Source organism: Lagenorhynchus albirostris, chromosome 20 (genome assembly GCF_949774975.1).
Source record: "Lagenorhynchus albirostris chromosome 20, mLagAlb1.1, whole genome shotgun sequence".
Classification (NCBI taxonomy): Eukaryota; Metazoa; Chordata; class Mammalia; order Artiodactyla; family Delphinidae; genus Lagenorhynchus; species Lagenorhynchus albirostris.
The window spans coordinates 17,570,772-17,704,825 of record NC_083114.1 but is presented as its reverse complement, the minus strand read 5'-3'; the positions used below and the strand labels follow the sequence as shown (position 1 = coordinate 17,704,825).

Here is a 134,054-nt window from a genome sequence, read left to right as displayed (position 1 = left end):
TCCATGCCGGATCATCGAGTCTCTAACTTCACAGAAAGGGGCCTGCCTGGGGGTTGGTCGGGTCGCTTCTGGTCTGAGGGGCTCTCAGGGCGAGGATCTGTTCCCCGGTCCCCTCGCCACCACGTGCCTCAAGCCACCCTTGGCCGAATCCCACCCAGCGAGCCCTAGAGAGGACTGGGGGCAGCCAACGGGTTGCGGCTGCTGCTCTCGGACGCCGCTGGGCTCCACTAAAGGGAGCGATTTCTAGGGAGCAGGAATGTCCTATCAAATGAGGAAAAGGATTTTCTGTAGGTGCGGTGAGGCATCAGGATCGTTACTGAGAGCGGTTGTGGCTTCTCAACGTGTTGGAAGCAAAACTTAGGTTTTTGATTCCCGGACACCACAGGAGTGGCCAGAGGGACAAACTGGATGATTTCTTAGAAGTACCTACACCCATCTTGAGAACCTGCCCATTTTGCGCTCAAAAACTGGAGAGGGCATCCGGTGTTTTAGCCGGTCTCGCTTAAAAAGAGAGATGCATAGGCCCGGACGGGTTTGGAGTTGAGCTAATACTCTTCAAGATTTGAATTTCAGGTCGGACAAGATGATCTCTAAAGATGTTCTTCCAAATCAAATCCTGTAATCTTGTGTTACATTAAAATGAAACATTATCTTCAAAAATTCCAATCTGTAAACACAGAGCCGTTTCATACTTTCAATAATATTTTTTAAATGCCTGCTTTGAGCCCTTTATAGTTCACTTCAAAACGCTGTTTACAAAGCAAGCATCTTTGGAATGGTTATTTAAATAACCAAAGTGCTGATTTTACAATGCATTTGCTACATAAGAAAGTGAGCTCTACAAATGATGCCTTGTAGTATAAAATTTGGCATTTCAGGAACACATCTGAAATTAAGTATACCTGTTGCTGATTTTTAAGTACAGTCTATATTTTTAGTCAGACAAAAAGTTCAGAATGCTCTCTTGTTTGTTATACTGTTCTGTACTCAATATTTTAAAAAACATTCCCCCCTACCAAGAAAAAAAAAAAGAGGTTTTGTTTTGTTCTTTAGATTTGTCAAATAAGTCTTCTCTGATTAGTGCCACCCCTAGAGGCTTGTGGGGTGTTAGATCTTGCTAAACTGCTCATCTTTAGCTTTACAGGGTTAGAAAATGAAGTTTCATCAATTCAGTCAAGGTCTGGAGAACTAAAGCGCACTAAGCAAATCACAAGATATCAAATTATAAACCAGAATGCTAATTTATTAATTAATAGTAAATGTAACTGGCAGAATTACCAGTCTTCGTCATTTATACAGGGTTCTTCTTTGGCGTGAAGGGAGGGTGGAGATACAGGTACAGTCAAAGAAAAAGACCGAGTCACAGGTTATCATAAATCTTTGATGAACAGAAAAATGGAGCCAAAGGAGTCGGGATGTTCTTAAAGGGTATTTCCTTTAGGAATGCCATGGTAGCGTTCTAGGCTTCAGCATGGACATGGTTTTAACGTACAGTCGCTTACCAGTACTGGTCATGAGAATCAAACCCATCCATTCTATGGGAGGGGCATAGTAACAAATTCTCCCTTTTTGTATTCTCCTTTGTGGAGAATGTATGTAGAACACTAAAAAAAATCCTTATACCCTAGGACAAATTAGAATTAATTGAGGGGTTTTCTTGGTTACATTACAGTATTCTTAATCAGACTCTGTCCTATAGGTAAAATGTCTGTATATCACCTCAGTATTGGTCACTTCTGTGGCCAGCTTATTTATTTTGTGTTGTTATTTTTAAGTTTGGTGTGGTAACAGTTTTTGAGACTTTCAATGCCAATTCACTGTCAAAGACAGGTGTATGTTTAGTCCCCTAACTCACACTGAATTTGAATTGCTTTCCAGGGTTTTGTTTGTTTCTGCCTTCACGCATATTTGGAATTGGTAAACTCCTAAAAAGCAAAGGCCACTGTTCATTTCTTTTATATTTCCTAGCACAGGACTAAATATACGTGCAAGGAAAGAAGAAGAGCAATCGTTTTGACCTTTATAGTTGTGAGTATGCTTTTATGTATATTACCTCACTTTGTCATAATGATCCTATGAAATTGGCACTATTTTCATTTTACAGAAGACAACATAGTCTCAGAGAGGTTAATTGATTTGCTCATTTAGTGGCAGAGCTGTGAGTTGGACCCAGGTTTTTGTTTTTGGTTTTGGTTTTGGCTGCACCATGCAGCATATGGGATCTTAGTTCCCTGACCAGGGATCGAATCCGTGCCCCCTGCATTGGGAGCACGGAGTCTTAACCACTTCCCTGGACCACCAGGGAAGTCTCTGGACCAGGTTTTTAAAATTCAATTTCTATGCACTTTTGCAATCAGAATAAAGTTATCTTTAGTACCTCAAGTTGACTGTTAAGTATGTTTTAAAAACTGAGGACTACTTAGCTTCTCTTACCAAAAAAAAATCATTTTTTACTCCTTCCTATTGTGCCCTTTTTCATCAATGTCCCCACCTGGCCTTACACAGACTTCTCTGCTGGGATTTTTAACCTTTCTTGTGCCATGGACCCCTTTGGCAGTCTGATGAAGCCTATGAAATGTTTGTTTTGTAAATGCACAAATATAAAATGTATTGGATTATAAGGGAAACCAAAAAAGGTGTGATGTGTTAATATAGGTGCTTCTTTTTAAATTTACTAAATAAGATCTAGCAGCAGGTCAGTCTTATGACTATCATAATTTCAAAGCAGTGATGAGGGCAAATAATATTTTGAGGTAACTGCAAGAAGTGTAATGTGATATGAAAATATCTGTAACTTCTCTTGGCAACAAAGCCGCAGGCATTGCTAACACTACTGTGATTTGTTACCTATATTAGTAGTTGAAGGAAATGCTAAATTTCAGTTAGAGGTTAATGTACATAAAGATGTAATTTATTTTCTCCTCTGAATTCGGAGACTCCCTGAATTTGATACAGATTTAGAACTTGGTGTCACAGCATCAAGTCTTTTTCTTTCTACTTGGCTGTAAGCTCATGGGGGCAAGGATGATGGGTGATTTGTTTTAGCAACTGAGGTGTCTGTCACTGTGCCTGGCATAGAATAGGGGCTCATCCAATGAGTTTTGATAAATAGGAATGGACACCAGTGCATAAATATAAATACTGATAATAATAATTAAATACTTACTATGGGCCAGGCAGTATTTTAAGCTTTTAACAATTCCAACTCATTCAGACCTCCCACCGACCCTCTGATGTTGGTAACTATTATTTTTCCCATTTTATAGATGAAGAAACAAAGGCAAACCTTGTTAAGTAACTTGCACAAGATAAGTAATGGAGCTGGTATTCTAACCCAAACAATCTGCTTCCAGAACCCTCACTCTTGACCATCATGCCATGAAACTGGAGAGCTTTAGAGATATAAAATATTGCACGTGCCATTTCTAGGTCAAGAAAGATTAGTAAATATTGCCTCTGATGCACTGGAATGAATGATCATCAGTATTGAATGCATTTGCTGAAAAATAACCTAGGTGTCAGTTTTCCTTTTTACTTGTATAGTGTCTTTCTATCCTCCATCCACTCCCATCACCTTAAGATTAAGTACTGAGTCTAAGCCAACAAAAGCTATATCAGAAAAAAATATATGTTTAAGTCTTGCTTTGAGGGAACTGAAGTTATATTTGCTGATAAATTATTGGAGAGATATAATCAAATTTGATTTTTCAAAAGGAACAGCCTCCAAAGTAAAAATACTAATAACCTACTAATAAAAGTTAGTGTGAAAGAACAATTTTAAGAGTTCTATTTGAAATTTAAAATCAAAAGCTTGCACATTTTTGTTTCCTTTGTCTAGAAAAGAAAAACAGGAGAACCATGGAACGTTCACTGTGTATTATGGGGTTTTCATAATAAACCCCTGATTTTTGTGTGTGTGTTTATCTAGGTTTAACTAGATATAATAAGGGTGCTAGGAAGGCATAGTTAGAACCCCTGAAACAAAAAGAAACTTGACACTAATAACTTGAGGGAGGAAAAACCACCTGAGACAAATTGGAAATATCTAAACCTGAATTTTGGGAGGCCTACATCTGGAGATAGCTACTATGCCCATTTTTAAAACTATAGGACAGGTGGTTTTATCTTTAATTTTAAACAAAGGCAGGAGTGAATTGATATTTATTGAGCATTCTATCCATACAACAATCATAAACAGTTATGTTATTTACTATTGTTAGCCTCTCACACACGAGTAACTGAATCTCAGAGAGATTCAGTGACTCTCTCCCCATCTCACAGCTTTTAAGTGGATGAGCTGAGATTTGAACCCAGTTACAGGGGACTCAAAACCCCATGTGTTTTCCAGTATAACAAAGGTATCTAGGAAGCATATTGGAAGCCCCAGAGTTTCAAAAAGCTACCTCAAGGGAAACAGTGTGGACTCTGCTTCCCCTTTCGTTCATCTTCAGTCAGAGCTGTTCTGCTTTTATGTGTTGTATAATTTGTTTGAAGATAATGGATCTACTTGCTGAAAAAATATTTTTTGAAAACCATCGCATTACACTCAGCTACCTTCCCAAACCTGATAATGAGAAACAATGAGCTAAAATGACACTAAAAATGTATTCTGGGCTATACTCACCTCAAAATTTGACACCATTAAAAACAAGAGTATGCTAAGAGTAATGAAGATTACTTTAATAGTAATGAAATATAGATGAAAAAAATCTGTGTATATCTCATGCATGCCCTGCCCAGAAAAAAAAAATTCAGCCTTGCTGTTGTTATCTCTTATCTTTGTGTGAACTGATTGTTTCCAAACTAAATGTTTCCTTCATTTTCTGAGGAAAAAGAGCATTACTATGTCACCATTCTTCATAAATAATATCAACAAAACTAGGTATTATACCACTTCCATAATAATGGTATAGTCTGGATTTCCATTTAAAGTTTATAAGTTAACCTTCATTTTACAATTGCTGATTACTACTTTTAATCAGAACAAATTAAGAGATACAGGTCTTTATTTTTAGCTAGTTGTTGTTTTACAAATATTGTTCTTCTTTCCATGATATGGTTTTTGTTTGAAGGATACATTTAGCAATTACTGTTTATAAATTAATTTATTATATGAAAACAAATTTTATAGCTAGAGGAAACTTAGATAGTATCTAGCTTAAGCCTCTTTTTATTTATTTATTTATTTATTTAACATCTTTATTGGAGTATAATTGCTTTACAATGGTGTGTTAGTTTCTGGTTTACAACAAAATTAATCAGTTATATATATACATACGTTCCCATATCTCTTCCCTCTTGCGTCTCCCTCCCTCCCACCCTCCCTATCCCACCCCTCCAGGCGATCACAAAGTTAAGCCTCTTTTCATACACCTGAGGAAACTGAGTTCCACAGTTTAATTTGCCAAGATCACACAGGAGGTTTAAGTATATGCTGAGAGAGAATCTATAGGGCTAAATATTTGTGGAAAAGCTGCCTCTTAGCTTATACATTCAGTATTCTTTAGGATGTGTTTTATGTACTTTATAAAAAAAAAGTCCTCATCCATCTTACTCTACTCAGAATTTTATTTCTGCTTGCACACTATTCAGTGGAACTAGACCCTGGGGAAACATTGCTATTATTCCTGGTTGAACTACTTTTTTCTTCATACTCATGGCTTCCTACAATAACTTATTCACGTGACTAATTTGAGAAAGTTGCCACCCTCATGATTGAGCTGAATAAGAGAGGTGTACTGAAGAGACCACAGAGTGCTTTAGCAGCTGTTTTTGATAGAACGACACAGACCTTACATGTTGCCACTGGGATAGTACTCTCCGTGCCTGGAAAAAATTCCTTGAGATCATAAAAGCATTTGACAATAGATTTCAGAATTCTGTAACCATTTTCTATCACAGAGGCATTGTAAGTGACGAGAGGGAGCGATTGGGGGAGTAGGACTTCAACTTCATATCAAGATAAATTGTTTCTGTACTTTTAGTGTATCAGGGTCAAAATTAACACGCAGAGGCGAATTTTAATTTGGTTGGGCTTTCTTCAGAGAGTATTCTTCTAAGAGAGTTTTCTTAATAGGAGAGAAATGCTTCTGGCTCTATTTCTATTTTTGAAATCTATGTTTTTCCTCAAGTTCCACTTTGCAATAAACTTAGGAGAAAGAACATTATACTTATCAATCAAGACTTGACTTGGTCATTATTTCACAGTGTGAGTTTGAGAAAGTTATTTAAGTTCTCTGGTCTTTCTTTTCTCAAATATAAAATTAAGGATTGATTTAGACCAGTGATTTTTGTCCATAACAGAATCCCTGGAAGTTGAACGTAGATCAGGTGTAATGTGGAAAATCATGTTCAACATTATAATTTTATTTTTGGAAAGCAAAAACAAAGCTATCTGCAGTTTTTACCCTATAATCAGTGAAAGTAAAGTTCTTTATCAGTGGGTACATGAAGAGGTAGACAGTTTTCCATACATCAGTGTTCTTAAGGCACATCTCCCTAGAAAGATAGACATGGATTACAGGGGTGGGGGAATAGGAATTTAAAAAAAAATCAAATTAGATATTGAGGAAAAAAAATCAAGAAACACTGATATAGGTTATTGTTAAAGTTATCCCCGTTCTTTAATTCCAAGAAAATCACAGAAATCACCTTCTAGTGTGCTATACCAAAGTTAAATTCAAAAAAAAAAAGTTAAATTCATCCTAATGTTCCTTTTCTGTAAAAATCATAAAACTTGGGTTCTATTTTTGGTTCCTGAATGATGAATAAACAAAAGGCAAATAGTGTTATCTTTTCTCCAATGGAGCAAAAAAGGGTTACAAATTCAGCTCAAAACATGTCAAATGATGTAGAAGAGTGCCCGGTAAGAAGGTGAACTGCACAATATTTAGAATGGGAAATGAAAAAGGAAAGTTTATATTGTACTTATCATGCAAGAATATAAAAATCCTCTTTCACAGAGTAAGACAAAAATATCTGAAAAAATGCTGAGGATACAGAAGGATCTGAGCAGTCTGAATTCCCCACAGACAGGAATGTTAAAAAATAAGTTGTTAGGCGTTTTAAAAAATATTCAATAATTTATTCAACCAATCTTCTATCAATTCTGTGTTACACTATGGTAAGAAGAAAAAAAAGGCCTGTATAAATTGCTTTTGGGAATTTGTTAAATCTTTTTGTTTTTAATTACCTTTACTTCTTTTTATTTTTAAATTAATTAATTAATTAATTTTTTGGTTGTGTTAGGTCTGTGTTGCTGCGCACAAGCTTTCTCTAGCTGTGGTGAGCGGGGGCTACTCTTCGTTGCGGTGCTCAGGCTTCTCATTGCAGTGGCTTCTCTTGTTGCAGAGCACGGGCTCCAGGCGCAGAGGCTTCGGTAGTTGCAGCACGCAGGGCTCAGTAGTTGCAGCACACGAGCTCAGTAGTTGTGGCACGTGGGCTCTAGGGCATGCGGGCTTAGTTGCCCCATGATGGCATGTGCGATCTTCCCAGACCAGGGATGGAACACATGTCCTCTGCATTGGCAGGCAAATTCTTTTTTTTTTTTTTTTTGCAGTATGTGGGCCTCTCACTGTTGTGGTCTCTCCCGTTGCGGAGCACAGGCTCTGGATGCGCCGGCTCAACGGCCATGGCTCACGGGCCCAGCCGCTCCGCGGCATGTGGGATCTTCCTGGACCGGGGCACGAACCTGTGTCCCCTGCATCGGCAGGCGGACTCTCAGCCACTGCGCCACCAGGGAAGCCCTGGCAGGCAAATTCTTAACCACTGTGCCACCAGGGAAGTCCCCAGTCTTTTTTTCAGGGCCCCAAACGGTCAATTATTTGTAATGTTCAATGGATGTTTCAATAATATGGATATTTTCTGTTGTGTCCAAAGTTAATCATCTAGGGAATTCCCTGGCTGTCCAGTGGTTAGGACTCAATGCTTTCACTGCAGGGGCCTGGGTTCAATCCCTGGTCGGGGAACTAAGATCCCCGGAAGCCACTTGTGGCAAAAAAAAAGAGAAAGAAAAGAAAGAAAGAAAAAGAAAACACACACACACACACACACACACACACACACACACAAAGTTAATCATCTGTGTCTGTCTACCTATCAATCCATCTATCATCATCCAAGATACCACATTACTTTTGGTCCTCATGCTCCTTAGTCTCCTCTGGTCTGTGGCCTGTGACAGCTCTCAGACTTCCCTTGTTTTTGATGACCTTGACAGTTTTAAAGAGTACTTGTATTTTGTATAATGTTCCTCAGTTTGGACTTGTCTGATGTTTTTCTAATAGAGTGGGGTTATGGGTCTTGGGGAGGAAGATCCCAGAGATGAAGTGCCATTTTCTTCACTTCATATCCAGGGTACCTGCTATCAACATGATTGTCATTGATGATGATGTTAACCTTAGCCACCAGAACAACTAAGTATTTCACAGTCTTCTCCATTCTACTCTTTGGAAGCAAGTCCCCACGTGATGCCCACACTCAGGTGTGGTGATAGAGGTTGTGGTGGTGAATTAAGCTCCACTTCCTTGATGGGGGAGTAGCTTTGTAAGTTATTTACAATTCCTCTGTATAGAAGACTTTTCTCCCTCATTTTTGTATTTATTCAATCATTTATTTATGGATATTTACTTGGATACTTTGGGCTATATCCAGTACTACATCATTTAATTTGTTGTTCAGATCATTGCTGCTTTGGCCATTGGGGAGATCTGCCCCTTTGACATAGCACCATCATTTGTGTTTTGCTTTTAGCAATTGCTTTTAGCCAGCCTCATCTTGTATATCCCCTGCCCCAGTCCTAGAGCAGCCATTTCTCCAAGCAGCTCTGGTTCCTTTCATTATGATAAAATGATGGAGAAACCAAGATGTGGGTGCTGGGTGTGCTCATAGCTTCTGAGGTGTCATTTCTTCTAGGCCCTCTCAGTGGATAGGATATATGTGTATGTATTCTAGCACGTGCATACACACAAATCTGTAATTATTTCTGCCTGTCATCTCTATTACATTAAGCTAAACTTGAGTTTGTACTGATGTCTCTGACTCTATTTCTTTTATTTTAATATTTGCTTTTCAATAGTAGTAGTCACGTTCTTTTCAATCTCTCTCCCTTTCCTGAGCACTTACCCCAAGAAGCCCCAGATGGTGCTGTTAATATAATTACTTATGTGTTTAACAGGTGTTACCACCTTTTTTCTTCTGCAACATGCAGGTTTTAATTTATTTTTTAATTGAGATATAACTGACATATAACATTATATTCTTTTGTTTGTTTGTTTGTTTTGCGGTACGGGGGCCTCTCACTGCTGTGGCCTCTCCCATTGTGGAGCACAGCCTCCGGACGCACAGGCTCAGCGGCCATGGCTCACAGGCCCAGCCACTCCGCAGCATGTGGGATCCTCCCGGACCGGGGCACGAACCCGTGTCCCCTGCATCGGCAGGCGGACTCTCAACCACTGCGCCACCAGGGACGCTATTCATTTTTTAAATAAATCTTTATTGGAGTATAATTGTTTCACAATACTGTGTTAGTTTCTGTTGCACAACAAAGCAAATCAGCCATATGCTGGAGAAAGAACTAATTTCATTTTCCCAGGAAACTTGAAATGTTACAGAGGAGAGAGATGACAACCAAATCCCCCAGTAAAAGGAAGGGTGGCACGGCTCATTGCCCTTCCCAGCAAACACTGAGAGAAAGAGGCAGTGGGGACAGCAAACTAGTTGAAGGTCTACTTCTCAGTTATCCTTCCTCTTTCCTGGCAGAGCTCACTCTCCAGACTGGGGGCTTTCTCTTTACTTTAACGTGAGTCCCCATCATAAGGGGCATGTTTCAGGTTTCTCACGTTAAGGGCTCCTGGAAAATTGTAGTATCAGTTATATCTTTCTGATTCTAATTATGTTTCTTATATACTCAATTATATACTCAAGAGTTCCTTTTTTTTCTTATTAGAAGCTTGTTTTCATTTCTTGGAAATCTTAAAATTTTACTGAAGTGTCTGAGCAGCAGAAGGGAGAACAGAATATGTCTTGAACAGAGGGAACTTCACCATGAAACCCCAAACAGAGTTGGGGAACTTATTTTATTCTGGGATAAATGTTTCCTGACACTGTGAATTCAAGAGTATCTCAGCGAGGAGTATGGTATATAGCAAGTAGTCTGGAAGGCCATGAGTCTTGAAGACTTTTTCAAGTGCCTAAGCTACTGAATCCTGCTTCAAACAACACTATGATAGAGCCTTTTGCAAAGTTAATAAATATCCCTAATTTCTCAGGAAAATGGCTTGCAAAATCAGAGTCCTTCTGAGACAGGCTGAGACCTGGAACCCTTTGCTGCAGTGCTGCAGTGCTTGCACATGGACACACCTCTCCTCGAGCAATAAAATACAAAGAAACTATATGGGACTGCATGCAGGCACAGCTGGGGCAAATTCTGGATCCAAAAGATACAAAGAGACCAAAAAACCCAACTACCACTTTTGAAGAGCCTGGAGCAAAAACAGGTTTGGGAGCAAAGCCAGGTACTGTGCATGCCCTCTGCACACAACACCACTTAAGGGGTGAGCAAAACACCTAAGCCACCCCTGTGGCCCGACTCCTGGACACACGCCTACCCTCACCCTGTATAAGGAACAAGCTTGCCCCCCTTCAGGGAGCCAGCAAGCAAGCTAACCTGTTACTTGTTTTCACTCCCCCCTGGTGCAGCAGGGACCCCAATAAAGCCTTGCCTGCATTTCCTGTCTGGCCTCTGGTCAATTTCTGTTGATTGGGGTAGGCCAAGAATCCTGGTCTATAACACTTCCTACTTTGGAATTTCATCTCTTTCTATTCCTGGCTATACTGCCTGCTCTCCAGTCCTACTAGTTTCAGCATTATTCCATGAGCACTTCTATACTTTCTTTACTATGCTTGGAATGCCTTCCCCCCTTCCCTCATCAAAGTTCTGCACATTTATCATTTTCACTTAGATGTCATCTCTGACATGAAAATACTGCCTAATCTTGCCAGATAGAATAAATTACCCATAGTGTATGTGCTTGTCTACCCTATTAGCTAACATCTAATTCATCTGTATATCTTTAAAGCCTATTGCTGAAAAGGCATTCAATAAATGTTTGTTGAACTAATTAACAAAAAATGAATATATCTACATAAAGTTGCTTCAGTGCTGCTTGGTGGACATCAGAGCTTGCCCCTAGGTAAATATTGAAAGTATTTAAAGGGAAAGATACACTGAAGTGGGAGCCAAGTCACCTAGCTTCTCTGATCCTAGCTCAACCAACATCTACATAGCCTTAGAAAAGTTGCTTCAACTTTCTGGGCCTATTTCTTTACACAATTAGAAGATTCCGCTGGATCAGTTATTCTCAGTCTGGAATGAGATCATAGCCTCAAATATTTTGGGTCAGAAAAATCTTTGTGATCCTCTGCTAAGAAGATTGCTAGTCCTATGAAATTCTACCTGTATGATTTCTGGAAAGCTTCTTATAGCTCAGTTACAACTTTTAAGTGTATTTCATCCACTGCCTTATATTCTATTACTTCCATTTATGTTTTACATGATTTCTATGACATTTCTTCTATTCATACATGTAAATATGGTCCAGAAACTTAGCATCGTATACTTTAATATTCCTATCTTTCCCATACATAGATAGCTTTAAGAAATCCTCTATTAGTTCAGTCTAAAATTTGCGCACTTAACTGAATTAACCAGCAGTTTATTCTGAGGACATCTCTTGTAGCTAAAAAAAAAAAATACACTAGCACTTTTCAAAATGAAAACTCCACTTTACCTTTAGGGCTTGTGATGAGAAAAGTATATAATGCTGAATAAAATTTAAAAACCTGACCCACTTGCAGACAAGGAAAAACACGCTGAGTTTTTTCTTGGTAGATCCCCCAGGCTGAATTAGTCATTTGCTAGACATTCCTATAGTACATTGTACATACCTTTTTTTTTTTTTTTTTTTGCGGTACGCGGGCCTCTCACTGTTGTGGTCTCTCCCGTTGCAGAGCACAGGCTCCGGACACGCAGGCTCAGCGGCCATGGCTCACGGGCCCAGCCGCTCCGCGGCATGTGGGATCCTCCTGGACTGGGGCACGAACCTGCGTCCCCTGCATCGGCAGGCAGACTCTCAACCACTGTGCCACCAGGGAAGCCCTAAAAATTAATTTTTATTGGAGTATACTGGCTTTACAATGTTGTGTTAGTTTCTGCTGTACAGCAAAGTGAATCAGTTATACGTATACTTATATCCACTCTTTTTCAGATTTCCTTCCCATTTAGGTGACCACAGAACATTGAGTAGAGTTCCCTGTGCTATACAGTAGGTTCTCATTAATTATCTATGTTATATATAGTAGTGTTATATTATTCATCCTTGGATCCTCAGCCTCTTTTGATTTAGAACTTAGCAGATACCTGATCAATATTTGTTTGATGAACAAATAAGAAAGGTAGAGTGTGAATTGAGCCTTGACTTGAGGGTGTCAGAAGGCAGAGAAGCAAAAAAGAGTTTCACTCAGGGGAGTGATGTGATCAGAACTGCACATGGAGGATTACTCTGATTTAATTTTATTACATTAGAGACCATGGTTTTTTATTTTATTTAATTAATTTATTTTATATTTTATTTTATTTATTTATTTTTTTGCAGTACGCAGGCCTCTCACTGTTGTGGCCTCTCCCGTTGCGGAGCACAGGCTCCAGACGCGCAGGCTCAGCGGCCATGGCTCACGGGCCCAGCCGCTCCGTGGCATGTGGGATCTTCCCGTACCGGGGCACGAACCCATGTCCCCTGCATCGGCAGGCGGACTCTCAACCACTGCGCCACCAGGGGAGCCCTTTATTTTGAAACAAATTTGCAGGAGCTGGCTCATACCAGCTTGCAAGAGCCAGCTGGTGGATCTTGAGGAATTTTGTAAGCCATTTGTTAAACACAGTTGTTATTTAAAATTAGGTTATATACGGTTAAAATTAAAGATATTAAAAATAAAAGTAATACTCAAAACCCATCACTTCCAAATTATTTTATTATTGATATTTTATTATCACCTATGCTCTTGAGATTGTCTCTTGTATCTATATTATAGAAATACTAGTATAATGATATACTATTGCACTTCTCTTCGCAATTCTGCATTCAATGGTATAATGTTGGTAGCTTAAAATCAGCCGCTGTGCAAATATTTACACTTTGAAAATGGGCAAGCATTACCAATCAAGGCTCCACCCCCCCACACACACACCCCGCCTTTGGAGAGTTGGTTGTTAGTCATTTAATAGCACACCATTGTTTAGAAGGCAAAATTGACCAAGGGGTAATGAAAAGTTTGGAAAATAGAGTTGAAGAAATCTGCAGACAGTAGGAAAAAAAAAAAGACATGAGAAGTGGAAGAGAAAAGATGAGAGAATTAGAATTATTTGGAGATTCTGATGTACAGATAACAGAAATTTGAGAAAGTAAGAACAGAGAAGACATGTGGATGGAGTGGAGCAGAGTATGTGTGTGTGGAGGGGAGCGATCTAATGAGTAATGCAAGGAAAAAAAAAAAGTTAAGTGAGAAATTTTCCAGAACTAAAGGGCAAGAATTTCTAAATTGAAAGGGCCCTTGAGTGTTTAACACAATGAATGAAAAGATGTATATCAAGATATATCATTGGGCATTTTCAGAACACCAAAGATAGAAGATAATCAAAGCTTCCAGAAATAAAATACAGTAATACACAAAGGACTATGGGTCATGTACAAAAGTAAGAATTTCGTTAGACTTCTCAACAATAACTGTTGAGATAACTGGAAGCTAGAAGACTGTTTATAGTTGTAAGGAAAAATGAATTCCAACCTAGAATTATATACCCAGACAAATCATCACTTCAATCAAGTGAGGAGGTCAAATAAAGATATTTTCAGACATGCAAGATCTCAAAAAAAGATTACCTCCTTTACACTCCTTCTCAGGAAGCTAGCAGAAGATGTGCTGCACCAAAACGAGGGAGAAAAACAAGACATGGGATCCAGGACACAGGGGACTCACACAAAAAGGTAAGGAAAATTCCCAGGATGACGATGAAGGGAAAGCCCAGAACAACAGCTGTGCAGTTGGCTTAGTGAGCAACAGTTAAGATTGGAATGGGGGGAAGATTCCCGAGAAAAAACAAAATAGATGTATTTTACCTGATGAATGAATGGGGATTTACAGTTTGGGGAAAAATGAGTGAGATACGGCATGTAGAATGCTTAACAAAGAACTGAGACAGTGATTAACTCCAGGGACTAGACAGGAGATACAATCATAGTATATTACTCAGACCCACTGTGAGAAGTATTTTCAATGCATAATAATGTAAATTAAAAATTGATTTAACCCACGGTGTGGAGAGGATGAGTGTGTGTGGAGAAAAGGGGAGAGAGTTGGTGAGAGACTGGTAAGAGGATACCACATTGAACGGGAAACAGACTGCCCCCTCCATAAACAGAGGACATTTCCCTCAGAAACTGCTCAAGTCTTGGACCCCCTTAGTCTGAGAAAGGACATACAAACGGGGCCAGAAGGGAAAACTGGAGGGCTTGGTTGGAGCGGTTCTTTGGAGCAAGTCTGCGGGATTGTGGACCCCCTCGTCCCCCGAGGAAGGGACAGGGGTGCAACCCTCGACCCCAAACTCGGGGGCGGCCTTCGGGCCGAGTGGCCGGGAAACCCGGAGCCCCGGTGCCTGCCCCGCGCCGGCTGCGACCCGGGCCGCCTCCCGCGGGGAATCCGTGGCCTGGGAGGCCAACAGCCTGCGGGCGTCAGGGGAGGGCTGGCGAGTTGGGCCCGGGCTGCGGCGCCGAGTAGCCGCGGGGACCGGACGGGAGCGGAAGGCGGCGCCCTGTCCGCCGGGCTGCGGCCGCGCTATCGACGGCCGGCAGGAGCCCCCCGAGGGCCACCGCGGCCGGGCGGGGAGGCGCCCGCTCCGCTCCGCCTTGCTTCCAGCGCCCGCCTCCGCCGCCGCGCCCGCCGGGCCCTCCATCCCTGACTCTGATCCTTGTCCCCTGACCCCGGCCCTCGTCCCCCCACCCAGACCTTCTTCGCCCGCTGACCTGGATCCTTGTCCCCCGGGCCAGGCACTGGGCCTCCGACCCTGACCCTCTCCTGCGACCCCAGCCCTCGCCCCCGCCCGATCCTCGCTCACAGACACCGACCGCCGCCCGGAGCCCAGTCCGCAGCCCTCGAGGGGTCTGGGGTGAGCCTGGGCCGGGCCAGAGGAGGCTGACAGCTCAGCCCGTACCCCGGTCCGGGTCCGATGGTGGTCCCTTGGCCCTGGCCAGCCTAGTTACCGCAGCGGAGGTGCTGGAGACTAAGTGAGCGGAGAGGGGCCCCGACAGAATTTCCAAGCTGGGCGAGGTGGGTGACCCCGGGAACCAAGAGCGAGCAGAGGGAGTGGACGGCAGAGTGGCGTTTTGGTTATACGGTGGTTAAATCTGTGCAACACACGGGTCATGCGTTTATTTAGAAATCTGGCGGTAAACCAGTAGACAGAGCCGAAAAAGTTGCACGTGGTTGCACAGGCGCGTTAGAATAGGAGAGAGGGGACGTGTGGGGTAGGGGAAGGCTGTTTTCCTTTACATGTTTTAGAGTACTATTTGACTTTTAAAACTAGTTAGTTCAAAAAAAGAAAAAAGATAAAGAACCATTGGTGACCTTTAGTAAGCCTAGATTTCCCAGCAGACTCCCCCACTTACTAGCTGTGTGAACTTGGGCAAGTCACTTCACCTTCTGGAATCTTGGTTTGCTCATCTGTGAAATGAAGCTTCTTCACCCACCCACAGAGTTTCAGTAAGGATTAGTGTGACAGGTAGGCAAAAATGCTTTGTCAGATTCTGTGATGGGCACAAGCTAGTTGTTCAATGACCCTTATGAATGAAGTTATTTTCGAATGAATAAAGGGATTTGTAGCCAAAAGCAGCCTCTCTGCCACAATACCTGTGTGCGGAAGGGCTGGAGTGGATGTGATCCAATTTGAATGTGGGTTTTTGAGCAGACCAAGGCTGCAAAGGAGAGAGCAATAATAGAGCTGCTTGTGTGAACAACTAGAGGTCTTTTTACATGTTAATTTGTACCTGGACAGCTCCCAGGTTGTGGAGGCTTGGGGTGAGAAGGGGAGAAAAGGGAGCTGGATTTATGAAATCCACAGAATATGCCCTCTTTATTTTTTTAATTAATTAATTAATTATTTTTGCGGTACGCGGGCCTCTCACTGTTGTGGCCTCTCCCGTTGCGGGGCCCAGGCTCCGGACGCGCAGGCTCAGCGGCCATGGCTCACGGGCCCAGCTGCTCCGCGGCATGTGGGATCTTCCCGGACCGGGGCACGAACCCACGTCCCCTGCATCGGCAGGCGGACTCTCAACGACTGCGCCACCAGGGAAGCCCCTGCTCTCTTTATTATGAGTACCTTATTAGCAAACAGATAACTTAAGGAGTGAAATTACTCACCTTACAAAAAGTATTCCTCACATGAAGAACGGATCCTAAGTCCCTTAAGGCAGAATCTTCTCTGATGTTTAAAAACAACAATGTGTAAAGTAAAAGTTGAGGTATTTCAAGCAATTGCTGTGAAGTCAATCAGAAGTTAAGATAAAGCACGTTTTCGTTTTAATATCCCAAATAACCCAAAAAAGATGATACAGCTGGAATTTGAACCAGAGTTTGATTTTGAAGCCTCTTCTTTCATTTTTCTTTTCCCTCTATTGAAATGTTTTATTTAAATAAAAATGACAAAAATAATACACCTTTGTTATATTGCTCAACAGTATAGTATGGTAGAAAGTCCCCATTCTACTTCTCAGAGGACCAATGTGTGAATGATTTGATGGGCAATCCTCCTAACTTTTTATTTTGCTCCTAACACGCACGTACACACATTTAAAATGGCTTATGCGATAACTGCTGTTCTGCAACTTGCCTTTTTTAGATTTAACAACGTGTCATAGGCCTATTTCCATCTCATTACATAACACACTCCTCATTCTCTTTCGTAGTTGCATAGTATACCATTGTATGGACGTATTCTAATTCATTTAACCACTTGCCTGATAGACAATGTAGGATCTTTCCAATGTTTTTCTATTACAAACATTGCTTCAGTGACCCTGCTTATATGTATATGTTCGTGCGTTTTCGTTAGTGTTTCTGTAGGATAGATTTGTAGTTGTCAGAGTGGCATCAACGGCTGGGCCTACATGTTTAAAATGTTGGTAGATACTGCCAAAACGTACTCAGAATAGAGCTGGTTGTCTTAACAGTGATGCCCCACTGCCCCTTGAGCAAAGTAGCGAATGCATTTGGAAATAGCTGGCTTCCTTGGGTAGTGGCAGCTGTGTGGACCCATGGGGGAGGGCTACTCATGGAGAAGGAAAAAGAGAAAGATTGTGACCAAGTCTTTGAAGCAGAAAGCACCTTTGCTTGGGTGCTTTGTGTGTACCCAAGCCAATGGTAGTCCCTGAAACGTAGCAAGGGGAACTTGAGGTTTGTGGCTCTCTTGTGGTTCATAAATCCTCACTATTGAAAAGAATATGGCCTTTGAATTTCTAACAGTATGTGATTTTTCTGATAAAATAAATAAATAAAAGATTGTTAAAAGTGACCCCATAATAATCTATTGCTGTAAATCCAGAGTTTCAAATCTGTTTAAAGCAAGGTACATTCACAGTGTAAGTGGCTCCTGGCTTGCCACAGGAGGGTGACTTTAAGGGAAACCAAACAGTTCTGAAGAGAACATTCCTCCCTGTGCCTCCTAATAAAGGTTCAAAGCTCAAAGGGTCAATGGCCAAAGGCTCTGAAGAACATCTCAAGTGTATCATTTAGTAGAAAATACGAAAACGCAATACTCTCACTCTTTGACAGGTGACAGCAACTGTATGAACCAAGAATGGTATTTTAGTTAGGTTGAGGGTTGTAAATTACAGAGACAATCTCTTTAAGGCACCTCAAGCAATTGGGCATTATCATCAGTGACACAGAGAGCAAGAAGGGGCCCAGAATTTCAAGAGTACTGGATTCAAAACAGTTCAAATGGGACTTCAACTGCCGGAGTCTGTGGATCCTCATTCCAGGGTGCTCTTATTAACGGGATTCAGTGACTCTCTCTTAGGTACTGTGTTCCTTCCCCATCCCCTTTTACTCTGTATGCCTTTTCTTTTCTTTTCTTTTCTTGTTTTTTTTTTTTTTTTTGCGGTATGCGGGCCTCTCACTGCTGTGGCCTCTCCCGTTGCGGAGCAGAGGCTCCGGACGCGCAGGCTCAGCGGCCATGCCTCACTGCGGCATGTGGGATCTTCCCGGACCGGGGCACGAACCCGTGTCCCCTGCATCGGCAGGCGGACTCTCAACCACTGCGCCACCAGGGAAGCCCCCGCCTTTTCTATATTTCATAGTTTCTACTTAATGCAGTTTCTGCTTCCTTACAACTTTGCCTTGCCAGGCTCCTCAAGCTCCAACTTTAATTCTTGGATTCTCTTTTGTTTTAACTCACATGTTCCCATCACATAATTCTTTTTTATTTTTTTAAAAATTTATTTATTTATTTATTTATTTATGGCTGTGTTGGGTCTTCGTTTCTGTGCGCGGGCTTTCTCTAGTTGTAGCGAGCGGGGGCCACTCTTCATCGCGGTGCGCGGGCCTCTCATTGTCGCGGCCTCTCTTGTCGGGGAGCACAGGCTCCAGACGCGCAGGCTCAGTAGTTGTGGCTCACGGGCCCAGTTGCTCCGCGGCATGTGGGATCCTCCCAGACCAGGGCTCGAACCCGTTTCCCCTGCATTGGCAAGCAGACTCTCAACCACTGCGCCACCAGGGAAGCCCCATGTAATTGTCTTTTTACTTCTTAATTCAGAATCCAAAGAGGGAGAGTTAAGTTAGTTCAGTTCTTCTTTTCATGCCAGGGTACATTATAGGTTTTTGGCCAGCCAATGGATGGGTTGTTCTTGAGTCAGGAGCTTACTTGTGGTCTGAGCAGTAGTGGCAAATTACCCAGGGTCAGGTGGTAAGAAAAAAAGTAGCTGTGGGTAGATCAGTTTCCTGCAGGAAGGGTTTTGGGCATATTAAACTCTGCGAGTGACTCTTAGATAGTATGTGTTAGTAGAGTTGTTTCTTTTCAGTGAATGTTTATTGAGTACCTAATGTTTTCCAATGCTAGGTTTTAGGGACTTCGAAGATAAATAAAATATTTGTTCTCTTTGTCATGGAAGTCACAGTATTGTAAAGGGTAGACATAAATTAAAGAAAAAAGTTACAGCACAAACTAAGTAGCAAACTACACAAATATTCATTCATTTATTCAACAAATAGGTAATGAGCACTTACTATGCGCCTAACCCTGGAGATTGAACAGCAAAAAATGTCAGCTCCATGGAGCTTCTGTTTCAGTGTAAGCTTGAGGAGACACAGATAATAAACACTACTGTAATATGTTGGATGATGATCAGTGATATGGAGGAAAATAAAGCAAGAAGGTAGAATTAAGGATTGTTGAGGATAGGAGCTGTAATTTTAAATACGAAAAGTTTCCCCAAGAGAGTGATATTTGAGAAAGATCTGAAGGAGGTAAAAGAATGAGCCAAGAATTTATCTGCATAAGAGAATTCCAGGCAGTGAGAATAGCCAGTGCAAAGGCCCTGCATTGCCCTGTGGAGGGATACCAAGGAAGCTAATGTATCTGCAGTGGAGGAAACTAGAGCGGGTGAGAAATAAGGTCAGAAAGGAAAGGGAGGGGCAGGGCACCAGATCGTAGGAAGTTTCTAGGCTTGTGAAAGAGTTTTAGTTTTTACTCTGAGTCAAGAAGCCACTGCAGAGCTTTGAGCAGAGGAGTGATGTGGTCCGACTTATATTCTAACAAAATAACATTGGCTGTTCTGAAGAATAGACTCCTGTTAAGAACAAACTCAAGAGGGCCAGGAAGAAAGCAGGGAGACAAGAGTCGGAGGCTTTAGCAATAATCCAGGTGAGGGATAATGGCGGTGTACGCTAGGATGATTGCAGTAGTAATGCTGGGGAGAGGTCATATTCTGGCTATATTTTGTAGAACAGAGAGGATTGCTGACAAATTAGATGTGGAGTCAGGGACAACTCCAAGGTTTGTGTTCTGAGAAACTAGAAGAATGGAATTGCCATTAACTAAGATGGAGAAGATTACAGCAAGAGCAGATACTGGGGGAGAACATCAGTAGTTTGCTTTTGAATGTACTAATTTTGAAATGCCTGTAAGATCCGCAAGTGGAGATACTGAGTAGGCAGTTGGGTATATTGGCATGAGTCTGGAGTTCAGGGGACAGTTATGAACTGGTGTTAGAAATATGGAAGTCACATAGATCTATGCTGTCCAATGTGACAGCCACTAGCTACATGTGGCAATTTAAATTTAAATTTAATTTAATTTAAATTAATTTAAATTTAAATTAAATGACATTAAAAATTCAGTTTCTCAGTTGCTCTAGCCACATTTCACGTACTCAACAGCCACGTGAGGCTTGAGGCTCTTGTATTGGACAGTGCAGGTGTGGAACATTCCCATCATCCCCGGAGTTCTATTGGACAGCACTGAAAGATGACATCTGATGTTACGGACCTGGATGAATTTCTTGTTTTATGGACCTAGATAATTAGTGAGAATGGAGAAAAAGAGATTAAAAGACTGAATCCTTTAGTAGAATTCCCTGCGGTCCAGTGGTTAGGACTTGGCACTTTCACTGCTGGAGCCTGGGTTCAATCCCTGGTCAAGGAGCTAAGATTCCCCCAACCTCACAGTGCAGCCCAAAACAAAACAAAATAAAACGAAACAGGAAGACTGAGCCCTTTATATAAATGTATATACATAAGTACACAAATTGGTGGTGATGATGGGATGGCGAGGCATTAAGGGCAGGCTTCCTTTTTTTTTTTTTCATGAACTAAATTTGCCAAGTGGATAAGGGGACAAAGACATCCCAGGCACAGGGAATAGTGGGTGTTAATAGAAGTATAAAACAGCACAGTATAGTTGCGGAACTATAAGAGAGCTGCAGTTTTGGAGCAAGGCCATATTATTTTAGTATAGTTAAAAAAAAAAAAAACACGCACAACTCCAAACCTCTTCTTTGCTTAAACTGTTTGGGACTGAGCCTGTGATGCTGAAGCTGATCAGGCCAGGTCTAATTGGAGGGCAGAGTGAGAAGGGGAAAAAGAATTTTCCTTGTCATTTGTAAGCTGTAAAGGGGAATGGATGTAAGAATTAAATTTAGAGAAATGGATACTACCTTGCAATAGATACTACCTGTTTCTTTCAGCGATAAAAATTAAATGTGATATTAATTTTCTATCTTTTGAAGATTTGTTCCATAAAGACCTGAAAGTTACTTAGCAGGGACTGGGGTTTCTATCTGGATTGGGGGCAAACTGAAAAAAAGTTGATGTTAACTAATCAGCTATGGTTTTGATGAAATGTATTCATACACAAACAATCGCCAGGCCCCATCCTGGAAGCCAATCATTTCAGAACATGTTTTTTCAAGATGTTAGTTCGTTTTAATAGTAGGTTGTTATCCTCAAACTACCATACTCTTGGTTTTCTTTTTGTTTTTGTTTTCTTCGAGTTTGCAAAAAGCAATAACTTAAGCCACAGGGGAAAAAACCCACAAAAATGCTTTTCACCAATTAAAAGAAACTCTCTCCATTTACATGTGTTTTGAACTTGAAGAACCTAAAATTTTTAAAAAGGACTTCACTAGAATAAAAAAAAAACTTGGAAAAGTAGAATCTATTAGACTCTCACGTTGTCATTCTAGGCTCCTGCAGTTAAAGACCATGTCATTATTTCCATTATACTTACCTCCTAATTTTCAGGGCTTATTAGCCCGGCTGTAAAAACTTGCTCCAGTTGAAATTTGGCAAGCTGACAAGGCTGCATGCCAGAAGTAATTTACTATCCAGTGTGGTTCACAAAGTAAAAGAAGCTATATATGATAGAAAAAGAAATGAAAAGTTCCTGGTTGCAAATATTTTAATGTGTGTAATGTGTGTCACCTCAAACTTTTCAGCTTTGTTGTTAGCAACGTGAGGTAACATGAAAGGTTTGAAAGGTACAGATGCTTTGCATTCACGTCAAACTGAGGGATACGATGTTCTTAGGCATCAAAGACCAGACTCTTGTCTATCACTTCTGCTCTGACTTTGAAGTCTACCAGGGTTCTCTGTGTGGGAGAAGCAGACAGGGGACTTTGAACAAGGTAGGGGGATGGGATTCCAGGTGTCTCTCCTTTCATTATCACTGAAATTACGTACTTCTCTTTACCTAATAATAATAACAATAATAATAATGAAAAAAAGAGAGGAACGTTTCTTTTTCTGCTGATGTTGCTTTTTTTCTGGCTGCATCATGCGGCTTCTAGGATCTTAGTTTCCCAACCAGGGGTTGAACCCAGGCCCCAGCAGTGAAAGTGCCGAGTCCTAACCACTGGACTGCCAAGGAATTCCCTTTTCTGCTATTTTTAACCACTGAGCTGTTGGTGGACTTAATCTTCAGACGTGACAATGAATACTCTAGGGAAGAGTTCAAGTTTACTTTGAAATTAGCATTTAAATAATTTGAAGGCCATAATAGAAATTTTAACTCGATTTGCAAACATCTGGTTACTGTTCATCTGCCAGACTCCTTAAAAGATTGTTTTGGGACCCTAACGGAGACCCCTCTTAACTATTTTCCAAACTGTCTCGTGAGCATTGCAATGGGGCCAAGTGTTTCTCTAACGTGGGGTGAGCAGGGTACATCTTTCTGGGATTACTCTTACTTGACAAGCTGGGGAAAAACCCACAATAATTTGTATTCGAACAAATACTAATCTATTGTGGGCTAGAATGCAAAATTCAGATGAACTCTTTCAGAGAGGGAGAAGGCTTTGGTCTTTCGTGTTTCAGTGTTTTGACCCTGCCACACTCCTAAAAATAATAGTTGAAGCTCTTGAAGAGAACAATATCCTCAAAGAGAGAGCTGGTCATTAATTTTTTCTTTTAAAGTATAATTTTCATAAAATGCACGAATCTTTTAAAAATAATATTTATAACTTAAAAAAAATAATCAATTTTATTTTTGGCTGCGTTGGGTCCTTGTTGCTGCGCACGGGCTTTCTTTTAGCTGTGGCAAGCGGGGGCTACTCTTCGTTGCGGTGCGCGGGCTTCTCATTGCGGTGGCTTCTCTTGATGTGGAGCACGGGCTCTAGGTGCGCGGACTTCAGTAGCTGTGGCACGTGGGCTTCAGTAGTTGTGTCTCGCAGGCTCTAGAGCTCAGGCTCAGTAGTTGTGACGCACAGGCTTAGTTGCTCCGCAGCATGTGGGATCTTCCCGGACCAGGGCTCAAGCATGTATCCCCTGCATTGGCAGGCGGATTCTTAACTGCTGCACCACCAGGGAAGCCCCAAGTGCATGAATCTTAAGTGTATACCTCAATGGATGGACTTTTATATACGTATACATTCATATAATGGCCACCTAGATCAGATATAGAAATTTCCAGAACCCAGAAGGCTCCCTTGTGCCCCCTACCAGTCTGTACCTGCTTACTAATCTGACATCTATGGTGAATTTTAAAGGTCAAATAAAAGACTAAAGATATGTCAAGCTTTCTGAGGTACACCTTAGAACTCCAGACTCAAGAGCACTTTTTCTCAGGCCCTTGGGTTCCTTACTTAGAAGGTGTGCTCAGCTAAGGATTCTGAGACCCCGTGGCCATTATGCAAACACAGTTTCTTCTGCTGTATTGGTCTTTCTCTATTAGGTGCTTTTTACCTCTTCAAGAGCTCCTTCTTGTGTTGATATTTTAAAATGTTTGTGATAGGAGTAGAAGAGTTAATATATGAGAAACTTAGAACAGTGCACATAGGAGCTGGGCACATAGTAAGTCCTAAATAAGTGATAGCTATTATTATGAGATACAGAAGAGACACAAGAAGGCTTTGCCATTACCGTTATGATAATTCCTAGAGCAAGATAAGCTTAGAAGCTAAATTTGAAAATAAGGGAGGAAAGTGTTTATAGTTGGGTTGATTTGATGTAGTTATCCATCAAATTTGCCTTGAAAGGAAAGATTACAATCTCTCAGAGCTTGCTGACTCCTTTGGACCTAAAGAACATTTAGTACATTTTCTTATTCTGTCATGATTTTACTAATTGAGTGCTTATTATATTTTAGGCGTTGTTCTAAGTGCCCGGGTATCGAAGTAGACAAAACAAACAAAAATCCCCTGTCCATATGGACCTTACTTTCTAGTGGCATTCCTGCTCTTACTGTTAACACAGGCCCCTAAAGACTTTCCTATTACAGAGAAATTCCATCTTTGCTTTACATCCACTTCCCTCATGTCTTAGAGCTGAGGGGATCAAGAATCAAGCCAACCTTAGCCTAAATTCTGAGACCAGTGGAAAGAAAAGGCACAAAGGTCAAGGGTGGAACTCTTGCTAAGCATATATTCCTCTTTAATAAATCACACGGAGGATCAAGGTGCTAATGCCAATGTTGAAGTAAACAGGTCTAGCAAGAACTCCAGCTTTGGTTTTTTAAATCATCTTCCAGAACTTAAAAAAAACTGAGCCATGTAGTTAATATTTTAGGTTTAGTAATTACACCAGCAATGTCGCTTTCAAGCTCGGTTGTCTGACGGTTCTCTTAGAAATGCTAAGTTGCTTGGGCAAAGGTTTAAGGAGGGTCTATATCTTATTGATTCTTCTTTGGGTAACTCCCAAACTTTTCAATACCAAGATTCCCTCTTCTAAAAAAAATACGGTTTCTGATACCCACCCAGGGCCATATTTTGAAAGACTGCGTCTACAAAGCCAGTATAGTGTTTTAAGTAATAAAAATGTCTCCCCATTTAAAAATTAACCAGCCGTCTAATTGGCACATGGAAAACGAGTATCACACTGGTTTACTAAATCTAGTTGAAACCAAAGACATAGTGTTTGGGACAGCCTGATCCATTTTAGCACCCCCTACAATTTTCATTACGCCTCATTGAAATGTTTACTATAATTTTACGATATCCTCTATCCTTTCCCCTCGGTTTGTTTGTATTTTTAAAAAAGTATTTATTTATTTATTTAATTGCGCTGGGTCTTTGTTGTGGCTTGCGGGCTCCTTAGTTGTGGCATGCAAACTCTTAGTTGCAGCACGCACGTGGGATCTAGTTCCCTGACCAGGGATGGAACCTAGGTCCCCTGCATTGGGAGCGCAGCTTCTTAATCACTGTGCCACCAGGGAAGTCCCGGTTTGGTTGTATTTTGGTTCTTGGTGTTGGAAATCAGAATAAAAGGAGACAATATCTTGCAGAAAATGCATTTCACGCCCCTTTCAGGTAACCCCTCTAGACCCGAGGTGATTTTCGCGATCCCAGATCCCGCGCACGGAGCCCCACCCCCATCCTGGCCCCACCCCTCGACTCCCGTCCTCTTGAGTCCTCCAGAGAAGGGGGGCGGTGCTCGTTGCAAACCCACAGTCAGTCGCCAGGGGGAGACAGCGGCTGCAAGAGCCAGGGGTCCCTGTCCAAGGGCCAGGCGGCGGAAGCGGAAAAGGCGGGACCTGGGGCGCACGTTACGTCAGCACGTGCGAGCGACAAGGCCGGGTCCCCGGAATAGAGAGGGGGCGCTTCCTGTGCATGTTGGCTGTGAGAAGGTCTCTGCCGGGTTGTAGAGTTCGACCTCATGGCGGAGATAATTCAGGAACGCATAGAGGATCGACTCCCCGAATTGCAACAGCTGGAGCGCATTGGACTGTTCAGTCGTGCGGAGATTAAGTGAGAGAGCGGAGGAAGAGGAAGGGCTGGGGCGGGTAGAGAGGGGAGGCTGGGGCGTGTGTGTGGCGGGGGGCAGGGATAGGGGACACTTGGGTTGTGTTTATATTTTCTAATGTGGTAGAAGCCCATTTCCAGATTCTGATGATGCCCAGAATTAATTTCTCATTCATTGCAAGGTGATCCATCCATTTACCCCTCAAACATACAGACAGCTCTTCATGGAGGAGGTTTTGAGGCTATAAAGGGGATAAAACCAGGATACCCGCCCGTCAAGAGCTAGGTGCCCTGACACAGTATGGTGGGGGAGACAGACAAGTGAAACATTTTGATCACAGTGCAGCGTACTGTAAGTTGATTGTAGTAGAGTACTGCCCTAGAGATGTGAACAGAGAGCCGTGGGAGCCCAGGAGGAGTAGATAATTCTAACAAAACTTGAAGATGGGGATCATTGAATTCGATTTTATATTTTACCCCAGGGCTTAGCCAACAACTAGTATATAGTTGTTACTCATTAATTTGTATAATAGTTTTTAATAGTTTACTGTGACTATTTCTTCATTTTACAATGACTGCGAATGTAGTACTGTGGCTATGGGAACCTTAAAGTAAACATTTGTTTATGAAACGCAACATATTGTGGACTCTTTAATAAGAGTGGACTCTGTATTTAGTTCATTCCTTAGCTAAATACAGTGAGATTTCTCCCATAAGCCCTTTGCAGTAGTGGTATAGGTAGAGACAATCTAGGTTTTTTTTTTTTAAATCTACCTGTTGAAAATTCAGAAATAAGAGGAATTTAGGAAAGAAATTTGATTATTATTAAAACCCAAGTGACTTGAATTTGGAGGAAAAGAAATCTCTACTAATACCACATATAAATAATGTAAAGTACTACTTAACATTATTTACTTTGCTGGTGGGAATGTCAGTGGTCCTGGCAATCGATTGATGTGATTTTCATGAAAGTTTTAAGGTACATCTTCATGCCCTTAAGACCACAGAAGTCCTGAAACTAGTATATTGTAAATCAACTATACTTTATAATAATAATAAAAAAGAACACAGAGGTAATTATGTAAGAGAATATGGGCACTTCCCTGGTGGTGCAGTGGTTAAGAATCTGCCTGCCAATGCAGGGGATATGGGTTCGAGCCCTGGTCCCGGAAGTTCCCACATGCCACGGAGCAACTAAGCCTGTGCTCCACAACTACTGAGCCTGCGCTCTAGAGTCTGTGAGCCACAACTACTGAAGCCCGTGTGCCTAGAGCCCATGCTCCACAACAAGAGAAGCCACCGCAATGAGAAGCCTCCGCACAGCAGGGAAGAGTAGACCCCACTCACCACAACTAGAGAAAGCTCACAGGCAGCAGCGAAGACCCAATGCAGCCAAAAATAAAAATAAATAAATTTATATTAAAAGAAAAGAATATATACTTGCTTATGAAGGATAATTATTTGGGAATTATATATTTTGGCAAATAGATGTTTCAAATATATTAAAAATAAACTTTAAAAATTCCAAAGTTATTTATTTAACTTCTTGTTTCAAGTGTTACATTTTAAATGGCTTTCTCCTTAGGGCTATCATTAAAAAGGCTTCAGATCTAGAATACAGAATACAGCGAAGAACTCTTTTTAAGGAAGACTTTATCAATTATGTTCAAGTAAGTGAATAATTTTATTTTTAATCCCCTCACAAATTTAAAATCAGTTATAGAATAGTGAGCTTGATGTCAGTTTTCTACAAAATTCTGGAACTGATGATTAGACAGGTAATTTTTGAACAGGAATAGAGGTAATTTGGTAATAGTGTTGCTCCACTAAGGCTTTGGTCCTTGGCAAACTGAACTTTTTTTTCTTCTATAGGGTTAGTAGATCAGAGTCTGCCAAAGACCCAGTGTATCAGGATTTCAGCAAGAGGTTTGATCAATTATGTCTTGTGGGGAAAAATAAAGGAAAGTGAGTTTGATGGTAGCACATGGTTTGGAAGTTAATGCTTATGTGCCTGAGGTCTGTTGATTTAGAGAGAGGTGAGGTATACTGCAAGATTGTTCAGTCCTGTAAATGAATGGAAAATTTGATTGAAGATAAAATATACATGCTTGGGACTTCCCTGGTGGTCCAGTGGTTAAGAATCCGCCTACCAGTGCAGGGGACACAGGTTCGATCCCTGGTCTGGGAAGATCCCACATGCCGTGGGGCAGCTAAGCCCGTGCGCCACAACTACTGAGCCTGCACTCTAGAGCTTGCATGCCGCAACTAGAGAAAGCCCATGCACAAGCAACGAAGACCCAACGCAGCACCCCCCCCCCCAAAAAAAATATATACACACACACACATGCTAGATCAGTTTTCAGGGAGAGAATAATGTGTTGGATGATAAAATCAGGATTCAGAAAGAATCCAATAATAAGATGTTATAAATCTTCTACTGTGGGACTTCCCTGGTGGCACAGTGGTTAAGAGTCTGCTTGCCAATGCAGGGAACACGGGTTCGAGCCCTGCTCCGGGGAGATCCCACATGCCGCGGAGCAACTAAGCCCGTGCTCCACAACTACTGAGCCTGCTCTCTAGAGCCGGTGTGCCACAACTACCAAAGCCCGCGCGCCTAGAGCCTGTGCTCCGCAAGAAGAGAAGCCACTGCAATTAGAAGCCCACACACTGCAACAAAGAGTAGCCTCTGCTCTCCACAACTAGAGAAAGCCCGCGTGCAGCAATGAAGACCCAACGCAGCCAATAAATAAATAAAATTAAAAACCAAAACAAATAAATCTTATACTTTAACACTAATAAACATTATAAAAGGTTCTAAGTTTAGCTTTTAAAAAAACCTACTGAATGAACAATATATGAGACCTGGCTAAGAATCATGTATTTGAAGGAGGTCCTAAAGCTCAGTAGATTGCTATATCCAAATAGATGAAGAAGTATGTCATGTCAAAACATATAATCTAAGTGATTACATGAACAGAAGTAGAGTGTTGGGTAAGTTAGCTGAGCAGAGGAGGTTGCAAACAGTAGGCACTCAGAAGACGTTGGTTTGAAAAAATATTTTGCATTTGTGAGACTATGTCTGGAGCATTGTCAGCTCAGGATGACATTTTAAGAAGGACTTTGACATTTTAAGAAGACTTTGGTTAGAAGGCAGCCAGGACGTAAACCTTGTTCTGGGAGGAATCATTGAAGGAAATGGAGATGTTTAACCTTAGGGAGACTTAAGAAGTGGCAAATAATTTCACTCTTCATATATTTGAAGAGCTATGTGTGGATTAGGTTGATTTGTTTAGTTTTAGAGCACAAATTGAAATAAGTTGATATAAAAAACTCACATACACACCTCTCTTACATGTATACCCCCTCTGCCTGCACACAACCATATATACTTGCTATGAGACATAAGTGGCATTTTATATTGAGATTCTGATTATCCACATTGAAAACATAAAATTAGATCCCTTCCTCATGCAAAAATAAATTCCTATGGAATTGAATAGCTAAATGTGGTGGGAAAACTAAATCTTCTACAAAAAACCATGAATGACTTCAGGTAGGGAAAGTTTTTTTTTTTCTAAATTGAAGTAGAGTTGAATTACAATGTTGCGTTAGTTTCTGGTGGACAGCAAAGTGATTCAGCTATCCATATGTATACATATTTTTCATATTCTTTTCTATTATGGGTTATTTCAGGATACTGAATGTAGTTCCCTGTGCTATACAGTAGGATCTTGTTGTTTATCTATTTTATATATAGTAGTTTGTATCTGCTAATCCCAAACTCCTAACTTATCCCTCCCCCATCCTGTTTCCCTTTTGGTAACCTGAGTTTGTTTTCTGTGTCTGTGGGTCTGTTTCTGATTCGTTAGTAAGTTCATTTGTGTCATATTTTAGATGCCATATATAAGTGATATCATATGGTATTTGTCTTTCTCTTTCTGACTTACTTCCCTTACTGTGATAATCTCTAGGTCCATCCATGTTGCTGCAAATGGCATTATTTTATTCTTTTTTATGGCTGAGTAGTATTCCATTACGTATATATAGCATATCTTCTTTATCCATTCATCTGTTGATGGACATTTAGGTTGCTTCCATGTCTTGCTAAATAGTAAATAGTGCTGCTAGGAACACTGGGGTGCATGTATCTTTTCGAATTATAGTTTTCTCTGGATGTATGCCCAGGAGTGGGATTGCTGGATCATATGGCAGCTCTATGTTTTTAGTTTTTTAAGGAAACTCTATACTGTTTTCCATAGTGGCTGTACCAGTTTACATTCTGGTAGGGAAAAGTTTCTTAAAATGAAGAAGACTGTGAAAGGACAAACCATGAAAGAGAAGATTGATTTGACTATGTTAAAGGTAAAAATTTCTGTGCAAAAAAGACATCATAAATAATGTAAAAAGATAAGGCACAGAATGAGAGAAAATATTTGCAGCATATATAGTCAGAATCTAGAATATGTAAAAAACTACAAATCAAGAAGAAATGACAAACAAGTGGAAAGAAAATGAAAACAACTGGAGAAATAGGTACATGCAGTTCACAAAGGGGAAACATCAGTCATTGGTAAACTTTTGAAAAGATGTTAGCCTCGTTAGTAATCAGGTAAGTATTGATTAAAACCAGGGTGCAGTACTACTTTATACCCATCATATTAATAAACGTTTTAAAGACTGACAGTATCAGCATGTAATTTGTCCCACCACTTTCAAGAGCAATTTGGCAATATCCCATGAAGTTGAAGATGCATGTACTGTGTGACCCAGAAATTTCATTCATTCAGTCATACAGTATATATTGAGTACCTGTTATGTACATGACACTGATGGGGTACAACAATAAATTAAGCAGACAGAAATCATGTTCTTGAGGAGCTTACATGTTAGTGGTAAAGTTCCTGGATACATCCACAAGAAGATGTGTACAAGAATATTAATTGCAGCTTTTTGTAATAGAAAAATTGGAAACAAATACGCATCACAGGAGGAAGGATAGGTAAATTGCACGTTCATATAATGAAATGCTATACAGCAGTTAAAATGAATGGACTTGAATTCTGCATGACAGCAGGGATATATCTAAAGTCAAAATGTTCAGTAAAAATATGGAGTGATGGGTTCATTCAGTATGATACCAGTTGTATAAAGTTTAAAAGCATTCAAGACAACATTATAATGAAGTTTGAAGTCATGCTTGTGAACGATAAACACCTGAGTCAAGATCATCATTTCCTCTGGAGAGGGAGAAGAGTGGAATCAGACATGGGGGGCTTTGCCTTTATTTGAAATGTTTTATTTCTAAAAACGTTTTGAATCAAATATAGTAAAATGTAGGCTTTGACATAGCTGTGTGGTAGCTGCATGGGTGTTCTGAATGCTTCGAATATTTCATAAGACAGTTTTAAAATGAAGCATGCGATCTTGTAAGGTTCTGTGCCTTCTGTCTCTAGTAGTTTTCAAGCTTAGAGAGGAATTATATAGTAGTGGTTTTTGGAGAGTCTTAGAGGTTCTCAGTGGTCCTTTGGAGGCAAGGGTAGGGAGAGCCAATTAGGTGCCCTGTTTCAGCTAGTACAACCCTGTTTATCTACTTTATTTGCTTGTGCGTCAGCTAAAATTTTTGAATGGTTAGTTTCCTAAAAGCCTGAACACACCGTTGTAGACGAGGAAGTTAGATTGATATTGTAAATCTTAGAAGTCTTAGAGTTTTAGTAACATGCTTTCTTTGTATCTAAGATGTTTAGATGCATGCATGTATTTTTGAGTTTTGCAGATGTAAGGTGAATTTTTAGTGAATGCTAGACATTTACTGTAAATTAGGTTTCTTGATAGCAAATTATTTTCTGTTCTGGGTTTTTATTTACTTTATGATTTTGACTAAATGCATCTCCTCTATATAAAAGGTTATACTTTTTCTTATTTTCTCTTTTTTTGTATGTTTTTCTTTCATAGTATGAAATCAATCTTTTGGAACTGATCCAGCGAAGACGAGTTGTAAGTAGATGATTTTCTGGAAGTTGGGAAAAAACATAGAATTAAATAGTGTGACTGCAAAGCTAGAACTTGGGTTTGGGAAGTAGTTGGCATTGATAATTGTGTGGTGGTGTGCTCATAATGATACTTGTAATTATTTGCTTTCTCTACCAGTACTGTTTAAAGATCAACTGGGAATGCTGCTTTGGATAAATGGGATTAAACTGAGGCTTTTTTTTTTTTAATGTCCCTTTTTAGCGTATTGGGTATTCATTTAAGAAGGATGAGATTGAAAATTCTATCGTACACCGGGTACAAGGTGTCTTCCGACGTGCGTCAGCCAAGTGGAAAGTATGTGTTCAGAGTGCCCTTAGCTGTAAGGGATGTGAAGATGTGTATTATACGTATTATGAATATGGATATTCAAATGTATGGTTGTGGATTCTTATCTTGGGTATCTCAATACTTATTCTAATGATAATATCATGACTTGAAACCACTTACGAAACCATTAAGAAAATTGATCGCATTACCTTAGAGTTAGTCTGTGAGGATGATGCTGAAAACAGTGGATTTGATTCCTATTTAAGGACCAGAAAATTGTCTGGGATTTGGATATGTCTCTAAATAAAGTACCCCGAGCTGGGGTACTTGGAGGTGGAAGATAAGGTTAGAGTAGGCGCAGCACCTCAGTAACTTGGTTTGCTTCAAGTTTGGTTCTGGGACCGGGATATATTATATGGGAAGTACTTTGGATTCTTGGGAATGACAAATTTTAGTTTGCTGCCTCTGACTGAGACCATTTCAGAAGTGCATTGAACAAATTGGATAGATGACAAATTTTGTCTTAGATCACAGTAGGTGGGAGTGGGGGGATGGAACAAGCTGTCATGGTTAAGAGATCTAAGGTGGGTAAGGAGCAGCCTAATAGGCTGAGGGATGTGGCACATTGGATTTTCTGAAATCTGCCTCTGTTGCAAACAAAATTAATGCAAAGGTGTATTGTATATAAAATTCAAACTCAGGCAACTTACTCCATTGCTTTTCTTGCAGGATGATGTTCAACTTTGGCTGTCTTATGTAGTCTTTTGTAAGAAGTGGGTGAGTATTGGGCAACCCTGTCTTGGTCCCTCTTTCCTGCTTTTGGTCAGTCTGAATTTTAAACCTCATCCTTGACTACTGAACTCCATGTTTTCTCCAAAGTTGTGTAAGGTTAACAAATGGGAAAAGAACCCAATAAGCCTGTTGCATATTTGAATGACTATATAAATGGCTTCCATATCAGCTGAAAAGAAAAGGGTCTTTATGCATATATGTTCAGTAAAGTTGAAAACATTTTTTAGATATTTAAAATGTTTATGTTAAGTGGTTTAGGTAGAAGAGAACCCTGAGTGAATCTGTATTTGTTTATATGTCCTTAGCAATAGCAGATGTCACTGCCTCATTGGAGCTCATAGTTGGTGAGGGTACAGTGCAGATCACTTAGAGTTTAATAGCAATGACTTTGCTGTGCAGGAAGTAGAATTTTTCTTCTTTTACAGGCTACCAAAGTTCAACTTAGCAAGGTATTCTCTGCCATGTTGGCCATTCATTCGAACAAGCCAGGTATGGTGAAATCCTTGTCAGTTCTTTTTCTACCTTATTTGTAGACTCAAGCCATTTTGGAATTTATTTTGCTTGATAAACCTAAGAGAATTATTTTGAGAACTTGAGCATATGAACTTGGCCTCAGCAGTTTTTATTCTTGAATAGCTGCCTCTTAGTTCATCCCTGCTACTGTGAACTAGTTACTGTGCCAGGTATTGTATCTGTGAGCAAGAAGGACTGAGTTTCTTTTTAGCTGATGGTGAAAGAAACTCTTCAGTCCTTTGAGGGGAATTCTGTTTGGAGGCAGTCAAGTCTGAGGATTTCAGAAACATAAAGGGGAAAATATTAATGCAGATTTTACAAGAGCGATTAGCACAGAGTAGGTACTCAAGTTTTGTAAGAGAAGGACTTCTCTTGTGAACACTGTGTAAGCAGTACGATATTTTATAGTGAGGGTGCTTCAGTGTCTGTTCTGGAGTATTAGGTTTACAGCGCACGAGACTCAAAATCGGCTACATTTGGCACCGGTTGATTCCGAAGGATACAACAAGACAGCGTTAGTGCTGTCAGCCGTTCAGAGGCTTGTCTTTGGTGGGAGGGCATGAGAGCACGGGAGTGGGCAGAGGAGCCACACTGGCGTAGAGGACCCCTGGATGGGTGCAGCTTCCAGGTATTTAATCTGTGAACTGTGCTCAGTTTCAGGAGTCACATGCTCAAGAAAGCCCAGAGCAGTGGCTGTCTACCGTTCATAGCCCTCCTCGTCCAGACACAGTTACAAACCGTGGCTCATTTTTACCAAAAGCAATCTTGCCTGGTAATAGCTGATCTTTTTTTTTTTTAATATCTTTATTGGAGTATAATTGCTTTATAATGGTGTGTTAGTTTCTGCTGTATAACAAAGTGAATCAGCTATACATATACCTACATCCCCATATCCCCTCCCTCTTGCGTCTCCCTCCCACCCTCCCTATCCCACCCCTCTAGGTGGACACAAAGCACCGAGCTGATCTCCCTGTGCTGTGCGGCTGCTTCCCACTAGCTATGTATTTTACATTTAGTAGTGTATATGTGTCCATGCCACTCTCTCACTTTGTCCCAGCTTACCCTTCTCCCTCCCCGTGTCCTCAGGTCCATTCTCTGTGTCTGGTAATTGCTGATCTTTATGAAGTTTCTAGGGAGATAGCTAGAATGTTACCTCAAGGTTAATTTCTTATGTAGAAGGACAAAGGTTTTTTGTTTGTTTGTTTGAAGACTTTATTCCCTGTAGGTACGATAAAAAATTTACTTTAAAAATTGAGTCATTTGAAAAAAATTATGAACTACTTTAAATACAGAGAAAAGAGCAAAATAATTTATTTCACTGACTCCAAGATGCACAATTTTTTCCAGCATTTTAAGACATTAAAAATTTGTATGTGAGTTAATGATGATGTTGACCTTAGATCTGATGGAATAGAGTAACGGGCACATAAGTACCCACAGATGTTAACATTTACAGATTTGGTTTAGAACACTCTAAATTTTAGATAAAGCAACAATACTTTACAGATAACCATTAGAAATTCCCTATCTCCATCCTCTTCCTCTTTTGATAAGATTTTAAAGAAAAGATCTTTGGGTATCAAAATTGGTGCATTGGTCTTTTCATACCTGACTTGATTACTTTATTGAAATGAAGTCTGATGTTTTTCACTTACAGCCTTGTGGATTATGGCGGCCAAATGGGAAATGGAAGATCGCTTGTCTTCAGAAAGTGCAAGACAACTATTTCTTCGGGCTCTGCGCTTTCATCCAGAGTGCCCGAAACTTTATCAAGAGGTGAGTGTGTGTGAACATAAGGTGAGAGTCATGTCTTAGTTTGGTCCTCTGGAGACGTATATACTTTATTAAGTTAAAAAGGCTTCGATTTATGGAGACTAGGAATAAGTAGGGGAGCTGCTGGGGAAAGGGGGTCAGAAGGGTATTTCTTGGCCGGTAGTAGGTGTTGACTTTGCTCATCTTCCAGGTTTTCAGTGAGAGATTGGAACTCCCACCTGTCCATTACCGTGGGGAGGGATAGGGAACTGGACCCTACCTTTCTTTATTTGAGGGTCAGGGTTCAGCCATCTTTATATCTTTGTATGTATGTATTCATTCATTCATTCATTTATTCCCCTCCCCTTCTCCTGCTCTCCCCTCCCATCCCCTTCCTGCTTCTTTTGGCTTCCCTTGCTGTTTTCCCCACTTTGTTCTCATTCTCTTCATCTAGTTTTCTTGAGATAGATATTTCCTTCCCCTCCTGGTGGACTTATTCCCCCTTGAGGGGTGCACTAGAACAATGAATGATAGCCAGATTTAATTTTAAAAAACCCCGACAAATGCTAGAAATGACATATTATTGAAACTGCACCCTTTTCTGAGGTATTTGTCGGAATAAGGGAGAAACTACTGTTGAAACTTCAAAGGAAAATTAAGCCCTATGTGATGAGGGAGACCCTCATTAAGACCCCTATGTGTGATGGGTCTTAAAGCTAATAGGTTTTGTAGCTGTCTCAACTGTACTTTGGTTTTGTAGTAATTTAATGTTTTATATTAGAGTCTTGCGTCCTTTCTCTTCATATTCTGTTAGACAGTTCTTTGTGGCCTTTATTATTTTTATTGAGAAACTATTATAAGAATCAGTCATCCCTGCTATTAGAGTGCTTATTGTATGGTGTTATTGTTTATGTTTTTTGGAGGCTTTCACAATTGCCTAGACTTGTATTTTCTAAAATGGAAATAGAATTTTTGCTTATTCTTATCAAAAGTAAATAGAATTTATTTATTATAAATGGTTCAGAGAAAGCAGTTTTATGAAAAAAGTAACAGAAAAAGTACTCATAATTTTACCTCCCATACTTTTATGCATATTACAGGTATTTAGAACAGGCTTTATTCTGAAAAGTGGGGTTCTACTACACATTTTTGTGTTCTATATTTTTACCTAATACATCACGAGTATAGTCCCATGTTAGTATATATTAATTTATATTAGTGATATTCAAACTTTTTGGTCTTAGGACCCCTTTACAATCTTAAATTACCGAAATCCCCAAGGATCTTTTGTTATATGGGTTATCTGTTAAATTTTATTTGAAAATTAAATATTTAATTGAAATTTAATTGAATTGAAAATTAAAACCAAGAAATCTAAAAATATTCACTTAAAAATAATAAACCCATTACATGTCAATATAGGTTACTTATTTTTAAATGAAAAAAACTCTTCTGAAACAAAGTTTAAAGAGAAAAATGGCCTTATTTTATACAGTTTTAACCTTGTAGACCCCCTGAAAGGGTTTTGGGAACCTCCAGGTATCTCCAAGTCACATTTTGAGATATACGTTATCTGTTCTGATAGTTGCATTTGTTAAAAAAAATAAAGATTTTTTAAAAATTTTCCACTCTAAAAGTAATACGTACTTTGTAGAAAATCTTGGGAAAAAAGCCAGAAAAGCACAGAAAAGGAAAAAGTGTGACTGATTGAGGACAAATACTATTAACATTTCTTCATAGGCTTTTTTCCTGTGCACATTTTTTACATAATGTTAATTGTGTTATATGCAAAATTTTATAGCCAGCTTTAAAAACAAAGTAGAATATCACTAGAAATGTGGTGCACCATTACTAAACTATTGTAACTGTTTTATGGCCGCATCACCAGTCTGCTGCTTTTATAATATATTTTACTTTCCCTACTTTTAGACACTTAGATTGTCTGCGTTATTTGCTCTTATACCCTTGTGTATGAAACTTCTAGGTATTTAGGATTATTTCCTTATGATCGATTTCTGGAAGCAGAATTTTTGGGTTAATGAATATAAACATTGTTTTTTGTTTGTTTGTTTTTGTTTTTGGGCTACACGGGCCTCTCACTGTTGTGGCCTCTCCCGTTGCAGAGCACAGGCTCTGGACGCGCAGGCTCAGCGGCCATGGCTCACGGGCCCAGCCGCTCCGCGGCATGTGGGATCTTCCTGGACCGGGGCACGAACCCGTGTCTCCTGCATCGGCAGGTGGACTCTCAATCACCGCGCCACCAGGGAAGCCCAAACATTGTTTTTAAACTCGTCATTTTAATATGTCTTGTAACATAGAATTCAAAGTATTAAAAATTCTGGACAAATCCAACTTTGTATTATGTGTTAACCATATGTTTGTATAGAAACATTCGGGAGAGGGAATTCCCTGGTGGTTACAGTGGGGACCCGGGTTCGATCCCTGGTTGGGGAACTAAGATCCTGCAAGACACGTAGCGCGACCTTGTCAATGTCAGCTAGTTTCATAACAAGATAGATTATAACACTCCCTCCACACTTCCCCAGATCTGATATTTATGAGTAAAAAGAGGCATGTTATATATTTCTAATTAGAAAATTATCTCCAAAGGTTTTCAGTTCATTATTTCCCTTCTGTGTTAGTATTTTAGGATGGAGCTGATGCATGCTGAGAAACTGAGGAAGGAAAAGCAAGAGTTTGAAAAAGCCAAGATGGATGTGGTAAGATCCTAATGTATTGTCACCTGTTAACAAGATATAGTGTTTTGAACCTGCTTAGGAGTAACAGAAAATCTTTAGGAGCACTGTTCGTGACTTGCCGGTCTGCCCGTGGCTGGCGGGTTCCATTCCAGTGCCACAGCAGTTCCAGCACCACGCGACTGACTGCCTGGTGGCTCTTGGTTTCAGGTCTTGGAGACAAAGTGGGCATAAGAAAGAAAATCTTTAGAATGTACTTTTCTTTCCAACTTAATATTTTGAAACTTTTAAATGTCTTGCATTGATTTAATTAAAATGGGCTTAGTAATAAAAATGGAATTTTGTGCTTTAAAAGTAGACATTTGGACTAATTGGAGTGGTCCTTGAAATTATTACTGATGGAATGGCTACATACTGTTCTTTATGATCTCATTAAATGATATGTTAATGGGTCGAAGGAGCTCAAGAAAGGTTGTGAAACGTGTGATTCCTAGCCTTCTTTCTTTTCCTTCTTATGTAATTTTTTACGTGACAGAGTAAGTTTAAAGAAATAAGTTTGAGAATATTAGAGCTGAAACAGGAACTTCACTATCACCTGTTATTGTGGTTACCAGCTTTGAACTTTTTTATCCAAATAAAATCTTACACAGAAGGGTGAATGTGGCATGTAAAACTTGACCTATTCTGGTCTAGGTAGAGAGTGAGGCCTTAAGCCGTGTAATCTTGCTACAACTCTGGGAGCCTGAGAATACAGTGGAAGATCAGTGATCTTATTCAAGCTGTACATTTTACAAGTGAGGGAACTGGCCCAGAGAGAGACGTAATTTGCCAGAGGTCATGTGGCACAGGTAGTCTAGGATTGTTAATTTTCATTCTAGCGCTATTTCTACTTACTGGCATTACCCGTTCAGTTGTTTAATATCGTACTCTTTAGGGGAATCTCGAGTATGCTGAAGAAATCCTTATGGGCGAGTTGGCAAGGATCATCTACAAAAATTCTGTAAACATAATTAAAAGTAGGTATCCTTTGAAAATTTATTTACGGTGGGAAAGTGAAACATTCAATTTATAATGAGGAACCTTTAGCCTATTTTGAAAATTTCTGTTAGAATGTGTATAAAACTCTGATTGTAGGGAATAGTGCCCCGATTCTTTCAGAAAAGGCTTATTTCCCCTTAGATTATAACTGAACATTTCAATAAGTTTTTGAGTACTTAAATCATGTGGGGAGTTGAAAAGAATAAATGATTTAGTACATTCTTTTGTGTCCTAAAGATGCTTAGAATAAAGTCCTTAATGAATACTCAAATATTAATAATGACTTTGCTTGTATAGTGGGACCATGGGTGATTTTTTTGTTTTATCTTACTTCCCACTTTATAAAAAAACCAAAACTAACTCCACTACTTTAAGAAAGTGCTCCTTTAGAGTCTTACTCCCCTCCCCCGCTTTTTAAATTTTAGGTGCAGAATTTCATGTGTCACTGCTTTCAATTGCACAGCTATTCGACTTTGCCAAAGATCTGCAAAGAGAAATTTATGATGAGTAAGTAAAATAGTGGAACTGTTTTGATCTTGTGGTAAGGGTTTGAAGTTGGATATTTAGAAAGGGGGAAAGAAGATACCATACAAAATCCTTGGAAGAAAGCTGTTTTAGGACTATTGTATAGTATTTTATGTATACATAAAAAGTGTATTTTTGGAGAAGTTGTTTGACTCACTTACTGGCTTCCCTTGGGAAATAGTTTGCCTTTGTTCAATAAGAAATATGTCCTATAGCTTATATAAAAATCTATATTCCTGCTTTCCTGGCATGTCTTTTGTGCTTAAGATGAGAGTTGTACTCATGAATGCTTATAGTTGAGTGCTGCAGGTAATCAGACATTATTCTTTTTTTAAATTTATTTATTTAATTTATTTATTTTTGACTGCATTGAGTCTTCGTTGCTGCGTGCGGGCTTTCTCTAGTTGTGGCGAGCAGGGGCTACTCTTCGTTGCGGTGCACGGGCTTCTCATTGCAGTGGCTTCTCGTTGCAGAGCACGGGCTCTAGGCGTGCGGGCTTCAGTAATTGTGGCACGTGGGCTCAGTAGTTGTGGCTTGTGGGCTCTAGAGCACAGGCTCAGTAGTTGTGGTGCGTGGGCTTAGTTGCTCCGCAGCATGTGGGATCTTCCCGGACCAGGGCTTGAACACGTGTCCCCTACATTGGCAGGCGGATTCTTAACCACTGCGCCACCAGGGAAACCCCAGACATTATTCTTTTAATGTCTGGTTATATGGTTGAAGAATTATTTGCAGCCTACCTTGTGGGTACTTCACCCTTAATAGGACTCTTACTTTCGTAGGAGATAAGAGAGAACTTGGATCAGTTTGCTCTGTGGATACCTTTAGGGTTTTGGTACATGATTAGGCTCCTTCTATTAGAGAAAATCAAGAGTCTAGATATGATAAGGTTTTCTTGGGCTCGAGAACCAGGTATCTTGTCACACATACCTGCTGGTTTGACTTTGAGAGCTAACCTACAAGTTAACATTTGTGAATGATGTCTGAAACAATCTGAAACTAACAAGTGTGTGACAGCTCTGATCCATTGACAACATTTACATAGTGAGGGTGAAGACATCTGGGGAGCCTGTTGGGAAATGACCCTTTTGGTGCTGGAATTCTTAAAGGGGTGTCCTGGGTACATTTTCAGAGCATTGGGACTGTCTCTCTGTTTGATGTTCTGAGTTAATCTTATGTCCTAGGTTGATGTCAGTATTTTTCAGCCTTCAGGCTCTGCATACAGACGACCCCCTCACTTGGGATTATGTGGCCCGCCGAGAATTAGAGATCGAGTCACAGCCAGGAGAAGAGCCGCCCACAACGAAACAAACCAAAGTGGCAGAGGTGGGCCGCCGGGAGGAGAGGTGCTGTGCTGTGTATGAAGAGGCGGTGAAGACTCTGCCTACAGGTGAGCTTCACCAGGCCCTGTGTGCTGAGGAGTAACGGTGTTCCTGAATATGAATCTGAAGCTCCATTCCCATGACCAGAATCCATTTCTGGAACCTCTCTGTGGTAGTTTACAGTGTGCCTGGCTTTTCCAACTTGTTCCTTCTCTTTTATGACCTTCCTCGATAGCTGTGGCATTTGTTCATTTATTTGGGGAAATAAATGATACTTAGGATGTGATCATTCAGAAGGTTGTTTCATTATCATTACTTAATTATCTTCTATTATAGATTTACTTGATAATTTTGTAATATTGGAAAATAAAGGTAAAGGGTGCATGACATGGATAAGACTTTTAATTTTTGTATTTATGTCACTACTCAGTTGTTTGCCCTCAGTATTTGAGATGTTTGATAAGCTGTAATCAGAATAACTTATATTTTTCACCAGACTAAACCAGTTTAAACTCTTCCTCAGAGGAGTTTTCCCTTCAAAGAAAAGATGTACGATGACTGTTAAACTAAAAGAATTGCTGGTCTGATCAACATAATCCCTCTGATTTTTCCAGAGGCCATGTGCAAGTGTTACATCAACTTTTGCATGGAAAGGTTTGCTAAGAAGACAAGCAGTCGGCACCTCAGAGAGAAGGTATTGACTTTGTTATGTGGTTACAGTGGCTGACTAGAAAGTGTCTTCTGAAAGAACATAGGCACAGGTTTTTGGGGTCTGAGACAGCTTCCAAGAACTTGTTGCATAACCACTCTTTGTCCTGTGAATGACCTGTCATTCTGAAGGTCTGAGTCTGCTTTGCCCTAGTTCTGGCCACCAGGTAAGGAGGTCCTCTCTTCCTGGGCTGTGCTTGGTGCCACTGTCCAGATCATTTAATCATAAGTGAAACCACCTCCGTCCCTTCTTTCAATTCTCAGAAAGGTGTAAAACTGCTTTCGTTCCTGTCAGAGGCCAAAGACCCCTGCTGGGAGCTTTGTGATGAACTGAGAGATTTTTTTCTGATTTCAGAGGCTGGAAAGAACCATGGTTGCATTCAGGAAGGCACATGATCTCAAACTTCTATCAGAATTCCAGTACAAGCAGTGGGTAAGGACCTGGACACATTCAGTGTCAATTACATGTACTTAATTCTGTTTGGTTCAGGCTGGTGTCATGTGTTTTAATATATATAGTTTTATGACTAAGCACATTTGGAAGATTGGCATGGTAGATGTAGAGAGTGTTTATTATTTGGCTGTCAGTATTTAGTGTGTGCCAGAAATGAAATCTGTACCAGTAGAGGGAGGAATATTGTAATATATAGTGGAAAACACGCAGAACAGAGTCACAACTGGGTGTATTTTGTTTGTCCGTCCATTCATGTTTTCCTGAACCTACGCTTGGCTCAGATTAACCGCTGGTACAATAAAGACAAATTAGATGTGTTCAGTGTTTTAGAAGCTGACATTCTAGTAAGAGGCATATTAACCCATCCTTATACTCTGAAGTGGGTAAGGATTATTATATAGAGACCAGAATAATGTAGTGTGGGAATACACAGGTCTAGACTGGGTTTTGTGACTTAATAGGTAGGTAATGGGCAAACCACTTAACCCTTCTGAGTTGGTTTACTTGATTTTAGAATAATGATAGTGATCCTTGTTTTTGCCACCTCACAAAGTTGTTGATAGCATTCCATGAGATGGTGAATGTGTTAATGTATTTAAATACTTTCTTAGTGGGAAAAAAAGGACAAAAATCTTTATATTTATTGAATGCCTTTTATTTGTATAACTCTTAACCTCTTTTGATTTATATAATTTACACAATTTTTATGTAATTGCAATTAATGTCTTGCTGTTTTGTACTGTGTTGTACTGTTTTTACATTAACATTTTTTCTATACTTTATACGTAGATCGACATAAACTATTGATATATATTAGTAGCGTATTGTATTGTACCACGACTGGGTACCCTTCTTCCATTATGGAATCTATCTGTGAAAAATCCCAGGCCTGATGAGTTCAGCTGCTCTGTTGGAGCTACTGAATGCTGCTGGCAGGACAGTCCGTCCCACCCTGTGTATTCAGCTGGGCGTGGCTTAGAGTGCCTTGGCAGTCCTGCTCTCTTTCCATTATTAGTTTCTTTTGGCATTCTGAACTTGGATTTCCTTTCGGATCCAAGCTTTCTATCCTCTTCAGCTTCTTGCACATGCTGGTGGGAGAGTCTTCTCTTTTTCCTGGGGATCTCTGCTTTCACCTAATGCCTGTTCTTCCTTAAGTCTCAGCATAGATGGGGCTTCCTTTCTGGGAGTCCTTTCTCATCACTGCCAAAGATTCTGTTGGGTGCTTCTGCTTTGTACTCCTGTAGCATATGATTCTTTTTCTGTGATGGTACGTATCAGACTCTCTGCTACTAAATTGGAGGCGCTGTGGGCAGTAGGGAATGCACCTGACCTCCTCATTATTGAGTCTATAGACTGTATAGCTTGCAATTAACATGCTTGCTGAATGAATGCATTATATACTGCCATTTACTTGCTTTTTTACAATTTTGTAGAATTGGATTGGTTTTAGGTTTTTCTTTCCCTGTTACAGTAGTGTGGGCAGAAGCATTTTTAAACAGATATTTCCTCCTGTTCATTTATTTGTTGGGTCATATTTGTTAAAGTAAAATTCCCAAGTTTGTGGCATGAACAGTCTCATGACTCTTTTCAGAAAAATGGGTACCAGTTTATAGTGTGCCCAAGTCTGTTTGAATGAATAAACTTGTTTCTTTACCATCCCACAAATACTGGTGGTGGATGTGGGTTTTATTATAGTGAACTATTTTATTAAAAATATAACTTTCAACCTAAATTATTTAGGCCATCTGCTTTTCACTTACGTTTTTTTTTTTTTTTTCACTTATGTTTTTTTGATAGCCCTTGGGGATAGGAGCAGGGAATGGAGGAGAAATTCCAAATTTTTTACTTTGTGCCTGTTTGGCCACCATGGTGAAAGGTTTAGAAGAAAGGCTATTGAATCTATTGCCTCGCATGAGGTCTTTATTTGTCCCCATTTCCATAGATAATGTAGCTCTCAGTAGATACTTTTCCAATGACCCTTTGTCTTATCCAGAGCGAGTTGTTGCTGCACCATGACTTCCTTACAGAAGCTCTGGAGGTGGCAGGAGCCGGGATGGAATTGTTCAGAGGCTCCGTGATGATGTGGCAGGTGAAGCTGCAGGTCCTGATTGCCTCAAAGAGCCCTGACGTAGCCATGCTTTTTAAAGAAGCCTTTGTGCACCTGAAACCCCAGGTCTGTGAGTTGTGTCTTTTGTATTTCATTCTGTTTGGGAAACCTTTTAAGACTGCAGCCAAAGCTCATTTGGAGTAGACTTATCTAAGGAAAGCTGGCCCCAGAGTGCATTTGTGATGATGGTTCAGGGATCATGGGTGGAAGAATTACTTCCATTTACCAGCCTATTTCTAATTCATTATTTGAAAGTCGACTAAATTATGTAAACTTTTCTATTCCTGTTTATATATCTTATAAGTGAGAAATACTAATAGAATATTATTTCTAAACTTTAAAGTTTAAAAGACTAAACCTTAAAGCTTTGTAGTGAATCTTTTATACTAGTAGGAAAAAGATATTCCAGGAGTTAAAATAGGGGGAAAAAAATCATAGTTATTTTACCGCTCATTTGTATGTGCTGCTGGGACATGAACAAAGGCTAGATAGTTCAGCCTAGATTAGTTAGCACTTGTGTTGTGGTCCTACACAGCACAGACGTGACCTGGGTAGCTTGGGTGTGACTAGTTTTGGGTTGTTAAGTGCTTAACTTACTGGTAATTGATGCTAATAACTTTAGGCAGTATTCCCCAACAGGGGGAAGTAGAATTAACAGGAGAGTATTGCTTTGGGCAACTGGGTCCGAAGGCTGTGTTCCGGTTTACCATTCCTGCCAAGCACTGAGAGTTCTGTACAGTGGGGCAGACCGGGAATCACTCTGTATTGCACATATTGATTATCTCAGGAGGAACCTGTCTTTATAGTGATGAGTTTTCAGAGTATAGCGCTAAGATGTCATTTTCTAACCTTTTTTTTTTTTTTTAAATTGTGAGCAGATTTGTCTGCCATTGTGGATTTCTTGGGCAGAGTGGAGTGAAGGTGCCAAAAGCCAAGAAGACACTGAAGCAATCTTTAAGGTACAGGCCCCCTGTTGTAAGTCTTGTGTGTGGGGAATGAGCAGATAGCCCTGCCAGTTGGCTAGCTTTCAAAGGGTTATTTCTAAAGCAGGTGCTCCCTTTAAAGCACTGTTCATTGCATGGCCTGGGATGGTTTTGGGAAAATTTGTTTTGATATGTAGACATTTCCTCATGTAGCTTGTTTCTCTTTTCTTTTAAATTTTAGAAAGCTGTCTTAGCTATCACGGGTGGCGACTCAGTCACTCTGAAGGATAAGTACCTGGATTGGGCTTATCGAAGTGGTGGCTACAAAAAGGCCAGAGCTGTGTTTAAAAGGTACTCACAGACACGCATAGCTATTATGAGTCTCTCAACCCCCTTCTCAGCCCCTTGTACCCAGATTATATGAATCACAAATAGATGGAGGAATAAATCCAAGAGCTGTTAAGTTCATACCCATTGTGGAAATTAAAAAAAAAAAAGAGAGAGAGAGGTAACTAGTAATTCATTGTAATCCTATCTTCAAGAGAAAAACCGTCCTAATGTATCATTTTAAAATTTGTTTTTCACATGTCTGAGATTATGCTATAATCGCACGTGGTGTACCACTTTTATTGATGAACATTAGACTGGCCTTTTTCCTACCAGTTACAATTCTTCATAAATAACATTTATTAAAAACAGCTATATGATATACCACCCTGTGGACGTGCCATGATTTATTTGGCCACAGTAACTGCTTTGATGAACCTTTGTGCACAAATATTATTTGTCTGTATTGGAAATTATTTTCTTAGAATATGTTCTTAGAAATGGAGTTCTTGGTCTCCTTCAAAAAGACCTTGAGATGAAGGAGAGGGAACTTAAAACCCTGAGAGTGAGAAAGAAGAGAACAGGAAGAGAACTGGGTAGGTGTTTGGTGGTGGTGAAGAGTAAAGGCACTGGAGACTGAAAATGGTGAGTGACTGGTAGCCAGGTCCAGTCGCCATGCTGAACTGCAGCCAGGACTTTATCCAGCTACGTGTGGCGGAGGCACTGGCGCAGGTGTTTATATTTATGCGATGTAAGAGGCTTTCTTCACTGTGGAAGATAACGGTTCCCCCTGTTCCTTTTTAGTTTACAGGAAAGCCGTCCATTTTCAGTTGATTTTTTCAGGAAGATGATCCAATTTGAAAAGGAGCAAGTAAGTGTCCTGTCTATGCATTTTTTGTCTGGGAATATGGATTAGTGCTAACTAATCTATGGCAGCACTTTGTTATTTAAAAAGCTCTCCTTACAATACAGTATAATTTCTGGTCCCTTCCTCCAACCCCTTTTTCATAGATGTGGCTTTAGGAATGGTAATCAAGCAAAGAAGAAAAGGTACATGTTTGGAAACTAGACAACTCAGATGTCACCTCTTACAGGAAGTCCTCCCTGCCAGGCTGTGTGAGGTGCTGCTTTTCTGCCTCCAGTGCCCTGTCTGTCTCTTGTTTTGGGTTGTGAGGTAGAGAGTAGGCACTCGTAACTGTTTCTGGTGTTCTTTAACTGAACTTTTGAATGAGAAAAAATACAGGAAAGTGTCAGTTAAAAAAAATTATACATGAAAGTCCAAATATATCTGTAATCCCCTCGCAATAACACAACCGATCATATTTATTTTTATTTTTGTTGTTTTCTTTAATCCTTATTTACATACATATGCACAGTTTTATGATGTTTTATTTCTGACTTACGTGACATGTGGAGGTTCTCACTTTTTTTCCTTAACATCATTTTGTAAACACATTCTTGTGTTTTTACCTGGCATCATTTTTAATGGTTGTTGTATTATTCTTAAACCTGTAGTTTTCTTAACCATTCCATTACGTTTAGGTTGTTTCTAGATTTTTGATATTGAAAACAGTGCTGCAAGCATTTTGCTTATATAGTTTTTTTTTTTCCTTCTCTTTTGAGGACTGGAGCTACTGGCTTTTTTGTTTTTTTAAAAATGTTTATTTATTTATTATTTATTTTGGCTTCGTTGGGTCTTCATTGCTGTGCGTGGGCTTTCTCTAGTTGCAGCAAGCGGGGGCTACTCTTCGTTGCGGTGCGTGGGCTTTTCATTGCGGTGGCTTCTCTTGTTGCGGAGCACGGCCTCTAGGCGCATGGGCTTCTGTAATTGTGGCACGCGAGCTCAGTAGTTGTGGCTCATGGGCTCTACAGTGCAGGCTCAGTAGTTGTGGTGCACGGGCTTAGTTGCTCCGCGGCATGTGCGATCTTCCGGGACCAGGGATCCAACCTGTGTCCCCTGCACTGGCAGGCAGATTCTTAAACACTAGACCACCAGGGAAGTCCCTATACTGGCTTTTTAAATGGTTCTTTACATATTGCCAGATAGTTCTATAAAAGTTATACTTATTTATAGTGATAATCACCATGTATATATATCAGTATACCTGTTTCCTCCATACCTTCTCCAAGTGTTCAGTTTCGCCTTCTCTCTTTTATTTTGGTATTTTGATTGGTGTTTACTTTTTTACTTTTTTTATTTGCAACACTGCGCGGCATGCAGAACTTCCTCGAACAGGGATTGAACCCATGCCCCCTGCAGTGGGAGCGTGGAGTTTTAACCACTGGACCACCAGGGAAGTCCAGGGATTGGTGTTTATTATTTTTATTTGAATTTTGAAAAATTAACAATGAGGTTGAACTCTTATTTTCATAGGTTTGACCATTGTGTGGGTCAGTGGTCTGTTCTTGTTTTACAGTATAGGACTTAGTCTAGCATAATAATTCATAGCCAGGCTTTGGATTAATAACACAATGGTTATGTGCCTTGGGCAGGTCACTTAATTCTAAGCTTCGACATCCTTATCTGTAAAGGAGGTCGGAATACCTGTTCCAGGAGTGTGAGGGTTACAAGGCCAAATGGGAGACTGGATGGAAAGGACTTTGCACAGTTCCATGCACACTATGAGCCCTTCACAAAGTGTGATTCTGTTTTTCATGCATGTGTAAGATGTGAGGTTAAACTGGCTTTTTATAAAATAGTACAGTCTCAGCGAAGAGAAATTGGAATGAGGAAATAGTTATTTGACTACACAAAAAGATTTTTAAACTGAAGATGTTAATTAATCTGCTTTGAAAATGAAACAAAGAGAATACGTTTAAATGGAAGTAGAGGTGAAGAATTAACAGGTATTGATTGTAAAGTTAGCACTGTCTACTCTGCTTGGTGCATAATTCATCAGCATTTTAATTGAATCCTTGTAGTTGTCCTAAGAGATATTATTGTCCTCATTTTATGGGTGAGGAAACTTCAAGGTCTGTCTGATGGGTTCAGAAAACTTCCTGAAGTTCATATAAGTAGTATTTATATATATTTTGCTTTGATATAAAAGGTTTTAAGGTGGGTATGGCTAACATGTGCCAGAGCCCAGATATTCAAAGGAAGAAATCCCTTACCGTAGGGAATAGAACCTTCCCCATTTATTTATTTAAATCCTGCTCCTCCCTCAGGGCTTTCACGTATATTTTCCCGTGGAGGTGCCCATGTTCCCCCAGGTGAGAATTAATTAGGCTTTTTCCTTGCCACCAAAACAAAGTGCATTTATCACTGTTTGGCGTTTACTTCACTCTGCCATGTAGTGTCTTTGACTTTTCTCTGGATAAGTTCAGAGTCAGGCTGTGTTCATTTAAACCTATCTCTCCTCCCCTTCAAATGTCTAATAGTTGATAGCTACTTAACAATACGTGTGAAATGAATTTGTGACGTTATAAATTAGGCTTTTGAGGCAAGATTGTCTGATTATTTTTGTTAGGAATCCTGCAAGATGGCGAACTTACGAGAATATTATGAGAGAGCTTTGAGAGAATTTGGATCTGTAGATTCTGGTAAGTAAACTTCAGTTATAGACACATGGGTCTGTTTGCATGTGTGGTCTGTAACCTATGATGGTTAGAATAGTGGTTCTTAACTGCTTTGGGGTCATGGGCCTCTTTGAGGATAGAACTTGGCATCCTTCCCCTGCCTCCTCCCTCACTCCGTGCATAAATGCTGGCAGACATAATTTTGCTTATAATTTCAAGTTCACAAGCCCAGGTATCCATGGGTCTTCTGTTAAGAACTCTGGACTAGAAGGAGGTTCGTTTGGTTTGGTTTCCTTGAAAAATGTGATATTTGTAAGGAAAAGGTTAATAATGTAGGTCAGAACAAAATGGGGTGGGAATTACAGCAGAAGGGTAGTGGGATACTAATTGACAAAGATTGTCATGGGCTGTTGCCACATTGTCTGTATCTAATTTATAGGACTTGTAAAACATACTTCTTGGTATAGGTTAAGTCATGTAAAGTCTGTTTACTTGTGAACTCAAAAACTGACATGTAGAGTTGTTAAACTCAGATTTAAAACAATACATTAGCTTTTTCAAGGTTTCAGCAGACCTTCTGGTGAAATGAATGAATATGGCATTTTTACTAACCCAAGCAAGTTTTATTAAGCAGACTGACAAGGTCCTAATGAACTCATTGAGGTCTGTTTCACCTTGAAGACTCAGCAAAATCCTCCCTCTACAATATTTAGTATTTTTGAGTTTATGAAATATATAGGCAGTCATGATTCTTTCTTTTTAAAGTGAAAGCAGTTTTCTTGAGAGATACACATTCTATAGTAGAATGTGGGCTGTGTCAGAAGGTGAGAGCACTAGACTGTCACGATCCAAGTGAAGATTTCCACTTTAAAAAAAAAAAAAAAAGGCTTTGAAATACCATAGTGTAAAGAAGCTGAGAGAAGTATTGTTTTCCATAGGGTTCTAGGAAAATAACAGCAAGAAATTATTAAGTTTCTTAGAAATCTTGCATTGAATTGATATTAAATAATTAAGTTTATGTAATAAAGCCTTGTCAGTTACCTAATTGTATGTTTACAGTAATTTTTGGGATTCCCTTTAAAGATCTTTGGATGGATTACATCAAAGAAGAATTGAACCACCCCCTTGGTAGACCTGAGCACTGCGGACAGATCTACTGGCGAGCCATGAAAATGTTGCAGGGAGAGTCAGCAGAGCTGTTTGTAGCTAAACATGCTGTGCACCAGGCCGGCCAGCTGTGAAAAGAGGAAGAACACAGCCAACTTTGTGAAATAGTGTTGTAAGCCCTCTGCATAGTTTTGTATTATGCATTCATCTGCAGTTTGCTTAGATGGCGGACGAGATGGTGTCTGATTTTGAGACATGCTTTAATTTTGTTAATGCGCTCATCTTTAATTCCAGAAAAGAGAACTGCTGTTTAGTGGCCAGAGGCCAATTGTTGAGGCCAGACCTACCATAGGTCCTAAATGTTTTCCAAAATACATGGAAATCGCATCACTGATCTTCTTTTATTACCACTGGTCAAACTTGAGTATCTTTAATCTAGACCCAGGGGTCAGTTAAGATAGAGAGGAAAGTACAGTTCTGTTTGTTTATTTTCTCTTTATTATAAAAGTATATGTGGGGGCTTCCCTGGTGGCGCAGTGGTTGAGAGTCCGCCTGCCGATGCAGGGGACACGGGTTCGTGCCCCGGTCTGGGAAGAGCCCACATGCCACGGAGCGGCTGGGCCCGTGAGCCATGGCTGCTGAGCCTGCGTGTCCAGAGCCTGTGCTCTGCAACGGGAGAGGCCACGACAGTGGGAGGCCCACGTACCGCAAAAAAAAAAAAAAAAAAAAAAGTATATGTGGTATGCATTTGTTGTCGAAAATATGGGCGGAATAGAATAATGTGGAAAAGAAAATAAAAGCATTCTGTAATTTTATCATCTGGACTAAAAATCACTAATTTGATTTCCTTTATTAGAATTGAATTTATACTGTTAGATCATTTACTCATTCATTCATTCATTGAGTGCCTGTCATAGGCAGGAAAGAGGAGAAGCTTTTTGGGACGGAGGTAAGGGTTGGAGGAACAGAGCTGGATGTCCTGAGTTGGTTGAAGCAGCAGAGAAGGATGCTGGGTATTGGGGGAAAAGTTGTCCTTTAAGAAGATTTAAGTGATTATAAAAGTGTGTTCTATCTCTGGGACCGATCTGCAGAGAAATGTTTACATTGGGGAGGCCCAGCAACAAAAGAAGGGCAGGGGTAGGGAGTAACTTAGAAAGAGAAGGGCTTCAGAGGCGAGGATGGAGGATGGCTTGGAGTAGAGAAGGGCGTTCTGGGAGCAGGGGAGGCAGTTGTTTGAATTGTACATTCTGTAACTTAACATTATGATGCTGTCACTGGGAGAAGCATTCAGTTCAGTTTTACTTACTATTATGTTTCACTTAATATTATGGGTTTTTTTCCATGTCATTAAATAGCCTTAAAAAGATTTAATGAATTCAGAACATTCCATTGTATAGATGAGGCATGACTCATTTTACTAGTCCCCTATGGTTGGACCTTGTCATTTCTAATTTTTTCTTGTAAGTACTATTGGTGAAGATTCTTGTAAATCTTTGTTAACATCCCTGGTTATTTCTTTAGGAGACTGACATCTGACAGGAGAATTACTGTATTAAGGGGTATAACTGTTTTAAAGAATATTGATAAGTGTTGCCAATTTGCAATGTATGAAAATACTTTCAAGCACTGTGGGTATTATATTTCTTATTTTACCATTTTAATAGGTGAAAACTGATATATCCTTGTTTTAATGTGCATTTCTTTGATATCAGTGCAGTTAATGCATTTTTCCTGGCTCTCATGTCTTTTCATGTTTGACTTTTTTTTGACCTTTTTTTTTAAACTAATTTATAAGAGTTTTTTATGTACTAAGAATAGTAATCTTTAGTTCTTCTCTTATTTTTTGCAAATAATTTGCCCCCAGCTTTTTTTTTTGTGGTGTTTTTTGAGGTCCAGAGGTTTTGTATGTATGATTTCTATTGTTGAAAACCCTACCTCTTGTTGAGGACAACTCAGTATTTTTTCCCCCATGCAGTTAATTAAATTTTCCACAACACCGTTTGTAGCCATTTTTGTCTCTGCTGATTTGTAATACTACCTTTATTATATATTAAATTCCTGTGAATATTAGAGTCTATTTTAGGGCATCTTTATTATGAGCTTTTGTACCCAAAATGGTGTGTGTGTGTCATTTGTTTTAAAATAAGAAAAATCTCCTCTTTCTCCTCTCCGTTAAGTCCCAGGAAGTTCAACATTTAAATCCTTAAAGGGCTTTTTTATTTTAGGAAAGAGATACATGTTGCACATAAGAGATGAGAGTAAAGAGGGTGGTGGGTGATTCCTTAAAGCAGCAGTCCCCAGCCTCTTTGGCACCAGGGACCGGTTTTGTGGAAGACAGTTCTTCCATGGACAGGGGCGGGAGGGTGGTTTGGGGATGATTCAAGTGCATTACATTTATTGTGCACTTTCTTATTATTACATTGTAATATATAATGAAATAATTATGCAACTCACCATAATGCCGAATCAGCGGGATCCCTGAGCTTGTTTTCCTACAACTAGATGGTCCCATCAGGGGGTGATGGGAGACAGTGACACGCGAAGTGTGTGGCTTATGTGCAGTCTACTCCGTAAGATGCAGCTTGTCATTTGCCACTCACTGATGGGGTTTTGATATGAGCCTGCAAGCAACTGATTTATTACGGTCTCTGTGCAGTCAAACCTCTCTGCTAATGATAATCGTATTTGCAGCCGCTGCCCAGCGCTAGCATCACCACCTCTGCTCCACCTCAGATCATCAGGCATTGGATTCTCGTAAGGAGCGCACAACCTAGATCCCTCGCATGCGCAGTTCACAGTAGGTTCCTATGAGGATCTAATGCCGCTGCTGCTCTGACAGGAGGTGGAGCTCAGGTGGTAATGCGAGCGATGGGGAGCGGCTGTAAACACAGGTGAAGCTCTGCTCACTGGCCCGCTGCTCACCTCCTGCTGTGTGGCCCGGTTCCTAACAGGCCACAGACTGATAACTGGTCCGTGGCCCGGGGGTTGGGGACCTCTGCCTTAAAGCAAGGCTATGAAGGTGGGTCACCCTTGGGTCATCACGCCCTGTACCCGGTTCTAACCACTGCAGGTAATGAAAATGCATGTAGCCAGTTGACCCAGAGCTGCACTGTTAGGGTGGCTTCCAGCCACGTGGGGGAACTTAAATGTATTGAAATTAGATAATTCAGTTTCTTGTTTACAACCAGCTGCATGGTTACCATACTGAACATCACAGATAACAGAACTCCACCATCAAATAAGGTTCTATTGGACACGACCTAGGTCTAGTTAGATTTGGGGAAACTAACTCATGGGTCAACAGAACACACATTGATTGGTCACATTCTCTTCCTTGTAGGAAAGTCTACATAGAGAAAAAAAAGTATGAACTGTTAGACTAAATTTTTTCAAATGTGTATGTATAAACACACTCTTTGAGGGAGATGAACGGATAGGCTAATGTCTCAGATTGTCATAAGGTGGCCTGGTGAGCAAGGACTCCCAGCTTCCAGCTTTTCTGCTATTTAAAGGTTACCATTATCACACCTTGAGCAGATTTGTTATTGGAGTTCAGACAGTGCAGGGAAGGGCAGGGAAAGCTGTCTTTAGAGTTTGGTTTATCCCCAGCCCGGGCACTGCCTAACCTCTGCTGGTATCGGCGCCCAGGTGAGACTGTACCGGCCCAGCACAGAATGTTTAGGGTTACTATGACCAATTGTCGTAGCCTATAGGGTGTCTGGAACGTTGGAAGAGTTTGTTTTGATCATCCAACCTGGTTACTAATGGGTTAACTTTAAGAACTGACATTAACTCAAGGTGGGGAATCCTGGGCTCCTGAGTTGTCTCATCCATTTGCGGGTGAGTTATAGTCTTAATTCCAGACCGAGTTCTAGAGAAACCTGTTTAAAGAGTGAAATGGGGTTAGAGCTACAGTTGCATGAAAAGTTTTGAGAGCTGAGTTTTATACACTATCAGGTAGACGCGGGTAATCAACTATTCTAACAGTTTATGAAGCGGAAGCATGCGCAGTGTGGTGGCGTAGGGATAACACTTGGCATTCCAGACCCAGCTAGTCGTCTAGCCCTGGGATCTGCATCGTCAGAAGCTACAAAAATCAGATTCCGGGACCGGTAGGTAGGGAGGGGGGCTTTCGCAGTCAGGCGCGCTCCGCCCCGCGCTCCGTCCCGCCCCTTGCCCCGGCCCCGGCTTCCTCGTGACCCCCGCGCCCCGCCCCCCGGTCGGGAGCACCCCCGGCTGATTGGCCCTCCGCGGCGTATCCTCCGGCTGGCAGCCAGGCCGGCGTGTCACGTGGCCGAGCGGCGTCCGGGGCGCGGAGCTGCGGGCCGTTGGGCATGGACTCTCAGATCGCCGGGGCCCCGGCGCTGGGGGCGGCGGAGCCGCCGCCGGGTCTGCCGGTGCTGAGCACGCGGGAGGCGCCCCCCCGCTTGGGGGTGAGCGCGGCGCGGGTCCTGGGCGCGGCTACCACCTGCGGCCCGGGGCGGGAAGTTGCGGGGCTCGCGGGGCGGGCTGGGCGGGGGCCGCGGGGAGCCGGGGAAGCGCCTCGGACCCGCCTTCTGCAGCCCCGACGTTTGGGAGCGCGCCCGAGCTGGAAACGGCCGGGCTGTGGGGCGCGGCACCCCGAGGACGTGGGTGGGCGCGCCGGGCCGGGAGGGCTGGCTGTCGGCCGCAGGGCGCCTGTGCGTCCTTGCTAAATGGGAGGTGATGCTGCTGACCCAGAGCTGGAGACGCTACTGGGGGGCCTGGGCTGGGGCCAGGTGAGGGCAGCGAGGAGAGCGACTTTCCCTGAAGGGTCCGTGTCCCTTGGTGGGGATGCTCAGCTAAGCCTGCGCACCAGATGATGTCTCATGCGCTCTCGCCTTTTCTCTTCACTGAAACCAAAAGGCCGCGTTTGACGCAGGGTTCCAGAAACGTGTTTTCATTTGCGCGCCAGACAGCTCCTGGCTTTTCAGAGACCGTTATTACAGTCATCTGCCCTTGTTTACAGTCAGCAATCCGTGTTAGAGGGTGAGCTCCTTGAGGATAGGAACCCTCTGTTTACTGCTGTAAACCCGGCGCCTAGCATAGTGCCTGGCACCGTATACGCACATATTAATTTGATGGAGAAATGGAATGCTTGTCTAAGCATCAAAGATATCATATCTTAACCATAATATGAAAAATGTAGTGATAAGTTTATAAGGAAAATTACTTTGGGGTGCGGGTAGGATAAAACTAATTTTGTCAGAGCAGAGCAGGAAGGTTTGTGCACTTTCTCTCCAAGATGAGACGATGGTGGTCCTGGCAAAGGTGTGGAGATGAGGAAATGCGGGGCAAATGGCTGAGAGCTTGGGTCCCTGAGCTGGGAGAGAGAACTATGCTGCACAGGTTGATGGAGCGTGAGGTGGAGGTGTGGATGCCACGGCGAATTTTGTGCTCCAGCAGTGGAGGCCTGTTGAGTTTTTCATCAGAGGAGTCATTAAGCGTGTAAGGCTGTGCAAGATGGGTGAGTGGGAAGTCAGTTAGGGAGCTCTTGCGGTGGAAGAGATGAGAGGTCCCACTACTGGTCAGCAGGAGTGACCAGGAGTTGTCGCTGACTACAGGAGATGGAATTGACTCATTAAATCCAGGTAGGACTAGATCATGAACTAATTGGGGCAGATGCCAAACGCAGTTTAGATGTAGGGGCAAAGAAGGTGGATTTCAATTCAACAGATGTTATATTCCTGCTGTGTTTTCATAAATATTATCTCATTATAAACCTCCTGCAAGGTCAGAACAGTCATCCCCAATTTCCAGAGAAGGAAACCCAGGTGTGGTGGCTGAAGTGATGTGTCCAGGGTACACACTGAATGAATGGGATTGAAATCAGGTCTTCTCATGCAGGCTGTGAACATTTCTCATCCCACCTAGAAAGAGGTCTTAACAGGTGATAGGATTTCAGGAACTTTTGAGTGATGGGAGCAGAGAAGCATATGGGTGGCTATGGGAGAAGACGATTTCCCTTCAACAACTAAAGCTCTGTTGTCCCCATGTGTCAGTCAGGAGACAGAGAATTTGATAAAGGAGCTGTTAACTAGACAAAAAGTTAAGTAACTGAAAAGCTAAAAACAGGGAGGTAGCCACTGCGGGGAAACAGCGGAACAAAGGGGTGAGTTTGGAATGACTGAAATGTACAAGCTCAGAGGAGAGGCTTTGCAGGGAGCTGAAATTCCAACCTCTGAGGAGAGGGCACTGTCCCAGCTAGTGCTAGAGTCTCCGAGCTTGGAGGAGGGGTCCTGAGGCCCGAGACTGAGACTGCTCAAGACAGGGCTCGAGAGGAGGCTGGCTCTGCACGTGCTGGCAAACTGTGCACTGGATTCAGTGGCCACTCTAGGAAGACAGGCGATCCTGCTGGCAGGGGTGATGCTGACAGGAAGAGGAAGCAGCAAGGCCCAGTCGAACAGGGCACAGCAGAAATGTGGGTGGCAGAGTCCCTGCCCCAGCCTCACAAAGGAGGGTATGGAAGGGTGGGTGTGGGGCTGAAATACTGGCCGTACCCGAGATGTCCAAGTCCTGGGTAATTGTTTCTTCTTCCCGCAGGCTGCCTTTGCCCCAGCTGGCCGCTCCGGTCAGGAGAGAGAGACCGAGAAGGCTGCGGATCGACTAGGCGAGTAGGCAGCAGAGCCTGGGGTGGGTGTTGGGAGAGACCAAGGAGGTCTGTATTGTGAAAGCTTGTCATCTCCCAGAGGCCCTTTGCCTCAGTGGCATTTAAACTACCTGAAAACATAAACTGTGCCTGCCTTCTCATGTGAATGAAAAGAGCTGGTAATTAATGGCCTTATTTAAGGCAAAACATCTTATTGAAAGTAAATGATCAACCCTACTTCTAAAACTGGAAACAGAACAACAGTTTTTAATAAGTGCTCCGGCGGCTGAGGAACTCTGCACACTTGTTACTGCTGCCCTCTTAGTAAGTCTGCCAAAAATCTCCCGGGTGCACGACTGGCCCTCTCTGGTCTGCCAGTTATTTTAAGACCTCCTTCCTTTTGTCGATTTCTTAGCCAGCGGAGCACAGAGCATCCCTCATGATAGTCCTGCCCACGGTGAGGGCAGCCATTGTGAAGAGGAAGGCTTTGCTGTGGATGACGAGGATTCCGATGGGGAACCGAACCCCTGGGAGCTGTCAGAAGGGGTGTCCGGCTGTCCACCCAGGGAACAGGCTGCTGATCTTTTTAACGAGGACTGGGACTTGGAGTTGAAAGAAGATCTAGGGAATCCATATGGTAGGTGTGGGGTTTTGGGGGTCCTAGGCCAGGCTTCTGAGACCCTCCTACACATGAACCCCGAAACAGTTTGGAAGAGGGACCCACATCCATGAGCTTAGCCTGATAGCTCTCATAGGTCTGAAATTTCTGTGACAGCTCCTCTTTCACATGGGGGGGAAAAATGCCAGTTTTGCATTTTATTATATAATGTATTGGTCAGTTGTAACATTGAAACAGTGTTACCATCTCCAAATATCTTTGTGTGAATCGAGCGGCTGTAGACAGAAGTGCTCTGTTCACCAGTTGCTTCCTCTGCGCTGCTAGGAACCGGTGTCTGAGAAGCAGGACTGTGGGTGGCGTCAGAATGAAGGTGCTTGGGATTCTCCACGAAAGGAGGACTGTGTGTGTGTGTGTGTGTCTGTCTGTCTGTCTGTGTCTGTGTGCGTGTACGTGCATGTGTTTAAGCAAAGACAGTGCAAGTGTCTGTCCCGTAGACATTTTTGGCTCTCTCTTTTCACTCTCCCTCCTTCCTTTAATCTGTCTTTTAAAACTGCCTGCAGATGCTGACGACATCCAGGGCTGCCTTTCTCAAGAGGTCAGACCCTGGGTGTGCTGTGCCCCGCAAGGAGACATGATCTATGACCCCAGTTGGCACCATCCACCTCCACTGATACCCCATTATTCCAAGATGGTCTTTGAAACGGGACAGTTTGATGATGCCGAAGACTGAGGGCATAGCTTTTGCCTGGTGAGTGGGTGGGCCCTCCAGGTCAACGTCTCCTTTCTTTGAGGTGAGATGTCATATCTGAGGAAACATTCCCAGTGAATCCCGAGTCGGGCACACAGACTGGTGTTAAATAAGGCCCTCTGTCCCCCAGTTCTGTTGTTGTTGTTGTTTTTAATGAGCTCCTCCTTGGAATGTGTGAGTGTTTATGTCTGTGTCGGGAAGGAATGGTGTTCTTTATAAATAAAAGTAGAAAAAAAAAACCAGCCTGCTTTTGCCTACTTTTTTTCCCCCCTTTTTCATTAGAAACTTCTGAGCAAAGCCTCACTCCTTCATTTAAAGCCCCTCACTTACATTTTCAGGATTGATGTTGTCTGAGATGAAACTACTCTGTGAAAGAAAACGATACTTTAGTTTTTGCCTCTGTAGATCTGGCCCTATTGACCAGAGATTGGAACCCAAGAGACACTGGTGACTTTGCGGCTGACTGCTATTCCTGGTGATGGAAAATTGACCATTTACTTAGTTAACAAGGACTTTCTGTAGGCTGGAAAATGAAATGGCAAATTAATTAAACCAGCAGTTGTACAGCCCTCAATTGGCATGAAAGGATTTTACACTCTACTTTCCTTTTAATCCTTACAATTACTTACGTGTCACTTAAATTTTCTTTTTAACCTCATTTGGGAGATGAGGAAAATAAGGCTCAAAATGTTTTGACCTCACCCAGATCACACAGCCAGGAAACAGCAGAAATGTGACCTGAACCCTCACATGACTCTGAAGTCTGTTCCCATGGTTGCCCGTGTGTGTGTGTGTGTGTGTGTGTGTGTGTGTGTGTGTGTGAGCCTGGATGTGGGACCTGGGGGCCACACCTCGGCAGGTCTGTGACACACCAGACCATGTCACCGTTGCCTCTTGGGCAGGTTGGGCATTGCTTCTTACCTCCCTGCCTCCGTACTGAAGCTGAACCAAGAAAAAGTTTCAGACCTGAAATCCACATTAGTTGGATGAACAACTAACCATTTAAGCTATTTTTCAGAGACCCCATAAAATGTGTGAATAAGGCAGCACCTTATGAGGGAGGGCAGTAGCTTTGGCTGTGAGGAGCCCTCATGGCCAAGGTTGTCCTAGGGAGAAAAACATGGTCCCTTCCGCTGTCCTTGCTGGAGAGACAGTCGTAGACCACATCCCCACACCACTCTTGCTTTACTCCTCCCGGTGCCATGGCTGATTAGACCACGAGTGCGTCGGACGCGAAAAGGGGAACTTGAGAAATTGAGCTAAGAAACACTGAGGGCTTGAGGAGCGTGACAGGGCTGCCAAATAGAAAGGTGGTGTAATGGACAGGCTACATGGTGTTATGGACAGGCTGCGTGGTGTTATGGACAGGCTGTGTGGTGTTACGGACAGGCTACGTGGGCCCATGTGCAATTATGAGGCAGCTGAAACCGAGTAAAAGAAGTCACGAGGTGGGGAGATTACACCTATGTCAGAGGGAGGGACGGAAGAAAGAGTAAGGAAAGTACACGTGCATGAGTATCTGAGCAAAGAAAATTTACAAGCTGCCGCTGCTGGGATCCATGGAATGGTTGTGAATTTAGACTCTCCTGCTTTTCAAAAGTTACTCTTTGCAGTTCCTCCCGGTTCTTTCCAGCAATATTCTGTTAGAGTTAAAGACATCAGAATGGCTTTCACAGCCAAAAGTTATGTGTGTCAGGAGAACAAGAAAAGTGGGGAGGGGCTAGTCAATTGTTCTGATTTAGGTAGCGTTCTGGTGCCCCTCCTAGGATGGATCAAACAGAGAAGGATGGAGATGGGTAACTCCCCAGGCTGTGAACACTGGTTCACAGCCTGGGGAGTTAAGTGGGGTGAAGGGGGGGTGAAGTGCAAGTAAGAAAAATAAAGTAGAGATGTGGAAAAATACTAATGATATAATAAGTGAAAATATAGACTATAAAACCACTCTGATAATATTGGAAACATGAAAAAATGGCATATGTAAGTGATAAGGATTAACATGGACAAATGGAAAGAATTTGATGAGACGGTGGAGGTGTTGGCAGTTTGCTTTTATATTTTTGTTATTTTAATATAGATTTTGCAATGAGGTATTTAAAGACAAGCTGTTATCCTAAAACAGAGTTGCCTCCTCTGCCTAGTCTTCCCCATTCTCTCTGACAAATATCCCGACACTTGCCTCCCTTTGCTGCAATCACCGGCTTATGGGTCCACCTCCCTCCTTAGGGTGAGTGCTCCTTGAAGGCGGGACCACATCTTACTCCTCAGCACCCCTGTTTCATTGGAGCCCAGCATGAAAACATTCAGTAAATACTAGCACAAAGTCAGTCTTCTTCAGCCATGATGCAGTATTTGCCCAGGCTGTGTTTAGGGTTGACTGACAACATCCCAAGTTGGTGATGAAAGAACAAGGTAGGGACTTCCCTGGAGGTCCAGGGGTTATGACTCCGTGCTTCCATTGCAGGGGGCACAGTTTTGATCGCTGATTGGGGAACTAAGATCCCGCGTGCCGCACGGCATGGCCAAAAAATAAAATAATTACCTCAGAAGGAGCCCATTCATTGCTGGCTAGTGCTACTTGTTGGAAAAGTCTCTCTTGTATGGAGTTGGAGTCTACCCATTTGGTGGTCGTGGTCTGCTCTGTGGTCCTGACACTCTTTCCAATGTAGGAAATGAGCACTCTTATCCTCTCTCTGGCTTTTCCTTTTCTAGGCCATTGTAAACATGTGTCTGGAATCAGGGGGCGGGGGGAGGGGGAAGGAGAGGGAAGGGGAAGGGAGAGGGGACTGTTTGGGGGATTTTTGAGGTTTTGGCAGGCGTTGCAGCGTTGAGAGAGGTTGGACTTGTTCAGCGAGGGCTTGTGGAATAGAAGAGGGCCAAGGACAGCGCCCTGGGGAGAGTTAGCGATTACAGGGTAAACGGAAGAATCGGATCCCAAGGGCAGGCTGTGGCAGAGGAAGAAGAAAACCAGGTGAGTGTAGGCACCACTCAAGCCAAATCTAAGGAGAAGAGAGTTTTAAGGAAGAGGGAGTGGCCATCTCTTCTAGAGAGACGCAAAGTAAGATGCAGGCTGAAAAGGTATTTTGGGATGTGGGAATCAGAAATTGCTCAGAGAATGTATTGACTTGGGGCAGGTGCAGGGATGCGGACAGGGCATTGCAGGCTAACACATTTTGGGGGATGCACCTGAGCCTTTGGTGCTAGTGTTTCTCTTGGCTGGGGGGCAATGGTGACTTCCGGCAAGCTTCTCTCAGAATGCACAAGCCAGGCTGGAAGAGGCAGCCATGGGACAGAAAAGGAGGGACCAGGGAAAGGGACAGAAGTGGGCAGAGGCTGCTGGAGAAATAGAGGCACAAAGGGACTGTTCGGAGGGACAGAAGAGAAACTCTTATTCTGGCGTTTCTTTCAGACAATATCATTTACCAGGAAAGAAACCACAGCCGACCACTTTAAAAATCTTGGGTGATGGAAAAGAGAGGAAAAACGTGTTTACCGTGTGGCTGGATGACATTTCAGATATACCCTCATTTCTCTCCTGCCCTCTCTCCATGCAAGCAGGCTCATTGCCTTAGTGGAGGCATGTGACAGAGTTGAAAACAGCCAAGAAACTTTTTTAGTTTTGGTTTTACAAAAAGGGATTTTTAAATTAAAAAAAAATTTTTTTTTGGTAAGGAGGCAAGGGAGTTTGGGGCCAACAGACTATGAATCTTGTAGACATTTGGGAAGAAAGAATTTTCCCCAGGCCAAAAAAAAAAAAAAAAAAAAATCCCTGGGCTATGAGAAGGAAGATAGAGAGAAGAGAGAGAGAGATCTGGAGACACTAAGAGCAGATGGAATGATGAGCTCTGCTTCTTGGTGTGTCACTGGGGAGTTAGGTCCCCAGAGACTGATAGATGTTGGTTCTTCTAGGCGGTCAGGACCATCTGGCAAAAGGTGCCCAGACCTTGATCGTGCAGAGAACCTGATGGACCCAGAGGGGCTGTGGGACAAGGAGGACCCGTGAAGATGGATATTGGATGACGTCATGCACTGCTTGAGGAAGTGAGAACCCCAGAAGGCCCAGATGGAAGCTCAGGGTCGGAAATTGGGATGGTCAGAGAGACAACAGTTTTGCTTCTTGAACCCCCAAGATGCAGGAGATGCAGAGTTAACAGAAGCCTAGATGAGAACGACTTACTGCTGGGGGCAGGGGACCAGGCCATCAGGTAGGTAGAGAATGGCGTATTGAAAGTATCATCATGGGTTGATTCATATCAGAGTGCTGATAATTTTTTCTTCGTTTTTATTTTCTATCTGGATGAAAAACTTGCCATTTTTGTACTGTGGCAGAACAAACAGAATTGTGCCATTCACAATTTGTATAAGTGGTTTTGTGTATTATTATTTTTTTAAGTTACAAATGCATTGGAAATTTCCTGGGTACTCTTTTTTTTTTAATTTTATTTATTTTTATTTTTGGCTGCGTTGGGTCTTTGTTGGTGCGCACGGGCTTTAGCTGCGGCGAGCGGGGGCTACTCTTCGTTGCGGTGCGCAGGCTTCTCATTGCGGTGGCTTCTCGTTGTGGAGCACGGGCTCTAGGCACGTGGACTTCAGTAGTTGTGGCACGTGGGCTCAGTAGCTGTGGCGCATGGGCTTACTTGCTCCCCGGCATGTGGGACCTTCCCGGACCAGGGCTCGAACCCGTGTCCCCAGCATTGGCAGGCGGATTCTTAACAACTGCGCCACCAGGGAAGTCCCAGTTTTGTGTATTTTTGATGGCTCTGGCGTGTTTCTGTCTGTTATAGCTTTCTTCCCTTTGGGAAGGTCTGGGGGAATGTACCCTTTCACCCCACCCCTAAATTAGTTTGGTGCTGTTTATAGTGGGGCCGGTTTGGTCATCCTGAGACCCCAGGGCGGGGATGGTAGATGGTGCTTCCCCTAGCTTTCTCTCAGATGCCTGGGTGGCTGGGTGGGTTGACTGTGAAGGCTGCAGGGACCATTCTCTTTATATAAAGAAGCAGCTGGCTGGACTCTGCAAGGCTCCAGTGCCCTGAGGAAATCTGAGACTGTCTTCCAGGGAGACGGAAGCACACTCACTGGCTAAGTAAATATCTTGGCGCTGCACTGCCCTTGGTTTTCCGGAGTTTGCATTCTTGGGCCCAGCTTTTCACAGGATGGTTGGAATATGGAGAAAGAGGAAAAAACACAAAAAACAACTCAATACTCTGGCTGCAGCCCATCTGGATTCTGCGTCCTAGTTCTCCCAGAGCAGATTCCCCACCCAAACAGCAGAACGCTGGATCTGGAGCATTCTGTGTGAGCGTGCACACGTGTGTGTGTGAGTGTGGCAGGCCCAGGAGAAGTTGGAGGGTGTAACAGGAGGGCAAGCAGCACGGCTGGCTCCCACTTTGTTGACTTAGCGAGTCTGGCTGCAAAGCCAAGGCCTTTGGAAAGAACGGCCTCCCAGCTTCCGGCAGTTTCTGTTGTGCTGGTTCCAGGACTGAGCTAGATCCTGCAGGTGCTGATGGGCAGGAGGAGAGTTCAGCTGGGTTCCAGGGCACCAAGGTTTGGAGAGTTCCACCAGGATTTGTGCTTGCTGTGGGCCTGGGGAATAAAACACAGCCACAGGGCTTCCCTGGTGGCACAGTGGATGAGGGTCCGCCTGCCGATGCAGGGGACACGGGTTCGTGCCCCGGTCCGGGAAGATCCCACATGCCGCGGAGCGGCTGGACCCGTGAGCCATGGCCGCTGAGCCTGCGCATCCGGAGCCTGTGCTCCGCAACGGGAGAGGCCACAACTGTGAGAGGCCCGCGTACCGCAAAAAACAAAAAACAAAACCAAAAAAACAAACAGCCACAGTTTCAGAAAGAGATATTTCTCTCCATCTTACAGGATTCTCTGGTTCTCCCCTTTGAGTCAGAGAGAGAAATTTCCCCAGGAGGCATGCTCCCACTTTCTGACCATTGCAAGGTACAGTTTGGCTTTCCTTTTTTTCTTTTTCTCCCCCCCCCACCCCGTTTTCTGGTGAGGTGATTTTGATTTCAAAAGCCATTTCCTCTGACAGCTTCTCATTAGCTGTTGAACAAATGTGGCAGATATAAGTCAGAGCCATGTGTTTGGCAACTCAAGGCAGGCGCCTGAATTTCTCCTGGCTGCCGCCTGTAGCGTTATTCCATTCGTCCAGCAGGTGGCAGTAAAGACCCATCGCCGCTCTGTCTCCTGCGTGACCCACGGGGAGGGAAGAGTGAGGGGCCCTGGAGGAGATGCTGAGCTTGCTCAGGGTTACCTTCCTGTCAGTGGGCTTCCTACTGGTTGGCAAGCTCACCTGTGAATTCATGGCAGGATTTACTCCTGATTTTATAGATGGGTTTTCTCAGAAAGTTACTGTGAAATTTAGGGTAAGAGTCCTCATTATCCCCCTCTCCCCTCCCCCAGCATCTACCCCAGAGTCTGGCATATAGTAAGTGCTTAATATACGCTTGCTGTGTAGATTTGATCTTTAGTCGTCAGTTTATTTCTGAACACCTGCTATATACTACGTACTCAGGATGGACCTGGTTCCTGCTTTCAGGGAGCTCAGAGTCTAGGGGGAAGTTGATGACACATAAATGGACCCTTACGTTAGCACAGGAGAGCTACAAAAGCCCAGGGTATGGTGGGAACCCAGAAGAAGGGACCCCTCAAAGCAGACAGCCTAGAAGCTGAGTCCTGGAGGACTTGGCCAGGAAGTGGGATGGGGGATCGCCCAGGCAGAGGGAACTGTGTGTGCAAAGGCCCCCGGGTGTGAGAGGTCTTGTGTGTTTGGGGACATGGTGAGGGATGGTCAGGTAAGCAAGAGTCCTTGGAAGCTATGCCAAGGGGATTTCAGGGTTCTTAGCAGGAACGTGTCCTGGGCAGATTTTCACTTTCGGAAGAACTTTCCAGTTCCTGGCGGAGACCGGTGGGAGGAGGCTGAGACTCAAACCAGGGAGGTCAGTCTGGGGGCTGTAATCTAGTAAGAGAGGATGGGGACCTAAACTAGGGTGACAGCTATGGAGATGGAGGGGAACGAACAGATTGGGACTATTTATAGAAGTGGGGACAGATTGGCTGTAAGGGTAGAGCAAGAGACAGGAAAGAGTCTGGGAGGAGCTTGAGGTCTGTCCTGGCTTGGGCAACCAGGTGGATGAAACAGTCTCTTACGAGAGAATGATCTTTAAATTCATAAGACCTTTCACAGCCAGTACTGTAAGAGGAAGGTGCTCCCTGTTCCGGACGTTCAGCTTTGCTCTCAGGGTTTGGAGGACTCCCCAGGGCTGTGTAGCCCTCCACCTTGCACTTCACCTGTGAAGCTCACACGTCCAGGGCACCCTCTGTCTTTCCTATGCTCGGAGAGCAGATGCTCAGGAGATGAAACCTTCTCGCACATGGTGTGTGGGGTGGACACTCTGATTGCCTCCCTGACACCCGTTGCCCTCCTCTTGATGATCACCCCTTTCTCGTGTCTCTCATGGACCTTGGGGAAAGCTAACCCCACCCCCGGGTGTGGGGGTGGGGCATGGGGGTCAGGTCGAAGTTGACCTGTATATCTCATCTTCTGTATGAGTCTCCTAGGCCTGCTTAACAAATAACCATGACTTTCTCGTGTCTCTCATGGACCTTGGGGAAAGCTAACCCCACCCCCGGGTGTGGGGGTGGGGCGTGGGGGTCAGGTCGAAGTTGACCTGTATGTCTCATCTTCTGTATGAGTCTCCTAGGCCTGCTTAACAAATAACCAGGACTCGGTGGCTTAAGACCACAGAAACTTATCTTCTCGCAGTTCTGGAGTCCAGAAGTTCAGAATCAGGTTATCGGCAGGGCTGTGCCCCCTCCAGAGGCTCTAGGGGAGATTCTGTTCCTTAACCCCTTCAGCTTCCGGTGGCTGCCGGAATCCTTGGCTTGTAGCTGCTCAGCCCAGGCGCTGCCCCACCTTCACAAGCCTCTCCTATTCTCTTCTGTCCCTTGTAAGGATACTTGTCATCGGATTTAGGGCCTACCTGGGTTATCCAGGATGATCTCATCACAAGATCCTTAACTTAATTGCATCTACAAACACCATTTTTCCAAATAAGGTCACCTTCACAGGTCCAGGGATCAGGAGAGAGACATATCTTTTGGGGGGCTGCCATTCAACCCACTACAGCCTCTGTGGTTGGCAAGACAATGAAATTGGGACCATGATGACATCATTGAGCCCCTATGGGCCAACCCCGGAAGCCTGCCTGCTCCAGGACTTGCAGTTATGTCATTCAATAAGTCCTCCTTATTGCTTTGACGTGACTTTCCCCCGTCTCCTGCTGCTGAATGCCTCCTGACGGATATATGTGCCCATTGGAGTCCTGCATGCAGGCAGTTGGGTGTGGGGAGGGATCACAGCAATTGGAATTCTCCTCTGCTGGGCTCTATTGTTGACACTCTGTGTGACCTTGGGCAGACCACAGGCTCCCTGACCATCGGTTTGAATGCATAAATGGGGCCCTTGTCCCTGCGAAAGGCTCTTCAAAATGGAAGCCACTGTGGTTTCTGTTGTTATGGCCTCTGCATTCCAAGAAAGACGTAATAGAACTGGAAAGGGGCCAAACAATGGAGTGATGAAGGGCTTTTTACCATCAGGGCAAGCTCCACAGTGAGAATTCTCCAGCCGGGAAAGATGCAGGCTGAGGAAGGGACAGAACTAAAGTCCTTTGTATGATAAGGCATGTCCACAAGGCGGAACACACTTGTTCCTCAAATCCCAGAGTCCTTAGAAGTCTAGGGGGGTACTTCTGAAACTCTGAGGAGTTGTTTCAGGACAAATGATAGGAAGCGCTCTTTTCAACGGTGGGAAGGTGAACTGGAGGCATGTGGGCAGTGCGGTGTCCTGCGCGCGGCATCGGGGAGACCTGGGTTCCACTCCTGGCCCCAGTGGTGTGATGGGGAGCAATCCTCCTTTCTCCCTGAGTCTCAGAGTGCTCGCTGGTAAATTGAGGGGCAATAAACCTGGCAATAAGCCAGGAGTGAACTTCTACAGACTCACCACTGCTCTCCCCAACCCCCAGCGTTGACACCCCTGAGATCAGCTTCCTGCTTGTTACCAGTTTCTATCATGGGCTCACTGCAGAAACCGCGTGCATGCATGAGATCTTCTCTCCTCTCCCTAACTCCGAACCACGTAAGCAATTCTCTCCTACTTTCCTACATCATCTATTTCGCCCTCCTTACCACTCTCATTTCTCCCATCTGAAAACAACCCTCCCATAATCCCACTTCTCTCTCTAGCTCCTGCCCACTTTCTCAGCCCTACTCTGCAGCAAAACACCTTGCAAGAATTGTCTGTACTTGTCTCTTTTGCTCAATGAATATTTACAAAATGAACACACTCATGTAACTACCATCTAGGTTTTCGAAAAAAAAGGAATATTGTCAGTACCTCAGAAGCCCTGTCCTCCTCCCCATCACTTACCCCTCTCTGCACCCCAAAATAACAACTATCCCGACTTATAACACCAGAGATGAGTTTTATCTTTTTTTTTTTTTGCGGTACGCGGGCCTCACTGTTGTGGCCTCTCCCGTTGCAGAGCACAGGCTCCGGGCGCGCAGGCTCAGCGGCCATGGCTGACGGGCCGAGCCGCTCTGCAGCACGTGGGATCCTCCGGACCGGGGCACGAACCCGTGTCCCCTGCATCGGCAGGCGGACTCTCAACCACTGCGCCACCAGGGAAGCCCGAGTTTTATCTTTCTTATCTTATTGCAGTAAAATACTTAAATTTATCATCTTAAACATTTCAAAGCATACAATTCAGTGGCATTTAGTACACTCACAGTGTTGTACAACCATCACCAGGACCTAGTTTCAGACATTTTCACTCACTTCAAAAGGAAACCCCAAACCTATTAGCAGTCACTCCCCATCCCCCCTTCTCCTCAGCCCCTGGCAACCACGAATCTGCTTTATGTCTCTATGGACCTGCCAATTCTGGACATTTCATAAAAATGGAATCACACGATATATGGCCTTTTGTGTCCGGTGTCTCTCACTTAGCAAAATGTTTTCAAGGTTCATCCATGTTGTAGCATGTGTCAGTACTTCATTCCTTCTTTACGGCTGAATAACATTCCATTGTATTTCTACACGACATTTCTGTATCCATTCATCAGTTGACGGACATTTGGGTTGTTTCCACCTTTTGGCGGTCATGAATAGTGCTGCTATGAACATTCGTGTACAGATTTTTGTTTGAACACCAATTTTCTGTTTTCAAACTTTAAAATTGGCCACATGATTCATATTCTTTTTTTTAATTAATGAATTAATTATTTTAAATTGAAGTATAGTTTACTTACAATGTTTCAGGTGTATAGCAAAGTGACCCAGTTATATGGATGTATTCTTTTTCAGATTCTTTTCCATTATAGGTTATTACAGGATACTGAATATAGTTCCTTGTGCTATACAGTAGGTCCTTGTTGTTCATCTATTTTATATTGTAGTGTGTATCTGTTAATCCCAAACTCCTACTTTGTCCCTTCCCCCCCTTTTCCTCTTTGGTAACCATTTGTTTGTTTCCTACGCCTGTGATTCTATTTCTGTTTTATAAATAAGTTCATTTGTATCATTTTTTTTAGATTCCACATATAAGTGATATCATATGATATTTGTCTTTCTCTATCTGCCTTACTTCACTTAGCTGCAAATGGCATTATTTCATTCTCTTTTTATGGCTGAGTAGTATTCCGTTGTACATGTATACCACATTTTCTTTTTTTTTTTTGCTGTACGCGGGCCTTTCACTGCTGTGGCCTCTCCCGTTGTGGAGCACAGGCTCCGGACGCGCAGGCTCAGCGGCCATGACTCATGGGCCCATGTGGGATCTTCCCGGACCGGGGCACGAACCCGTGTCCCCTGCATCGGCAGGCAGACTCTCAACCACTGCGCCACCAGGGAAGCCCCCACATTTTCTTTATCCATTCGTCTGTCGATGGGCATTTAGGTTGCTTCCACGTCTTGGCTATTGTAAATAGTGCTGCTATGAATATTGGGACGCATGTATCTTTTCAAATTAGAGTTTTCGTTTTTTCCAGATATATGCCCAGGAGTGGGTTTGCTGGGTCAGATTCATCTTCTTTTTCTGTCTGACTTTGTACTTTGTGGAGATTATATTCTCTAATGAGAGATTCATCCACATTCTCTCCGGTTTCCTGCTTTCCCTTCCCTTCTGTTCTTTACTTCCGGCTTCAATTACTGCATAGCAGTAGCTCGCTCATTCGCATTGCTCGATAAAATGTCATTATGTGAATATATCACTTTTATCTAATCTCTTGTTGATGGGTCATGTCCAGTTCTGGGTTGTTGCAAAGAATGCTGTTATGAACGTTCTCGTTCATGTCTTTTGGTGAACACATGTAGAGATTTGCTATCGGACATATACCTGGGAATGGAATCACTGGGTCATAGATGCTGCCAAAGGGTTTTCCAAGGTTGTTGCAATTTTCACTCCCCCACAAGCGTGTGAAAGTTTTACTTGCTCCACAGCTTCCCTAACACGTGACATTTCCACCCGAATGTTTAATAGGTATCTCAAACCCAGTAAGTCCCAAACTTAACTCTTACGTTCTCCTATAAACCTGTTCCCTCTTTAGTCGATGGCAACTTTGTCCTTCCAGTTGCTCAGGCCAGAAACTTTGGAGTCACCACGATCTTCCCTTTTTTGATACCTTACATCCAACACATCCAAAATATGACCTCATCCTTTATCCTGCTGCCATCCTTGCGGGAGCCATCGTTTCTCACCTAGATTCCTGGAATGTCTTCCTATGTGGTGTTCCAGCTTCCATTCCACGTATGAGCACAGCAACTGCCAGGGTGACCTCTTTAAAAAAAATTGTGGTAAAATATACATACCATAAAAGTTACCATTTTAACGTGTATGGTTCAGTGGCGTTAAGTACGTTCACGTTGTTGTGCTACCGTCACCACAGGGTGATCCCTGTAGTGCATAAGGTAGACCATTTTAATCCTCTGCTGAAACTCCTTCAATGGACCCATACTCTGGAGGAAGAGTCCAAGGTCTTACAACAGCATGCCAGCCAGGCCTTGGCCAACCTGGTCTCCTGTTCTTCCTGTGATTTCATCTCCTTCTACTTCTCCTTGGCTCTCTCTACCCCAGCCCCTTGGGCCTTCTCGTGTTCCTGGAACAAGCCTGGCATGACTCTGCCTTAGGGCCTTTGAGTTGGCGATCATCTCTGCCTGCCCGGAATGCTCTGTCCCAGAGAGTCTACGGCTGACTCTCTTGCCTCCCTCACCGCCCCACCCCCGCCACCCCCCAGGATCTTGCTCAATCAGCTTGAGGATTTTTGCCCACTATCTCTGAATTTACATATAAGAGCTGGGACTTCCCTGGCGGTCCAGTGGTTAAGACTCTGCACTTCCAGTGCAGGGGGCACGGGTTCAAGCCCTGGTCGGGGAACTAAGATCCCGCGTGCTGTGCAGTGCGGCCAAAAAAAAAAAAGAAGTTATTTAAAAAAAAAAAAAAAATATATATATATATATATATATATATATATATATATATAAAAGAGCTGGCTTGTAGTTAAAGAATTCTCACGGTAAAGGTTTTTTGTTTGTTTGTTTTCCTTCCCACCTGCTTCCAATGTTTAACATGGGCAATTTTCCTTGCTCCTCTGGGGGGAAAAGGAGTTTATTTCTCGCCCACTCTTGTACTGAAGATGGGGCCCAGCCTTATGGGAAGCTCTCCATTTAATTCTTCACCTTGACCGGGCTGGGGTTTGTCTCCTTGTTCCACGCACTCTATGAGGCCTTGAAAACCAGTGCTCAAGATCACGTGGGTTTGACACAGGTCCTCAGGGAGAAAGCCAGCTTCTACATTCTCTCCGGTTTCCTGCTTTCCCTTCCTCTTTGGCCTCTGACTATTCTTAACCCTTTATGCCAGCTCAGTTGGTGCCTTTAAAGGACTGAAAATGTTTTGTCCAGCCTTTTGACTGTTTCAGCAGGAAGTAGTTTGGGGTGTCTAGTCGGTTCTGTGGCCAGAATCAGAAGTCCGTTCAACGTCAGCTTTAGGGAGACAGCACATTGTAGGAGAAAAGACTGGGGTTCAGGAATCCTTGGTCCCAGTCCTAGCTCTGCCTTCAAACTAGCTGTGATTTTAGACCAGTCACATCACACGGACCCCCTGGGCCTCAGCTTCTCACCTGATAAAATAAGGGCTTAGGGGCGGGTGGCCTCAGAGATTCTGTGATTCCACATTAACTGACAGACCATCTCTGTTTTGATGGAGCTCATGACTGAGAGGGGAGAAAGCTCCCCGTTCAGGTGGCCTTCCTGTGTGCTCTCAATGATCTGCCAGGCCCTGGGTCTGGTTTGGGAGAGGAGATGACAAATGTGGAATGCCAGTGGTAAGAGATATGAAATGAAGGGCAATTTATCAATTCCCCAGAGACTGGGGGAGGGGCGTGGAGGAGGGAAGAGACTGACATCGCACACGGGAAAAGGGCCACGGATGCTGGGTGGGTAGTGGAGACAAGAGTATGGACATGGTGAGTCTGTGGGTGAGGATCTGCCCTTGTGCTGGTAACTTGGGTCCCCAAAAGAAGGTCCTGAAGACAGAGGCTTAGGGCTTGGCAAACACCCACCCCTTCCCCTTTCCTCCTTCCCAATCAATACATTGTTTAGTCTGGAGAGTTTTTTGGACTTCTATTAAATGAAACCACACCATATATATTACATTGTGATTTCCCTTATTTGTTTAACATTGTGTTTATGGGATTCACTCATGAAGTTATAGCATATTTATTTTTATGGCCATGTAGTATTCCCTTATATGAATAGAGAATATATATTTTTAAATTTTTATTTTATTTATTTATTTTTTTTTGCGGTACGCGGGCCCCTCACTGCTGTGGCCTCTCCCGTTGCGGAGCACAGGCTCCGGGCGCGCAGGCTCAGCGGCCATGGCTCGTGGGCCCAGCCGCTCCGCGGCATGTGGGATCCTCCCGGACCAGGGCATGAACCCGTGTCCCCTGCATCGGCAGGCGGACTCTCAACCACCGCGCCACCAGGGAAGCCCTATTTTTATTTTTTAATTAAAGTATAGTTGATTTACAAAGTGTTACTTTCTGCTGTACAGCAAAGTGACTCAGTTATGCACATATATACATTCTTTTTTATGTTCTTTTCCGTTATGGTTTATCCCAGGATATTGAATATAGTTCCCTGTGCTATACAGTAGGACCTTGTTGTGTATCCATCTTATATGTAATAGTTTGCATCTACTAACCGCAAACTCCCAGTTCATCCCTCCCCCACCCACCTCCCCCTTGGCAACCACAAATCTGTTCTTGAATAGAGAATGTATGTATATTTTGTAATAGTTTGCATCTACTAACCGCAAACTCCCAGTTCATCCCTCCCCCACCCACCTCCCCCTTGGCAACCACAAATCTGTTCTTGAATAGAGAATGTATGTATATTAACCCATTCTCATGTCCACGGGTGTTTGGGCTGTTTACAGCTTTTGTTTCTTATGAGCAGTGCTGCTATGAACATCCTGGGGGCCCATGTGGTGGAAGAGATTCTCCAGATGCATTATGACAAGTAGAACTACCTGGTCGTAGAGTGTGTGTGTACTGGGTAATGCCAACCTATCTTCCAAATACTTGGGTCCACTACTCCTCCCAGCAGTCTATCAGTGTTCCTAACACTCTGTATCCTCAGAGCTCTCCTCAGTGCTGGTCTGTCCACTCAGCTGTGTCCACATCTCAGAGGCCCCTTGGTCTCACTTGGCCTCTGGCCTGAGTCCCTCTGGTTTGGTCCCCCCTCCCCCCACCCCCAGGCTGACCTGAACTTCCTGTTTCCCAGAGAGTTGGAGCCCTGGCTCATATTGTTGGCTCAGCCTCTGAGTCCAGGCCTAGGGCCCTCTGGCTCCTGGGGGTCAAGGAGGCTAGACATCACTTTCTCTTGCCAAGCCAGGTGGCCCTGGAATTTTCCACCGTGGAGGAGGCGGTGTTGTCTCCCCACACCTCCCAGAACCAGGAAACCTTAAAGACAGCTTCAAGGGCTTTTCTTGAGGCCTTTGGGCAGATTAGCACCAGCCTTGTCAGCGCTGGCAGGAGGACGTGACATGTGTGCTGGCCGCAGGCCAGGCCACACGGATGTCTGTGCACAGCGCCAGCTCATGCAGCCGGGGTCCTCAGGTGTGCAGTGTGTGTCAGAGGCGGCCCTGCCCAGCGGGGGAGCCCCGGGAGCCTACCTCCTCCTGTTGCATTCACCTTCCTGCCAGGTGCTTCCTTTTCGACAGTGGCTGCACCAGCGATGGTGCCCTGCATCCTGGGCTCGGAGGGTTTGGGTTTTTCCTTGTTGTGGGAAGGCACGACAGTGTCATGGTTCCCAACACGGGCCAACTTGGGACTTCCCTCGTGGTCCAGTGGTTAAGACTTTGCGCTTCCACTGCAGGGGGCGTGGGTTCGATCCTTGGTTGGGGTACTAAGATCCCATATGCCCTGCAGCGCTGCCAAAAAATATATTAAAAAAAAAATGATTCTACCTCTTACCAGCTGTACTGGTGACTTAACCTCCCTCAGCCACAAATGAGGACACCATCTACATCTACAGTGTTATTAAATGAGAGCATGTGTGTAAAGCATTAGTACTCTCCTTGGCACACCCTGGACCCTGAGAACTGTTTTGGGTAGTTATTGTGCCGGTATAATGGTGGAAAGAACTGAGTTTAAAGCTAGAAGGACGCGGGTTTGAATCCTGATGCTGTCACCTCTTGCTTGTGTCATTTAGCCGGTCCGAGCCTCAGTTTTCCCCATCTGCAAAATGGTATATAATAAAAATTTCTACTTCACTGAAGTCATTGAACTAAAATGTGTAAAGAGCTTGGCAGAAAGTAGTTGCTTAATAGATATCAGTGACCGTTATTATTACATGAGAGGAAGGAGTTTTATTTTCAGTTAAGGGAATTAGAGACGCTATAACATAGAGACATTATTTCCTGTGGAACAGCCCAGACTTCAAATTTTTACATATTTGAAAATATATTATTAAAAATACATTATAAACATTTTGGAAAAGAGAAAAGGAGAAAAATATCAAGAATTCCCCCAAGGTCCCACCACCTGAACATAAGCACCGTGACCATGTTGGTGTAAAACTCTTCTGGGATTTTTTCACACGTATTTTATGAAGCAGTTGTAATAGTAGGATATACACTTTTCTGTATTCTTTTTCCTTCACTTAACGCTGTATCATAAACATTTCCCCATGTTGCTACACGTTATTCGTAATTGTAATTTTTTATGATTGCATACCATTCTTAATTAAGACCTTTATGTGTAAACGTCTCCGGTATTTCAGGTTTTTTCCTTAAGATTCCGGAAGTCAAATTACTGGGTCACGGGGCATAAACACTCTGTATAGCTTCAGATTCATGTAGCCAAGTTGCTTTCCAAAAAGGTGGTATCAATTTGAATGCAGTAATGTCTGAAAAAGCTCATCTAACTGCATAGCCATTGGTACTGGGTATTATAAATACAGTTTTCTTGAGACTGATTTATGAACTGGGTCTTGTCTTTATCAGCAGCAGTGGCCAAGCCCAAAAAAGTGAAAAGGAGTCAATAAACCACAGCAAACTTCATTAATGCAGAATCATGGAGTTGAAAAGTTAATACCGCTTGTCTCACCTGATTTTACCTTCTGCATTTAGACTATAAAGATGGATGGATACTATATTTTAATTTAACACAATTTTTTAAAGTTTATTTTTTTCTGTTATAAGAGTAAAAGGTGATTATTAAACACATTTTGGACACGACAGAAAAAGTTGAAAGATAAATCGCTCTTAGTTTCAAGGGTAACATTTTAGTACATTTCCTTATTTTCTTCTAAACATGTTTCTCTTTTCACATAACTGAATATAATCTATGAATAATTTTAATTTCTTTTTTTGCTTGTTATAATATAGATATTTATTTATATAACTGTAAACATATATAGACATCCTTTTTTAGCCTATGTATTGTATTATTTTTATTGTCTTTTTTTTTGAAAAGGAAATACATACTCATGATTTTAAAAAATTCAAATAGGGCAGTGTGTACAATAAAAAGTCTCTTTCCCACCCTTGACCTCAGTCATCCTCTCCAGAGGAACCATTGTCATAATTTTCTTGTGTATCCAGAGAAATTCTATGCATATTCAAACATAAATGGGCTTTCTACACAAATAATAGAGTGTCAGACATACTAGTTTGCACCTTGCTTTCTTTCTGTTTCACTTAATGTATCTTGGAAGTCATCCCACAAAAGCACATATGATCTTGACATGGTCTTTTTAATGGCTGATAAAATATATTTCATGGAAGTACCATAATATATTATCCAGTCTCCTACTGAAGCCTATTCCTTTCTTTAGTTCCTATAGACAATGTTTCAGGCAACAGTGCTGCCCTTCATGCACGTGTCAGTAACATCTGTAGGATAAATTTGTAGCAGTGAAATTTTCCTAGGGCAGCTGATGCATTTTAAAATGTACACCCGTTAAATTTTGATAGACACCATCAGATTGCCTTCTATAGGACTTGTACCCAATTAAACTCTACCCAATAACATATAAAAGTTCCCGTTTCGGGGCTTCCCTGGTGGCGCAGTGATTAAGAATCCTCCTGCCAATGCAGGGGACACGGGTTTGAGCCCTGGTCTGGGAAGATCCCACATGCCGCGAAGCAGCTAAGCTCGTGCAGCACAACTACTGAACCTGCGCTCTAGAGTCTGTGAGCCACAACTACTGAGCCTTCGTGCCACAACTAGTGAAGTGTGCACGCCTAGAGCCTGTGCTCCGCAACAAGAGAAGCCACCGCAATGAGAGGCCCGCGCACCGCAACTAGGAGTAGCCCCCACTCTCCACAACTAGAGGAAGCCTGCACGCAAGGAAGACCCAACACAGCCAAAAATAAATTAAAAAAAAAAAAAGTTCCTGTTTCCAGGCTTCCCTGGTGGCGCAGTGATTAAGAATCCGCCTGCCAATGCAGGGGACATGGGTTTGAGCCCTTGCCCGGGAAGATCCCACATGCCGCAGAGCAACTAAGCCCGTGCGCCGCAACTACTGAGCCTGTGCTCTAGAGCCCGTGAGCTACAACTACTGAGCCCATGTGCCATAACTACTAAAGCCCGTGTGCCTAGAGCCCATGCTCCGCAACAAGAGAAGCCACAGTAATGAGAAGCCCACCCACCACAATGAAGAGTAGCCCTCGCTGGCCGCAACTAGAGAAAGCCTGTGCGCAACAATGAACACCCAATGCAGCAAAAATAAAAATTAAAAAAAAAAAAGGGCTTCCCTGGTGGCGCAGTGGTTAAGAATCTGCCTGTCAATGCAGGGAACACGGGTTCGAGCCCTGGTCTGGGAAGATCCCACATGCCACGGAGCAACTAAGCCCGTGAACCACAACTACTGAGCCTGTGCTCTGGAGCCCATGAGCCACAACTACTGAAGCCTGTGTGCCACAACTACTGAAGCCCGTGCACCAGAGCCTGTGCTCCACAACAAGAGAGGCCACCGCGATGAGAAGCCCTCGCACCGCAACGAAGAGTAGCCCCCACTCGCCACAACTAGAGAAAGCCTGTATGCACAGCAACAAAGACCCAACGCAGCCAAAAAAATAAATTAAATAAATAAGTTTTTTTAAAAAAAAGTTCCTGTTTCTCCATACCATCACCAGCACAGAGTGTTGACAAACTGAAAGGTAAAAATTACACTTTTAACATAATTTTTTTTCATGAGAAAGGCTGAATAATCTTTTTTTTATAAATTTATTTATTTTATTTATTTTTATTTTTGGCTGCGTTGGGTCTTTGTTGCTGCGCACGGGCTTTCTCTAGTTGCGGCCAGCGGGGGCTACTCTTTGTTGCGGTGCGTGGGCTTCTCATTGCCATGGCTTCTCTTGTTACGGAGCACGGGCTCTAGGCTCGTGGGCTTCAGTAGTTGTGGCGTGTGGGCTCAGTAGTTGTGGCTCGCGGGCTCTAGAATGCAGGCTCAGTAGTTGTGGAGCACGGGCTCAGTTGCTCCATGGCATGCGCGATCCTCCCGGACTAGGGATTGAACCTGTGTCCCCTGCATTGGCAGGTGGATTCTTAACCACTGTGCCACCAGGGAAGCCCTGAATAATCTTTCAAAGCCACTTATATTTTGTTTTCTGTGAACTGACTAGACTTCGTTTTTAATGACTGAGAAATATCCCATGGGGAGGATTTACCATAATGTATCTAACTGTTCCTTTATATTGTTTCTAAACTTTAACTCTTATAAATAATAAGCATAGTGAACATCTTTTTTTGTATAAAGCGTCTTTAGCACTTTGTATTGTTTACTTGGAGTGGATTCTTGAAAATGAATTTGTGGGTCAAAGGGTATTGGCATTTTAGAGACAGGATTGCCAAATTGCTCTTGGAAAGGCTTGTACTAGTTTACAGTCCCACCAACAATGTACACGTGTGCCCAATTCACTTTTCCATTGCCAGCATTGGCTTGTCGTATTTAAAGATCCCCCAGGACGCAGCTTCTGCAGACTTACTTTGTACTCTAAACCCGTGTTAGCCTAACCTTTAAAGCCAGCAGACTTTCCTTCTTTGCATCACAAACCCCAGTACTTCCTGTCCAACTGAGGCTCAGCTTTGTTCTGGGAGGACTCACAGTTTCGCATCAGAGATGTCAGTGTCTATTTTCCTCTCTCTGTAAAACCCCACTGCCAAGTTTGTACAGATCACTGTAGTAGAAAAACATTCCCATTGTTCCAAGAAGAGCTCAAATGCTCCTCTCCTGGATTACCAAACAGAATAGGTTACCTATGGCCCCAGAGATGTAGGACAGCACAGGATGCCGGGCTCTTTCTTGGGGGGCGGTGTCATCCGATTCATTCCTGCTGGGATGTGGCAAAGTCAGTGAATGTGACACTGGGGAAGGTGCCCTGTGTGCTGGGTTCCATCAGCGCAGGTGTTACCTGGAAGAGTAGACATTTGTTTTTATCTGCTCAGTACCTCTTTCCTCTTCTGATAATAGGGGCTTCTCTTGCTATTGCAAACTGCTGTATCATGACCTAGCCCTGGCCTAGTGGAATCTCCTTTCCTCTTGGCCAGAGTGACCAACTCATGGGCAAACACTTGACCCAAGAAAGACCAGTCACAGTCCTTCCTGGAATTTGACCTATGGGTGCTGGGAGAACGAAGTTTGTTTGGTAAGCTGGGATGATTTAGGCTTAAGGCTGTGGTGGTCCTCTTCCCCTCCATGTGGAAAATTCTGTCTGCAATAGAAGTCTGGGAATGTGGAGCTAAGGAAAGACCCACAGAGATGAGGCAGGAAACGTGGAAAGAGACTGTCTTCATGCTGGCTATTTGAGTGCTTGTCTGAAATGAATGACTCAGCCCTTGTCATCAGAAAGATTTATATTCAAACAAAAGTGGAATACTATTTTTACCTTTCAGTCTGTCAAAGTTCAAAGACATGGTTAAGACTGTGCTGATGGTGGTATGGGGAAACAGGTTCTTTTATATGTTATTGGGTAGAGTTTAATCTGGTACAAGTCCTATAGAAGACCATCTGATGGTGTCTATCAAAATTTAAAGTGTACATTTTAAAACACGTCAGCGGCCCTAGCAAAATTTCACTGCTAGGAATAGATCCTACCGATATTACTGACATATGTGCATGAAGGGCACTTACAGTGCAAAAGTCTAGTTCACCTGGAGTGGTCAGAGAACTTGCACCTTTGAGGTGAGTGCAGGGAGTTCTGGAAAGAGGGAGCCAAGGGTTGGTACTAGAGGAAAATACCAGGCATCAGATTCAAACATTTCAGATGTTTGAGATGATAGTCAGGAGGGGGCAAGGTAGGGGTTGGTGGCTGGGAATATGAGAAGCAAGTCATTGTATAGATGCGGTCCATATATACAGTGAATATTACTCAGCTGTTAAAAAGAGTGAAATAATGCCATTTGCAGCAACATGGATAACCCTGGAGATTGTCATACTAAGTGAAATAAGTCAGACAGAGAAAGACAAATATCATATGATATTGCTTTTATGCAGAATCTAAAAAAAAGATACAAATGAACTTATTTACAAAGCAGAAACAGACTCACAGACTTAGAGAACAAACTTACAGTTACCAGGAGGGAAGGGTGCGGGGGAGGGATTTATTGGGTGTTTGGGATTGACATGTACACACTGCTATATTTAAAGTAGATAACCAACAAGAACCTACTGTAAAAAAGAAAAAGTAAAAAGAACCACAGATGAGGAAAAGGCCATTAAAATAAATAAAAATGGATGCAGAAGAGTATTAGAGTCTAACTGTTTTGGACTGGGAACAAGGATGTACTCATATTTTTTAACATAATATAGATGGAGCAAAGTCTTATGCAAACTCTATACTGGTAAAACCATACTCTGAGAATCATATTCATTTATAAGTGCTGTAATTGAAGAGGGTGTTTGCCAATCCAAAGCACATAAAAGGAGAACAGGTTGGATCATTAAAGAGATTCAAAATGCTTTACATGTAAAATAACTGATATGATTGGAGCAATTTAGAAAAGATCAAGAAAGCAATTACAACTGTTTGAAAAGTTCTTTAGTAACTGTGATGTACAATAGGGATGCTTGTCAATTTCTGAGGAAAAAGTGGATTAAACTAGGACCAAAGAATGAATGTGAAAAAAAAAAAAAGAAGCGAGTCAGGAAGTACAAAGTCAAAGATAAGAGAGTCGATTGCATCCATCTGGGCACAAGATGATCTTGAGCTACACTGGCAGTGGACATGGTGAGGAAGAAAGCAAGAATTGCAAAGATAAGAATTGACAGGATTTAGTGACTGGCTGGCTAACTGTATTACAGTAGTCTGCTCGTGCTGTCGTAACAAAATACCACAGACTCGGTAGCTTAAACAACAGAAATGTATCTCCTCATAGCTCTGGAGGCTGGGAGTCCAAGATCAAGGTGTAGGTGGTATTAGTTTCTGGTGAGGCCTCTCTCCCCAGCTTGTACATGGTGCCTTCCTGCTCTGTGCTCTCATGGCCTTTTCTTTGTTTGTGTGCACAGGGAGAACTCTGGTGTTCTAACCCTTCTTATAAGGTCAGCAGTCCTATAGGATCAGGGCCCCACCCTCATGACCTCATCTAACCTTAATTACCTCTTTAAAGGCCCTATCTCCAATACAGTTACACTGGGGGTTAGCGCTTCAACATACAAATTTTAGGCGGGGGAACACAGTTCACTCCATAACACTAACCGAGTAGAAATAAGATTTTGGGATAGGATGATTCACTTAATTTGTTTGGGCGTATTTTTTCTGGGGCTTTAAAAAGAGATTTGTAATCAATAGGTACGTGTGAATGTAAAAATGTAAAAATTATGGAGGGAACACAGTTCACTCCATAACACTAACCGAGTAGAAATAAGATTTTGGCATAGGATGATTCACTTAATTTGTTTGGGCGTATTTTTTCTGGGGCTTTAAAAAGAGATTTGTAATCAATAGGTACGTGTGAATGTAAAAATTCTGATCCTTTCACTTATCCTTTTAAGCATTTCCTTGAATTGCTATGTATTGTTCATAACTATCATTTTTAGAGGCTACATTGCATTCCTGGTAGTACCCTAGTATTATTCCTGGTCTTAATCCTAACTAGTTTCCCTTGGCCGGCTAAACGCCTGCAAGCCCTACACATCCTTTCTTTGCCAAGCTCATTGTAACCATTCCTTTCTCCCTATCTGATGGCCAACACCCACCATAAGGCCACGTCATTGTGTGCCATGGGCTTCCTCACTGGTCCACTGGTCATCTTGTCATTGGTTGTGTCTACTGCATTCACCCAACACAGAGGAGACAAATGAATCTTAAGGCTGTTTGTCACTCCTCTACCTTACCATTAACTGGAAGAGAAAGTCCAAACTCCTTTAACTAGGCATTAGAAGTCCTCCACATTCCAATATTAAGCTAACTTGGTTACTACTCACCCATGCTGTTTCTGTGTGTTTCTTTTCTAGAGTCTGATAGGCCCCTCACTATACTTCCAACATGCCCCATCACTCCCAGGTCATTAACTTTGCTTCATTTAGATGTCCTTCTTGATCATCTAGTTTTATCCAACTTGAGTTATCAAGACACATCTATGTGCATATTTGACTTTCCCAGTAGACCATGACTCACTTCTACAACTTTGTCACTGGCTTATGGCCCAATGTGTAGACCCAAGTTTCTCCAGATTCACCCAAGTTTCTCCAGATTCAGATCCTAGCTCTGTCATGTACAAATTTTATGACCCTGGATAAGTCATTTAACATCAAGCCTCCATTTCCTCATCCGTAAAATTGGGAAAATACTAGTACCCCATTCATCTGACTGTTGTGTATAACATGCATTGTACATGGTTATATGTAAAAGTCACCTCACCAGGTCCCGGGACATAAGTGCTTAATAAATCTTAGCTATTTTGATGATGATGACCACGATTAGCACTCTGGAAATATTTGTTGAATGAATTTCAGCTTTTGCTATGAACAGACAGAAAGGAGAAATGGCTTTTCTGTCTCCTTTCTGTGATCCCCAGCCTCGTCTCTAGAACCTCCTGCAACCAACGCCCATCTTCCAGCCCTGACTCAACATAGCCCCAGAGTGAGAGGCTTTGAATGCTTGTTTCCCTCTTGGCAGCTTGAGTAGGTTTGCCCTGAAGGTCCACTAGCTTCCTCCCAGGAACAAGCTTCATGGAGTTTGATTGACGTTTCCAAACAGGACAGATATCCTGACTCACCTGGGCTGGCGCCCGCTGAGACAGTCTGCGGAAACCAGAAATGGGTTCCTTGCCCACAGCCAGGACCACCGCAGTGCCTCTCATCAGGCCTGCCCCTAATGTCAGAGGATCCCATGACAAGAAGGCAAAAGGAGGCCCACATGCCATCTGTCCAAATATTTAAAAGTTGTGAATCAGGCCAACAAAGTGCTATATGCATTCCATCCTTCTACCTTGACAAACGCACCTTTTTAATGGCAAGATCAAAAAATACATATGTGTAAATGTGTATAAAACTACGTGTATGGCTATGTAATTCCTGTTACTGAAATTGGCAATGTAGTAAATATGACCGAATTTAATCATAATTGTTTCTGGATACCCTGTAGATGGGCCAGCGATGTTTGAATGAATATAATAAAAATATTTAAAAATTAAAATAGTTTTTATATGTTTCCAAAGAGTTAATTTTGAGCATTTTAGAAGAAAAGTATATTAAAATTAAAAAGTACCCATGAACCTCCCTCCCCATTTATTTAGATCTTTAATGTTTTTCAAAAGAGTTTTATAATTTTCTCCATAAAGCACTTACATAGTTTTTGTTAGATTTATTCATTTCAGTTTATATTTTTGCATGATTATCTTTTTAATAATTACTTTTTTATTTGTTACTGATTGTAGAAAGTCATTGACTTTTGTGTATTAACTTCTTATTCAGCCACCTTGCGGACTTATTAAAACTAATAATTTCTCTATAGATTTTTATGTTTTCCATGTAGCGATAATATATATGAATATTGAATGTTTGATTTATTGTTTTCCAATCCTTATACCTTTAGTTCTCTTTCTCCAATACAGTGCTGAATGAAAATGTTAGCAGACATTCTTTTTTTGGCCTCAAAGGGAAAACATTCAATGTTTCACATTAAATAGGATTTTTGTTGCCAGTTTTCTGTAGATACTCTTTAGGGGTTGAGGAAATTCTACTAGATTTCTAAGGATTTTTTTTATATTTATTTTTTTCATGAATGAATATTTAAATTTATCAAAAATTTTCCATTTACTGAGATGATCATGTCATTTTTCTCCTTAAATCTTTGAATTATATGAATTGGTCTTCGAACATTAAAACAGTCTTGGATTCCTGCAATAAGCTGAACTTGGTCAAGATTGTTTTATATGTTGCTGGAATTGTTTGCTGATTTTTTAAGAAGAGTTTTGTGTCTATGTTCGTCAGTGAAATTGTCTCATAATTTTTCTTTCGTACACTGTTCATATCAGTTTTGGTATTAATTTTAGTATAAAATAAATTGGGGAGTGTTTCTTCCTTTACTATAATTTTAAAGAGTTAATATTGGAGTTAAATATTGGAGTTATTGGGCTTCCCTGGTGACGCAGTGGTTGAGAGTCCGCCGGCCGATGCAGTGGACACGGGTTCGTGCCCCGGTCCAGGAAGATCCCATATGCCGCAGAGCGGCTAGGCCTGTGAGCCATGGCCGCTGAGCCCGTGCGTCCGGAGCCTGTGCTCCGCAACGGGAGAGGCCACAACAGTGAGAGGCCTGCGTACCACAAAAAAAAAAAAAAAAAAAAAAAAAAAATTGGAGTTATTTGTTCCTTGAATGATAGAAGTTACTAATAAAACCGTCTGGACCTGGCGTTTTCTTTGTGGTGAGATTTTAAACTACTGATTCAATTTCTTTCTTCTTTTTTAAAAATATTTATTATTTATTTATTTTAGCTGTGCCGGGTCTTAGCTGCGGCATGCGGGATCTTTTAGTTGCAGCATGCAGACTTCTTAGTTGCGGCATGCGTGCTTCTTAGTTGCAGCATGCGTGCAGGATCTAGTTCCCTGACCAGGGATCGAACCCAGGCCCCCTGCATTGGGAGCATGGAATCTTACCACTGGACCACCAGGGAAGTCCCTGATTCAATTTCTTTAATGGTTATAGGATTATTCAGATTTTAAATTTCTTCTTGAGTCAGCTTATTTTTCTAGGAATTTGTCCATATGTTTCTGTTTTCAAACTTATTGGCATAAAATTGTATATAATATTCTCCATCTTTTCAATCTATGTGGCACCTGCAGTTATATACCATTTTTCATTCCTAATATTATGCCTTCTGTTATTTTTTTCTTGATCAATTTTGACAGGTTTGTTAGTGTTATTAATCTTTTAAAATAACATAATTTTGGGACTTCCCTGGTGGTCCAGTGCTTAAGACTTTGTGCTTCCAATGCAAGGGGAGCAGGTTCAATCCCTGGCTGGGGAACTAAGATCCCACATGCCACGCAACTAAGATCCCAGATCCAATATGCCACACAGTGTGACCAAGAAAAAAGGAAAAAAAACAACAACCATACTTTTGGTTTTGTTGATCCTTCTGTGTATGTTTATTTTATATTTCATTATTCTCTGATCTTATTTATATAATTCCCTTTCTTCCAACTTTCTTTGGGTTTGTTCTACTATGTTTTTCTATTTTTAAAAACTCATTATGTAATAGAAACATAAAAGTATACATTTTCTACTAGCACAGTAATGCTTTAGGTAAACTCTATAAGTTTTAACATGTAGTACTGTTGTTATTGTAGAATTCTAAGTATTTTTAAAATTTCCACTGATTTATTATTTAACCCATGACTTTAAAAAATACGCCTCTTAATTTCCAAACACGTTTATTCCCCCTAGTTTTCTGTTTGTAATTGAGTTCAAATTTAATTGTACTGTTGTCAGAAAAAGTGGTCTATCAAACTTTTGAAATTTGTTAAGACCTGAATATAATTAAATTTCTTAAATGTTCCATGCATTTCTGAAAAAATGTATACTCTAAAATAGTTGGGGGGACTTCCCTGGTGGTGCAGTGGTTAAGAATCTGCCTGCCAATGAAGGGGACACAGGTTCGATCCCTGGTCCAGGAAGATCCCACATGCCGCGGAGAAACTAAGCTGGTGCACCACTGCTGAAGCCTGCGCACCTAGAGCCCATTGCTCCGCAACAAGAGAAGTCACCTTAATGAGAAGCCCACGCACCGCAACGAAGAGTAGCCCCCGCTCGCTGCAATTAGAGAAAGCCCGCGCACAGCAACAAAGACCCGACACAGCCAAAAGAATAATAATAAAAATAAAATAGTTGGGTCCAGTGGTATACGTAACTTTAAAAAGTTAAACACCTTATGGATAAGAAAACTTCCAAACTGTTTTCTAGAGAGTTTGTACCATTTTACATTCTGACTGGCCTTGCATGTGAGTTCCAGTAGCTCCACATCCTTGCCGACATTTGGGATACTCAGTCTTCTTAATTTTAGCCATTCTAGTGGTGTATAGTGGGATCTAATTGTGGTTTTAGTTTGAGTTTCCCTGACAACCAATGATGTTGAGCATCTTTTCATCTTTTCATGTGTTTATTTGCCATCTGTATATCTTCTTTGATGAGGTGTCTATTCAAATCTTTTGCTGTTTTCTAACTCAATTGTTTGTCTTATTGAATTATGAGTTCTTTATATATTCTGAGTTTAAATTCTATATATTATTATGTATAATATATTCTTCATAATATATTTAACATATTCTAGACACTGAACTTTAAAGAACTTCATCAAATGTATTTGTTGCAAATATTTTCTCCCAGTCTTACTTCCACTGTAGCCATGTGACTTGTTCCCATCAATGACATGTGAGTGGAAGTGACGTGTGATGCTTGTGGGTCAACTTTTAAGAAGCAATGAAGCTTTTCCACTTTTTTGTTTTCTTTCCACTTGCCATAAAGAGGCCCCAGGGGATGGTAGGGCCACAAGATGGAAGGAGCTTGGGTTCCTGTGTCACCACATGGAGAAAAGCTGCCTGTCCACCAGGAACACTGAGATTTACTGAGGTGAGAAATAAATTCCTACCATACTCTGGAGTTCATCTATTATAGCAACTAGTGTTCCTCTAACTAATACCTGCCTGCCTTGATTGAATTGGAGACTAAAAGTGAATTTCTAATCAGAATGATATATGTGCCTCCTCTTCAACAGATTTTTGTGTCAAGACCGTCTGAAGCTATTTCCAAAATCTGTTCTTCTAGCCAGGTCAATTTATTTGTTATGGAATGATTGCTAATGTGGTTTGAGAAACTACTTAAGTGAACCTTTTATTAAGTCTTTCCAGTGTTTCTTTACAATGTTAAAATAATTTTGGTGAGTTCTTCACTTGAGTTCACAACCAGGTCCACAGTGGAAAGGTTTTCAGTATTGGTTGGTTGGTTGGTTGGGTCAATGAAGTTGCTTCCGGGGCTTTAGGAGGGCTGTGTCTGATACGGCCTCCCTTTAGCGAGGGCTCCATGCCAAGCACTTTGCATGGTTTCTCTTTCAGGCCTCATAACACCATTAGGAGGTAGGAAGTATGACTCCTATTTTAAGGACAAGGAAATTGAGGCTCAGATGAAAGCAAGTCACTTGCTTAAGGCTGCACTGAGACTCGAACATGGGTGTGTCCAGCCCCAGACTTGCATTCTGCTGTCCTGGTGGGAATCAAACTGAACAGGAGGCCATAGATCCACCTTATTTTTCCCAGAGCACCCTATCCTGGGCTCCTTGCAGAGGGTCTCAGCCATCAGCCAGATTGTCCTCATGACCAGGGCCTGGGGCTACCTCAACAACCAGTTCCTTTTTCCTTTTGCGCTTCAACCTGCAACAGAGCCACGGGGATGTTATAGACCCTCAGCAGGGGGAGAACCTGTGTGTGCTCGTGTACATGTGCGCATGCATGTACACGTGTGCCAATGACCTGTGGAATCATAGACAGCCATTAGCCTTCTCTCTTCCTACTCTCCCTCCCCTCTGCCACCATCCCAGCTCTTCACATCCACTGGACAACGGATGCTTCCTACTCTGGGGGAAGCATGGCTGAGCATCCCAAGAGAAATCATAGTGTCAGTCTTGCTCTGGGCATCGCCAAGGAGGTTTCTGGAAATATGACTCCTATTTTAAAGCTAAGGAAATTGAGGCTCAGATGAAGGACGTTTCTGGAAGTCACTTTTGGGACTTGTCCAAACACTATGGTTACAACTAGGTCTAAAAATAAAATCCTGTAAAGAAGAAAAGAAATGGGATTATGAGTTTTTTCTTTAGTTTCAAATTTTTCTGTGATGTGGTTTTATTTTTATAATTACAAGTGATGAAAAATGCAATGAATTGCGCAAGCTGTATGTTGCTTCTCCATGGGAGAAACACCTGCAGGCAGCTCAGCTTTGCTCCCTGCCTGGGTTTAAGTAGTAACACTGCATTGACAAGGAGGTTTTAGAAATTCTTTGTTATTGTGGTAAAATATCTGGAACATGAAATTTACCACTGTAACATTTTTAAGTGTACGGTTCAGTGGCATTAAGTACATTCACACTGTTGTGCAACTATCACCGCCATCCATTTCCAGAACGTTTTCATCATCCCAAACTGAAGCTCTGTGCCCATTAAATGCTAACTCCCCATTCCCTCCTCCTTCCGGCCCTTGGTAACCTCTATTCTACTTTTGGTCCCTATGAACTTGACTATTCTAGGTACCTCATATAAGTGAAATCATATAGTATTTGTCCTTTTGTGTCTGGCTTATTTCACTTAGCATGATGTCTTCAAGGTTCCTCTGTGTTACGGTGTATACTCGATTCTCCTTTTTTTTCGGCTTGAATAATATTCCATAGTATGTATATACCACATTTTGCTTACCCATTCATCTGTCAATGGCCATTTGGGTTATTTCTACCTTTTGGCTATTGTGAATAATGCTGCTGTATGGGTGTATACACATGGGTGTATAAATACATGTTTGAGTCTCTGCTTTGAATTCTTAGGCATGTATACCTAGAAGTGCTGTCAAGGAGGCTTTCGTTTTTTAAATTTATTTATTTATTTATGCTTGCATTGGGTCTTCGTTGCTGCGTGCGGGCTTTTTTCTAGGCTTCATGGCGTGTGGGATCCTCCCGGACCAGGGATCGAACCCATGACGTCTGCATCAGCAGGTGGATTCTTAACCACTGCACCACCAGGGAAGCCCCTCGAGGAGGTTTTTAGAACTCATTTTTAGGACTTTCCCAGGAAAGTAGTTTGGATTTCCTCAGCTATGGCCACTCTTTGTCCTTTGAATGTGGATTTTTAGAAATTTCTAGCAGTTTGGGAAGGCTTAAACATCGATTTAAAAATGCTTTATTAAAGCAAAGCTGAGAAGTAAGGACACGTGTCTGCCTTTCCTGGTGAAGGCTGAGAGGGGGTGAGGGCCTGCCCAGAGTTCAGAGTAGTAGTCACAGGGCCAGGGTTCAAGCTCAGATCTGTCTGAGCTCAAAGCTATGCTTGGTCTGTTACCACGTTCTCCTATGTGAAAGCAATTTGTTGGGCTGTCAAATTGGGGGATGCCATTTTGGATCAAAAAGGTATGATATGGAGACTAATTTTAAAATGTTCATTATATTTTCCAATCAAAAAGAAAAATAAATGATCAAGGTCTAAAATTTGGAACATAGAGAAAAGCAGAAAGAAACCAGTTACCCGTGGCTCTGCCACTGACTGTCAATTGTATCTCTCTGTACAACGTTTAATTGCATTTTCCCCACAGTTCAGATGGGCACGGTGTTTACTTGATCACGCCAGGCCGAGAAAAGACAAGCATTTAATAACCTTAACGAAGCTGAGCCTTTCATTTATAAAGGCTTTGCATTGTCAGGAGATGGGAGGGGGCGTGGCAGCTGCGGAGACGCAGCGCTTGGACCTCCCTACGAGAAAGAACTTGTGAAGTTCTTTCAGCTGCGAAGAATGAGCTTAGCTGATCGCCTCCAGCTGCAGCATTTAAGCCAGCTTCGCTCGTCCCTGGCGGCTCCCAGGCCAAAGACTGAGTGTGGCGGAGACACCGGCACCCACCATTTCTGCCCGTTGGGAGACCCCTCTAATGGGCAGCTTTGCTTCACTCCCCACTGGGTTGCCCAAGACTTTGCATGATCTGCACTGTGGTCTGAGATGTTCCCGGCCCTATTTTTCTTCCTCTTGCATTTCTTTTCACAGGATAGGATCTGCATGGCCCTCTGAAGGCTTTCCCTGCCCAGTCCTGCCTCCTCAGCCTTTATCTTTCATAGTTATGGCCCTCCACCAAATCTTTCACTCCTAACGCCAGCTCTGCCTCTAAGTCCAGCATCTGCTTCCTCGACGACCCATATCGACATAGGTGGTGACAATGAGAAGTTCTATGCATGTTTCTGAGCTTTTAGTCATTCTACATAAAAGCCAAGCATAGGATTTCTACCTCAAGTAATGTTCGACATACCACCAACTTCGGACTTGACACAACACTTGAAAGTATAAGAATTGAGTTTACGACAAGATGGCCGCCACGTGCCTCGAGCCCCAGAGTCCGAGCTCAGCGGCCTGGGAGCCACGATCCCGGGAGCCTTAGATGCAACCTGAGGCGGATCAAGGAAGGGACCTGAGCAGGGGAGCGGGCCAGGTGAGGCTTAGGGGTGGTGGTGGTGGTATATAGGGCTCTGGCCCTGGGGGCGGTGCTTCTCGGGTCGGGAGAGGGGTAGGGCTTAGGGAGGAGCCTGTGACGGTGGAGGGGCGGGGCCTGGGTAGAGGAGGAGCCTGAGGAGGGGTTTGGGCGGAACATCTGAGCTGGAGGTGGGTCCAGGGATTGAGTTTGTCTAATAAGGAGGCGGAGCCTTTAGAGGGCAGGGCCTCAGGAATTCTAGGGCTACTGAACTTGGGTGGAAGGTTGAGAAGGTGACCCTGAAAGACAAGGGTGTGGAGTTATGGTTGGGGCATGCACGTTGGGGTGGGGAGATAAAAGAAAAAAGAATTGAGTTTTCTGAGTATTTTCCTCAATTAAGTCTTATGTCTTAACATTTTAAGAAGCACAAAATGATGGAAGAGTCTGTAAGAACTCTGAGAAATCATAGAGGAAAGACTAATGAAAGACGGGAGACGAAAGAGAAAGCAACATGGAATGCACGTCCTATAGTAACAAAGATGGCCAGGTAACACTGAAAAAAGAAGGGGATGATTGGAAACAAGACGACTGCTTTCTAGAAGTCCTGGCGGTTAGTAATCAATAAAGTCTGATGAATGTGGAAAAACAGACCACAGTAAAAATGCGTTACAGCTGAGTGTCTTGCAATGCAAGCGAGTGTGAATTAAGTGCTAAACACATAAATATATGAAAGTAGTTGTATCTGTTGTAACTCACGCCACTACAGGAACTTTTAAGAGTTGCTAATAAAATAATAATGCGTTTTATTTATCTGACTCTGTTTGGAAACACAACAGACCGTTTCCAGGTGGCCATGCGGCTTGCCCCCCATGATCAGGAAGGCCAGGCCAGAGCTGGGGTCACACCTTTCTTCCTCATGTGCCTGGTGAACAGCTCTTGCAGTAAACCGTGTCTCAGGCTGATGGAAGCATGTTTGTCCTGACTGCGTGTCTGAGGTCTTGCCTGTGAAACCTGCAGCTGCCCGCTAAGAGGCAGGGGCTCTGTCCTGTTCCTGTCATGAGTGCCCGGGGCTTGCGTCTAGGGCCTTAGGGACCACAGCCCTGGACATTCTCCTCCTCACTGGTCCGTTTACTTCCCTGACACAGAAAAACCCCACTCACACTCCCTCCTCCTCCCATACCCCAGTTCGCCCAAGAACTGCATCTTTGCTTAGCTTGGGGGTTCTCAACCTGGCTACCCCATGCACTGACGCCCAGCCTGCATGCCTGACCATTGAACTCAGAACCTCTGGGGCTGGGGCCAGGCGGCAGCATTTTTAAAGCTCCCCAGGTGATAACAATGTGTGGCCAAGGTTAAGAATCACTGGCTTAGCTAAACCCATTTCCCTGGTGGAAGAAGACAGGAAGGGTACCCTTGCTACAACTTTGCCCCAGGCCCATTCACCGGCCACATCACTGCCCTTGAGGGCAGAGCCGGGTCCCCCTCATCTTGCCCCATTCTTCAGTACCTGCCATAGTTCTTCACATGGAGCAGATGCACACAGCCTTGTCCTCAATGAAATAAAATTGAATTTCTTATGGAAGACACTTAGATTTAGTCCTCCCCATATTCCCACCCAAACCCTCAAATGGGCCAGACAGATGCATGGAATGTGGGGTAAAAAACCCAGGATCAAGATCTGTCTTTGATAGCAAATGGCCATGTAACCCTAATCGTGTTCCTAATCCATGAGGCTGAGAGTTTCCCTCTGAAAATGTGTATAACTTTTGCTCACTGATGCTCTTTTATTGGGGCCCTGGCATTGAGCTAAGACTTGACATGCATCATTTCCAATCCTCTCAATTACCCCGTAGGGTGTTACTTGTGGGAAAATAGACTCAACAAGCTAAACAAACTTGCTCGGGTCCCACAGCTAGTTACAGGAATCTGGATCTATTCTTGGTGATTAAGGGTGTGGGCTTTGGAATTACACTAGGTTCAAATCCCTGCTCCACCTCTTGCTAGCTGGCAGTCTTGGGTGGGTATTTAACCTCCCCAATCTTCAGTTTGAATTATAACCCTATGAACTCTCTGTCCTACTCCCCAAATCTCTTTGGGGCAGACTCCAGCTGGGTGGTAGTAGGGGGTCAGGAGAACAGTGTAAGTAGAGGGCTGCTGCAGCTGCCCAGTCCCAAACTGGGGAGTGAACTTCTACCCTTTTCCCGTCTGGAGTTTTCTCCAGGCAGAGATGCCAGGGAGGAACACGTGAGGCCATTGGGATGAGCACACACACAATTGATTAGTCACACAGACTTTGATCAACCTCAGTGGCAGAAGCAACAGGTACGGGCTGGACCCATATGTTGCCTTGAGTGTGTAGTTCAAGTTAATCCTTTATCATGCACGATTCAGGTGATATCTCTCTTGACCTCAACTTATGGCACAAACTCCTCTCAATTTCCTCCCAGAACTTTCCTTAGGGTAGAGCCAGCTGGACTCTATGTGGGCCTGTCTGGGATGACTGTTTACTTTCTTCATACGTGGCTTTTCTCATTAGAACATCATGCCTGTAAGAGTGGGGGCCTGTTGCCAGGATCTATGCCATTTTAGCCTGATCCTATTTGGTTACACTTCTCCTGTGTTCCAGACTCTTCTAGGCCCCTCGCTTTTGTGGTCCCCCCCAAACATAAACAGGCTGACGTTTCTCTCTTCTTATTTTCTCTGTTTCTCTACAGGTTCTTCTAGATCTTTGCACTGACTTCACTGAGTTCACTTTCTATTTCTGTTGACTGATACCCTCTTCCTCCTCCAGTAGAAATGACTCTCTGAGCAATGCAGTCACCCATCACCCACCTCACCGTTTATTGTGAGGATTAATTGAGATAACGTGTGTAAGCACCCGGCACGTTGCAAATACTTATGCAAATTAGCCATAATTATGTAAACAACATCCTGTGTGGTATGAGCATTGATAACAGGAAGCACAAAGTACACTAAAAAATGCTCAGGAAACTGAGAAATGTTAAACAGTGACTGGTGACAACTACTGTGTGTCTGGGAGTCCAGCATCCCCACCTAATACCTTTACTTACTTATGCACTAAGCGTTTATTGAGATCGGGGTGGCCATTCGTCATATTCACAGCTGCCCAGTGTCTTTTATTTTTTTAGTTAACTTAAAAATTTTTTAAAAACTGGCAAAATGCATCTAAAATTTACCATCTTAACCGTTTTTTTTTTTTTTTTTTTTGGCCGCACCACGCAGGGATCTTAGTTCCTCGACCAGGGATCAAACTTGTGCCCCCTGCAGTGGAAGCACGGAGTCTTAACCACTAGACCGCCAGGGAAGCCCCCATCTTAACCATTTTTAAGTGTACAGCTCAGTGGCATTGAGTACATTCACATTGTTGTACAACCGCCACCACCATCCATCCACAGAACTCTTCATCTTGTAGGGCCCCATGTCTTTTGAACTGTCTTTGTGTGTCTGGGGAAATTCCTCTACTGTCTTCCCAGTGGGGAAGTCAGAACCCACATTCCCACATGCCCTGGGACTGGGATGCGGGCCTGTGACCAGGCTCCACCAATCAGATGCGTCCATGCCGACCTTTTGCTTCAGATGGGAGCCACAGGAAGAAACAGGCTTGGGTGAAGCCGCCGCGTTTGCTGGTGTGGATGGCAGCAGAGGTGCCCAGCTTTTGGTGATGACAGCTGCTGTGGTGGTGGTTCCCAGGGGTAGCGAGGTCAAGTTCCTGATGCAGAAGTGAAAACAGTGCTGGCTGCGGTAGTGGTTGCAGCAGGGCTGGTTCTTGTCGCTTAGAGTTTGGCATGCGTGGTAGTTTCCTTATCGGGCCATGGTTTGGGGTGTTACTTCTCGATGTTTTGTCTCAAGTCTACTCCTGAATCAATTTTCTTTTTCTGTTTAGCCAGCTGGGCAGTTAGAACCATGCCAGTCCCTTTCATCAGAAGGACTGCAGAGAACAGTGAGACCAAGGTTGCCCGAACCTTCTTGCTTTTGGATGCTGTTGGCAGAGCTGCCTGACCTTGGACTTCCTTCAGATGAACTGGTCAGGCACCAGCTCTTTCGTTGTCTCTCTTTGACTTCAGTCCAGGCAGGGGTGGCTCTGGGATGCAGTAGTTCCTCGTGATTGCTGCAGTACCTGGGAGAGAAGTCATTTTCAGGTCACTGCCGGGAAAGGGAGGCCCTGGTGGTCTGGCCCTGCCCGGGGGTTTGCTGTTGGTGATTTTTCTTCTTCATCCACAGAATGTTTTACCTGGACACGGGCTTACCACGAACTACTCCCTGTTATACTTTTCTGCTTGTTTTCCACACTGTTTCTCTGCAAGGCAAGTTCCGTCAAGAGGCATATTTGAGGATGGGAGGGACCACCTCTTTCTATGGGGGAGTACAGAGAAAAAAACATCATCCGAGATTCCCCACGGTTGCCCTGTGCCCCTCGGTGGTCTGATACCCTTGTGCCTCAGTTTTCCTCTCTGCAGGATTGGGCTTGGCTTCCCAGGTCCTCCACTGTGTGATTACTGAGGCCCTTCTCTGTGCCAGGATCATTCTGGAGACAAAAAGATGAGTAAGAGGTCTGGCTCCCAGGAACTCGCAGCCCAGCAGAAGTGAGCAAACAGGTCCAGGCCACAGCCAGTAGCTACTGAGAGAGGTCACTTTATCATTTAGCATCCATATTATTGTCACTTTAGCTGCATCTTGCTGGTCTCCTCTCTGAGTATTTTCTGTGACCCTCTAGGGGGGTGATTCCATGTTCCGTCTTGGTTGTCACTTGCCACCCCGGCCATTCTGGACAAGATACAGGTCAGAGGGCATGTCACAGAGCCTGGCATTCTTCTGCCCGGTTTTTTTTTTTTTTGTCCTATACTCCTGCAGGTTCACGGAGGAGGAGAAATTTCTTCTCCTTTTAGGTGGACACTGGCAGCCCTCGTCTTTATTTTATGTTGCAGGATGACTTCTTCCAGGGATGAGTGATGGGGGGGGGCGGATATCCATTCCTGGTAGGGGAGCAACTCCACTCCTTGCTTGGTGTGTTTCTGCACTGAGAGCACAACACGACTATACCTCCAAACCCAATGAGTCAGCTCCAGCCCCAGCGGCCTTGGTCTTGAATGACATCATGAGGGGGACATTAACAATTCAGCCCAGGTTCTTTTTACAGTCTCTTCTCTAGTTCTCAGTGAAGACTAGGCCTCAGTTTCTCATCTTCTGTGAGTGTTGCCTGCATAAGACCATACAGCTTCCTAAGGATAAAAAATGGTTTCATTGCCCAGGACGGTCACATCCATGGCTAGTGCAAGAAGCTTTTTTCTCCTGGTCTGCAGGGTACCACTCTGCTTACACAGATTACCTTTCCCTGCATCTCATGGATTCGTTTGGTTCCCTGGCATCACGGCTGTCTCCACCATCTCCATAGCTACGGGAGTGTTTGCTTTATGTCTTCAGGACTGTGAGACACAGAGTGGATTTGTCCTCAAATAAAAAGCTGTCTTCTCTAGAGGCGAATTCAACTCTGGTAAAATTGAGACTTGCTTGAAGCTTTGAGAATATAGGCTCCATCCTACTCTCAACTTCTGCCCTTCCTATTGAAATTTCAAGGATCTTGGGACTTTTAGCCAGCATTTAATCTCAGAGTATCCTGTGTTTTCCCTCTGTTATAGGTTGAATTGTCTTTCCCAAGATTCAGATGTTGAAGTCCCAACTCCAAATAAACTCAGAACGTGACTGCATTTGGAGACAGGGTCTTTAAAGAGGTGATTAAGTTAAATGAGATCATATGGGTGGGCCCTACCTCCATATGATTGTTGTCCTGATAAGAAGAGGCGATCAGGACACAGACACACACAGAAGGAAGAGTCTGTGAAGACACAGGGAGGAGATCGCCATCTACAAGCCAAGGAGTGAGGCTTCAGAAGGAAGCAACCCTGCCAACACCTTGATCTTGGACTTCCAGCCTCCACAGTTGTAAGAAAACAAATTTCTGTTGTTTAAGCCACCCAGTCTGTGGTGCGCTGTTATGGCAGCCCGAGCAGACTAATACACCCTCCCCCTTAGCAGTCTTTGCACGAAGCCACTCTTCTTTTAATACAGAGCACACACTCCTCTGCACGTGGGCCATGAGGACTGGTTTGGAGAGTCTAGATGGGAGAACACCATGTCTGTACCATTTCTCTGTGTGCAAGGGCATCTTCACCAAGTGTGTTTCTTGCTTCAGGAGGGGCGTGGAAGGGCAGTGAGGACACCATTCTAGCCGGCCACTCTGCCTATGGATGAGGCAGGGATATTTGTCTCTTTCATGTCTGCAAGGCAGGCCACCAAATCACACACTTTAAAGCTACACTGTCCAGTGTGGGAGCCACCAGCCATATGTGGCTATCAGGCACCTGAAATGTGGTTTGTCTGAATTGGGATGTGCTGTAAATATAAAATACATAGACTTAGTTGAAAAAAATTGCAAAAACTCTTATTAATAATTTTTACATAGATTACATATTGAAGTATATTTTGGATAGATTGAGTTAAATATATCTATAAAGTTAATTTCACCTGTTTCTTTTTAAAGTGGTTACTAGAAAATTTAAGATGACTTAGGGGCTTCCCTGGTGGCGCAGTGGTTGAGAGTCTGCCTGCCGATGCAGGGGACACGGGTTCGTTGCCCCGGTCCGGGAAGATCCCATATGCCGTGGAGCGGCTGGGCCCGTGAGCCATGGCCGCTGAGCCTGCGTGTCCGGAGCCTGTGCTCCTCAACGGGAGAGGCCACAACAGTGAGAGGCCGCATACCGCAAAAAAAAAAAAAAAAAGGAAAAGATTACTTAGGTGGCTTGTTTCGTACTTCTAGTGGACAATGCTGCTATAAAGGGCCTGGGCCCTGCCGCCCAGCTAGTAGCCAGCTCTGCTGTGTTGTAATAAGCCACCACAACATATTTAGGGCATAGAGTGAAGAGGAGACTTGGCCCCGGCCCTTGAGGGGAATCTGAGTCTCCAGCCCCTGTTGCAGGAAAACCCTGGTGAATGCCCAGCTTGGCTCTCATCCTCAGATGACCTCTAGGCCCTGACTTTTATACTTTTGTCCTTTTGTGTTGCCGTGATCATTAGCTACTTTCAGACCTCTGCCCCCTGCCCCATGGCTGGTTAGTACTCTTACCTCTCTCTCCCTTGGTTCAGGAATTTCAAGAACAGACTTTAAAATTTTTTTTTAGTTGAAGTATAGCTGATTTACAATGTTGTGTTAATTACTGCTGTATAGCAAAGTGACTCAGTTATACATATATATACATTCTTTTTCATATTCTTTTCCCTTATGTTTTATCACAGGATATTGAATATAGTTCCCTGTGCTATACAATAGGACCTTGTTTATCCATTCTATATATACCAGGTTGCATCTGCTAATCCCAAACTCCCCATCCATCCCTCTCCCTCCCCCTCCCCCTTGGCAACCACCGGTCTATTCTCTATGTCCGTGATTCTGTTTCTGTTTCATAGATAGATTCATTTGTGTCATAGTTTAGATTCCACATATAAGTGATATCATATGGTATTTGTCTTTCTCTTTCTGACTGACTTCACTTAGTAGGATAATCTCTAGTTGCATCCATGTTGCTGCAAATGGCATTATTTCATTCTTTTAATGGCTGAGTAGTATTCCATTGTATATTTGTACCACATCTTCTTTATCCATTCATCTGTCAATGGACATTTAGGTAGTTTCCATGTCTTGGCTATTGTGAATAGTGCTACTGTGAACGTAGAGGTGCATGTATCTTTTTGAATTACAGTTTTGTCTGGATATATGCCCAGGAGTGGGATTGCTGGATCTATGGTAGTTCTATTTTTAGCTTTCTGAGGAACCTCCATACTGTTTTCCACAGTGACTGCACCAACTTACATTCCTACCAACAGTATAGGAGGCAAGAATAGACTTTTTAAAAAAAATTTTATTTATTATTTATTTATTTTTATTTTTGGCTGCGTTGGGTCTTCATTGCTGTGCACAGGCTTTCTCCAGTTGCGGCGAGCGGGAGCTTCTCTTGTTGTGGAGCACGCGCTCTAGGCACATGGGCTCAGCAGTTGTGGCTCATGGGCTCCAGAGCGCAGGCTCAGTAGTTGTGGCTCACGGGCTTAGTTGCTCCACGGCATGTGGGATCTTCCCGGACCAGGGCTCGAACCCATGTGCCCTGCATTGGCAGACGGATTCTTCACCACTGCGCCACCAGGGAAGTCCAAAAGCAGACTTCTGATTCCTTCTCCCCAGGCTCTCCTGAGCCCAGGGCTGCCCCACACGCTCACGGCCCCCCGCCAACCCCAGCCACCTCCACTAGACTTCACCCAGGACTGACCCTGGAGGTCTGGACACAGGTCACCTGGTGTTCGTTGAGCTCTTGTTCAGAGCACATGACGTTGGCCTCAGCCCTTGGGATCAGGAGAGAAGACCAGGAAAAAGGAAGTCCCCTTCTTTGGAAGAACTGTGGCCGATTTTGAACTCATCCCACGGGCAAAGCATGGAGGGTCCTGCCTCCCCAACTAGACCCTGTTTGGCCATCTCCGGACCTTGCATATGAAGTTCTGCCAAACTATTGTTCAACACAGATAACAGCTTTTATGTGATGCCTTTCTGAGGCCCAGGGGAAATGTTGTAGATACGGGGAATGTGTGAATAGATGAAATCGAATTAATTAAGAAATATAAATCAAGAAAATGTGGAAATAGCAGACAAAGGGAGGCCAGACTCTTTTGGTGGCCACTCTGGGGAGCCGTGGAGATGAGGGAGGCCTGGCGTCCCTTCAGACTCCTGTCTGTGACTTTCCAACTCCCAGACACTCTGCTCTGAGGCTCTGTGTCATGCTGTCTCATCTCTAGACCCTCCTAAACATGCCTTCCTGTTCCTGCCTTTATACCTTTGCTCACACTGTCCCCCCCTCCTGGAATGTCTTGCCATCCCACGTCTTCTCGTTCAGATATACGAGTCCTCCCTTTCAGGACTCAGATATACGAGTCCTCCCTTTCAGTCCTCCCTTTCAGTCTAAGTTCAAATACTACTTCTCCTTGAAGCATTTCCTGATTAGTAGCCAGAAATGGTATGTCCTTTTTGGGGACACCTAGTGTCCCTTCCCTTTGGCCGTATATCCTGGTTTTTGCTTTCCACTTCTCTTCCTAGCCTGGGGGGCTCCTGGGGGCAGGACTGTGCTTTAGCCCTCTCTCTGTCGCCTGTAGGGTCAAGCACACTGTCTGGCCCTGGTGCCTGCATTTTCATTTTAAATAGTTACCTCTATGATAGCAATTCCTGCTCTATGTGTATGTGGCTTTCTGCCCTGATAAACTATAGGTCTCCATTGAGTGTCTACAAGGTACAAGCTACTGGGGTTGCAGATAAACCAGCCACAGTCTCAGTCCTTCAAGAGAGCTCGGACTAGAGGTACAGACAAGTAATGGCCAGCATTGTTGTAAATGGGCCGGCAGATGTGCGTCTACGGATGGGGGTGGAACAAAGGGCAGAGGTCAATTTTACTCTTCAGCAGAATTAGCTCAGAGCAGGTCTTGAAGAGTAAGGAGAGTTGTGAGAGGGTTGGATTCTTGGGGCAGGAACTGGAGATGGCCTGCAGGGTGAGGCGGACCACTCCATGTTGTTGGAGAAAAGATGGGGGCGTGTATCTTATCACCTTGTATCCCAATCCTTGCTGTGGAGCAGACAGGTAGAAAAGGTTGATGGACTCGTGGTCTGACCGACTGAATGAATGAACTCAGAGCTCTCTGTAGGTGGGGAAATACACTGACTCATTTATCGCTTTGTTAATTTGAGATGAGGTCTCGGGGTTCACGATATCTTGCCTCAATTTTTCCACATATGCCTCGTCCTGGAATCACCTGGGTTGCTTGTTATACAGGAAGTTCTTGGGCCCCTCTCCTGAAGATGCGTGTTCAGTGGGTCCGGTGTGGGATTCAGAATCTCTGTTTCACAAGTATTCTAGGAAATCCTTACAATCGGGCAAGTTTGGGAGACTGCTACTAGTAAGAGTGACCTGGGTGCTTATTAAAAGGAAGGTAAGAATGACCTGGGTGTTTATTAAAAGTATTTCCTCCTGGAACACACCCAGACTTCATGTAGGATCTTCAGGGCAGGATCTGGTTTGTTTAACAAGCCCCAGATGAGTCTCACTCTCACACACACTGGGGGACGCACTGCTTTAGCCCAGTGGGTCAACCCTGGCTGCTTAATAGAATCACCTGGGAGCTTTTCAAAAGTCTGGGGCAGGGCCCCCTATCTGCTCCTCTTAGAAGCTCTCAGGATAATTCTGGTAGGTACTTTGAATGGAGAGCTGCGTTGAGGACCTCTGATTACGGCCCTCTGGCACCTAGTAGGTATGTCAGCCCAGGTGGGATTCTCAGCATCCCTCACGTCACCTCTTGCGGGTCAGTGTCTCTCACATCTAACTGTGCATTAGTCACCTGGGGGTGGAGGGTGTTTAAACTTCCGATACCCAAACCAAGACCAATTAAATCAGAAGCCAACTGGGGGAGGAGGGGAGTGGAGAAGCTGGGCCTGGTTATTTTAAAAAGTCTTCCTAGATGTTTCTAATAGCAGGGGTGGGGCCCCTGGAGCACGTGTGGATGGGAAGCCGAGCAGTGCCGATGCATTCAGAGCTGAAGCAGTCGTAAACCGCCAGCGATATGTGGAAGAACAGCCTTTTTCACAGCCTCAGCCCTGAGAGTCAGGATTTAGCGCACCTGCCCGGTTCAGTAAACCTGTGTTTCTGCTTTTAAAAACGGCTGCATGAGCCCTCCTTGCCAGAGGCTCTCCCTGGACCATCTTTTTTTTTGTGTGTGTGTGGTACGCAGGCCTCTCACTGCTGTGGCCTCTCCCGTTGCGGAGCACAGGCTCCGGACGCGCAGGCTCAGCGGCCATGGCTCACGGGCCCAGCCGCTCTGCGGCATGTGGGATCTTCCCGGACCGGGGCACGAACCCGCGTCCCCTGCATCGGCAGGCGGACTCTCAACCACTGCGCCACCAGGGAAGCCCCTGGGCCATCATTTCATTATTTATTCAGTATTTTCATAACTGATCCGTCAGCCCAACTGTAAAAGTGCCGAGGAGAAAACTTCGTTTTTAATGATTATGCATCCCTTTGGCTTTGTTACCATAATTTCTGGGGGAGCAACAATTACTTCGTGTCTGGCTGACCTGCCTCTGAGTGCAGCGTCCTTCCAGTTGGTTTAGAGGGTCCATCCTTCTCTGGGACTGTCGCCTACTGCGTGCTGAAGTCCGGCCTCTGCCTGGGATTTAGGACCTCAGGTGGAATGTCTGGTTGAGTTTGCTCATCCGTGCATTCTGTGAATCTCTGTCGAGCACCTTCTGTGTGCTGGGCCCCGTGCTGGGGGCTAGAGATACGTGTGGCAAATGTCTCTTTGGAGAGATGTACAAAAGCTAAAGAACTGAGAAGTGAGTGATGAGTTCTGGGGGGTGTGTGTGTTGGCCTGGGAAGCCTTCTCCGAGGAGGTGACATTTGCCCTGGGTGTTGAAGAATATAAATAGGAGTCTTGCTGAAAAGGTTGCATAACCTTAGGGCAGGCATCAACCTGGCCAGATGATTAGAATCATCAGGGGATCCCAGGCTACACTCCAGACCGTCAAATAAGAACCTGATAAAGGAGGCAAGAATATACAGTGGAGAAAAGACAGCCTCTTCAATAAGTGGTGCTGGGAAAAGTGGACAGCTACATGTAAAAGTATGAGATTAGAAGACTCCCTAACACCATACACAAAAATAAACTCAAAATGGATTAAAGACCTAAATGTAAGGCCAGAAACTATCAAACTCTTAGAGGAAAACGTAGGCAGAACACTCTATGACATAAATCACAGCAGGATCCTTTTTGACCCACCTCCTAGAGAAATGGAAATAAAAACAAAAATAAACAAATGGGACCTAATGAAACTTAAAAGCTTTTGCACAGCAAAGGAAACCATAAACGAGACCAAAAGACAACCCACAGAATGGGAGAAAATATTTGCAAATGAAGCAACTGACAAAGGATTAATCGCCAAAATATACAAGCAGCACATGCAACTCAATATGAAAAAAACAAACAACCCAATCCAAAAATGGGCAGAAGACCTAAATATAGACATTTCTCCAAAGAAGATATACAGACTGCCAACAAACACATGAAAGAATGCTCAACATCACTAATCATTAGAGAAATGCAAATCAAAACTACAATGAGATATCATCTCACACCGGTCAGAATGGCCATCATCAAAAAAATCTAGAAACAATAAATGCTGGAGAGGGTGTGGAGAAAAGGGAACCCTCTTGCACTGTTGGTGGGAATGTAAATTGATACAGCCACTATGGAGAACAGTATGGAGGTTCCTTAAAAAACTACAAATAGAACTATGATACAACCCAGTAATCCCACTACTGGGCATATACCCAGAGAAAACCAAAATTCAAAAAGAGTCATGTACCAAAATGTTCATTGCAGCTCTATTTACAATAGTCAGGAGATGGAAGCAACCTAAGTGTCCATCATCAGATGAATGGATAAAGAAGATGTGGCACATATATACAATGGAATATTACTCAGCCATAAAAAGAAATGAAATTGAGTTATTTGTAATGAGGTGGATGGACCTAGAGTCTGTCATACAGAGTGAAGTAAGTCAGAAAGAGAAAAACAAATACCGTATGCTAACGCATATATATGGAATCTAAGAAAAAAAAAAACGGTCATGAAGAACCTAGGGGTAAGACGGGAATAAAGACGCAGACCTACTAGAGAATGGACTTGAGGATATGGGGAGGGGAAAGGGTAAACTGTGACAAAGTGAGAGAGTGGCATGGACATATACACACTACCAAACGTAAAATAGATGGCTGGTGGGAAGCAGCTGCATAGCACAGGGAGATCAGCTCTGTGCTTTGTGACCACCTAGGGGGGTGGGATAGGGAGAGTGGGAGGGAGGGAGATGCAAGAGGGAAGAGATATGGGAACATATGTGTATGTCTAACTGATTCACTTTGTTATAAAGCAGAAACTGACACACCATTGTAGAGCAATTATACTCCAATAAAGATGTTAAAAAAAAAAAAAGAACCTCTGGGGGTGAGACCCAGGCATCAGTAATTTTTAAAGCTCCCCAGATGATTTCAAAATGCAGCCAAGGTTGGAAACCATGCATTAAGGGGATGGGTAAAGGGGATGGGTAAAGGGGATGGAGGTGGAGGCCACCTAGGAATTAAAAAATAAATTAACATAGCCTTGAAGTTAACCTTCCAAAGGTGGTCAGTTCTTAAACTTCTCTCCAGCCCTTCCCAAGTGTTCCAGAGAAATGAAAGGATGGGGGCTTTGGATCTTCTTTGGACATAAGATGTGTTCCTTAAAATGTGAGGATATATGTTATCTGTCACTTTCTGCTTTTAGTCTTTAATTGAAAAATTGAGACTACAGGAAAGTTCCATCCAACTTCCTATTATAGCTGTAGAGCCAAGCAAATTGGTGCTTCCAGCCCTGTCCAAGGCAGGAGGAGGTGAGATACTAGTAGTTAGTACTGGTCATTTGGACAGAAATAACCCAGGAATGTAGAAAAAACAGAGTAATTTAACATAACAAGTGCCAATCATACACCTGATGTGTGTCAGGCACTGTCATAAGTGCTGTGAGGATGCACCGATGAAAGACATGGTCCTGTCCTCGGGGCAAGGAGACATGCACATATAGGACCAGCCATCATACAATGTTGGTTTTGGTGTGTGCAAGTGGCTAAGAGCAAATGAAACACCATAGGGACCAGGGAAGGGAGGAGTGACTAGGATGGAGGGTGGGGTTGGGCAGGGCGGTGGTTCAGGTTACGAATGGCAGACGTGGCTGACTGTCCATGAGAAATGTGTGCTTCCCATCCCACAGGGTAGAGCCCAGGGATGACATTTCCTCCTTGCATCCCAAGTGGCCACACCACTGTTCTTGCCGATAAAGCGTGAAGCACTTCCAGTCTGGAGCTTTTAAGGATGAATGTGTGCTCCTTTCTTGGCTGGAAGAAGAGGATGCTGAAGGGAGAACTACCAGACAGCAGGAGCCTGGGTTCCTGAAATCATCCCGAGGAGTAAAGGCACCTGCCAACCAAGAACACCTACCTCGGGCTGTTACTTGAGGGGAAAGTAAACTTCTATTACGGTAAGGCACTGACAGTTTGGGATTGTTAAGAGTTAGAATTACCCTAATGAATACGGAAGATTTAGTGGACGAAGTAGCATTTGAATTGGGCATTAAATAGCATGTAGGATTTGGCACTGAATCTGCCAGTGCCTTTATCTCGGACTTTGCAGCCTCCAGAGCTATGAGAAATACATTTCTGTTGTTTAAGTCATACAATCTATGGCATTTTTGTTATAGCAGCCTGAATGGACTGAGTACTTTTTAACTTTATTCTACAGGTAGAGAAACTGAGGCTCAGCCCACAATTTAGGTCAAAGTAGTTCATTGGATGTTTCCTGGGAAAATTTGGCTTCGATTCATGGTTCAGGAAAAAAAAAATTGTATTTGGATTTTCATTTCAGGGTTCAGAGAATCAACTTGGTTCTTTGTCGTTTGGGGTTCAAAATTTAGTTTGAATCCTTGGCCCTAGGGGTCTCTGGTTCTTCATAAGTATTTATTTATTTTTGGCTGTGTTGGGTCTTTGTTGTTGTGCGCGGGATTTCTCTAGTTGTGGCGAGCGGGGGCTACTCTGCATTGCGGTGCGTGGGCCTCTCATCGCAGTGGCTTCTTTTGTTGCAGAGCACGGGCTCTAGGCACGCGGGCTTCGGTAGTTGTGGTGTGCGGGCTCAGTAGTTGTGGCTCGTGGGCTCTAGAGCGCAGGCTCGGTAGTTGTGGCGCACGGGCTTAGTTGCTCTGCAGCATGTGGGATCTTCCTGGACCAGGGCTCGAACCCATGTCCCCTGCATTGGCAGGCGGATCCTTAACCACTGCACCACCAGGGAAGCCCCTTCATAAGTATTTAAATAAGTTAAAAGCCATAAAATTGATGTGACAGATGTACTTGGGCATCCAGAGGTGGTGAGCTTTTTCTCTGACCTGTGGTTCTGGGTGGGTGGTGGCTGGTGTCCACCGAGATGGATGATGGCCGTGGGATGTGAAAACTGAGTGATGACTAATATTAAAGTGGATGTGGGTAAACAGAAATGAATTCTGCTTGGACTCATTTTTATCAGGCAGGTTCCCGGGCAGGGTGATGGTCTGCAGACTGGGTCCCAGTGGGTGCTGGGTGGCCAACAGCTGTGTCTTCTCTGCTCTTCCCAGTCCCGGGGTGAGGGCTGTGCTAGGAGACGCTCCTTGGTCAGTCCCACCTAGGCACCTCCAAAGGTCTGACTCAGAAAGTGGGGAGAAATGCCAGAGGCGGAGCCAGGCACAGGCCCGGGCAGAAACGTGTGAGGCTGAGTGTTTATAACAGTGAGAAACTGGCAGTGACCCAAATGCTCAATGGTCAGAGGGGAAAGGGAGGGTGAAAGCATTCCAGCACCTACTCTGTGCCTCGTTGTGTGGAATCACAAGGCTACTGATCTCTAATTTATGGATGAGAAACATAGTTGGGGGTGGCGGTGGGGGCTCTCCAAAAGGAGATCAAGCCTTCTTGTCTAGGGCAGCTTTGGCTAGAACACATCTCCAAAATGGCTTGCCCTGCTTTCCTTCACGTGCCAGGCCTGTTCTGAGAAATTTACAGGGTATTTTATTTAATCTTCAACAACCTCTAGAGAAGTAGACATGAACACCCCCATTTTTGGAGAAACTCAGGCTTTTTTTTTTAGGGAGACACTGAGGCTCAAAGATAAATGATTTTCTTAACGTCACATGTGTGAAGTGGCAGAGCCAGCATTTTTTTTTTTTTTGTGGTACGCGGGCCTCTCACTGTTGCGGCCTCTCCTGTTGTGGAGCAACAGGCTCCGGACGCGCAGGCTCAGCGGCCACGGCTCACAGGCCCAGCCGCCCCGCGGCATGTGGGATCTTCCCGGACCGCGGCACGAACCCGTGTCCCCTGCATCGGCAGGCGGACTCTCAACCACTGCGCCACCAGGGAAGCCCAGAGCCAGAATTTAAACTGAAATTTTGTAAAACTCCAAACCCTGGGCTCTGGCACCAGACTATACGGGTTCAGAGCCCAGGTCGTCCACTTACTAGATGTGTGTACCTAGGGAAATTCCTGAATTTCTTTCATCTTGGTAAAATGGGGGTGATAAAAATTCTTGTCTTTCGGGGCTGTTAGGAGGACCAAAGGAGTTAAGACAAGTATAACACGGTGTGCTAGGCACACTCAATAAGTCGGCTATTGTTATTTTTATCATTATTATTGCTACCACTTCTCTAAGACACTTACATGGCTCTAGGGATAATCTTTACATTGATGGAAACAGACCAGGATTGAATGCTTCCTCGTCTTAGAAGCCTTGGGCCAATGTGGTAACAACAGCCTTTGCACATTCCAAACTGGAGAAGTATCTAGAATAAAACTCCCAAACAGGACAGTGGAGGCTCTGTTTATCCAGGCCAGTGTTGACTTGGGGAACAGCGCAAAGGCGAGATGAGGGTGCTTGCAGATGAGACGACTGGGTCACATAGGTCTCGTGTCATCTCTGAAAGAAATGAGAGGGAAGTTGGACTTGACCTGATGGGTCTTGAGAAAGAGCTCTGCTTGTGGTTTAAAATTGTGTCTCATTTTCATTTGTCCATTGCTTTGTACTCTTTATGGCTGGTTTGATGAGGTACTACTGAGAGGCAGGGGAATGAACTGGAGGTTTGAGCCCTGCATCCTTTCTCCTCCATTTCCCTGATGCTTCAGAATAATAGCCCATTTCATGTAATAGTGGGTTCAGATGGCAGATTACAGACTCAGGTATTGTAGAGGGACCCATCAGTGTGGCCACGGCTTGACCCTGGTAGAAGACTGTAACCCTGATTGCAAAGACTTGAGCCTTCCAACTCAGTCAGGGGGTCCCTGCCTCCTCCCAACTCCTCTAAAATTTCCCCGGTGACAGGAAATCAGGATCTGTGTAGACACTCAGCTTGCACCAATGTCCAGTTTTCCTTCCCTCTGGGCACTCAGAAGACTATACGTCAGTTGCACGGGGCCATGTGGTTCTGGCCAATGGGCTGTGAGAGGAAAAGACACATGTCCCTTCTGGGCTGAGGCATCCAGGTGCATGGCAACTGAGGAGACCGTGTTACCCGCGGAGCAGCTCCAGGAGAGAGCAGCCTCCTTCCGCCTGGTCCCCAGTGCCTGAATGGGGCAGAGCCCTGCCATTCCCCAGTCCTCATGGGACAGGAACGTGAGTGAGAAAGAAACTTGTGTTGTGTGAAGCCACTGAGATTCCGGTTGTGTTTCCATAGCCTAACCCAGCCCACTTAACCAATCCAGGGTCCCTCCCCTGGAGGACAACCTAAGGTGTTCCGGCGGTGCCTGGCCCAGGGATGCCTCTGCAGGGTGTGGCAAGAATCGGACGTGGTGTGCCTTTTGCTAGGCACACCGTGCCTCTGGGTTTCTGCTTTGCGCCTCCACCGTATCATACCTGGTGTTTGTCCTTGCCCTCTGCTCACTAGGGAAGCAATAACATTACGTTTCTTTGTTTTTTCCTTTTTCAAAATTATTATTATTATTTTTTGGCCACACTGCGCGGCATGCAGGATCTTAGCGCAGCATGTGGGATCCCCAACCACTGATCAAACCTGTGCCCCTCACAGTGGAAGCGTGGAGTCTTAACCACTGGACCACCAGGGAAGTCCCTAAAAATTAATTTTCTATTTTTTTTTTTTTTTTTGCGGTACGCGGGCCTCTCACTGCTGTGGGCTCTCCCGCCACAGAGCACAGGCTCCGGACGCCCAGGCCCAGCGGCCATGGCTCACAGGCCCAGCCGCTCCGCGGCATGTGGGATCTTCCCGGACCGGGGCACGAACCCGCGTCCCCTGCATCGGCAGGCGGACTCCCAACCACTGCGCCACCAGGGAAGCCCCTAATTTTCTATTTTTATCAAGGTAACATGGGTAGCTGGTTAAAAAATTAAAGCAGGCAGGATCACACCCTGCGCCTGAATCCAGCTCTCTAGGGTCAACCTTTGTAAACTCTAAGTCTTCCTTTTGGCATTTTCTACCATATTTCTAAATAATCTGTTTATAATGCTATTGCTTTTTCCCCCCAGTTTTACTGTGATATAATGACATACATCACTGTGTAAGTTTAAGGTGTACACCATAATGGTTTGACTTAAATATATTATGAAAGGTATACTCAATTACATTTTTTTCTATATTATCTACTGACCTCCTACTAAAAAAGATTTTGCTCTCTTTCCCCAACCTGGCAACTCCTCCTGCAATCACTTCTGCTCTCTTTATTCTCCTAACATAGTTATACTGTGATTTTTGGTTGAACCAATATCTGGTGTTTGCCTTACTGTGACAATGTAAATATCGTCCATGACTGAGTCACAAGAGGTGCAATGATTACAGCTTATTTCGTATACAGTATAGTAGAAACAATGTTATGTGTTCACCCCCTGTTTTCTATTCCCGAGAACACAGGAGATTACATTTCCCAGCCTCCTTTGTGTTCAGCTGGGACCATGTGACTATGTTCTGGCCAATGGAAATGCAAGGGGAATTGATACAGCCCTTTCAGCCCCAGGCAGTCCAAGACCTTCTTCACACTCCAGGCAGCCTGAGTGAAGGGCACTGAAATGGTAGAGTTGCAAGAGGGAAGGAGGCTGGGTTCCTGAGTCACCACCTGGAGGAGAGCCGCCGACCAGCGTCAGCCTGTGATGTGGATGAGATATAGATTTTTCTGTCTGAAGCCACTGAGATTTTAAGATGGGTCTGTTACGGCAGCTACCATTAATACCTAATACTTTCAGCCATTTTTTTTTATTGTTCTCCAGTTTGCTTAGGATCATTTTAATCATCCTGATTCATTCCCAGACTCTCCCACAGAATTAAAAACCTCCTCTCAGTAAGGTCAAACCCCCAAGCTCTTCAATTGTGCTCTCTGCCTTTCCCCCCGCCCCCAACTAACCCTTGTGCCTAGTTGATGGGACTTCAGGCTTTTCTCTGCCTGACAGGGAGGAAGGAGGCTGGTTGGAAGGGGAAATAGGTTATATGTAAGGAGAGGTGGTCTCACTTAATGGTTAAAAGCTCAAAGTTTTCAAATTTAGTAGCTCTTTGACTTTGGGCAATTTTCTTTTTTTTTAAATTAATTAATTTATTTTTGGCTGAGTTGGGTCTTCGTTGCTGTGTGCAGGCTTTCTCTTGTTGCGGCGAGCAGGGGCTATTCTTCATCGTGGTGCAGAGCCCCACGTCGTTGTTGTGGAGCACGGGCTCTAGGCGCACGGGCTTCAGTAGTTGTGGCACATGGGCTCAGTAGTTGTGGCTTGCAGGCTCTAGAGCGCAGGCTCAGTAGTTGTAGCGCACGGGCTTAGTTGCTCCACGGCATGTGGAATCTTCCTGGACCAGGGCTCGAACCCGTGTCCCCTGCATTGGCAGGTGGATTCTTAACCACTGCGCCACCAGTGACGTCATGGGCAATTTTCTTAACTTTTCTGGGACTTAGTATCCTCATCTGAAAAAATGGGGATAATTGTAACCTCAACGTCATAGGACTGTTGTGAGGATTAAATGAGATATTCTTGTAAAGTGCTCTCAGCAGAATTTCTGGCGTATTGCATGTGCTGATAAATGCTAGTTATTATTGTAATTAAGATGAAAAAGCTCTGGGGAATGACTGCACTCCCCAAGCGTCAGGGAATATAACGTGAGAGTGAGTTTTCTGCCTTGCTTCTGACTATAGGTAGCTGTTCCCCAACTCTAGAGACCATCAGAAGGACCAACTTGGGGAGGTGTGTCCCAAAGTGTGACAGCAGCCTCTCCAGGGATGGGGACCATGTGCCTGGAATCTTCCTTTATGTCCTCAGCACGGGCTGAGCTGGCCTGAGCTGGGACTCCCTGAAGGTCCTTGGCTTCCCCACTTCAGGTGCTCCCTCCCTCCACCCTCGGGCTACCGGGCAGCGCTGCTCAGTCTTCTTCCTTCCCTTTGATTGGAGATGGGTGCCAATTAGCTTCATAGCAAATATTTATTGAGTATCTGCTACATGCCAGGCACTGTGCTAGGCGATGGATTATAAGAGTTAACAAATAGAAAGACTTTGCCGTTAAAGAGTTTAGAATTAAGTGGGAGAGGCAGATGGTGAAGAAATGAATGTATAATTATACACTGTAGGCCAGGCTGGAAAGGAAAACATCGAGTCCTGGGAGGGAGTATCCAGGGTGACTTCACCCTTGGGGCAGTGAACTCTCGCAGTCGGCAGGGAAACTCATGCAGGATCTAAGAGACCACGAGAAGGAGTTTGTATTTTATTTTAATTGGAAAGCAGAGGAGCCCTGACTAGTTTAGAGCAGGGGACTGACACGATCAGATTTGTGTTTTAAAGAGGTCACTTTATCAACCACTTGCTCTGTGTCTCAACTATCATGGGAAACCACGGTTGGAGAAGCAGAAAGGGGAAGGGAAGGACCACGAGGGAGGATGAGACCTTAGTAATCTGACTGCGGTCGATTTCAGTTGCTGCATTTTTTGGTCCTATCCTGGATAGTGGGTGTCACCATGGCAACCTAAGTGGACGAATGTTTCAGGCTTTAACAAATGTCGATGGTTGTCAAATGTCAACCATGCAGGTCTGTGTCAACGCAATACAAATGTCTTCCCCACCAAACCTCCTCTCCCCACACACCCAGAGGCATTTCTGATTTTGAAGCTTAGTTGGTTTCTGTTCATTGGAGAACTATGTTTTGTGAGGGCAAGCAATAATTAGACCTTGAGACTCCTTTCCCACTTAACGCCCAGAAGAATGTTTGCATCAGACTAAACCAAACCCAACATGGTAGTGGGATAAACAGAGCCGGAAGTGCAAAGCCGAAGGCACTTTGATGCTAGTGCCTCTTTTATCAGAGGGGCACACAAATCTGGTCAGTAAGAAACATCTTCCCCGTCCACCTCCCAGGCACTGCAGCGTTCATGTTCCCTCCTTGGAGTTTCCACTATACCTTGAACATATCTGTATTACGGCTTTTATCACACTTTACTCATCTGTTGGTTCATTCACCACATATTAAACGTCCAGTGGTCAGGTATTGTGCCAGGTGCTGGGGACAGAGTGTTGAACAAGACAGGCCCCGTTTGCATGGACTTACATTGTAGTTGGGGTAGATGGACAATAGTCCAGCCAACAGAGTGCCGAGTAAGATCACTGCAGACAGTATTAGGTTCTCAAGCAATTAGAGGAGATTAGGCTTTAGTGGTTAGTAGTGAAGGACTCTTGCTATTTCTTGGATATGCTACCTTCATTCCCTCATCAGTGCCTTTTGACTTGCTGTTCCCTCTCTGGAAGGTTCTCCTGCACTTTCCCACGGCGGCTTCCTTTGGCTCATTTTGGTCTCAGCTCAAAAGTCACCTCCTCCGAGAGGGCCCCTCTGACCACCCCAACCAGAGTAGCCCTTATTTATGCCTTTCATTGTTTGTGACCTGCCTCAGCCCACTAGAAGTACAAGCTCTCCTGCGGACCCGTTCTTAGATTTGTGGGCTGTTGGTTTCGGCCATGGTCTGGTCGGGAAAACAGACGCTACTCTCTGGATTCCACGTGTGAAGGAATTAAGATGGGGGGAGCCTTGGGTGGGGAGGGGGAAAGTGAGGGGTTCTCAAGAGCTCACCGGGAGGCCACTGTGAATTTTGAGAAATGCTGGAACTGGTTGTCAGTGATTTCAGTCTGCTGCAATAAGGAAAGTCGTTTTCAAGAGTCTGCCCAGGGGCTTCCCTGGTGGCGCAGTGGTTGGGAGTCCGCCTGCCGATGCAGGGGGCACGGGTTCGTGCCCCGGTCCGGGAGGATCCCGCGTGCCGCGGAGCGGCTGGGCCCGTGAGCCATGGCCGCTGGGCCTGCGCGTCCGGAGCCTGTGCTCCGCAACCGGGGAGGCCACAGCAGTGAGAGGCCCGCCTACCGCAAAAAAAAAAAAAAAAAGAGTCTGCCCAGAAGCTGCTGCGAATCTTAAAATCTTCCAGGAAGCCTCTGCCTGCTAGGTCACTTGCCGGCAAGTAGTAATTTGCAGGTACTTACCTGGAAGTTGCTGCAGACTTCACATCCATCATTTTGAATCCATCTCCATGACAGCCTAGAACCCAGAAACGAACAGGGGAGGAGATTCTGGGAAATGTGGTTCTTGGCTTTCCCTTCGTAGAGCAGACTACAGAAGTGGGAGGCAATGTTGCCAAGTTGAAAACCCAATCCAACGTGCCATTGTATCTCCAGTCTCTAGAACAGTACTTGACACATCGCGGGTGCTTTGGTGGGAGTTGAATGATTGATAGAATCATCCTCAACTGGCTGACTCCAAAGCCCATGCAGTCCCATTCCAAAACCAGCTGAACAAGCTATGACCTTGACCCTGGAGCCCCGGCTGGAACTGCTGACCAATAAGTCCCAGACAGGGTCTGTGCCACACATATGCCCACAGAATTGTGCATATTAGGGACAGGAGCAGTGAGGGAGGCTGGAGTGCCCAGGGAATTTATGAGAGTATAGGCTGAAAAAGGGACCTCCAACCCTCTGTGATCAGTCCTTCCTGGAGGTGGTGGCATTGCGGAGTCACTAGATTGAGGGAGAAATACTGCTGCCCCAGGGTAGCCATCCCTGATGGCAGAGGAGATGCGTAGCCCTTGAGGGCCTGGGCATTTGGCCATGAGTAACCCCTCTGATGTTAAAAGATATGGGAAGTCTCTTGTTTTACCTTTTAAATTAATGTGAATTTTGTGTGCTCTCCTATAACGTGTATGATTGCTTTCATATGAAAATAAGCCTGTTCTCCCCCATTTTGGAGTCACACTGATGCTCCACGTGGTGTGTTGGATTTAGTAGGGGGTAGGGGTGGAAGCCGCAGGTGTACCAGGCCCCAGGACCAGCTACTGCGAGGCCTGGTGCAAAATGAAAATGTGGGGTCCCTTGTTCAAAAATTAGGATTTCAAGACTGTACCAGCAGAACATTTTTTATTTTAAACATTTTTTATTTCTTTAATGTTGTATCTATTTTGTTTATTTTTGGCTGCATTGGGTCTTTGTTGCTGCACGCAGGCTCCCTCTAGTTGCAGTGAGCGGGGGCTACTCCCCGTTGCAATGTGCGGGCTTCTCACTGCGGTGACTTCTCTTGTTGCAGAGCACGGGCTCTAGGTGTGTGGGCTCAGTAGTTGTGGTGCACGGACTTAGTTGCTCCGCAGCATGTGGGATCTTCCCGGGCCAGGGCTCGAACCCGTGTCTCCTGCATTGGCAGGTGGATTCTTAACCACTGTGCCACCAGGGAAGCCCCCCAGCAGAGCATTAAACCAAGTGTGGGGCCCTTCTGAGCACAAGCCCTGTGGGACTGGTAACAAATGACCACAAACTAAGTGGCTTAAAACAATACAGTAGGGGACTTCCCTGGCGGTCCAGTGGTTAGGACTCCATGCTTCCAATGCAGGGGGTGCGGGTTCGATCCATGCTGGGGAACTAATATCCTACATGCCGTGAGGAGTGGCCAAAAAAAAAACCCCAAAAAACAAATTAATTTTCTCCCAGTTCTGGAGGCCAGAAATCTGAAATGGGTCTCACTGGCTGAAATCAAGTTGTTGGCAGGACCACCCTTCCTCCTGAGGCTCTAGGGGAGGCTGGCTTTCCTTGCCTCCTGCAACTTGTGAAGGCTGCCTGCGTGCCTTGGCTTGGGACCCCCTTCCTGACATCACTTCAACCTCTTGCTTCTGTTGTCACATCTCCTACTTCCTCTGTCGTCAAATCTTCGCCGCCTTCTTGTATGAAGATTGCATTTAGGGTCCGTGCTGGATAATCCAGGATAATCTCGAAATTATTAATCACATCTGCAAAGTCCCTCATGCTACAGAAGGTTACATTCACAGGTTCTGGGGATTAAGACCTGGTTAACTTTTGGGGCCATTATTCTGCCGACCCTACATGCCCTTGAAGTGGGCCCTGCCAGGCTCACAGCTGAATCCCCTGGTTTGAAAGAGGCAGCCTTTTGAGGCTCAGAGCAGAAAGGCGAGTGGGACAGACGTGTGAAGGAGTCGGGGAACGGATGCCTTCTTCACCTGGATCCTCCATGCTGGCCCCAGTGGGAGGAGGCTGTGTCCAGTGCCCAGGGGCGTCCAGAGATTCATGGCTTTTGTGTCGCCCCCTGATTAGAGTTGCCAGATTTAGCAAATAAAATTGCAGGACCCGTATCACGTGGGATCTTCCCACATCAGGGCTCAAACGCGTGTCCCCTGCATTGACAGGCGGGTTCTTAACCACTGTGCCATCAGCGTATTTTATTTGGCTACCCTGTCCCTGATTCTTACAGCCACACCGTGTTGCCTTCCTCCAATGGCCGTGCTCAGTCTCAGCCTCTGGGGCTTTGGTGAGACCCCCATCGCTCTCCTTCTAGCAGGGTTTCAGGCGTGCGGCCAGAATAAGAGAAGCTGGGCCTGAGGGTTCACAGGCAGGAAGAGGGTTGACAGGGAGAGAGCCTCAAGGTGGCTGGGGAGGAGGCCTGGGTTTGTTGATCTTAAGGAAAACAGCAACACTTCCTTACCGGGAGGGCAGAGCATTTCCAAGGTGATTGCTAACTGCCCCCCACACCCTCACGAAGACGTTGTGTCCCAGCCCTGGAGGGCCATGGGCCTTGAGTCCCTGCGGCCCCCCGAGGGTCACAGGCAGCTCCTAAGTGCAGGATGCAGGGCTCATGGAATAAACACCACATTTCACTTCCTTTGCAAACATCGCACATCTGAGAAACTAATTTCCTTTTCTGAGACACGTCTTTCCCAGCTGTGCAGGCCCTTGGCAGGCTGGGGTCAGACAATAAAATAGAAGTGGTCGGGGCAGCAGGCTGGTGGAGTTAATGCCCCCCCAGTATTGCAGTCAGGAGGTCCCTGTGCTCTGTGAGGATGCGGATCTGTCCAAGTTCACTTCCCTGAGACGGACCACAGAGAAACAGACCACGTGGCTCTTGTTCTCCTATTGACAGTATTCCATAGACACCAAGCTCTGATGATGATTGTAAGAAGCATTGTTATTTTATGTGCCGACAGCAAAGAACGCTGCCAGCTATGTTATACTGTTAATTGAAACGTGCACCCCAATTTCAGAGTTGTGAAATTGTGAAAAGATGGGCGTCTTAAGAATCAGTGACATCGTGTTAGGTTTACTGTCAGCTCCAAGCTAGTGGAATGGAGCCATGACAATAATCATAACAATGACAATGATTTATTTATTAATTATTGATAATGTCTGTGTTTGAGTCATGCGGCATCACTCTTCTCCTTAACAGTTAAGAAAAACTGGTTCCCAGTCAAACGTGCGCATGGTGGGTCTACTGAAGCCCCCACCCCATGTCTGGGTTTCTCTTCAGGACCTCCTGCTTTGATTTCCTTAATCCACTGAATCCTCCTCTGCCCCCCTCCCCCCCACCATGTACGTAATTTCCACTTTTTAAAAAGACTGTGGGGACTTCCCTGGTGGTGCAGTGGTTAAGAATCCACCTGTCAGTGCAGGAGACACGGGTTTGATCCCTGGTCCAGGAAGATCCCACATGCCGCGGAGCAACTAAGCCCGTGTGCCACAACTACTGAGGCCGTGTGCCACAACTACTGAAGCCCGCGCGCCTAGAGCCCGTGCTCCGCAACAAGAGAAGCCACCGCAATGAGAAGCCCGCGCACCGCAACGAAGAGTAACCCCCACTCGCTGCAACTAGAGAAAGCCCACGTGCAGCAAAGAAGACCCAACGCAGCCCAAAATAAATTAATTAATTAAAAAAAGAAAAGATTGTGATAAGATACACAGAAAATTTACCATTCGAACCATATTGAAGTGTACAGTTCAGTGGCATTTAGTACATTTCCACTGAATTCTTGCTCTCGCTACATCTTTCTTCCAGGGCATGTTTTTTTTTTCTCAGCCCTGTGTGGAGTTTACAGAAGAACCTAGTATTTTCCTCTTGATTCTGCAGATCGGCCACCAGCACAGGCTGTGGGCTATTAGCAGACGATTACTGAAACCTTGAAGGAGTCAGAAGGGGTATAGCCCGCCCAGCCCAGCCTTAACTCTAACGCGCTCTCTTCTTGCAGCCTCTGTGAGACACTGGCTGCCTCTCGGCCTCGAATCTGCCTCCCAAGGTGTTTCCCAGCTTTCCCTCCTCCCCTCCATCTCAGGCTTTTCTGCCAGCTCCTTGCTGGGCTGCCAAACTCCTGACTTTATCACAAGGAGCCATTTTGCTCTCTCTTCTCCCTGACTTCCTTCCTACCATCCAGAGTTTGCACCTTTCACAGGTGTTCTCTATACAAAGACCGCCTGGCCCCAAGAGAGCTTATCTCCCCAGTCAGGGAGAAACCTGCCCAGCTGTCAGAGATTTGCCATCTCGCCGATTGCTTTAGATGCGGCCAGGCTGCTGTCTCTACGCCTCGTAGAGCTCAGGCTCTGCAGCCGAGGGCAGACGCGTGCAAAGCCAAGTCCGTGTGGTAACTGTCATGCTCTGATAAGGGGGCACTCTGAGCCTTTTGGAGCAGAGAGGAGGGGGTCCTAACTCCGTGAAGGCTGGCTGCTGCAGTATGTTATTGCCGAGTTCCCGTTTCTCCATCTGGTATTTGCTCCCAAAGTCCCTTCGGGAATCCCAGTTCCTGTTCTCACTCCATTTGGTTGGGGGCAGGCTGACCCCATCCCCAGGCTCCAGGGATGGACACATGCCCCCGGGCTGTCCGGCCCACTGGGACATTCCTGGCAAGAGTGACTTGTTCAGAGATAGGCGTGGGACCCAATCCAGGCCAGTGAAAGCAACCCTAGGCCTTGTCCTGGAACTACTGAGTCAGAGACACTCCCGTGCTGCTGGGGCTGCTCACTGGTAGGCCAGGAGCCTGGAGATGCTGGCGGTAATCTGGTCACCACATGGAGCGGGGCTGCTGGAGAGTGAAGACGAGTCAGAGGAAACCAGCATTAAGAACAGGAGAGCGATGACTGGATACCAGGTAGGAAAGCCGAACACATCACTTTTCTGCATAATGAAGCTTGACTTAGGCTTTTGTGGACTCTAAGAACCCTGATTAACAGTCCTGGAAGGCTGCAAAGCAGGGGGATGATGACTGCGTAGGGCTTTGAATGCTAAGTAGGAGTTTCCAGGCAGCAAACGTGAGGAGCATGTTCTAGGCAGAGTGGGTAGCGCGTGTGCCGGTGAGAAGGCAGGGACCGGAGATGCGGGTGGCGGCTGGATGACGGAAAGCCTTTAGTGTCGTCCTCGGGGATTTAGACGTGGTCCCGGAGCTGGCTGCCGTGCTGGGGTTTTACTCCCACGAGCTTATGCTTCCCCACACTGCAGATGAAGGAACTGAGTCTAGGAGGTGCGAGGCAGAAAGTTTGCAGTTCAGTGACCCCACCGGGAGTGCCACACAGGTTACGAGGCTAAGCCCCTCGAGGGATGCAGAGAGGTTGGCCTTGGCATCCACGGGGCCGATAGGTCAGGCAATGAAGGGACAATGAGCTGCCTTTGACCGGGTATGTGCTCAGACCCAGGCCCCCTTACGTGTCCTTCTAGCTTAGTTTTCTGAGACCATGGAGGGTGAGAGACTCAGGTGAGTAGGGATCGCCTGGGGGTTCTCACCCTGGTTGCACTTGAGAATCCCCCTGAGGGGTGGGGAGTTAAAACTACAGGTACTGGGCCAGCACAGACCTGACTGTTGGTACGTTTCAAAGCCTTTTTAGGTGATTTTGATGGACATCAGGGTTAAGGGCCATTGGCCTGGGGCAGTGGTTCTCAATCACTCGGTGAGATTAATTAAGGGAAAGTTAAGAGGGTAGGGGAGAGAAAGAATACTCCCTGGGCTTCATTGATAGACTAGGCCCTGTGCTGGGTACCTGACAAGCAGTGTCTTGTTTAATCCTCCCTACAGCTTTGCCGTGATATCCCCATTTTACAGACGTGCTCACTGAGGCTAGGAGAGGTGTAGCAAACTGCCAAGGCCATAGAACTAGTCTGCAGAGGGGCTGGGTTTTCAACCCAGGCCTCTGTGACTCTGCACACACATGCTCCCTCCTGCCAGCTGCCTGGCATCCTGAGAGGTTGCCTAGTCCATCTGGGCAGGCCCCACCTTGGCTGAAGCCATTATGGGGTGCTCTTCCATACGTGAGGGTCCCAGTCCTTGTGAACCGGGAAACAGGAGGAGGTGGCTGTGCTTGGAAGCTTGGCACCTATGTCCTCCTCTGCAATGCTGAGGGGCCTGGGCCAAGTCACTGCCTCTGTCTGGGCCACTGTATTAGTCAGGGGTTTCCAGAGAAACAGAAGCAACAGGGTGTGTGTGTGAAGAGTGATTTATTACAAGGAGTTGGCTTATGTAATTATGGAGGCTGACAAGTCCTAAGATCTGCAGGTGAGTCGGTGAGCTAGAGAACCCAGGAGAACTGATAATATAGTTCCATTCTGAGCCTAAAGGCCGGAGAGCCAATGGTGTTGTTTCACTGAGAAAGCCTGCGGGCCTGAGGCCAAACTGATGTCTCTCTTTTTTTTTTTTAATTTTTATTGGAGTATAGTTGATTTACAATGTTGTGTTAATTCTTCTGTACAGCAGCAAAGTGACTCATATATATATGTTTTTTCATATTCTTTTCCATTATGGTTTATCACTGGATATTGAATACAGTTCTCTGTGCTACACAATAGGACCTTGTTGTTTATCCATCCTATATATAATAGCTTGCATCTGCTATTCCCAAACTCCCAACCATTTTCTCCCCTACCCCATCTCCCCCCTTGGCAACCACAAGTCTGTTCTCTACATCTGAGTCTGTTTTTGTTTTATAGATATGTTGATTTGTGTCATATTTTAGATTCCACGTGTTAAGTGGTGTGTGGTATTTGTCTTTCTCTTTCTGACTTGCTTAGTATGATAATCTCTGGGTCCATCCATGTTGCTTCAAATGGCATTATTTCACTGTGTTTTTTTATGGCTGAGTAATATTCCATTGAATGTATATACACCACGTCTTCTTTATCCATTCATCTGTTGATGGACATTTAGGTTGCTTCCATGTCTTGGCTATCGTACATAGTGCTGCTATGAACATAGGGGTGCACGTATCTTTTCAAATTATAGTTTGGGTATATGCCCAGGAGTGATATTGCTGGATCATATGGTAGTTCTATTTTTAGGTTTTCAAGGAACCTTCATACCGTTTTTTTCCATAGTGGCTACACCAATTCCCACCAGCAGAGTAGGAGGGCGCCCTTTCCTCCACACCCTCATGTTTCAGTTTGACTCCAAAAGCGAGAAAAAGCCAGTGTCCCAGTTTGATGGCAGTCAGGCCGGAGGAATTCCTCCTTACTCACAGACCACCGGGCTTTTTGTTCTGTTAGGGCCTTCAAGTGGTTGCGTGACGCCCACCCACATTAGGGAGGGCAATCTGCTTTGCCCAGTCCACAGATTCAAATGTTAACCTCATTCAAAAACACCCTGACTGGAACATCTAGAATAACATTTGACTAAGATCTGGGCACCCTGTGGCCCAGTCAAATCGACACCTAAAATTAACAATTAAAGTTACTTGGGGAAAAGTAGAGGGGTTGGTAAGCTGGCAGCAGGTCAGTGCCCAGGCTGAGGGGTGCGTGTGAGTCATTTAACCTCTCCCAGCCTGGTACACATGGTCCTGGGGGAGTCACATGACGTTATTTTTCACAGCTGAAAGCCATTTGAGCTTCTTGCTGGCCATGGCTGTTCTCACTGGTACTACTAACCAGCTTGCGACCCTGTGCTCCACTTGGACTGTTCTGTTGGGACCCAGGACGGGTGTGAAATGAGGCCCAGACAAAGCTGGCCAGTTGGGGAGATAAGTGATGGTCTCCGCTTGCTCTTGGCTTCCCTTCCTGGCTGAGTGTGGCTGGGAGACAGCATGGGAGCTGGGGCTGGATCTGCCTTTAGAGCTTCCTGAACAGAGGAGAGTCTTGCCCTGCATGTGGGCTCTCTGGCCAGGAACAATGGACTGAGGCCCAGTGTATCCGAGGACTGGAGGACACCTGTGGCCCTGCCCTGGGGGAGGCCAGGTGCTGCCCGGAGGGTGACCTTTGCTGTGCGGGGTGGCTTGTGGGTGGAGGGGAATTAGTAACCCTCTGGCTACTTCTGTATAGGGTGTCCTAACGTGCCCACCCCTGCCCTTAGATCCTGACTCCAGAACCTGCCTTTTCTTGCTGTTTGCTGCTACCATCTTTCTGAAGCTTTTCTGCTTATCCATAAGCGACATTTTGACATTCAAGCTTTCTAAGGAAAGAGCTCCTCTTATCAGCGCAGACCTGTGTGTCCTTTATGCTTGCTCCCACACGCTCACTGGGTTTGACATGGTTTAGTTTCTTCAGTGCTGGGTCTGTGAGGATGAGAAAGAGGAGGAGTGGGTTGTGGGACCCACCCTCCAGATCGAAGGTGCTCCATGGGTGATGGAGAAGGACCCATGGGGGGTGATCTTTGAAAGGCCTCAGGGTCCCTGCCAGGGGGCTGGCTGGTCTCTAGAGAGGCAGAGGGACCCTTAGAAGGACCACATCCCTGGAAGTTGCTGCCTAGAGTGGGGGTGGGAGCATGGGGGCAGAGACAAGGAGGCCCACGGCGGAGGGGTTGTTATAACAATTCTAACACCATACACTTGATAGTATTCCTACACCTGCTGGGGATGCAAGCCGGAACCACGGGAGATGGTATGCAGCCTCCTCAGGAGAGCAGCAGGTGTTACATCTTAAATGGATTTCACACTTTCTTTTCTTTTTCGGCCATGCGGCATGCAGGATCTTAGTTCCTGGACCAGGGATCAAACCCAGAGGCCCTTGGCAGTGAAAGCACCGAGTCCTAACCACTGGACCGCCAGGGAATTCCTTTTCACGTTAAAATATTAAAAGAAAAAGAAAAAAGGTGGGGGGATTTCCCTGGTGGTCCAGTGGTTAACGCTTGGCCTTCCAATGCAGGGGGTGCAGGTTCGACCCCTGGTTGGGATCTGCTTTGCCCAGTCCACAGATTCAAATGTTAACCTCATTCAAAAACACCCTGACTGGAACATCTAGACTAGACCCTGACTGCCCCTCTGCCAAAAAACCAAACCGTGAAGCAGGAACAATGTTGTGATGAATCCAATAAGGACTTTGGGAGCGGTCCACATCAAAAAAAAATCTTTAAAAAAAAAAAAAAAGTGGGGCTTGACAATACATAAAGGCAATATTTTGCAGAAGTATTGGCGTGCCTGGTGTCTGAGGAGGTGGGGCATGCACAGGGGCAGTGGGCAGAGAAGGCAGCTGGTGTGGTGGGGAGACTGCTTACCTTGAGCAAATAAATGAATAAGTTGAGGCTGATGGGGGCCAAGTTTCTTACAGTTATGTGATTTGCAAACATGGAAAGGGGGATGTCTAGAAAGAACCCTGAGGTGTGACCTCACTGACATATGCATACTTATACACATATTAAAACCATGAATTTTATGTATGTATGTGCAGATTTATAGCTATATAAATATATATAGTTATAGGTGTTTGTACCTGTATACGTGCATGCATTTCTTAGTTTGTAGATGGCCTAGAAGCGATAACATTCTAATAGTGGTGGTGAACACACCAAGCTCCCAGATCTTGCTTTCTAATCACCATTCTCCACTAATATGAACCAGGGCTTCTTGGAAAAGTGGCTGCTTCTAGAGATGGAGCAGGGAAAGGACAAGGTGAGTCTGGAACATCTTGTGCCAGAAAGGAAGGAAGTGCTCAAAGAATGATGACATAAAAAAAGGTTATAGGGATCAGCTAGAAAGGGGGTCTTATTGATCAAATCTGGGCAATTTGGGCATCAACATTAATAATGATAGTACTGGATAAAACTTGTTGAATAAAATAGGAATCCATGAGACCATACTGATGTAGTTAAGTAAGTGAACAAATTAATAGGAGAGAAGGATAAGCTCTTTCTTGCAAGAGATTGTCAATTAATGATGGAAATAGGAAAAATCCACATTAGGCAACCATCGCGGTGATAGCTGATTCAGGCTGGACTTGTCAATGATGCTGAGACTGGCAGGTGAATGTTTGAAGAACAGGCTATGGGTGTAATGCTGCAGTGTATCTCCAGAAAATATTTACCAATTACAAAGGGAAAAATGGCGATTTTCTGGTAGAAAAACCTGGCAGACACCAACCTGAGCAAGTGATCAAAATGAACCTCACCAGGGCTGGGTAAGTTGACATCATGGGCCTCCTTAGATGAATGAAGCCTCATTTCTGTGCTATTCCTGCCAAGAATGCATGGCCTGAGTCTCATCACAAGGAAACAACAGTCAGCCTCAGGTCAGCAGTTCCTATAAAATGAAAGATCTACACTCTTTAAAAAAACAGCTGTCAAAGAAAGACACGAGGGTCTTCCCTGGTGGCGCAGTGGTTGAGAGACCACCTGCCGATGCAGGGGACACGGGTTCGTGCCCCGGTCCGGGAAGATCCCACATGCCGTGGAGCGGCTGGGCCCGTAAACCATGGCCGCTGAGCCTGTGCATCTGGAGCCTGTGCTCCACAATGGGAGAGGCCACAGCAGTGAGAGGCCCGCGTAACGCAAAAAAAAAAAAAAAAAAAGACACGAAAGACCGGGAAAGAGAGGGGAAATGGTACAGTTTGGAGGAGACTGGAGAAACATGACAACTAAATGCAAGGTGTATTCCTAGATTGGATCCTGGACCAGAAAGGGAAAAGGAAAAAGAAACATTGGGACAGTTGATGAAATGTGAATGGGGTGCAGATTGAATGGTGATGCTGTGCCGGTGTTGATTTCCCTATCGGGAAGGTTATGTTGCAGAGTGTTTTGCTTTTAGGAAATATACTCTGGAGTATTTAACGGTACTGAGACATCCTATCTGCAGCTTGCCCTCAAATGTTTCAGAAAAAGACTGATGATTGTAGATATTGTGTGTGTGTGTGTAAAGAAAGATTTTGTGCACACATGCGTGCAATAAAGCAAATGTGCAAAAACATTAACACTTGGGAAACCTGACTAAAAGGAATAGGGCAGTTCTTTTTATTTTTCTTACAGTTTTTCTGTAAATCTGAAATTACTTCAAAATAAATTATTTTTTGAAAGATAAACCCATTCATAGCCCAACCAATCCACAGGGAGCTATATAAAGTTTTAGAGCATTTCTTCCTGGTTTCTGTGGACTTTTATGTAGTTAAAATCATGTTCTATATACAATTTTATATCCTACTGTATCATTTAACATGGTAACAAACATTTCCCTGTGTGTTTGTTATAAAGGCTCCATAAACATTGTTGTTAATGACTACATAATGCCCCACTGAGAGGTTGTATCAAAAATTACCATTCTAGGGCTTCCCTGGTGGCGCAGTGGTTGGGAGTCCGCCTGCTGATGTAGGGGACACGGGTTTGTGCCCCGGTCCGGGAGGATCCTGAGTGCCGCGGAGCGGCTGGGCCCGTGAGCCATGGCCGCTGGGCCTGCGTGTCCGGAGCCTGTGCTCCGCAGCGGGAGGGGCCCCGGCGGTGAGAGGCCCGCGTACCGCAAAAAAAAAAAAATTACCATTCTAACTATTGTTGGACAGTATTCAGGTTATTTCCTTTTTAAAAAATTATAAATCACACTGCAATGACTATCTTTGATAATAAAGCATTTTATGTTTGTCTTAGGATAGACTTCTAGAGATGGAATTATGAAAGGATGTGAATATCTTACGATTGGTACCAACTGCCGTGTTGCTTTTCAAAAGCACTGAGTAACATCATAATTCCCAACGGCAGTGAGTGAGCACTAGTCCCCATACACCCTCCCCAGCATTTTAAAATTCTTTATTCTTTTGTTAGGTGGAGAGTGACGACATTGTTTCATTATGTTTTCCTCTGATTTCTAGAGACATTGCAAATTATACTATCGGTTTGTTCTTCACTCATGTCACCATGCTTTTCTTTGGCTCTTCTAGACTGGCCACTTCTCCAAGGACTGGGTCCAAGCGACCTTTGTATCTAGGGTAGAGCTCTTACCTCCTAGGATCGCTGGCCCCTGGTGCACGTCTGCTTCTCTCTGGAGCCTCGTGACTTCGAAGTTGCTCATGTGCCTGGCTCCTTCTCCTCGGGGACTGTTAGGGGAGCCGGGACTGTCTAGGTCAGCCCGTGCCCTTTCCCAATTAGTTCTTCTGGTTCCTTCTAGCTCCCAGGCCTGTGAGCAACTCTCACCCACTTTCATTTTACTAGACTTTTCCCCTCCTTTATCATTTTTGAAAAACAAAAATCGGATTATTGATTTTTTTTCTCCCCATTATAAAAGCAATATAGAATCACTATAAAAGTTCAGATGTTATAGAAAGGTGTGAAAAGAGAAGACCAACCCCTCCACAGTCATATAACCCAGAGCTATCTGGCATTAATATTCGGAATTTTTAAACAATTTTTTTCTATATATGTAGGTATAGACTAATTTTTTGTAAAAATGAGCTCACTTTTTAACAGTAAAAAAAAAACCCTTTTAAGGTTTATTTTTAAAAGTTGGCAGTAGACCTCAGATTTACATATACAGTTTGCATTCAGTACTTTTTTGGGTAACACAAACCTGAACACGGCCAAGCATCTGTTAACTTTCGTGTTAAAAACAAATTTCTATTTGTAACGTGCAACATTCCTGAACCAGTGTAGAGACTTTGCTTGGAAGTTGCATGTGCATGTGTGTGTTTAAGAAAACATAATTTAACAAGTGCTATCTTAAGCCTCGAAGACATGTTCTGAAAAAGTAAGAAAGTTGGGAGGAAAACTTCTGGTCATATCTAGTCCTTAAAACTTTTAGGGATCAGCCTCCAATTACCACTGTGCCATGTTGATTACCAATCCATTCACCTAACTAAGCATTTGCATATGGCTTGAGCTATCCTTTTCATTTGTAAAATTATTATTTTTACTGTAATTGTAGGTTTTGATTAATTTTAACATGGCAACATATTAACAAATCACTACTGATAACAGGCTTTTCGGTTTGCGCAGGATTATGAATTGTAAGTAAAATGAAACAGCATCTCCAGCTGACAGATGGATACCCAGGTCACACGATGTCTCTTAAAGTAAGCTTGTGACACTCCAACCAGGGAACTGTAGCAATGAGGAAACTGTTGACAAAGAACAACCAGGGAATATTTATCTCAGTACAGGCTGGAATCTGTACTTAAGAAAGTGGGTGATTATATCTGAAGTAGTACAAATTGTAACCAGCAAGAATGTTTTCTCAGAGCTCCCAGTAGAATTAGTCAGTCAGATGAAAAGGAAAGTATGGAATAGCCTTGTTCATTTAGGAAATTGTCCTAACAGCCAGTGCAAAGGTAGTAACTTCTGACCGAGAGTTTATGGGTCTTATAAGTCATTAACTTATAAACGCATTTTAAAATTATTTATTTATTTATTTTTGTCTGTGTTGGGTCTTCATTGCTGTGTGCAGAGTTTCTCTCATTGTGGCGAGCAGGGGCTATTCTTCGTTGTGGTGCGTGGGCTTCTCATTGTGGTGGCTTCTCTTGTTGTGGAGCACGGGCTCTAGGCGCACAGGCTTCAGTAGTTGTGGCATGTGGGCTCAGTAGTTGTGGCTTGCAGGCTCTAGAGTGCAGGCTCAGTAGTTGTGGCACACGGGCTTAGTTGCTCCGCGGCATGTGGGATCTTCCCAGACCAGGGCTCGAACCCGTGTCCCCTGCATTGGCAGGCGGACTCTTAACCACTGTGCCACCAGGGAAGTCCCATAAGTCATTAACTTATAATGCTGACTTATAAAGGACATTGATGAGGATAAAAAGTTCTCTGTTAAGGCTTTAGACAGCTGGATCTCCAAAGTCTAAGACCTGAAATCCAAATTAATGTTACAATAAATAAACACATTAGTTTTTGGCACATATGGAAGCTTGGGGTTTTAGAGAAATTCAGGTAATAATTTGAACAAGCTCTTCTGAAATTGAGAATAAAAAACCCTGTAAATAAGGAAAATAACTTGAGAAAATAGACATATAGTATTTATTAAATCTAATGCCCCAAATTTCAAAATCCCTGAAATAGGATATAAAGTTTACCAAAAGTTAAAGATTGACGGATGCTAGTGAAGTATAAAATACTCTCTAAAATGGTGATCGTCTTTTTACCTCATTCCTTGTGTGAGAATACTTAATAATCTTTTCCTGAGTGTACTCCAGCAAGGCAGATAGCTACCATCTGAGGGCTGGTTTGTTTGTGATAACTAGGACCGCAGAGGCCGGTTCTGTGAAGAGTGAGCAGCCATATTTTATAGTTAATTTCAGACAATCCGTGCAAACACACGTGAGAAAGACGCGCTTCTTTGATTTCCTGTCCCTGCCTTTTCCAGTGTTTCTTTCTTGGCTGACTGTTGTCTTCTGGTTGCGTTTTGTTTTATAGCCTCCAATTAGCTTCTTACTGATTCCTTTTCACACTCGATTGGCACAAGTGTGGGCCCAATCTGGGCTGTATCTTGCCTGTAGGACTACCTCTGCAGACGTCCTCGGTGTGGTCGCCCCCAGATTGCAGGGACAGTCTGATGGCCACCGCCCCATGTCACCAGAGGGACTTTGGCTCAGCGTGTGCTCAGCCATCCTGGTGGGCCAGTGGGACCAGTGGTCTCATTTTGTAGCTTGGTTGTGCTTATGTGAGCTTTTTCCCCTGGAAGAATATCTTGCTCCACCCATTATTAGTGCAAAGTAATGGAAGCCCAGGTTTGTTGGGTGCCAGGCATTCTGCTAAGTGCCCCCAGATGCAATATAATTAGTTACTCCTGTGAGGTAGGTGCTGTTATTATGATCCCCACCTTCCAGACTGAGAAATTGAGTCTCATAGAGGTTGATGTCCCCAGTGTTACATGTTAGTAACTGTAGAGATGGGACTTGAGCCCAGGTCAGTCTGCACTCCCAGCCACTGAGCTAGGTGGCCTTTCCTTTGGGTGTGAGCCTTCACAAGTTGCTTACACACCATCTCACACGCACACGATCTCTCTCACACACACACGATCTCTCTCACACACAGACACACTCACACCATCTCTTGTGCACATGCAGAGCATCTCTCCTTCACCCTCACCACCTGTCGCCACCCCCCATTTGTTGGCCACCTGCCCAATCTCTCATTCACCCCCCGTCTTCCTCTTTTATCCCGACACAATCTCTCTGCTGCCCCTACAATCTCTCTGTCTTACTCCCTCACATCTATTGCTCTCTTACTTTCCCACTCTCTCACCCTCTCTTACAATCTCTTTCACCCCAAATTTCTCTCTCACCCCACCATATCTTTCTCCCTCTGCCCACAATATGTCTCTCTCTCTGGCCCCTCTCCCCGCAATCTTTGTCTCTCTCTTCTCTTTCACCCCTGCAATCTCTCTCACCCCTACAGTATCTCTCTCTGTCACCCCTTCTACTCTCTCTCTCTCTCTCTCCTTCATATACATGCACCCCACCCACACTCCTATACCCACCCCAGCACCCACAGAATCCATCCATCTCTGTCGCGCACACACAGTCTCACTCACACAGAGAGTCTTTTTATTACACTGGAATAATATTATATGTTTATGCTGTTTTGAGGCCTGCTTTTTGCACTAACTCACTTTAAGAAGGGCCAGGAAGGGACTTCCCTGGCGGTCCAGTGGTTAAGACTCCGAGCTTCCAATGCAGGGGGTATGGGTTCAACCTCTGGTTGGGAAACTAGGATCCCATGTGCCGTGTGGTGTGGCCCAAAAATTTAAAAAAAAAAGAAAAGAAAAAAGAAGGGCCAAGAAGAACAAAACAGATTCTCTCCCATCCTGAGTCCCTCTCAGCAGAGCCTCCAGGCCTCCTTTCCCCCAGTGGAGCCTGGAGCCCAAGTCACAGTGGAAAGGCCTAGAGCACCGGCTCTGTGGTGACTCTGCAGGCCACAGGCTGGGCCTTGTGTGAGCCTGGATCTCGCTCCTGGGAGCCCCTGAAGGGGTGCTGGGGACTCACACCCTGATGAAGCCTCAGATGGGGCAGAGATGCGGAAGCCCCGGTGGACCCAGTGAACGGCTCTCCACAGTTTCTTCATTCCATGGAAGGGATTCCAACCATGCGCTTCATGGCCCTTTGTTTTTCCTTTCCCTGGAGTCAGTTTTCCTCCAGTTATTACGGGAATGAAAATCATTATAGAAAATGAGAAAAGCAATGGGGGAAAAGCCCCAAAGCACCCATGCCGTACAAGAGCTGCCAACCATTCATCTCCAATGGCTGCTTCCTAGACCACAGAGATGCGGTACCATCATTTACTCACCCATTTCCCCATTGTTGGTATGTCATTAGTTCCTTCAATCTATACCATGCTTTCTGTGCACAGATTTTAATGGCAATCTGGATTGTTTACTTACATATATTCTTAGAAGTGGAATTCTTAGAAGAGGATTCTTCTTAGAAGTAGCATTACTGGGTTAAGGGTTTTGAGACCTTCAACCAAATGCAATGTTTTGCTCTTGCATTTAAAAAGGACAAGCTTAATTTTTCAGAAGTGCAACTACTGGGCAAAACAAGAAAAGATTATACTTCGTGCTGTTCGTAATTTTTATAAGAGTGGACTATCATTTTGGAAAATTACAGCCTGAACGGTGATGATGTTTATGGTATTTGAGTCACCAGCACATCTATACCTACCTGTGTTTGTCGCTGTTGATTCGTGGTGTGATATACACATGTATACACACGCATACACACGCGCACGCATGATAGGTGGATTTAGTTTGCTTGTATTCAGAATGTCAAATATTAGGTTGAATCGTGTGAAATTCCATTTTCATAGATCAAAAACAGTTCCATATCAGTAATTTCACATGGTTCAGCTTAATATTAAATATCGTCCAAGTTCTGAATCCAAACGTACTTCTTCTTAGCCTATGCAAGCATCTCGCTACCTCATGCCCAGGCACTCACATGTTGAAATATTATCTCATTGCATTCCTTTTATTTTGCACTTAAATTGCAAGTCGAGTATTAAGTCTTTTCAGTTTGTGTGTAAATGGGTCATTTTTATCACCAAGTTTCATTTAAGAAAGGCAAAGGAAGCATTAAAACTGTTTATGAAAAGGGAGTATTGGGTCTGATAAGCGCTGAGAAATACCAGGTTTGGTGTTGGCCTTCTTAAAACAAGACCCATAACATTGTATTCTATACAAGGGTGCTGCTTGAAAGAATTTCAACATCGTAGTTACCAAGTCATCTTATAATTGTCAAGTCAGTCTCCCTACTGAGTTCCTTAAGGGTGTCTTAACAACAGGGGAGGGAAACCAACATTAGAAGTGCCTGTCTACCATGTGCCCATAATAAGAGACATCATTTCATCTAATCGTCACAGCAACTCCGTGAGGAAGTAGGACTGGCCATGGTTTACAGACAAGGAAACTGAGGCGTAGAGAGGTAAGGATTCTTGCCCACGATTACATGGTCAATAGCAGAGCAGGAATTTGGACTAAGTTCTATGGAATTCTAAGGCAGAGTTGCCAGATAAAATACAAGATGCTCAGATAAGTTTGAGTTTCAGATAAACAGTGACTCTGAATGTTATAGTGTGAGTGTGCCCCAAACATTGCATGGGACATGTTTATACTAAAATGGGACTTCTTGTTTCTCTAAGTTTCGAAATCAACTGATTGTTCTGCATTATTGTTAAGTCTGGCAACCTTACTCTTTCCCCCTCTGTCACTTCCCTTGCTTTTCTTACTCAGAATGTTGCTCCCTAGATTTTTATTCCAAAAATGTCTTTCAGGCCCCAGTGTGAGTCACTGGAGAGGCAGCAAGAAGTAACAGAGAGCCTTTCACGGGGATTGTGAGGCCCTGGGGCCTGGCCCTGATCGTGGGAAAGACACACCTTCTGGAACAGTTTTCTCATTTGTGAACTGGAGAGTTGAACTACACCATCTCAAGGGTCAGAGAATATTTACTGGGCTCTGACCGTGTGCCAGGCACTGTTCTGGGCTCTTGGACTCCATCAAAAACCAAAACTGACAAAGTTCCCTGTCCTCAGAGAGCTAACATTCTAATGGGGGAGAGACAGACAATAAACAGGTAGTAATAATGCCAGCTACCCTTTTCTCAGGTAGTATTGGGTCAGGCCCGCTGCTGGGGACTTCACAGGCCTAGGCTCCTCTGGTGTCCCTTTGTGCCCACCCCATCGGACATCCAGGGCAGGGTGTGGTGCTGCCACACTGTGGTAGCCGGGGTGGGTCCAGGTTTTGTGAGGCTGGGAACTCTCTCTAAGAAAAGCATATAACATTACCAGACCCCTCCCAGGATCCTAGAAAGAGCCTGTGCAGGAGAGGCTGCGAAACGGAAGCTTCAATAGCGTCCCCGTAAATACGGCCCTGGGCTCAGTTGGTGATTGCTGAACGAACAAACAACCTTGTAACGTAGCTTCCCCATTTATGACTGTGGATACTGAGGTCCAGAAAGGTGCAGGGACTTGCTCAAGTTCATAGAGCCGGTAAGTGGCAGCGCTGGTGCTGATAGGGTTCAGTAGGGAGAGGACGTGGCAGTGGAAAGCTCCTAGGCTTTGGATCATGAAAGGCCTGGATTTAAATTTGACCCTTGTGTGGACTTGCTGGGTAACTTTGGCCAAGTGTCTTAACCTCTCTGTGCCTTTGTGTCCTCATCAGTAAAATGGAGAAAGCAGTACTGCTCCTGTAGGGTAGCTGGAGATGATCAATTAATGCTCATTTGGAGGAAGGATCATTCCCTGCTCGAGGGGAGGCCTGGGGCTCCACTAATGCTCCTGGGAGTGCCCCCGCCTGCCTTGGGACTTTGGAACCCACCCTTAGGACCAGTGGGGGTGGGATTGGTGCAGGCAGCCAAGAGGCACATTTTTGGAATGACTCATCTATAGCCTCCTTCCTGGAGAGTTCAGCCTGACGGGTTTCTCTCCAGAAGCCCCTGTTGGTGTGGGTAGGAGGGGAAGCACAGGAAGGACCAGAGGTTCCTGCCAACGCTGGCTGTGTCCAACCCGGATATTTAGAAAAAAACTCAGGACAAATATCCATTAACAGTTTCTTTGAGTCTCACACAGGAGGGCAACTGGAGGGACAAGGAAGGGGAAACTACCATTGGCGAGCCCCCTACCACGTTGCCAGAGTTTATGTACAATTTGTAACAGTTACCAAAAACTTACATATATATATATAATAACTTCTTGTGTGTACTGTGCTCAGTGTATTATCTTTATTAAGTCATTTAAACCTTACAACAGCCCGTTAAGGTAATAACTACCCCCATTTTTTGGATGAGGAAAACTGAGGCATAGAGAAGTTAAGGAACTTATTCTAGTTTATACACCTAGGGAAACAGGATTTAAACCCAGGTGGTTTGGCTCCACAGTTTACGTGAGGGTGGCCCTTATAAAGTAAGTACTACATGCCCCTTTGACAGATGAGAAAACTGAGGCTTGCCTGAGGACAAGCCTAGATCACACCATAAGTAGCAGAGTTTGATTTCAAACCCAGGGCTATCGGACTCCAGAGCCCATGCATTTTCTATTCCGCCAAGGTGTCTGCCAGTCCAGGGCAGAGTTTGAACCTGTATCCCTCTGCTCTTGTGGGATGTCTGGGATTCATTTCCTGAGATGCTCAAGGTTAAATTCTGGTCTCACCTTGACCCTAGCCCAAATCTCCTTCACGCTAGCTTGTTGCAGCTCCCAATTTCTGTAGAAATCAGGCCAGGTAATGTCAGAGGTAGAATGTCGCTCGCTCTGTGTTAAGATTCCGAGGGTGGGAAGTAAGACAGGGAGTGGTCCCTCAGCCTCCAGCTGTCCTAATTGTCAGGGGCTGTGTCCCCTTTGCTGCCATCTCCTCTGTTGAGTCCAGAGGAGGTGCTCAGTGATGCAAAGTGAATGAGCTGTGGGGACCGGGCCTTCCCAATGCTTCCTGCCTGTGACAGTGTTTGGATGGCTGGTGCCCTGGAGGACACAGACCTGGGTTTGAGTCCCCGTCTACCACCATCTGGCTTGGTGACACCGCACAAGGCACTCTCTGAACCTCAGTTTAATAACAATTCCTACTTGAAAGGGTCATTTTGAGAATTAAATGAAATGGCACATGTGAAGAGCCCATCCAGCACCAGGCTTGGCATCTTATAGATCCTTAATACATATTCCCCCTCCCCTGCCCAGGGCCTGAGGGGCTCTCCTTTCTTGCCCTATCTGCCCCTTTTTCTTAAAAATATTGTGGTAAAATATATATAACTATATATAAGTTTGATAAACGTACCATTTTAACAACTTTAAAATATACAATTCAGTGGCATTGAGTACCCTCACTTGGTTGGGCGACACCATCCATCGCCAGAACTTTTTCATCATCTCAAACCGAAATTCTGGACCCGTTAAACAGTATTTTCCCATGCCCCTCTCCCCTCAGCCCTTGGTAATCTCTATTCTTCTTTCTCCATAAATTTGCCTGTTCTAGGTACCTTGTAAATGGAGTTATACAATATTTATCCTTTTGTGTCTGGCTTATTTCACTTAGTATCATGTCTTCCAAGTTATCTGTGTTGTAGTGTGTGTCAGAATTTCCTTCCTTTTTAAAGCTGAATAATATTCTGTTGTATGTTTTTGCCACATTTTGTTTATCCATTCGTCTGTCGACGGGCCCTTGGGTTGCTTCCACCTTTTGACTATTGTGAATAATGCTGCAGCGGACAGGGGTGAGCAAGTCTCCGTTTTAATCCCTGCTTTCAATTCTTTTCAATATATACCCAGAAGTAGGATTGCTGGACCATATGGTAATTCTATGTTTAATTTTTTTGATGCCCCTCCCTTCTTTTTTTTCTTTTCTCAATCTGTCTTTTATTTTTTAATTGAAGTATAGTTAATTTACAATGTTGTGTTAGTTTCAAGTGTACAGCAAACTGATTCAGTTACACACACATGCACACACACATTCTTTTTCAGATCCTTTTCCGTTATACTTTATTACAAGATATTGAATATAGTTCCCTGTGCTACACAGTAGGACCTTGTTGTTTATTTTATATATAGCAGTGTGCATCTGTTATCCCAAACTCCTAATTTATCCCTCCCTCACGCCCTTCCCCCTTTGGTAACCATAAATTTGTTTTCTATGTCTGTGAGTCTTTCTGTTTTGTAAATATAGTTCACTTGTATCATTTTTTTTTTTAGATTCCACATATAAGTGGATGTCATTTGATACTTTCTCTGTCTGGCTTCACTTAGTATGATGATCTCTAGGTCCATCCATGTTGCTGCAAATGGCGTTCTTTCGTTCTTTTTTATGGCTGAGTAATATTCCATTGTATTCCACATCTTCTTTATCCATTCATCTGTCGACGGACATTTAGGTTGCTTCCATGTCTTTGATGCCCCTCCCTTCTTAAACATTCTCTCTCCCCCTCCCCTTCTCCTACCTAGCTCTTACCGTTTGACCTTCATGCTGGGAAGTCCTCTTGGTGTGTTATTTCTTTTTGACCTGGTTTGACTTTGGTAAGGGGCAACTTGGGAAGCTTTGAGATACTACTAGCCACCGAGTCTGGCCTCTCTCTGTCTAGACCCCTCCTTGCCAGAGCTGGTCAGCTACTCTATGACTGGAACCCATCTGGTTGGAACTGGTAAGCCGGTGGCTCTCAGAGCAGACACACAGGCCCCGGAGAGGCCCCTCTCTGAGAGTGGGGGAAGCAGGACTTTTCGTCTGACTACGCCTGCTTATTGCTGTAACTCAGGACAGGCTGTGGACCTCAGGGCATCTCTGAGCAGAGCCGCTCAAACCTGACAAGATCACCCAGCAGCTTCCTCCTCTACCTACCGGTTAGACTCAAAGGTGATTCTTCCATGAGACAGACTGGTGTCTGGGAAGAAACTTGGCCTTGGGAGTCAGAGACCTCACGCTGAATCCCTACTCTGTCTCTTCCTTGTGTCACCCCTTGGCAAGCTACTCAAACTCCCTGAGCCTTGGTTTCCACATCTATCAAATGGGAATAACAGTGGTCTCTACCTCAGTGGGCTGTCGTGCGCATTACGCACGTGCAGCTCTCGGCCCCACGGAAGGGCTACGGTTACCCTCCTTGGCAACAGCTCAGAAAGCTAGCAGGGACTGCTGCAGGCCAAAGACCCCTGCCCGAGTCCTGTTCACTGCTCTCCATCTCTGCCCCTTTCATCCTATGTCCGGTCTTTCCAGCACTGAAATGGCTCTTCAAGTTATTTTAACAAGGAATAAAATATCTTCTGGGAAATCAGCAGAAGGATGGCCTTTGGAACACTCTCTGCATTGCATCTGTGCTCTCAGGCTTGACCCAAGAATAACAGCTACACCATGCCAGCTTGACGGGCCTCTCTGGGCCTCTGGAAGGTCCTCCTGCTACTCTTCAGGTGTTTTCCAGCTCCTGATGCTTGTTCAAGCCTGGCGTGCGTGCGTGCGTGCGTGTGTGTGTCTATGTGTGTCTGTGTAGGGGTAGAGCCTTGCCCATCTATCAGTTTTTTTTCTTTTAAGCCTCCCTGTTGATCCATGAGGGAGGCACGGATCTCTCTTGGAAGGTATTTTAAATGTAATGAATTTACTGAAAAAGATTGAGGGCGGGAATGGTGGCTGGAGGAGGGTTAACAGTCCAGATAGACCTGCTCTTGTGTCTCAGACTTGAGCACGCGCACACACCACCTGGGGATCTGATTCAGGAGGTCTGCGGTGAGGCCTGAGATTGTCTATTTCTGACCGGTGGTACCAATGCGGCTGTTCTGGGGTCCATTCCGTGAGCAGCTGTGCTAGGCCTGCTTGTTCTTCTAAGCTCTGTGACCCCTGCGGTTTTCCACAGGTCGCCTGCCTCTGCTTTGTGCCCAGTCCCACACCACACCCTGGGCTCTTTTTCCCGAATTTCAATCCTTCCTCTCAACCTTTTCCTCACGCTATGCGGCCTGATTCAGGTTTCTGTAGCAACTACTCCCAAAGCTTG

At 44.2% G+C, this 134,054-nt stretch overlaps 2 protein-coding genes and 1 non-coding gene across 5 annotated transcripts; all 3 read left to right on the top strand.

Annotated features, from left to right (window-relative positions):
• The first annotated feature begins 25,608 nt into the window (after nt 1-25,608).
• Nucleotides 25,609-51,927, top strand: UTP6 (UTP6 small subunit processome component). Of its 2 annotated transcripts, XM_060133937.1 has the most exons (19): nt 25,609-25,784; nt 27,364-27,448; nt 31,731-31,772; nt 32,010-32,102; nt 32,805-32,852; nt 33,293-33,356; nt 35,038-35,156; nt 37,775-37,852; nt 38,763-38,844; nt 39,292-39,373; nt 40,594-40,778; nt 41,325-41,404; nt 41,774-41,851; nt 43,866-44,045; nt 44,858-44,938; nt 45,144-45,253; nt 46,034-46,100; nt 48,700-48,772; nt 49,832-51,927. In XM_060133937.1, exons 1-19 carry the CDS (start codon nt 25,693-25,695, stop codon nt 49,987-49,989), a joined length of 1,797 nt encoding a protein of 598 aa, XP_059989920.1. In that variant the 5' UTR covers nt 25,609-25,692; the 3' UTR covers nt 49,990-51,927. The 2 variants fall into 2 exon arrangements, with proteins under 2 accessions (XP_059989920.1, XP_059989921.1); XM_060133938.1 differs by lacking the exon at nt 31,731-31,772.
• On the top strand, nt 37,931-38,053 carry LOC132512441 (small nucleolar RNA SNORA54). Its single transcript, XR_009538169.1, has one exon. It is a non-coding gene; the product is annotated as a small nucleolar RNA SNORA54 (small nucleolar RNA).
• Nucleotides 51,928-54,133: 2,206 nt separating the features above from the next.
• On the top strand, nt 54,134-81,945 carry COPRS (coordinator of PRMT5 and differentiation stimulator). Of its 2 annotated transcripts, XR_009537786.1 has the most exons (6): nt 54,134-54,288; nt 56,417-56,483; nt 56,878-57,099; nt 57,642-57,829; nt 61,736-62,031; nt 81,419-81,945. XR_009537786.1 is itself a non-coding variant. In XM_060135790.1 (5 exons), the coding sequence occupies exons 1-4, from the start codon at nt 54,190-54,192 to the stop codon at nt 57,809-57,811; spliced, it is 558 nt and encodes a 185-aa protein (XP_059991773.1). In that variant the 5' UTR covers nt 54,134-54,189; the 3' UTR covers nt 57,812-57,829; nt 61,736-62,181. The 2 variants fall into 2 exon arrangements, 1 of the variants encoding a protein (XP_059991773.1); XM_060135790.1 differs by lacking the exon at nt 81,419-81,945 and having other exon boundaries at nt 61,736-62,181.
• The last annotated feature ends 52,109 nt before the right edge of the window (nt 81,946-134,054 follow it).

Coding starts and splice junctions, on each gene's coding strand:
- UTP6 (XM_060133937.1), top strand. CDS start 25,693: ATGGCGGAGATAATTCAGGAACGCATAGAGGATCGACTCCCCGAATTG. Junction 27,449..31,730: donor ACTTTATCAATTATGTTCAA/GTAAGTGAATAA, acceptor TTTCTTTCATAG/TATGAAATCAATCTTTTGGA. Junction 32,853..33,292: donor TAGTCTTTTGTAAGAAGTGG/GTGAGTATTGGG, acceptor CTTCTTTTACAG/GCTACCAAAGTTCAACTTAG.
- COPRS (XM_060135790.1), top strand. CDS start 54,190: ATGGACTCTCAGATCGCCGGGGCCCCGGCGCTGGGGGCGGCGGAGCCG. Junction 54,289..56,416: donor AGGCGCCCCCCCGCTTGGGG/GTGAGCGCGGCG, acceptor TTCTTCCCGCAG/GCTGCCTTTGCCCCAGCTGG. Junction 56,484..56,877: donor GAAGGCTGCGGATCGACTAG/GCGAGTAGGCAG, acceptor TCGATTTCTTAG/CCAGCGGAGCACAGAGCATC.